The sequence below is a fragment of the Rissa tridactyla genome, chromosome 7 (assembly GCF_028500815.1).
Source record: "Rissa tridactyla isolate bRisTri1 chromosome 7, bRisTri1.patW.cur.20221130, whole genome shotgun sequence".
Lineage (NCBI taxonomy): Eukaryota > Metazoa > Chordata > Aves > Charadriiformes > Laridae > Rissa > Rissa tridactyla.
The window spans coordinates 43,740,127-43,881,306 of record NC_071472.1 but is presented as its reverse complement, the minus strand read 5'-3'; the positions used below and the strand labels follow the sequence as shown (position 1 = coordinate 43,881,306).

The 141,180-nt window shown below is 53.1% G+C and overlaps 1 protein-coding gene and 1 long non-coding RNA gene across 4 annotated transcripts; one reads left to right on the top strand and one right to left on the bottom strand.

Moving 5' to 3' along the window:
* The first annotated feature begins 66,585 nt into the window (after positions 1-66,585).
* ARL4C (ADP ribosylation factor like GTPase 4C) lies at positions 66,586-70,203 on the top strand. The gene is made up of 2 exons (XM_054210190.1): positions 66,586-67,623; positions 69,858-70,203. The coding sequence occupies exon 1, from the start codon at positions 66,713-66,715 to the stop codon at positions 67,289-67,291; it is 579 nt and encodes a 192-aa protein (XP_054066165.1). The 5' UTR covers positions 66,586-66,712; the 3' UTR covers positions 67,292-67,623; positions 69,858-70,203.
* Positions 70,204-76,440: 6,237 nt separating this feature from the next.
* LOC128912419 (uncharacterized) lies at positions 76,441-134,209 on the bottom strand. 3 transcript variants are annotated; one of them, XR_008467625.1, is made up of 8 exons: positions 133,960-134,209; positions 132,377-133,684; positions 124,894-125,015; positions 121,110-121,220; positions 111,041-111,203; positions 110,612-110,758; positions 80,426-91,378; positions 76,441-80,293 (listed from the first exon to the last, which is right to left on the bottom strand). It is a non-coding gene; the product is annotated as an uncharacterized LOC128912419 (long non-coding RNA). The 3 variants fall into 3 exon arrangements; XR_008467624.1 differs by having other exon boundaries at positions 132,377-134,209; XR_008467623.1 differs by lacking the exons at positions 132,377-133,684; positions 133,960-134,209 and adding an exon at positions 125,355-128,308.
* Positions 134,210-141,180: the final 6,971 nt, after the last annotated feature.

Below are 141,180 nucleotides of genomic sequence, written 5' to 3'. Positions count from 1 at the left end.
CATGGCTGGAGATGGGTCCCACGCCCAAAGAGCCAGCAGGGAAAACAATGCCTTGTTCTAAAGCTCTTTGGGAACCGCTTGCGTAGCCCCACACACCTGGGGGCTGCAGGCTTTCCTGCTGCCTTCAGCCTCAAAACCACCCTTTCCCACTTGGCGCCGCGCCAGACATAAAAATGGCCATATGGCTGGAGATGTGTCCCACGCCCAAAGAGCCAGCAGGGAAAACTATGCCTTGTTCTAAAGCTCTTTGGGAACCGCTTGCGAAGCCCCACAGACCTGGGGGCTGCAGGCTTTCCTGCTGCCTTCAGCCTCAAAACCACCCTTTCCTAATTGGCGCCACGCCAGGCACAAAAATTTCTATATGTCTGGAGACTAGTCTCACGCCCAAAGAGCCAGCAGGGAAAACTATGCCTTGTTCTAACGCTCTTTCCGAACCACTTGCGTAGCCCCACAGACCTGGGGGCTGCAGGCTTTCCTGCTGCCTTCAGCCTCAAAACCACCCTTTCCCACTTGGCGCCGCGCCAGGCACAAAAATGGCCATATGGCTGGAGATGGGTCCCACGCCCAAAGAGCCAGCAGGGAAAACCATGCCTTGTTCTAAAGCTCTTTCGGAACCGCTTGCGTAGCCCCACAGACCTGGGGGCTGCAGGCTTTCCTGCTGCCTTCAGCCTCAAAACCACCCTTTCCCACTTGGCGCCGCGCCAGGCACAAAAATGGCCACATGGCTGGAGATGGGTCCCACGCCCAAAGAGCCAGCAGGGAAAACTATGCCTTGTTCTAAAGCTCTTTGGGAACTGCTTGTGTAGCCCCACATACCTTGGGGCTGCAGGCTTTCCTGCTGCCTTCAGCCTCAAAACCACGCTTTCCCACTTGGCGCCGCGCCAGGCACAAAAATGGCCATATGGCTGGAGATGGGTCCCACGCCCAAAGAGCCAGCAGGGAAAACTATGCCTTGTTCTAAAGCTCTTTGGGAACTGCTTGTGTAGCCCCACATACCTTGGGGCTGCAGGCTTTCCTGCTGCCTTCAGCCTCAAAACCACACTTTCCTAATTGGCGCTGCACCAGGCACAAAAATTTCCATATGGCTGGAGACTAGTCTCACGCCCAAAGAGCCAGCAGGGAAAACTATGCCTTGTTCTAAAGCTCTTTGAGAACCGCTTGCGAAGCCCCACAGACCTGGGGGCTGCAGGCTTTCGTGCTGCCTTCAGCCTCAAAACCACCCTTTCCCACTTGGCGCCGCGCCAGGCAAAAAAATGCCCATAAGCTGGAGATGGGTCCCACGCCCAAAGAGCCAGCAGGGAAAACTATGCCTTGTTCTAAAGCTCTTTGGGAACCGCTTGCGTAGCCCCGCACACCTGGGGTCTGCAAGCTTTCCTGCTGCCTTCAGCCTCAAAACCACCCTTTCCCACTTGGCGCCGCGCCAGGCACAAAAATGGCCATATGGCTGGAGATGGGTCCCACGCCCAAAGAGACAGCAGGGAAAACTATGCCTTGTTCTAAAGCTCTTTGGGAACCGCTTGCGTAGCCCCACAGACCTGGGGGCTGCAGGCTTTCCTGCTGCCTTCAGCCTCAAAACCACCCTTTCCCACTTGGCGCTGCGCCAGGCACAGAAATTTCCATATGTCTGGAGACTAGTCTCACGCCCAAAGAGCCAGCAGGGAAAACTATGCCTTGTTCTAAAGCTCTTTGGAACACGCTTGCGTAGCCCCACAGACCTGGGGGCTGCAGGCTTTCCTGCTGCCTTCAGCCTCAAAACCACCCTTTCCTAATTGGCGCTGCGCCAGGCACAAAAATTTCCATATGGCTGGAGACTAGTCTCACGCCCAAAGAGCCAGCAGGGAAAACTATGCCTTGTTCTAACGCTCTTTGGGAAACGCTTGCGTAGCCCCACAGACCTGGGGGCTGCAGGCTTTCCTGCTGCCTTCAGCCTCAAAACCACCCTTTCCCACTTGGCGCCGCGCCAGGCACAAAAATGGCCATATGGCTGGAGATGGGTCCCACGCCCAAAGAGCCAGCAGGGAAAACTATGCCTTGTTCTAAAGCTCTTTGGGAACTGCTTGTGTAGCCCCACATACCTTGGGGCTGCAGGCTTTCCTGCTGCCTTCAGCCTCAAAACCACCCTTTCCTAATTGGCGCTGCGCCAGGCACAAAAATTTCCATATGGCTGGAGACTAGTCTCACGCCCAAAGAGCCAGCAGGGAAAACTATGCCTTGTTCTAAAGCTCTTTGAGAACCGCTTGCGAAGCCCCACAGACCTGGGGGCTGCAGGCTTTCGTGCTGCCTTCAGCCTCAAAACCACCCTTTCCCACTTGGCGCCGCGCCAGGCAAAAAAATGCCCACATGGCTGGAGATGGGTCCCACGCCCAAAGAGCCAGCAGGGAAAACTATGCCTTGTTCTAAAGCTCTTTGGGAACCGCTTGCGTAGCCCCGCACACCTGGGGGCTGCAGGCTTTCCTGCTGCCTTCAGCCTCAAAGCCACCCTTTCCCAATTGGCGCCGCGCCAGGCACAAAAATTTCCATATGGCTGGAGACTAGTCTCACGCCCAAAGAGCCAGCAGGGAAAACTATGCCTTGTTCTAAAGCTCTTTGGGAACCGCTTGCGTAGCCCCACAGACCTGGGGGCTGCAGGCTTTCCTGCTGCCTTCAGCCTCAAAGCAACCCTTTCCTAATTGGCGCTGCGCCAGGCACAAAAATTTCCATATGGCTGGAGACTAGTCTCACGCCCAAAGAGCCAGCAGGGAAAACTATGCCTTGTTCTAACGCTCTTTGGGAAACGCTTGCGTAGCCCCACAGACCTGGGGGCTGCAGGCTTTCCTGCTGCCTTCAGCCTCAAAACCACGCTTTCCCACTTGGCGCCGCGCCAGGCACAAAAATGGCCATATGGCTGGAGATGGGTCCCATGCCCAAAGAGCCAGCAGGGAAAACTATGCCTTGTTCTAAAGCTCTTTGGGAACCGCTTGCGTAGCCCCACACACCTGGGGGCTGCAGGCTTTCCTGCTGCCTTCAGCCTCAAAACCACCCTTTCCCACTTGGCGCCGCGCCAGGCACAAAAATGGCCACATGGCTGGAGATGGGTCCCACGCCCAAAGAGCCAGCAGGGAAAACTATGCCTTGTTCTAAAGCTCTTTGGGAACCGCTTGCGTAGCCCCACACACCTGGGGGCTGCAGGCTTTCCTGCTGCCTTCAGTCTCAAAACCACCCTTTCCCACTTGGCGCCGCGCCAGACATAAAAATGGCCATATGGCTGGAGATGGGTCCCACACCCAAAGAGCCAGCAGGGAAAACTATGCCTTGTTCTAAAGCTCTTTGGGAACCGCTTGCGAAGCCCCACAGACCTGGGGGCTGCAGGCTTTCCTGCTGCCTTCAGCCTCAAAACCACCCTTTCCTAATTGGCGCCGCGCCAGGCACAAAAATTTCCATATGTCTGGAGACTAGTCTCACGCCCAAAGAGCCAGCAGGGAAAACTATGCCTTGTTCTAACGCTCTTTCCGAACCACTTGCGTAGCCCCACAGACCTGGGGGCTGCAGGCTTTCCTGCTGCCTTCAGCCTCAAAACCACCCTTTCCCACTTGGCGCCGCGCCAGGCACAAAAATGGCCATATGGCTGGAGATGGGTCCCACGCCCAAAGAGCCAGCAGGGAAAACCATGCCTTGTTCTAAAGCTCTTTGGGAACCGCTTGCGTAGCCCCACAGACCTGGGGGCTGCAGGCTTTCCTGCTGCCTTCAGCCTCAAAACCACCCTTTCCCACTTGGCGCCGCACCAGGCAAAAAAATGGCCATATGGCTGGAGATGGGTCCCACGCCCAAAGAGCCAGCAGGGAAAACTATGCCTTGTTCTAAAGCTCTTTGGGAACTGCTTGTGTAGCCCCACATACCTGGGGGCTGCAGGCTTTCCTGCTGCCTTCAGCCTCAAAACCACCCTTTCCCACTTGGCGCCGCGCAGGCACAAAAAATGGCCGTATGGCTGGAGATGGGTCCCACGCCCAAAGAGCCAGCAGGGAAAACTATGCCTTGTTCTAAAGCTCTTTGGGAACCGCTTGCGTAGCCCCACACACCTGGGGGCTGCAGGCTTTCCTGCTGCCTTCAGCCTCAAAACCACCCTTTCCCACTTGGCGCCGCGCCAGGCACAAAAATGGCCATATGGCTGGAGATGGGTCCCACGCCCAAAGAGACAGCAGGGAAAACTATGCCTTGTTCTAAAGCTCTTTGGGAACCGCTTGCGTAGCCCCACAGACCTGGGGGCTGCAGGCTTTCCTGCTGCCTTCAGCCTCAAAGCAACCCTTTCCTAATTGGCGCTGCGCCAGGCACAGAAATTTCCATATGTCTGGAGACTAGTCTCACGCCCAAAGAGCCAGCAGGGAAAACTATGCCTTGTTCTAAAGCTCTTTGGAACACGCTTGCGTAGCCCCACAGACCTGGGGGCTGCAGGCTTTCCTGCTGCCTTCAGCCTCAAAACCACCCTTTCCTAATTGGCGCTGCGCCAGGCACAAAAATTTCCATATGGCTGGAGACTAGTCTCACGCCCAAAGAGCCAGCAGGGAAAACTACGCCTTGTTCTAACGCTCTTTGGGAAACGCTTGCGTAGCCCCACAGACCTGGGGGCTGCAGGCTTTCCTGCTGCCTTCAGCCTCAAAACCACCCTTTCCCACTTGGCGCCGCGCCAGGCACAAAAATGGCCATATGGCTGGAGATGGGTCCCACGCCCAAAGAGCCAGCAGGGAAAACTATGCCTTGTTCTAAAGCTCTTTGGGAACTGCTTGTGTAGCCCCACATACCTTGGGGCTGCAGGCTTTCCTGCTGCCTTCAGCCTCAAAACCACCCTTTCCTAATTGGCGCTGCGCCAGGCACAAAAATTTCCATATGGCTGGAGACTAGTCTCACGCCCAAAGAGCCAGCAGGGAAAACTATGCCTTGTTCTAAAGCTCTTTGAGAACCGCTTGCGAAGCCCCACAGACCTGGGGGCTGCAGGCTTTCGTGCTGCCTTCAGCCTCAAAACCACCCTTTCCCACTTGGCGCCGCGCCAGGCAAAAAAATGCCCACATGGCTGGAGATGGGTCCCACGCCCAAAGAGCCAGCAGGGAAAACTATGCCTTGTTCTAACGCTCTTTGGGAAACGCTTGCGTAGCCCCACAGACCTGGGGGCTGCAGGCTTTCCTGCTGCCTTCAGCCTCAAAACCACCCTTTCCCACTTGGCGCCGCGCCAGGCACAAAAATGGCCATATGGCTGGAGATGGGTCCCACGCCCAAAGAGCCAGCAGGGAAAACTATGCCTTGTTCTAACGCTCTTTCCGAACCACTTGCGTAGCCCCACAGACCTGGGGGCTGCAGGCTTTCCTGCTGCCTTCAGCCTCAAAACCACCCTTTCCCACTTGGCGCCGCGCCAGGCACAAAAATGGCCATATGGCTGGAGATGGGTCCCACGCCCAAAGAGCCAGCAGGGAAAACCATGCCTTGTTCTAAAGCTCTTTCGGAACCGCTTGCGTAGCCCCACAGACCTGGGGGCTGCAGGCTTTCCTGCTGCCTTCAGCCTCAAAACCACCCTTTCCCACTTGGCGCCGCACCAGGCAAAAAAATGGCCATATGGCTGGAGATGGGTCCCACGCCCAAAGAGCCAGCAGGGAAAACTATGCCTTGTTCTAAAGCTCTTTGGGAACTGCTTGTGTAGCCCCACATACCTGGGGGCTGCAGGCTTTCCTGCTGCCTTCAGCCTCAAAACCACCCTTTCCCACTTGGCGCCGCGCAGGCACAAAAAATGGCCGTATGGCTGGAGATGGGTCCCACGCCCAAAGAGCCAGCAGGGAAAACTATGCCTTGTTCTAAAGCTCTTTGGGAACCGCTTGCGTAGCCCCGCACACCTGGGGTCTGCAAGCTTTCCTGCTGCCTTCAGCCTCAAAACCACCCTTTCCCACTTGGCGCCGCGCCAGGCACAAAAATGGCCATATGGCTGGAGATGGGTCCCACGCCCAAAGAGACAGCAGGGAAAACTATGCCTTGTTCTAAAGCTCTTTGGGAACCGCTTGCGTAGCCCCACAGACCTGGGGGCTGCAGGCTTTCCTGCTGCCTTCAGCCTCAAAGCAACCCTTTCCTAATTGGCGCTGCGCCAGGCACAAAAATTTCCATATGGCTGGAGACTAGTCTCACGCCCAAAGAGCCAGCAGGGAAAACTATGCCTTGTTCTAAAGCTCTTTGAGAACCGCTTGCGAAGCCCCACAGACCTGGGGGCTGCAGGCTTTCGTGCTGCCTTCAGCCTCAAAACCACCCTTTCCCACTTGGCGCCGCGCCAGGCAAAAAAATGCCCACATGGCTGGAGATGGGTCCCACGCCCAAAGAGCCAGCAGGGAAAACTATGCCTTGTTCTAAAGCTCTTTGGGAACCGCTTGCGTAGCCCCGCACACCTGGGGGCTGCAGGCTTTCCTGCTGCCTTCAGCCTCAAAGCCACCCTTTCCCAATTGGCGCCGCGCCAGGCACAAAAATTTCCATATGGCTGGAGACTAGTCTCACGCCCAAAGAGCCAGCAGGGAAAACTATGCCTTGTTCTAAAGCTCTTTGGGAACCGCTTGCGTAGCCCCACAGACCTGGGGGCTGCAGGCTTTCCTGCTGCCTTCAGCCTCAAAGCAACCCTTTCCTAATTGGCGCTGCGCCAGGCACAAAAATTTCCATATGGCTGGAGACTAGTCTCACGCCCAAAGAGCCAGCAGGGAAAACTATGCCTTGTTCTAACGCTCTTTGGGAAACGCTTGCGTAGCCCCACAGACCTGGGGGCTGCAGGCTTTCCTGCTGCCTTCAGCCTCAAAACCACGCTTTCCCACTTGGCGCCGCGCCAGGCACAAAAATGGCCATATGGCTGGAGATGGGTCCCATGCCCAAAGAGCCAGCAGGGAAAACTATGCCTTGTTCTAAAGCTCTTTGGGAACCGCTTGCGTAGCCCCACACACCTGGGGGCTGCAGGCTTTCCTGCTGCCTTCAGCCTCAAAACCACCCTTTCCCACTTGGCGCCGCGCCAGGCACAAAAATGGCCACATGGCTGGAGATGGGTCCCACGCCCAAAGAGCCAGCAGGGAAAACTATGCCTTGTTCTAAAGCTCTTTGGGAAGCGCTTGCGTAGCCCCACACACCTGGGGGCTGCAGGCTTTCCTGCTGCCTTCAGTCTCAAAACCACCCTTTCCCACTTGGCGCCGCGCCAGACATAAAAATGGCCATATGGCTGGAGATGGGTCCCACACCCAAAGAGCCAGCAGGGAAAACTATGCCTTGTTCTAAAGCTCTTTGGGAACCGCTTGCGAAGCCCCACAGACCTGGGGGCTGCAGGCTTTCCTGCTGCCTTCAGCCTCAAAACCACCCTTTCCCACTTGGCGCCGCGCCAGGCACAAAAATTTCCATATGTCTGGAGACTAGTCTCACGCCCAAAGAGCCAGCAGGGAAAACTATGCCTTGTTCTAACGCTCTTTCCGAACCACTTGCGTAGCCCCACAGACCTGGGGGCTGCAGGCTTTCCTGCTGCCTTCAGCCTCAAAACCACCCTTTCCCACTTGGCGCCGCGCCAGGCACAAAAATGGCCATATGGCTGGAGATGGGTCCCACGCCCAAAGAGCCAGCAGGGAAAACCATGCCTTGTTCTAAAGCTCTTTCGGAACCGCTTGCGTAGCCCCACAGACCTGGGGGCTGCAGGCTTTCCTGCTGCCTTCAGCCTCAAAACCACCCTTTCCCACTTGGCGCCGCGCCAGGCAAAAAAATGGCCATATGGCTGGAGATGGGTCCCACGCCCAAAGAGCCAGCAGGGAAAACTATGCCTTGTTCTAAAGCTCTTTGGGAACTGCTTGTGTAGCCCCACATACCTGGGGGCTGCAGGCTTTCCTGCTGCCTTCAGCCTCAAAACCACCCTTTCCCACTTGGCGCCGCGCAGGCACAAAAAATGGCCGTATGGCTGGAGATGGGTCCCCCACCCAAAGAGCCAGCAGGGAAAACTATGCCTTGTTCTAAAGCTCTTTGGGAACCGCTTGCGTAGCCCCACAGAACTGGGGGCTGCAGGCTTTCCTGCTGCCTTCAGCCTCAAAACCACCCTTTCCCACTTGGCGCCGCGCCAGGCAAAAAAATGGCCGTATGGCTGGAGATGGGTCCCACGCCCAAAGAGCCAGCAGGGAAAACTATGCCTTGTTCTAAAGCTCTTTGGGAACCGCTTGCGTAGCCCCACACACCTGGGGGCTGCAGGCTTTCCTGCTGCCTTCAGCCTCAAAACCACCCTTTCCTAATTGGCGCTGCGCCAGGCACAAAAATTTCCATATGGCTGGAGACTAGTCTCACGCCCAAAGAGCCAGCAGGGAAAACTATGCCTTGTTCTAAAGCTCTTTGGGAACCGCTTGCGTAGCCCCACAGACCTGGGGGCTGCAGGCTTTCGTGCTGCCTTCAGCCTCAAAACCACCCTTTCCCACTTGGCGCCGCGCCAGGCAAAAAAATGCCCACATGGCTGGAGATGGGTCCCACGCCCAAAGAGCCAGCAGGGAAAACTATGCCTTGTTCTAAAGCTCTTTGGGAACCGCTTGCGTAGCCCCGCACACCTGGGGGCTGCAGGCTTTCCTGCTGCCTTCAGCCTCAAAGCCACCCTTTCCCAATTGGCGCCGCGCCAGGCACAAAAATTTCCATATGGCTGGAGACTAGTCTCACGCCCAAAGAGCCAGCAGGGAAAACTATGCCTTGTTCTAAAGCTCTTTGGGAACCGCTTGCGTAGCCCCACAGACCTGGGGGCTGCAGGCTTTCCTGCTGCCTTCAGCCTCAAAGCAACCCTTTCCTAATTGGCGCTGCGCCAGGCACAAAAATTTCCATATGGCTGGAGACTAGTCTCACGCCCAAAGAGCCAGCAGGGAAAACTATGCCTTGTTCTAACGCTCTTTGGGAAACGCTTGCGTAGCCCCACAGACCTGGGGGCTGCAGGCTTTCCTGCTGCCTTCAGCCTCAAAACCACGCTTTCCCACTTGGCGCCGCGCCAGGCACAAAAATGGCCATATGGCTGGAGATGGGTCCCATGCCCAAAGAGCCAGCAGGGAAAACTATGCCTTGTTCTAAAGCTCTTTGGGAACCGCTTGCGTAGCCCCACACACCTGGGGGCTGCAGGCTTTCCTGCTGCCTTCAGCCTCAAAACCACCCTTTCCCACTTGGCGCCGCGCCAGGCACAAAAATGGCCACATGGCTGGAGATGGGTCCCACGCCCAAAGAGCCAGCAGGGAAAACTATGCCTTGTTCTAAAGCTCTTTGGGAAGCGCTTGCGTAGCCCCACACACCTGGGGGCTGCAGGCTTTCCTGCTGCCTTCAGTCTCAAAACCACCCTTTCCCACTTGGCGCCGCGCCAGACATAAAAATGGCCATATGGCTGGAGATGGGTCCCACACCCAAAGAGCCAGCAGGGAAAACTATGCCTTGTTCTAAAGCTCTTTGGGAACCGCTTGCGAAGCCCCACAGACCTGGGGGCTGCAGGCTTTCCTGCTGCCTTCAGCCTCAAAACCACCCTTTCCCACTTGGCGCCGCGCCAGGCACAAAAATTTCCATATGTCTGGAGACTAGTCTCACGCCCAAAGAGCCAGCAGGGAAAACTATGCCTTGTTCTAACGCTCTTTCCGAACCACTTGCGTAGCCCCACAGACCTGGGGGCTGCAGGCTTTCCTGCTGCCTTCAGCCTCAAAACCACCCTTTCCCACTTGGCGCCGCGCCAGGCACAAAAATGGCCATATGGCTGGAGATGGGTCCCACGCCCAAAGAGCCAGCAGGGAAAACCATGCCTTGTTCTAAAGCTCTTTCGGAACCGCTTGCGTAGCCCCACAGACCTGGGGGCTGCAGGCTTTCCTGCTGCCTTCAGCCTCAAAACCACCCTTTCCCACTTGGCGCCGCGCCAGGCAAAAAAATGGCCATATGGCTGGAGATGGGTCCCACGCCCAAAGAGCCAGCAGGGAAAACTATGCCTTGTTCTAAAGCTCTTTGGGAACTGCTTGTGTAGCCCCACATACCTGGGGGCTGCAGGCTTTCCTGCTGCCTTCAGCCTCAAAACCACCCTTTCCCACTTGGCGCCGCGCAGGCACAAAAAATGGCCGTATGGCTGGAGATGGGTCCCCCACCCAAAGAGCCAGCAGGGAAAACTATGCCTTGTTCTAAAGCTCTTTGGGAACCGCTTGCGTAGCCCCACAGAACTGGGGGCTGCAGGCTTTCCTGCTGCCTTCAGCCTCAAAACCACCCTTTCCCACTTGGCGCCGCGCCAGGCAAAAAAATGGCCGTATGGCTGGAGATGGGTCCCACGCCCAAAGAGCCAGCAGGGAAAACTATGCCTTGTTCTAAAGCTCTTTGGGAACCGCTTGCGTAGCCCCACACACCTGGGGGCTGCAGGCTTTCCTGCTGCCTTCAGCCTCAAAACCACCCTTTCCTAATTGGCGCTGCGCCAGGCACAAAAATTTCCATATGGCTGGAGACTAGTCTCACGCCCAAAGAGCCAGCAGGGAAAACTATGCCTTGTTCTAAAGCTCTTTGGGAACCGCTTGCGTAGCCCCACAGACCTGGGGGCTGCAGGCTTTCCTGCTGCCTTCAGCCTCAAAACCACCCTTTCCCACTTGGCGCCGCACCAGACACAAAAATGGCCATATGGCTGGAGATGTGTCCCACGCCCAAAGAGCCAGCAGGGAAAACTATGCCTTGTTCTAAAGCTCTTTGGGAACCGCTTGCGTAGCCCCACACACCTGGGGGCTGCAGGCTTTCCTGCTGCCTTCAGCCTCAAAACCACGCTTTCCCACTTGGCGCCGCGCCAGGCACAAAAATGGCCATATGGCTGGAGATGGGTCCCACGCCCAAAGAGCCAGCAGGGTAAACTATGCCTTGTTCTAAAGCTCTTTGGGACACGCTTGCGTAGCCCCACAGACCTGGGGGCTGCAGGCTTTCCTGCTGCCTTCAGCCTCAAAACCACCCTTTCCCACTTGGCGCCGCGCCAGGCACAAAAATGGCCATATGGCTGGAGATGGGTCCCACGCCCAAAGAGTCACCAGGGAAAACTATGCCTTGTTCTAAAGCTCTTTGGGAACCGCTTGCGTAGCCCCACAGACCTGGGGGCTGCAGGCTTTCCTGCTGCCTTCAGCCTCAAAGCCACCCTTTCCCACTTGCCGCCGCGCCAGACACAAAAATGGCCATATGGCTGGAGATGGGTCCCACGCCCAAAGAGCCAGCAGGGAAAACTATGCCTTGTTCTAAATCTCTTTGGGAACCGCTTGCGTAGCCCCACAGACCTGGGGGCTGCAGGCTTTCCTGCTGCCTTCAGCCTCAAAGCCACCCTTTCCTAATTGGCGCCGCGCCAGGCAAAAAAATTTCCATATGTCTGGAGACTAGTCTCACGCCCAAAGAGCCAGCAGGGAAAACTATGCCTTGTTCGAAAGCTCTTTGGGAATCGCTTGCGTAGCCCCACAGACCTGGGAGCTGCAGGCTTTCCTGCTGCCTTCAGCCTCAAAACCACCCTTTCCCACTTGGCGCCGCGCCAGGCACAAAAATGGCCACATGGCTGGAGATGGGTCCCACGCCCAAAGAGCCAGCAGGGAAAACTATGCCTTGTTCTAAAGCTCTTTGGGAACCGCTTGCGTAGCCCCAGAGACCTGGGGGCTGCAGGCTTTCGTGCTGCCTTCAGCCTCAAAGCCACCCTTTCCCAATTGGCGCCGCGCCAGGCACAAAAATTTCCATATGGCTGGAGACTAGTCTCACGCCCAAAGAGCCAGCAGGGAAAACTATGCCTTGTTCTAAAGCTCTTTGGGAACCGCTTGCGTAGCCCCACAGACCTGGGGGCTGCGGGCTTTCCTGCTGCCTTCAGCCTCAAAACCACCCTTTCCCACTTGGCGCCGCGCCTGGCAAAAAAATGGCCACATGCCTGGAGATGGGTCCCACGCCCAAAGAGCCAGCAGGGAAAACTATGCCTTGTTCTAAAGCTCTTTGGGAACCGCTTGCGTAGCCCCACACACCTGGGGGCTGCAGGCTTTCCTGCTGCCTTCAGCCTCAAAACCACCCTTTCCCACTTGGCGCCGCGCCAGGCACAAAAATGGCCGTATGGCTGGAGATGGGTCCCACGCCCAAAGAGCCAGCAGGGAAAACTATGCCTTGTTCTAAAGCTCTTTGGGAACCGCTTGCGAAGCCCCACAGACCTGGGGGCTGCAGGCTTTCCTGCTGCCTTCAGCCTCAAAACCACCCTTTCCTAATTGGCGCCGCGCCAGGCAAAAAAATGGCCACATGCCTGGAGATGGGTCCCACGCCCAAAGAGCCAGCAGGGAAAACTATGCCTTGTTCTAAAGCTCTTTGGGAACCGCTTGCGTAGCCCCACACACCTGGGGGCTGCAGGCTTTCCTGCTGCCTTCAGCCTCAAAACCACCCTTTCCCACTTGGCGCCGCGCCAGGCACAAAAATGGCCGTATGGCTGGAGATGGGTCCCACGCCCAAAGAGCCAGCAGGGAAAACTATGCCTTGTTCTAAAGCTCTTTGGGAACCGCTTGCGAAGCCCCACAGACCTGGGGGCTGCAGGCTTTCCTGCTGCCTTCAGCCTCAAAACCACCCTTTCCTAATTGGCGCCGCGCCAGGCACAAAAATTTCCATATGTCTGGAGACTAGTCTCACGCCCAAAGAGCCAGCAGGGAAAACTATGCCTTGTTCTAACGCTCTTTCCGAACCACTTGCGTAGCCCCACAGACCTGGGGGCTGCAGGCTTTCCTGCTGCCTTCAGCCTCAAAACCACCCTTTCCCACTTGGCGCCGCGCAGGCACAAAAAATGGCCGTATGGCTGGAGATGGGTCCCCCACCCAAAGAGCTAGCAGGGAAAATTATGCCTTGTTCTAAAGCTCTTTGGGAACCGCTTGCGTAGCCCCACACACCTGGGGGCTGCAGGCTTTCCTGCTGCCTTCAGCCTCAAAACCACCCTTTCCCACTTGGCGCCGCGCCAGGCAAAAAAATGGCCACATGCCTGGAGATGGGTCCCACGCCCAAAGAGCCAGCAGGGAAAACTATGCCTTGTTCTAAAGCTCTTTGGGAACCGCTTGCGTAGCCCCACACACCTGGGGGCTGCAGGCTTTCCTGCTGCCTTCAGTCTCAAAACCACCCTTTCCTAATTGGCGCTGCGCCAGGCACAAAAATTTCCATATGGCTGGAGACTAGTCTCACGCCCAAAGAGCCAGCAGGGAAAACTATGCCTTGTTCTAAAGCTCTTTGGGAACCGCTTGCGTAGCCCCACAGACCTGGGGGCTGCAGGCTTTCCTGCTGCCTTCAGCCTCAAAGCAACCCTTTCCTAATTGGCGCTGCGCCAGGCACAAAAACTTCCATATGGCTGGAGACTAGTCTCACGCCCAAAGAGCCAGCAGGGAAAACTATGCCTTGTTCTAAAGCTCTTTGGGAACCGCTTGCGTAGCCCCACACACCTGGGGGCTGCAGGCTTTCCTGCTGCCTTCAGCCTCAAAACCACCCTTTCCCACTTGGCGCCGCGCCAGGCACAAAAATGGCCATATGGCTGGAGATGGGTCCCACGCCCAAAGAGCCAGCAGGGAAAACCATGCCTTGTTCTAAAGCTCTTTGGGAACCGCTTGCATAGCCCCACACACCTGGGGGCTGCAGGCTTTCCTGCTGCCTTCAGCCTCAAAACCACCCTTTCCCACTTGGCGCCGCGCCAGGACCAAAAATGGCCATATGGCTGGAGATGTGTCCCACGCCCAAAGAGCCAGCAGGGAAAACTATGCCTTGTTCTAAAGCTCTTTGGGAACCGCTTGCGAAGCCCCACACACCTGGGGGCTGCAGGCTTTCCTGCTGCCTTCAGCCTCAAAACCACCCTTTCCCACTTGGCGCCGCGCCAGGCACAAAAATGGCCATATGGCTGGAGATGTGTCCCACGCCCAAAGAGCCAGCAGGGTAAACTATGCCTTGTTCTAAAGCTCTTTGGGACACGCTTGCGTAGCCCCACAGACCTGGGGGCTGCAGGCTTTCCTGCTGCCTTCAGCCTCAAAACCACCCTTTCCCACTTGGCGCCGCGCCAGGCACAAAAATGGCCATATGGCTGGAGATGGGTCCCACGCCCAAAGAGTCACCAGGGAAAACTATGCCTTGTTCTAAAGCTCTTTGGGAACCGCTTGCGTAGCCCCACAGACCTGGGGGCTGCAGGCTTTCCTGCTGCCTTCAGCCTCAAAGCCACCCTTTCCCACTTGCCGCCGCGCCAGACACAAAAATGGCCATATGGCTGGAGATGGGTCCCACGCCCAAAGAGCCAGCAGGGAAAACTATGCCTTGTTCTAAATCTCTTTGGGAACCGCTTGCGTAGCCCCACAGACCTGGGGGCTGCAGGCTTTCCTGCTGCCTTCAGCCTCAAAGCCACCCTTTCCTAATTGGCGCCGCGCCAGGCAAAAAAATTTCCATATGTCTGGAGACTAGTCTCACGCCCAAAGAGCCAGCAGGGAAAACTATGCCTTGTTCGAAAGCTCTTTGGGAATCGCTTGCGTAGCCCCACAGACCTGGGAGCTGCAGGCTTTCCTGCTGCCTTCAGCCTCAAAACCACCCTTTCCCACTTGGCGCCGCGCCAGGCACAAAAATGGCCACATGGCTGGAGATGGGTCCCACGCCCAAAGAGCCAGCAGGGAAAACTATGCCTTGTTCTAAAGCTCTTTGGGAACCGCTTGCGTAGCCCCAGAGACCTGGGGGCTGCAGGCTTTCGTGCTGCCTTCAGCCTCAAAGCCACCCTTTCCCAATTGGCGCCGCGCCAGGCACAAAAATTTCCATATGGCTGGAGACTAGTCTCACGCCCAAAGAGCCAGCAGGGAAAACTATGCCTTGTTCTAAAGCTCTTTGGGAACCGCTTGCGTAGCCCCACAGACCTGGGGGCTGCGGGCTTTCCTGCTGCCTTCAGCCTCAAAACCACCCTTTCCCACTTGGCGCCGCGCCTGGCAAAAAAATGGCCACATGCCTGGAGATGGGTCCCACGCCCAAAGAGCCAGCAGGGAAAACTATGCCTTGTTCTAAAGCTCTTTGGGAACCGCTTGCGTAGCCCCACACACCTGGGGGCTGCAGGCTTTCCTGCTGCCTTCAGCCTCAAAACCACCCTTTCCCACTTGGCGCCGCGCCAGGCACAAAAATGGCCGTATGGCTGGAGATGGGTCCCACGCCCAAAGAGCCAGCAGGGAAAACTATGCCTTGTTCTAAAGCTCTTTGGGAACCGCTTGCGAAGCCCCACAGACCTGGGGGCTGCAGGCTTTCCTGCTGCCTTCAGCCTCAAAACCACCCTTTCCTAATTGGCGCCGCGCCAGGCAAAAAAATGGCCACATGCCTGGAGATGGGTCCCACGCCCAAAGAGCCAGCAGGGAAAACTATGCCTTGTTCTAAAGCTCTTTGGGAACCGCTTGCGTAGCCCCACACACCTGGGGGCTGCAGGCTTTCCTGCTGCCTTCAGCCTCAAAACCACCCTTTCCCACTTGGCGCCGCGCCAGGCACAAAAATGGCCGTATGGCTGGAGATGGGTCCCACGCCCAAAGAGCCAGCAGGGAAAACTATGCCTTGTTCTAAAGCTCTTTGGGAACCGCTTGCGAAGCCCCACAGACCTGGGGGCTGCAGGCTTTCCTGCTGCCTTCAGCCTCAAAACCACCCTTTCCTAATTGGCGCCGCGCCAGGCACAAAAATTTCCATATGTCTGGAGACTAGTCTCACGCCCAAAGAGCCAGCAGGGAAAACTATGCCTTGTTCTAACGCTCTTTCCGAACCACTTGCGTAGCCCCACAGACCTGGGGGCTGCAGGCTTTCCTGCTGCCTTCAGCCTCAAAACCACCCTTTCCCACTTGGCGCCGCGCAGGCACAAAAAATGGCCGTATGGCTGGAGATGGGTCCCCCACCCAAAGAGCTAGCAGGGAAAATTATGCCTTGTTCTAAAGCTCTTTGGGAACCGCTTGCGTAGCCCCACACACCTGGGGGCTGCAGGCTTTCCTGCTGCCTTCAGCCTCAAAACCACCCTTTCCCACTTGGCGCCGCGCCAGGCAAAAAAATGGCCACATGCCTGGAGATGGGTCCCACGCCCAAAGAGCCAGCAGGGAAAACTATGCCTTGTTCTAAAGCTCTTTGGGAACCGCTTGCGTAGCCCCACACACCTGGGGGCTGCAGGCTTTCCTGCTGCCTTCAGTCTCAAAACCACCCTTTCCTAATTGGCGCTGCGCCAGGCACAAAAATTTCCATATGGCTGGAGACTAGTCTCACGCCCAAAGAGCCAGCAGGGAAAACTATGCCTTGTTCTAAAGCTCTTTGGGAACCGCTTGCGTAGCCCCACAGACCTGGGGGCTGCAGGCTTTCCTGCTGCCTTCAGCCTCAAAGCAACCCTTTCCTAATTGGCGCTGCGCCAGGCACAAAAACTTCCATATGGCTGGAGACTAGTCTCACGCCCAAAGAGCCAGCAGGGAAAACTATGCCTTGTTCTAAAGCTCTTTGGGAACCGCTTGCGTAGCCCCACACACCTGGGGGCTGCAGGCTTTCCTGCTGCCTTCAGCCTCAAAACCACCCTTTCCCACTTGGCGCCGCGCCAGGCACAAAAATGGCCATATGGCTGGAGATGGGTCCCACGCCCAAAGAGCCAGCAGGGAAAACCATGCCTTGTTCTAAAGCTCTTTGGGAACCGCTTGCATAGCCCCACACACCTGGGGGCTGCAGGCTTTCCTGCTGCCTTCAGCCTCAAAACCACCCTTTCCCACTTGGCGCCGCGCCAGGACCAAAAATGGCCATATGGCTGGAGATGTGTCCCACGCCCAAAGAGCCAGCAGGGAAAACTATGCCTTGTTCTAAAGCTCTTTGGGAACCGCTTGCGAAGCCCCACACACCTGGGGGCTGCAGGCTTTCCTGCTGCCTTCAGCCTCAAAACCACCCTTTCCCACTTGGCGCCGCGCCAGGCAAAAAAATGGCCACATGCCTGGAGATGGGTCCCACGCCCAAAGAGCCAGCAGGGAAAACTATGCCTTGTTCTAAAGCTCTTTGGGAACCGCTTGCGTAGCCCCACAGACCTGGGGGCTGCAGGCTTTCCTGCTGCCTTCAGCCTCAAAACCACCCTTTCCCACTTGGCGCCGCGCCAGGCACAAAAATGGCCGTATGGCTGGAGATGGGTCCCACGCCCAAAGAGCCAGCAGGGAAAACTATGCCTTGTTCTAAAGCTCTTTGGGAACCGCTTGCGTAGCCCCACAGACCTGGGGGCTGCAGGCTTTCCTGCTGCCTTCAGCCTCAAAGCAACCCTTTCCTAATTGGCGCTGCGCCAGGCACAGAAATTTCCATATGTCTGGAGACTAGTCTCACGCCCAAAGAGCCAGCAGGGAAAACTATGCCTTGTTCTAAAGCTCTTTGGGACACGCTTGCGTAGCCCCACAGACCTGGGGGCTGCAGGCTTTCCTGCTGCCTTCAGCCTCAAAACCACCCTTTCCCACTTGGCGCCGCGCCAGGCACAAAAATGGCCACATGCCTGGAGATGGGTCCCACGCCCAAAGAGCCAGCAGGGAAAACTATGCCTTGTTCTAAAGCTCTTTGGGAACCGCTTGCGTAGCCCCACAGACCTGGGGGCTGCAGGCTTTCGTGCTGCCTTCAGCCTCAAAGCCACCCTTTCCCAATTGGCGCCGCGCCAGGCACAAAAATTTCCATATGGCTGGAGACTAGTCTCACGCCCAAAGAGCCAGCAGGGAAAACTATGCCTTGTTCTAAAGCTCTTTGGGAACCGCTTGCGTAGCCCCACAGACCTGGGGGCTGCAGGCTTTCCTGCTGCCTTCAGCCTCAAAACCACCCTTTCCCACTTGGCGCCGCGCCAGGCACAAAAATGGCCACATGCCTGGAGATGGGTCCCACGCCCAAAGAGCCAGCAGGGAAAACTATGCCTTGTTCTAAAGCTCTTTGGGAACCGCTTGCGTAGCCCCACACACCTGGGGGCTGCAGGCTTTCCTGCTGCCTTCAGCCTCAAAACCACCCTTTCCCACTTGGCGCCGCGCCAGGCACAAAAATGGCCGTATGGCTGGAGATGGGTCCCACGCCCAAAGAGCCAGCAGGGAAAACTATGCCTTGTTCTAAAGCTCTTTGGGAACCGCTTGCGAAGCCCCACAGACCTGGGGGCTGCAGGCTTTCCTGCTGCCTTCAGCCTCAAAACCACCCTTTCCTAATTGGCGCCGCGCCAGGCACAAAAATTTCCATATGGCTGGAGATGGGTCCCACGCCCAAAGAGCCAGCAGGGAAAACTATGCCTTGTTCTAACGCTCTTTCCGAACCACTTGCGTAGCCCCACACACCTGGGGGCTGCAGGCTTTCCTGCTGCCTTCAGCCTCAAAACCACCCTTTCCCACTTGGCGCCGCGCCAGGCACAAAAATGGCCATATGGCTGGAGATGGGTCCCACGCCCAAAGAGCCAGCAGGGAAAACTATGCCTTGTTCTAAAGCTCTTTCGGAACCGCTTGCGTAGCCCCACACACCTGGGGGCTGCAGGCTTTCCTGCTGCCTTCAGCCTCAAAACCACCCTTTCCCACTTGGCGCCGCGCCAGGCAAAAAAATGGCCATATGGCTGGAGATGGGTCCCACGCCCAAAGAGCCAGCAGGGAAAACTATGCCTTCTTCTATAGCTCTTTGGGAACTGCTTGTGTAACCCCACATACCTTGGGGCTGCAGGCTTTCCTGCTGCCTTCAGCCTCAAAACCACCCTTTCCCACTTGGCGCCGCGCCAGGCAAAAAAATGGCCACATGCCTGGAGATGGGTCCCACGCCCAAAGAGCCAGCAGGGAAAACTATGCCTTGTTCTAAAGCTCTTTGGGAACCGCTTGCGTAGCCCCACAGACCTGGGGGCTGCAGGCTTTCCTGCTGCCTTCAGCCTCAAAACCACCCTTTCCCACTTGGCGCCGCGCCAGGCACAAAAATGGCCACATGCCTGGAGATGGGTCCCACGCCCAAAGAGCCAGCAGGGAAAACTATGCCTTGTTCTAAAGCTCTTTGGGAACCGCTTGCGTAGCCCCACAGACCTGGGGGCTGCAGGCTTTCGTGCTGCCTTCAGCCTCAAAGCCACCCTTTCCCAATTGGCGCCGCGCCAGGCACAAAAATTTCCATATGGCTGGAGACTAGTCTCACGCCCAAAGAGCCAGCAGGGAAAACTATGCCTTGTTCTAAAGCTCTTTGGGAACCGCTTGCGTAGCCCCACAGACCTGGGGGCTGCAGGCTTTCCTGCTGCCTTCAGCCTCAAAACCACCCTTTCCCACTTGGCGCCGCGCCAGGCAAAAAAATGGCCACATGCCTGGAGATGGGTCCCACGCCCAAAGAGCCAGCAGGGAAAACTATGCCTTGTTCTAAAGCTCTTTGGGAACCGCTTGCGTAGCCCCACACACCTGGGGGCTGCAGGCTTTCCTGCTGCCTTCAGCCTCAAAACCACCCTTTCCCACTTGGCGCCGCGCCAGGCACAAAAATGGCCGTATGGCTGGAGATGGGTCCCACGCCCAAAGAGCCAGCAGGGAAAACTATGCCTTGTTCTAAAGCTCTTTGGGAACCGCTTGCGAAGCCCCACAGACCTGGGGGCTGCAGGCTTTCCTGCTGCCTTCAGCCTCAAAACCACCCTTTCCTAATTGGCGCCGCGCCAGGCACAAAAATTTCCATATGGCTGGAGATGGGTCCCACGCCCAAAGAGCCAGCAGGGAAAACTATGCCTTGTTCTAAAGCTCTTTGGGAACCGCTTGCGTAGCCCCACACACCTGGGGGCTGCAGGCTTTCCTGCTGCCTTCAGCCTCAAAACCACCCTTTCCCACTTGGCGCCGCGCCAGGCACAAAAATGGCCATATGGCTGGAGATGGGTCCCACGCCCAAAGAGCCAGCAGGGAAAACTATGCCTTGTTCTAAAGCTCTTTCGGAACCGCTTGCGTAGCCCCACACACCTGGGGGCTGCAGGCTTTCCTGCTGCCTTCAGCCTCAAAACCACCCTTTCCCACTTGGCGCCGCGCCAGGCAAAAAAATGGCCATATGGCTGGAGATGGGTCCCACGCCCAAAGAGCCAGCAGGGAAAACTATGCCTTCTTCTATAGCTCTTTGGGAACTGCTTGTGTAACCCCACATACCTTGGGGCTGCAGGCTTTCCTGCTGCCTTCAGCCTCAAAACCACCCTTTCCCACTTGGCGCCGCGCAGGCACAAAAAATGGCCGTATGGCTGGAGATGGGTCCCCCACCCAAAGAGCTAGCAGGGAAAACTATGCCTTGTTCTAAAGCTCTTTGGGAACCGCTTGCGTAGCCCCACACACCTGGGGGCTGCAGGCTTTCCTGCTGCCTTCAGCCTCAAAGCAACCCTTTCCCACTTGGCGCCGCGCCAGGCAAAAAAATGGCCACATGCCTGGAGATGGGTCCCACGCCCAAAGAGCCAGCAGGGAAAACTATGCCTTGTTCTAAAGCTCTTTGGGAACCGCTTGCGTAGCCCCACACACCTGGGGGCTGCAGGCTTTCCTGCTGCCTTCAGCCTCAAAACCACCCTTTCCTAATTGGCGCTGCGCCACGCACAAAAATTTCCATATGGCTGGAGATGGGTCCCACGCCCAAAGAGCCAGCAGGGAAAACTATGCCTTGTTCTAAAGCTCTTTGGGAACCGCTTGCGTAGCCCCACAGACCTGGGGGCTGCAGGCTTTCCTGCTGCCTTCAGCCTCAAAGCAACCCTTTCCTAATTGGCGCTGCGCCAGGCACAAAAACTTCCATATGGCTGGAGACTAGTCTCACGCCCAAAGAGCCAGCAGGGAAAACCATGCCTTGTTCTAAAGCTCTTTGGGAACCGCTTGCGTAGCCCCACAGACCTGGGGGCTGCAGGCTTTCCTGCTGCCTTCAGCCTCAAAACCACGCTTTCCCACTTGGCGCCGCGCCAGGCACAAAAATGGCCATATGGCTGGAGATGGGTCCCACGCCCAAAGAGCCAGCAGGGAAAACTATGCCTTGTTCTAAAGCTCTTTGGGAACCGCTTGCGTAGCCCCACACACCTGGGGGCTGCAGGCTTTCCTGCTGCCTTCAGCCTCAAAACCACCCTTTCCCACTTGGCGCCGCGCCAGGCACAAAAATGTCCACATGGCTGGAGATGGGTCCCACGCCCAAAGAGCCAGCAGGGAAAACTATGCCTTGTTCTAAAGCTCTTTGGGAACCGCTTGCGTAGCCCCACAGACCTGGGGGCTGCAGGCTTTCCTGCTGCCTTCAGCCTCAAAACCACCCTTTCCCACTTGGCGCCGCGCCAGGCACAAAAATTTCCATATGGCTGGAGATGGGTCCCACGCCGAAAGAGCCAGCAGGGAAAACTATGCCTTGTTCTAAAGCTCTTTGGGAACCGCTTGCGAAGCCCCACAGACCTGGGGGCTGCAGGCTTTCCTGCTGCCTTCAGCCTCAAAACCACCCTTTCCCACTTGGCGCCGCGCCAGGCAAAAAAATGGCCACATGGCTGGAGATGGGTCCCACGCCCAAAGAGCCAGCAGGGAAAACTATGCCTTGTTCTAAAGCTCTTTGGGAACCGCTTGCGTAGCCCCACAGACCTGGGGGCTGCAGGCTTTCCTGCTGCCTTCAGCCTCAAAACCACCCTTTCCCAATTGGCGCCGCGCCAGGCACAAAAATGGCCGTATGGCTGGAGATGGGTCCCACGCCCAAAGAGCCAGCAGGGAAAACTATGCCTTGTTCTAAAGCTCTTTGGGAACCGCTTGCGAAGCCCCACAGACCTGGGGGCTGCAGGCTTTCCTGCTGCCTTCAGCCTCAAAGCAACCCTTTCCTAATTGGCGCTGCGCCAGGCACAGAAATTTCCATATGTCTGGAGACTAGTCTCACGCCCAAAGAGCCAGCAGGGAAAACTATGCCTTGTTCTAAAGCTCTTTGGGACACGCTTGCGTAGCCCCACAGACCTGGGGGCTGCAGGCTTTCCTGCTGCCTTCAGCCTCAAAACCACCCTTTCCCACTTGGCGCCGCGCCAGGCACAAAAATGGCCACATGGCTGGAGATGGGTCCCACGCCCAAAGAGCCAGCAGGGAAAACTATGCCTTGTTCTAAAGCTCTTTGAGAACCGCTTGCGAAGCCCCACAGACCTGGGGGCTGCAGGCTTTCCTGCTGCCTTCAGCCTCAAAACCACCCTTTCCCACTTGGCGCCGCGCCAGGCACAAAAATTTCCATATGGCTGGAGACTAGTCTCACGCCCAAAGAGCCAGCAGGGAAAACTATGCCTTGTTCTAAAGCTCTTTGGGAACCGCTTGCGTAGCCCCAGAGACCTGGGGGCTGCAGGCTTTCCTGCTGCCTTCAGCCTCAAAGCAACCCTTTCCTAATTGGCGCTGCGCCAGGCACAAAAACTTCCATATGGCTGGAGACTAGTCTCACGCCCAAAGAGCCAGCAGGGAAAACCATGCCTTGTTCTAAAGCTCTTTGGGAACCGCTTGCGTAGCCCCACAGACCTGGGGGCTGCAGGCTTTCCTGCTGCCTTCAGCCTCAAAACCACCCTTTCCCACTTGGCGCCGCGCAGGCACAAAAAATGGCCGTATGGCTGGAGATGGGTCCCCCACCCAAAGAGCTAGCAGGGAAAATTATGCCTTGTTCTAAAGCTCTTTGGGAACCGCTTGCGTAGCCCCACACACCTGGGGGCTGCAGGCTTTCCTGCTGCCTTCAGCCTCAAAGCAACCCTTTCCCACTTGGCGCCGCGCCAGGCAAAAAAATGGCCACATGCCTGGAGATGGGTCCCACGCCCAAAGAGCCAGCAGGGAAAACTATGCCTTGTTCTAAAGCTCTTTGGGAACCGCTTGCGTAGCCCCACACACCTGGGGGCTGCAGGCTTTCCTGCTGCCTTCAGCCTCAAAACCACCCTTTCCTAATTGGCGCTGCGCCAGGCACAAAAATTTCCATATGGCTGGAGACTAGTCTCACGCCCAAAGAGCCAGCAGGGAAAACTATGCCTTGTTCTAAAGCTCTTTGGGAACCGCTTGCGTAGCCCCACAGACCTGGGGGCTGCAGGCTTTCCTGCTGCCTTCAGCCTCAAAGCAACCCTTTCCTAATTGGCGCTGCGCCAGGCACAAAAACTTCCATATGGCTGGAGACTAGTCTCACGCCCAAAGAGCCAGCAGGGAAAACCATGCCTTGTTCTAAAGCTCTTTGGGAACCGCTTGCGTAGCCCCACAGACCTGGGGGCTGCAGGCTTTCCTGCTGCCTTCAGCCTCAAAACCACGCTTTCCCACTTGGCGCCGCGCCAGGCACAAAAATGGCCATATGGCTGGAGATGGGTCCCACGCCCAAAGAGCCAGCAGGGAAAACTATGCCTTGTTCTAAAGCTCTTTGGGAACCGCTTGCATAGCCCCACACACCTGGGGGCTGCAGGCTTTCCTGCTGCCTTCAGCCTCAAAACCACCCTTTCCCACTTGGCGCCGCGCCAGGCACAAAAATGTCCACATGGCTGGAGATGGGTCCCACGCCCAAAGAGCCAGCAGGGAAAACTATGCCTTGTTCTAAAGCTCTTTGGGAACCGCTTGCGTAGCCCCACAGACCTGGGGGCTGCAGGCTTTCCTGCTGCCTTCAGCCTCAAAACCACCCTTTCCCACTTGGCGCCGCGCCAGGCACAAAAATTTCCATATGGCTGGAGATGGGTCCCACGCCGAAAGAGCCAGCAGGGAAAACTATGCCTTGTTCTAAAGCTCTTTGGGAACCGCTTGCGAAGCCCCACAGACCTGGGGGCTGCAGGCTTTCCTGCTGCCTTCAGCCTCAAAACCACCCTTTCCCACTTGGCGCCGCGCCAGGCAAAAAAATGGCCACATGGCTGGAGATGGGTCCCACGCCCAAAGAGCCAGCAGGGAAAACTATGCCTTGTTCTAAAGCTCTTTGGGAACCGCTTGCGTAGCCCCACACACCTGGGGGCTGCAGGCTTTCCTGCTGCCTTCAGCCTCAAAACCACCCTTTCCCAATTGGCGCCGCGCCAGGCACAAAAATGGCCGTATGGCTGGAGATGGGTCCCACGCCCAAAGAGCCAGCAGGGAAAACTATGCCTTGTTCTAAAGCTCTTTGGGAACCGCTTGCGTAGCCCCACAGACCTGGGGGCTGCAGGCTTTCCTGCTGCCTTCAGCCTCAAAACCACCCTTTCCCACTTGGCGCCGCGCCAGGCACAAAAATTTCCATATGGCTGGAGATGGGTCCCACGCCGAAAGAGCCAGCAGGGAAAACTATGCCTTGTTCTAAAGCTCTTTGGGAACCGCTTGCGAAGCCCCACAGACCTGGGGGCTGCAGGCTTTCCTGCTGCCTTCAGCCTCAAAACCACCCTTTCCCACTTGGCGCCGCGCCAGGCAAAAAAATGGCCACATGGCTGGAGATGGGTCCCACGCCCAAAGAGCCAGCAGGGAAAACTATGCCTTGTTCTAAAGCTCTTTGGGAACCGCTTGCGTAGCCCCACAGACCTGGGGGCTGCAGGCTTTCCTGCTGCCTTCAGCCTCAAAACCACCCTTTCCCAATTGGCGCCGCGCCAGGCACAAAAATGGCCGTATGGCTGGAGATGGGTCCCACGCCCAAAGAGCCAGCAGGGAAAACTATGCCTTGTTCTAAAGCTCTTTGGGAACCGCTTGCGAAGCCCCACAGACCTGGGGGCTGCAGGCTTTCCTGCTGCCTTCAGCCTCAAAGCAACCCTTTCCTAATTGGCGCTGCGCCAGGCACAGAAATTTCCATATGTCTGGAGACTAGTCTCACGCCCAAAGAGCCAGCAGGGAAAACTATGCCTTGTTCTAAAGCTCTTTGGGACACGCTTGCGTAGCCCCACAGACCTGGGGGCTGCAGGCTTTCCTGCTGCCTTCAGCCTCAAAACCACCCTTTCCCACTTGGCGCCGCGCCAGGCACAAAAATGGCCACATGGCTGGAGATGGGTCCCACGCCCAAAGAGCCAGCAGGGAAAACTATGCCTTGTTCTAAAGCTCTTTGAGAACCGCTTGCGAAGCCCCACAGACCTGGGGGCTGCAGGCTTTCCTGCTGCCTTCAGCCTCAAAACCACCCTTTCCCACTTGGCGCCGCGCCAGGCACAAAAATTTCCATATGGCTGGAGACTAGTCTCACGCCCAAAGAGCCAGCAGGGAAAACTATGCCTTGTTCTAAAGCTCTTTGGGAACCGCTTGCGTAGCCCCAGAGACCTGGGGGCTGCAGGCTTTCCTGCTGCCTTCAGCCTCAAAGCAACCCTTTCCTAATTGGCGCTGCGCCAGGCACAAAAACTTCCATATGGCTGGAGACTAGTCTCACGCCCAAAGAGCCAGCAGGGAAAACCATGCCTTGTTCTAAAGCTCTTTGGGAACCGCTTGCGTAGCCCCACAGACCTGGGGGCTGCAGGCTTTCCTGCTGCCTTCAGCCTCAAAACCACCCTTTCCCACTTGGCGCCGCGCAGGCACAAAAAATGGCCGTATGGCTGGAGATGGGTCCCCCACCCAAAGAGCTAGCAGGGAAAATTATGCCTTGTTCTAAAGCTCTTTGGGAACCGCTTGCGTAGCCCCACACACCTGGGGGCTGCAGGCTTTCCTGCTGCCTTCAGCCTCAAAGCAACCCTTTCCCACTTGGCGCCGCGCCAGGCAAAAAAATGGCCACATGCCTGGAGATGGGTCCCACGCCCAAAGAGCCAGCAGGGAAAACTATGCCTTGTTCTAAAGCTCTTTGGGAACCGCTTGCGTAGCCCCACACACCTGGGGGCTGCAGGCTTTCCTGCTGCCTTCAGCCTCAAAACCACCCTTTCCTAATTGGCGCTGCGCCAGGCACAAAAATTTCCATATGGCTGGAGACTAGTCTCACGCCCAAAGAGCCAGCAGGGAAAACTATGCCTTGTTCTAAAGCTCTTTGGGAACCGCTTGCGTAGCCCCACAGACCTGGGGGCTGCAGGCTTTCCTGCTGCCTTCAGCCTCAAAGCAACCCTTTCCTAATTGGCGCTGCGCCAGGCACAAAAACTTCCATATGGCTGGAGACTAGTCTCACGCCCAAAGAGCCAGCAGGGAAAACCATGCCTTGTTCTAAAGCTCTTTGGGAACCGCTTGCGTAGCCCCACAGACCTGGGGGCTGCAGGCTTTCCTGCTGCCTTCAGCCTCAAAACCACCCTTTCCCACTTGGCGCCGCGCCAGGCACAAAAATGGCCATATGGCTGGAGATGGGTCCCACGCCCAAAGAGCCAGCAGGGAAAACTATGCCTTGTTCTAAAGCTCTTTGGGAACCGCTTGCATAGCCCCACACACCTGGGGGCTGCAGGCTTTCCTGCTGCCTTCAGCCTCAAAACCACCCTTTCCCACTTGGCGCCGCGCCAGGCACAAAAATGTCCACATGGCTGGAGATGGGTCCCACGCCCAAAGAGCCAGCAGGGAAAACTATGCCTTGTTCTAAAGCTCTTTGGGAACCGCTTGCGTAGCCCCACAGACCTGGGGGCTGCAGGCTTTCCTGCTGCCTTCAGCCTCAAAACCACCCTTTCCCACTTGGCGCCGCGCCAGGCACAAAAATTTCCATATGGCTGGAGATGGGTCCCACGCCGAAAGAGCCAGCAGGGAAAACTATGCCTTGTTCTAAAGCTCTTTGGGAACCGCTTGCGAAGCCCCACAGACCTGGGGGCTGCAGGCTTTCCTGCTGCCTTCAGCCTCAAAACCACCCTTTCCCACTTGGCGCCGCGCCAGGCAAAAAAATGGCCACATGGCTGGAGATGGGTCCCACGCCCAAAGAGCCAGCAGGGAAAACTATGCCTTGTTCTAAAGCTCTTTGGGAACCGCTTGCGTAGCCCCACACACCTGGGGGCTGCAGGCTTTCCTGCTGCCTTCAGCCTCAAAACCACCCTTTCCCAATTGGCGCCGCGCCAGGCACAAAAATGGCCGTATGGCTGGAGATGGGTCCCACGCCCAAAGAGCCAGCAGGGAAAACTATGCCTTGTTCTAAAGCTCTTTGGGAACCGCTTGCGAAGCCCCACAGACCTGGGGGCTGCAGGCTTTCCTGCTGCCTTCAGCCTCAAAGCAACCCTTTCCTAATTGGCGCTGCGCCAGGCACAGAAATTTCCATATGTCTGGAGACTAGTCTCACGCCCAAAGAGCCAGCAGGGAAAACTATGCCTTGTTCTAAAGCTCTTTGGGACACGCTTGCGTAGCCCCACAGACCTGGGGGCTGCAGGCTTTCCTGCTGCCTTCAGCCTCAAAACCACCCTTTCCCACTTGGCGCCGCGCCAGGCACAAAAATGGCCACATGGCTGGAGATGGGTCCCACGCCCAAAGAGCCAGCAGGGAAAACTATGCCTTGTTCTAAAGCTCTTTGAGAACCGCTTGCGAAGCCCCACAGACCTGGGGGCTGCAGGCTTTCCTGCTGCCTTCAGCCTCAAAACCACCCTTTCCCACTTGGCGCCGCGCCAGGCACAAAAATTTCCATATGGCTGGAGACTAGTCTCACGCCCAAAGAGCCAGCAGGGAAAACTATGCCTTGTTCTAAAGCTCTTTGGGAACCGCTTGCGTAGCCCCAGAGACCTGGGGGCTGCAGGCTTTCCTGCTGCCTTCAGCCTCAAAGCAACCCTTTCCTAATTGGCGCTGCGCCAGGCACAAAAACTTCCATATGGCTGGAGACTAGTCTCACGCCCAAAGAGCCAGCAGGGAAAACCATGCCTTGTTCTAAAGCTCTTTGGGAACCGCTTGCGTAGCCCCACAGACCTGGGGGCTGCAGGCTTTCCTGCTGCCTTCAGCCTCAAAACCACCCTTTCCCACTTGGCGCCGCGCAGGCACAAAAAATGGCCGTATGGCTGGAGATGGGTCCCCCACCCAAAGAGCTAGCAGGGAAAATTATGCCTTGTTCTAAAGCTCTTTGGGAACCGCTTGCGTAGCCCCACACACCTGGGGGCTGCAGGCTTTCCTGCTGCCTTCAGCCTCAAAGCAACCCTTTCCCACTTGGCGCCGCGCCAGGCAAAAAAATGGCCACATGCCTGGAGATGGGTCCCACGCCCAAAGAGCCAGCAGGGAAAACTATGCCTTGTTCTAAAGCTCTTTGGGAACCGCTTGCGTAGCCCCACACACCTGGGGGCTGCAGGCTTTCCTGCTGCCTTCAGCCTCAAAACCACCCTTTCCTAATTGGCGCTGCGCCAGGCACAAAAATTTCCATATGGCTGGAGACTAGTCTCACGCCCAAAGAGCCAGCAGGGAAAAGTATGCCTTGTTCTAAAGCTCTTTGGGAACCGCTTGCGTAGCCCCACAGACCTGGGGGCTGCAGGCTTTCCTGCTGCCTTCAGCCTCAAAGCAACCCTTTCCTAATTGGCGCTGCGCCAGGCACAAAAACTTCCATATGGCTGGAGACTAGTCTCACGCCCAAAGAGCCAGCAGGGAAAACCATGCCTTGTTCTAAAGCTCTTTGGGAACCGCTTGCGTAGCCCCACAGACCTGGGGGCTGCAGGCTTTCCTGCTGCCTTCAGCCTCAAAACCACGCTTTCCCACTTGGCGCCGCGCCAGGCACAAAAATGGCCATATGGCTGGAGATGGGTCCCACGCCCAAAGAGCCAGCAGGGAAAACTATGCCTTGTTCTAAAGCTCTTTGGGAACCGCTTGCATAGCCCCACACACCTGGGGGCTGCAGGCTTTCCTGCTGCCTTCAGCCTCAAAACCACCCTTTCCCACTTGGCGCCGCGCCAGGCACAAAAATGGCCACATGGCTGGAGATGGGTCCCACGCCCAAAGAGCCAGCAGGGAAAACTATGCCTTGTTCTAAAGCTCTTTGGGAACCGCTTGCGTAGCCCCACAGACCTGGGGGCTGCAGGCTTTCCTGCTGCCTTCAGCCTCAAAACCACCCTTTCCCACTTGGCGCCGCGCCAGGCACAAAAATTTCCATATGGCTGGAGATGGGTCCCACGCCGAAAGAGCCAGCAGGGAAAACTATGCCTTGTTCTAAAGCTCTTTGGGAACCGCTTGCGAAGCCCCACAGACCTGGGGGCTGCAGGCTTTCCTGCTGCCTTCAGCCTCAAAACCACCCTTTCCCACTTGGCGCCGCGCCAGGCAAAAAAATGGCCACATGGCTGGAGATGGGTCCCACGCCCAAAGAGCCAGCAGGGAAAACTATGCCTTGTTCTAAAGCTCTTTGGGAACCGCTTGCGTAGCCCCACACACCTGGGGGCTGCAGGCTTTCCTGCTGCCTTCAGCCTCAAAACCACCCTTTCCCAATTGGCGCCGCGCCAGGCACAAAAATGGCCGTATGGCTGGAGATGGGTCCCACGCCCAAAGAGCCAGCAGGGAAAACTATGCCTTGTTCTAAAGCTCTTTGGGAACCGCTTGCGAAGCCCCACAGACCTGGGGGCTGCAGGCTTTCCTGCTGCCTTCAGCCTCAAAGCAACCCTTTCCTAATTGGCGCTGCGCCAGGCACAGAAATTTCCATATGTCTGGAGACTAGTCTCACGCCCAAAGAGCCAGCAGGGAAAACTATGCCTTGTTCTAAAGCTCTTTGGGACACGCTTGCGTAGCCCCACAGACCTGGGGGCTGCAGGCTTTCCTGCTGCCTTCAGCCTCAAAACCACCCTTTCCCACTTGGCGCCGCGCCAGGCACAAAAATGGCCACATGGCTGGAGATGGGTCCCACGCCCAAAGAGCCAGCAGGGAAAACTATGCCTTGTTCTAAAGCTCTTTGAGAACCGCTTGCGAAGCCCCACAGACCTGGGGGCTGCAGGCTTTCCTGCTGCCTTCAGCCTCAAAACCACCCTTTCCCACTTGGCGCCGCGCCAGGCACAAAAATTTCCATATGGCTGGAGACTAGTCTCACGCCCAAAGAGCCAGCAGGGAAAACTATGCCTTGTTCTAAAGCTCTTTGGGAACCGCTTGCGTAGCCCCACACACCTGGGGGCTGCAGGCTTTCCTGCTGCCTTCAGCCTCAAAACCACCCTTTCCTAATTGGCGCTGCGCCAGGCACAAAAATTTCCATATGGCTGGAGATGGGTCCCACGCCCAAAGAGCCAGCAGGGAAAACTATGCCTTGTTCTAAAGCTCTTTGGGAACCGCTTGCGTAGCCCCACACACCTGGGGGCTGCAGGCTTTCCTGCTGCCTTCAGCCTCAAAACCACGCTTTCCCACTTGGCGCCGCGCCAGGCACAAAAATGGCCATATGGCTGGAGATGGGTCCCACGCCCAAAGAGCCAGCAGGGAAAACTATGCCTTGTTCTAAAGCTCTTTGGGAACCGCTTGCGTAGCCCCACACACCTGGGGGCTGCAGGCTTTCCTGCTGCCTTCAGCCTCAAAACCACCCTTTCCCACTTGGCGCCGCGCCAGGCACAAAAATGGCCACATGGCTGGAGATGGGTCCCACGCCCAAAGAGCCAGCAGGGAAAACTATGCCTTGTTCTAAAGCTCTTTGGGAACCGCTTGCGTAGCCCCACAGACCTGGGGGCTGCAGGCTTTCCTGCTGCCTTCAGCCTCAAAAACACCCTTTCCCACTTGGCGCCGCACCAGACATAAAAATGGCCATATGGCTGGAGATGTGTCCCACGCCCAAAGAGCCAGCAGGGAAAACTATGCCTTGTTCTAAAGCTCTTTGGGAACCGCTTGCGAAGCCCCACAGACCTGGGGGCTGCAGGCTTTCCTGCTGCCTTCAGCCTCAAAACCACCCTTTCCTAATTGGGCCGCGCCAGGCACAAAAATTTCCATATGTCTGGAGACTAGTCTCACGCCCAAAGAGCCAGCAGGGAAAACTATGCCTTGTTCTAACGCTCTTTCCGAACCAATTGCGTAGCCCCACAGACCTGGGGGCTGCAGGCTTTCCTGCTGCCTTCAGCCTCAAAACCACCCTTTCCCACTTGGCGCCGCGCCAGGCACAAAAATGGCCATATGGCTGGAGATGGGTCCCACGCCCAAAGAGCCAGCAGGGAAAACCATGCCTTGTTCTAAAGCTCTTTGGGAACCGCTTGCGTAGCCCCACAGACCTGGGGGCTGCAGGCTTTCCTGCTGCCTTCAGCCTCAAAACCACCCTTTCCCACTTGGCGCCGCGCCAGACACAAAAATGGCCACATGGCTGGAGATGGGTCCCACGCCCAAAGAGCCAGCAGGGAAAACTATGCCTTGTTCTAAAGCTCTTTGGGAACCGCTTGCGTAGCCCCACACACCTGGGGGCTGCAGGCTTTCCTGCTGCCTTCAGCCTCAAAACCACCCTTTCCCACTTGGCGCCGCGCCAGGCAAAAAAATGGCCACATGCCTGGAGATGGGTCCCACGCCCAAAGAGCCAGCAGGGAAAACTATGCCTTGTTCTAAAGCTCTTTGGGAACCGCTTGCGTAGCCCCACACACCTGGGGGCTGCAGGCTTTCCTGCTGCCTTCAGCCTCAAAACCACCCTTTCCCACTTGGCGCCGCGCCAGGCACAAAAATGGCCGTATGGCTGGAGATGGGTCCCACGCCCAAAGAGCCAGCAGGGAAAACTATGCCTTGTTCTAAAGCTCTTTGGGAACCGCTTGCGTAGCCCCACAGACCTGGGGGCTGCAGGCTTTCCTGCTGCCTTCAGCCTCAAAACCACCCTTTCCCACTTGGCGCCGCGCCAGACACAAAAATGGCCATATGACTGGAGATGTGTCCCACGCCCAAAGAGCCAGCAGGGAAAACTATGCCTTGTTCTAAAGCTCTTTGGGAACCGCTTGCGAAGCCCCACAGACCTGGGGGCTGCAGGCTTTCCTGCTGCCTTCAGCCTCAAAACCACCCTTTCCCACTTGGCGCCGCGCCAGGCAAAAAAATGGCCACATGCCTGGAGATGGGTCCCACGCCCAAAGAGCCAGCAGGGAAAACTATGCCTTGTTCTAAAGCTCTTTGGGAACCGCTTGCGTAGCCCCACACACCTGGGGGCTGCAGGCTTTCCTGCTGCCTTCAGCCTCAAAACCACCCTTTCCGAATTGGCGCTGCGCCAGGCACAAAAATTTCCATATGGCTGGAGACTAGTCTCACGCCCAAAGAGCCAGCAGGGAAAACTATGCCTTGTTCTAAAGCTCTTTGGGAACCGCTTGCGTAGCCCCACAGACCTGGGGGCTGCAGGCTTTCCTGCTGCCTTCAGCCTCAAAGCAACCCTTTCCTAATTGGCGCTGCGCCAGGCACAAAAATTTCCATATGGCTGGAGACTAGTCTCACGCCCAAAGAGCCAGCAGGGAAAACTATGCCTTGTTCTAAAGCTCTTTGGGAACCGCTTGCGTAGCCCCACAGACATGGGGGCTGCAGGCTTTCCTGCTGCCTTCAGCCTCAAAACCACGCTTTCCCACTTGGCGCCGCGCCAGGCACAAAAATGGCCATATGGCTGGAGATGGGTCCCACGCCCAAAGAGCCAGCAGGGAAAACTATGCCTTGTTCTAAAGCTCTTTGGGAACCGCTTGCATAGCCCCACAGACCTGGGGGCTGCAGGCTTTCCTGCTGCCTTCAGCCTCAAAACCACCCTTTCCCACTTGGCGCCGCGCCAGGCACAAAAATGGCCATATGGCTGGAGATGGGTCCCACGCCCAAAGAGCCAGCAGGGAAAACTATGCCTTGTTCTAAAGCTCTTTGGGAACCGCTTGCGAAGCCCCACAGACGTGGGGGCTGCAGGCTTTCCTGCTGCCTTCAGCCTCAAAACCACCCTTTCCCACTTGGCGCCGCGCCAGGCAAAAAAATGGCCGTATGGCTGGAGATGGTCCCACGCCCAAAGAGCCAGCAGGGAAAACTATGCCTTGTTCTAAAGCTCTTTCGGAACCGCTTGCGTAGCCCCACAGACCTGGGGGCTGCAGCCTTTCCTGCTGCCTTCAGCCTCAAAACCACCCTTTCCCACTTGGCGCCGCGCCAGGCACAAAAATGGCCACATGGCTGGAGATGGGTCCCACGCCCAAAGAGCCAGCAGGGAAAACTATGCCTTGTTCTAAAGCTCTTTGGGAACCGCTTGCGTAGCCACACAGACCTGGGGGCTGCAGGCTTTCGTGCTGCCTTCAGCCTCAAAGCCACCCTTTCCCAATTGGCGCCGCGCCAGGCACAAAAATTTCCACATGCCTGGAGATGGGTCTCACGCCCAAAGAGCCAGCAGGGAAAACTATGCCTTGTTCTAAAGCTCTTTGGGAACCGCTTGCGTAGCCCCACACACCTGGGGGCTGCAGGCTTTCCTGCTGCCTTCAGCCTCAAAACCACCCTTTCCCACTTGGCGCCGCGCCAGGCAAAAAAATGGCCACATGCCTGGAGATGGGTCCCACGCCCAAAGAGCCAGCAGGGAAAACTATGCCTTGTTCTAAAGCTCTTTGGGAACCGCTTGCGTAGCCCCACACACCTGGGGGCTGCAGGCTTTCCTGCTGCCTTCAGCCTCAAAACCACCCTTTCCCACTTGGCGCCGCGCCAGGCACAAAAATGGCCGTATGGCTGGAGATGGGTCCCACGCCCAAAGAGCCAGCAGGGAAAACTATGCCTTGTTCTAAAGCTCTTTGGGAACCGCTTGCGAAGCCCCACAGACCTGGGGGCTGCAGGCTTTCCTGCTGCCTTCAGCCTCAAAACCACCCTTTCCTAATTGGCGCCGCGCCAGGCACAAAAATTTCCATATGTCTGGAGACTAGTCTCACGCCCAAAGAGCCAGCAGGGAAAACTATGCCTTGTTCTAAAGCTCTTTGGGAACCGCTTGCGTAGCCCCACAGACCTGGGGGCTGCAGGCTTTCCTGCTGCCTTCAGCCTCAAAACCACCCTTTCCCACTTGGCGCCGCGCAGGCACAAAAAATGGCCGTATGGCTGGAGATGGGTCCCCCACCCAAAGAGCTAGCAGGGAAAATTATGCCTTGTTCTAAAGCTCTTTGGGAACCGCTTGCGTAGCCCCACACACCTGGGGGCTGCAGGCTTTCCTGCTGCCTTCAGCCTCAAAACCACCCTTTCCCACTTGGCGCCGCGCCAGGCACAAAAATGGCCGTATGGCTGGAGATGGGTCCCACGCCCAAAGAGCCAGCAGGGAAAACTATGCCTTGTTCTAAAGCTCTTTGGGAACCGCTTGCGTAGCCCCACACACCTGGGGGCTGCAGGCTTTCCTGCTGCCTTCAGCCTCAAAACCACCCTTTCCTAATTGGCGCTGCGCCAGGCACAAAAATTTCCATATGGCTGGAGACTAGTCTCACGCCCAAAGAGCCAGCAGGGAAAACTATGCCTTGTTCTAAAGCTCTTTGGGAACCGCTTGCGTAGCCCCACACACCTGGGGGCTGCAGGCTTTCCTGCTGCCTTCAGCCTCAAAGCAACCCTTTCCTAATTGGCGCTGCGCCAGGCACAAAAACTTCCATATGGCTGGAGACTAGTCTCACGCCCAAAGAGCCAGCAGGGAAAACTATGCCTTGTTCTAAAGCTCTTTGGGAACCGCTTGCGTAGCCCCACAGACCTGGGGGCTGCAGGCTTTCCTGCTGCCTTCAGCCTCAAAACCACGCTTTCCCACTTGGCGCCGCGCCAGGCACAAAAATGGCCATATGGCTGGAGATGGGTCCCACGTCCAAAGAGCCAGCAGGGAAAACTATGCCTTGTTCTAAAGCTCTTTGGGAACCGCTTGCATAGCCCCACACACCTGGGGGCTGCAGGCTTTCCTGCTGCCTTCAGCCTCAAAACCACCCTTTCCCACTTGGCGCCGCGCCAGGCACAAAAATGTCCACATGGCTGGAGATGGGTCCCACGCCCAAAGAGCCAGCAGGGAAAACTATGCCTTGTTCTAAAGCTCTTTGGGAACCGCTTGCGTAGCCCCACAGACCTGGGGGCTGCAGGCTTTCCTGCTGCCTTCAGCCTCAAAACCACCCTTTCCCACTTGGCGCCGCGCCAGGACCAAAAATGGCCATATGGCTGGAGATGTGTCCCACGCCCAAAGAGCCAGCAGGGAAAACTATGCCTTGTTCTAAAGCTCTTTGGGAACCGCTTGCGAAGCCCCACAGACCTGGGGGCTGCAGGCTTTCCTGCTGCCTTCAGCCTCAAAACCACCCTTTCCCACTTGGCGCCACGCCAGGCAAAAAAATGGCCACATGCCTGGAGATGGGTCCCACGCCCAAAGAGCCAGCAGGGAAAACTATGCCTTGTTCTAAAGCTCTTTGGGAACCGCTTGCGAAGCCCCACAGACCTGGGGGCTGCAGGCTTTCCTGCTGCCTTCAGCCTCAAAACCACCCTTTCCCACTTGGCGCCGCGCCAGGCACAAAAATGGCCACATGGCTGGAGATGGGTCCCACGCCCAAAGAGCCAGCAGGGAAAACTATGCCTTGTTCTAAAGCTCTTTGGGAACCGCTTGCGTAGCCCCACACACCTGGGGGCTGCAGGCTTTCCTGCTGCCTTCAGCCTCAAAACCACCCTTTCCTAATTGGCGCTGCGCCAGGCACAAAAATTTCCATATGGCTGGAGACTAGTCTCACGCCCAAAGAGCCAGCAGGGAAAACTATGCCTTGTTCTAACGCTCTTTCCGAACCACTTGCGTAGCCCCACAGACCTGGGGGCTGCAGGCTTTCCTGCTGCCTTCAGCCTCAAAACCACCCTTTCCCACTTAACGCCGCGCAGGCACAAAAAATGGCCGTATGGCTGGAGATGGGTCCCCCACCCAAAGAGCTAGCAGGGAAAATTATGCCTTGTTCTAAAGCTCTTTGGGAACCGCTTGCGTAGCCCCACACACCTGGGGGCTGCAGGCTTTCCTGCTGCCTTCAGCCTCAAAACCACCCTTTCCCACTTGGCGCCGCGCCAGGCACAAAAATGGCCGTATGGCTGGAGATGGGTCCCACGCCCAAAGAGCCAGCAGGGAAAACTATGCCTTGTTCTAAAGCTCTTTGGGAACCGCTTGCGTAGCCCCACACACCTGGGGGCTGCAGGCTTTCCTGCTGCCTTCAGCCTCAAAACCACCCTTTCCTAATTGGCGCTGCGCCAGGCACAAAAATTTCCATATGGCTGGAGACTAGTCTCACGCCCAAAGAGCCAGCAGGGAAAACTATGCCTTGTTCTAAAGCTCTTTGGGAACCGCTTGCGTAGCCCCACAGACCTGGGGGCTGCAGGCTTTCCTGCTGCCTTCAGCCTCAAAGCAACCCTTTCCTAATTGGCGCTGCGCCAGGCACAAAAACTTCCATATGGCTGGAGACTAGTCTCACGCCCAAAGAGCCAGCAGGGAAAACTATGCCTTGTTCTAAAGCTCTTTGGGAACCGCTTGCGTAGCCCCACAGACCTGGGGGCTGCAGGCTTTCCTGCTGCCTTCAGCCTCAAAACCACCCTTTCCCACTTGGCGCCGCGCCAGGCACAAAAATGGCCATATGGCTGGAGATGGGTCCCACGCCCAAAGAGCCAGCAGGGAAAACTATGCCTTGTTCTAAAGCTCTTTGGGAACCGCTTGCGTAGCCCCACAGACCTGGGGGCTGCAGGCTTTCCTGCTGCCTTCAGCCTCAAAACCACCCTTTCCCACTTGGCGCCGCGCCAGGACCAAAAATGGCCATATGGCTGGAGATGTGTCCCACGCCCAAAGAGCCAGCAGGGAAAACTATGCCTTGTTCTAAAGCTCTTTGGGAACCGCTTGCGAAGCCCCACAGACCTGGGGGCTGCAGGCTTTCCTGCTGCCTTCAGCCTCAAAACCACCCTTTCCCACTTGGCGCCACGCCAGGCAAAAAAATGGCCACATGCCTGGAGATGGGTCCCACGCCCAAAGAGCCAGCAGGGAAAACTATGCCTTGTTCTAAAGCTCTTTGGGAACCGCTTGCGTAGCCCCACAGACCTGGGGGCTGCAGGCTTTCCTGCTGCCTTCAGCCTCAAAACCACCCTTTCCCACTTGGCGCCGCGCCAGGCACAAAAATGGCCGTATGGCTGGAGATGGGTCCCACGCCCAAAGAGCCAGCAGGGAAAACTATGCCTTGTTCTAAAGCTCTTTGGGAACCGCTTGCGTAGCCCCACACACCTGGGGGCTGCAGGCTTTCCTGCTGCCTTCAGCCTCAAAGCAACCCTTTCCTAATTGGCGCTGCGCCAGGCACAAAAATTTCCATATGTCTGGAGACTAGTCTCACGCCCAAAGAGCCAGCAGGGAAAACTATGCCTTGTTCTAAAGCTCTTTCGGACACGCTTGCGTAGCCCCACAGACCTGGGGGCTGCAGGCTTTCCTGCTGCCTTCAGCCTCAAAACCACGCTTTCCCACTTGGCGCCGCGCCAGGCACAAAAATGGCCACATGGCTGGAGATGGGTCCCACGCCCAAAGAGCCAGCAGGGAAAACTATGCCTTGTTCTAAAGCTCTTTGGGAACCGCTTGCGTAGCCCCACAGACCTGGGGGCTGCAGGCTTTCGTGCTGCCTTCAGCCTCAAAGCCACCCTTTCCCAATTGGCGCCGCGCCAGGCACAAAAATTTCCATATGGCTGGAGACTAGTCTCACGCCCAAAGAGCCAGCAGGGAAAACTATGCCTTGTTCTAAAGCTCTTTGGGAACCGCTTGCGTAGCCCCACAGACCTGGGGGCTGCAGGCTATCCTGCTGCCTTCAGCCTCAAAACCACCCTTTCCCACTTGGCGCCGCGCCAGGCAAAAAAATGGCCACATGCCTGGAGATGGGTCCCACGCCCAAAGAGCCAGCAGGGAAAACTATGCCTTGTTCTAAAGCTCTTTGGGAACCGCTTGCGTAGCCCCACAGACCTGGGGGCTGCAGGCTTTCCTGCTGCCTTCAGCCTCAAAACCACCCTTTCCCACTTGGCGCCGCGCCAGGCACAAAAATGGCCGTATGGCTGGAGATGGGTCCCACGCCCAAAGAGCCAGCAGGGAAAACTATGCCTTGTTCTAACGCTCTTTCCGAACCACTTGCGTAGCCCCACAGACCTGGGGGCTGCAGGCTTTCCTGCTGCCTTCAGCCTCAAAACCACCCTTTCCCACTTGGCGCCGCGCCAGACATAAAAATGGCCATATGGCTGGAGATGTGTCCCACGCCCAAAGAGCCAGCAGGGAAAACTATGCCTTGTTCTAAAGCTCTTTGGGAACCGCTTGCGAAGCCCCACAGACCTGGGGGCTGCAGGCTTTCCTGCTGCCTTCAGCCTCAAAACCACCCTTTCCCACTTGGCGCCACGCCAGGCAAAAAAATGGCCACATGCCTGGAGATGGGTCCCACGCCCAAAGAGCCAGCAGGGAAAACTATGCCTTGTTCTAAAGCTCTTTGGGAACCGCTTGCGTAGCCCCACAGACCTGGGGGCTGCAGGCTTTCCTGCTGCCTTCAGCCTCAAAACCACCCTTTCCCACTTGGCGCCGCGCCAGGCACAAAAATGGCCGTATGGCTGGAGATGGGTCCCACGCCCAAAGAGCCAGCAGGGAAAACTATGCCTTGTTCTAAAGCTCTTTGGGAACCGCTTGCGTAGCCCCACACACCTGGGGGCTGCAGGCTTTCCTGCTGCCTTCAGCCTCAAAGCAACCCTTTCCTAATTGGCGCTGCGCCAGGCACAAAAATTTCCATATGTCTGGAGACTAGTCTCACGCCCAAAGAGCCAGCAGGGAAAACTATGCCTTGTTCTAAAGCTCTTTCGGACACGCTTGCGTAGCCCCACAGACCTGGGGGCTGCAGGCTTTCCTGCTGCCTTCAGCCTCAAAACCACGCTTTCCCACTTGGCGCCGCGCCAGGCACAAAAATGGCCACATGGCTGGAGATGGGTCCCACGCCCAAAGAGCCAGCAGGGAAAACTATGCCTTGTTCTAAAGCTCTTTGGGAACCGCTTGCGTAGCCCCACAGACCTGGGGGCTGCAGGCTTTCGTGCTGCCTTCAGCCTCAAAGCCACCCTTTCCCAATTGGCGCCGCGCCAGGCACAAAAATTTCCATATGGCTGGAGACTAGTCTCACGCCCAAAGAGCCAGCAGGGAAAACTATGCCTTGTTCTAAAGCTCTTTGGGAACCGCTTGCGTAGCCCCACAGACCTGGGGGCTGCAGGCTATCCTGCTGCCTTCAGCCTCAAAACCACCCTTTCCCACTTGGCGCCGCGCCAGGCAAAAAAATGGCCACATGCCTGGAGATGGGTCCCACGCCCAAAGAGCCAGCAGGGAAAACTATGCCTTGTTCTAAAGCTCTTTGGGAACCGCTTGCGTAGCCCCACAGACCTGGGGGCTGCAGGCTTTCCTGCTGCCTTCAGCCTCAAAACCACCCTTTCCCACTTGGCGCCGCGCCAGGCACAAAAATGGCCGTATGGCTGGAGATGGGTCCCACGCCCAAAGAGCCAGCAGGGAAAACTATGCCTTGTTCTAACGCTCTTTCCGAACCACTTGCGTAGCCCCACAGACCTGGGGGCTGCAGGCTTTCCTGCTGCCTTCAGCCTCAAAACCACCCTTTCCCACTTGGCGCCGCGCCAGACATAAAAATGGCCATATGGCTGGAGATGGGTCCCACGCCCAAAGAGCCAGCAGGGAAAACTATGCCTTGTTCTAAAGCTCTTTCGGAACCGCTTGCGTAGCCCCACACACCTGGGGGCTGCAGGCTTTCCTGCTGCCTTCAGCCTCAAAACCACCCTTTCCCACTTGGCGCCGCGCCAGGCAAAAAAATGGCCATATGGCTGGAGATGGGTCCCACGCCCAAAGAGCCAGCAGGGAAAACTATGCCTTCTTCTATAGCTCTTTGGGAACTGCTTGTGTAACCCCACATACCTTGGGGCTGCAGGCTTTCCTGCTGCCTTCAGCCTCAAAACCACCCTTTCCCACTTGGCGCCGCGCAGGCACAAAAAATGGCCGTATGGCTGGAGATGGGTCCCCCACCCAAAGAGCTAGCAGGGAAAATTATGCCTTGTTCTAAAGCTCTTTGGGAACCGCTTGCGTAGCCCCACACACCTGGGGGCTGCAGGCTTTCCTGCTGCCTTCAGCCTCAAAACCACCCTTTCCCACTTGGCGCCGCGCCAGGCACAAAAATGGCCGTATGGCTGGAGATGGGTCCCACGCCCAAAGAGCCAGCAGGGAAAACTATGCCTTGTTCTAAAGCTCTTTGGGAACCGCTTGCGTAGCCCCACACACCTGGGGGCTGCAGGCTTTCCTGCTGCCTTCAGCCTCAAAACCACCCTTTCCTAATTGGCGCTGCGCCAGGCACAAAAATTTCCATATGGCTGGAGACTAGTCTCACGCCCAAAGAGCCAGCAGGGAAAACTATGCCTTGTTCTAAAGCTCTTTGGGAACCGCTTGCGTAGCCCCACAGACCTGGGGGCTGCAGGCTTTCCTGCTGCCTTCAGCCTCAAAGCAACCCTTTCCTAATTGGCGCTGCGCCAGGCACAAAAACTTCCATATGGCTGGAGACTAGTCTCACGCCCAAAGAGCCAGCAGGGAAAACCATGCCTTGTTCTAAAGCTCTTTGGGAACCGCTTGCGTAGCCCCACAGACCTGGGGGCTGCAGGCTTTCCTGCTGCCTTCAGCCTCAAAACCACGCTTTCCCACTTGGCGCCGCGCCAGGCACAAAAATGGCCATATGGCTGGAGATGGGTCCCACGCCCAAAGAGCCAGCAGGGAAAACTATGCCTTGTTCTAAAGCTCTTTGGGAACCGCTTGCATAGCCCCACACACCTGGGGGCTGCAGGCTTTCCTGCTGCCTTCAGCCTCAAAACCACCCTTTCCCACTTGGCGCCGCGCCAGGCACAAAAATGTCCACATGGCTGGAGATGGGTCCCACGCCCAAAGAGCCAGCAGGGAAAACTATGCCTTGTTCTAAAGCTCTTTGGGAACCGCTTGCGTAGCCCCACAGACCTGGGGGCTGCAGGCTTTCCTGCTGCCTTCAGCCTCAAAACCACCCTTTCCCACTTGGCGCCGCGCCAGGCACAAAAATTTCCATATGGCTGGAGATGTGTCCCACGCCGAAAGAGCCAGCAGGGAAAACTATGCCTTGTTCTAAAGCTCTTTGGGAACCGCTTGCGAAGCCCCACAGACCTGGGGGCTGCAGGCTTTCCTGCTGCCTTCAGCCTCAAAACCACCCTTTCCCACTTGGCGCCGCGCCAGGCAAAAAAGTGGCCACATGGCTGGAGATGGGTCCCACGCCCAAAGAGCCAGCAGGGAAAACTATGCCTTGTTCTAAAGCTCTTTGGGAACCGCTTGCGTAGCCCCACACACCTGGGGGCTGCAGGCTTTCCTGCTGCCTTCAGCCTCAAAACCACCCTTTCCCACTTGGCGCCGCGCCAGGCACAAAAATGGCCGTATGGCTGGAGATGGGTCCCACGCCCAAAGAGCCAGCAGGGAAAACTATGCCTTGTTCTAAAGCTCTTTGGGAACCGCTTGCGAAGCCCCACAGACCTGGGGGCTGCAGGCTTTCCTGCTGCCTTCAGCCTCAAAGCAACCCTTTCCTAATTGGCGCTGCGCCAGGCACAGAAATTTCCATATGTCTGGAGACTAGTCTCACGCCCAAAGAGCCAGCAGGGAAAACTATGCCTTGTTCTAAAGCTCTTTGGGACACGCTTGCGTAGCCCCACACACCTGGGGGCTGCAGGCTTTCCTGCTGCCTTCAGCCTCAAAACCACCCTTTCCCACTTGGCGCCGCGCCAGGCACAAAAATGGCCACATGGCTGGAGATGGGTCCCACGCCCAAAGAGCCAGCAGGGAAAACTATGCCTTGTTCTAAAGCTCTTTGAGAACCGCTTGCGAAGCCCCACAGACCTGGGGGCTGCAGGCTTTCCTGCTGCCTTCAGCCTCAAAACCACCCTTTCCCAATTGGCGCCGCGCCAGGCACAAAAATTTCCATATGGCTGGAGACTAGTCTCACGCCCAAAGAGCCAGCAGGGAAAACTATGCCTTGTTCTAAAGCTCTTTGGGAACCGCTTGCGTAGCCCCACACACCTGGGGGCTGCAGGCTTTCCTGCTGCCTTCAGCCTCAAAACCACCCTTTCCTAATTGGCGCTGCGCCAGGCACAAAAATTTCCATATGGCTGGAGACTAGTCTCACGCCTGAAGAGCCAGCAGGGAAAACTATGCCTTGTTCTAAAGCTCTTTCCGAACCACTTGCGTAGCCCCACAGACCTGGGGGCTGCAGGCTTTCCTGCTGCCTTCAGCCTCAAAACCACCCTTTCCCACTTGGCGCCGCGCCAGGCACAAAAATGGCCATATGGCTGGAGATGGGTCCCACGCCCAAAGAGCCAGCAGGGAAAACCATGCCTTGTTCTAAAGCTCTTTGGGAACCGCTTGCGTAGCCCCACAGACCTGGGGGCTGCAGGCTTTCCTGCTGCCTTCAGCCTCAAAACCACCCTTTCCCACTAGGCGCCGCGCCAGACACAAAAATGGCCACATGGCTGGAGATGGGTCCCACGCCCAAAGAGCCAGCAGGGAAAACTATGCCTTGTTCTAAAGCTCTTTGGGAACCGCTTGCGTAGCCCCACAGACCTGGGGGCTGCAGGCTTTCCTGCTGCCTTCAGCCTCAAAACCACCCTTTCCCACTTGGCGCCGCGCCAGGCACAAAAATGGCCATATGGCTGGAGATGGGTCCCACGCCCAAAGAGCCAGCAGGGAAAACTATGCCTTGTTCTAAAGCTCTTTGGGAACCGCTTGCGTAGCCCCACACACCTGGGGGCTGCAGGCTTTCCTGCTGCCTTCAGCCTCAAAACCACCCTTTCCCACTTGGCGCCGCGCCAGGCACAAAAATGGCCACATGGCTGGAGATGGGTCCCACGCCCAAAGAGCCAGCAGGGAAAACTATGCCTTGTTCTAAAGCTCTTTCGGAACCGCTTGCGTAGCCCCCCACACCTGGGGGCTGCAGGCTTTCCTGCTGCCTTCAGCCTCAAAGCCACACTTTCCCAATTGGCGCCGCGCCAGGCACAAAAATGGCCACATGGCTGGAGATGGGTCCCACGCCCAAAGAGCCAGCAGGGAAAACTATGCCTTGTTCTAAAGCTCTTTGAGAACCGCTTGCGAAGCCCCACAGACCTGGGGGCTGCAGGCTTTCGTGCTGCCTTCAGCCTCAAAGCCACCCTTTCCCAATTGGCGCCGCGCCAGGCACAAAAATTTCCATATGGCTGGAGACTAGTCTCACGCCCAAAGAGCCAGCAGGGAAAACTATGCCTTGTTCTAAAGCTCTTTGGGAACCGCTTGCGTAGCCCCACAGACCTGGGGGCTGCAGGCTTTCCTGCTGCCTTCAGCCTCAAAACCACCCTTTCCCACTTGGCACCGCGCCAGGCAAAAAAATGGCCACATGCCTGGAGATGGGTCCCACGCCCAAAGAGCCAGCAGGGAAAACTATGCCTTGTTCTAAAGCTCTTTGGGAACCGCTTGCGTAGCCCCACACACCTGGGGGCTGCAGGCTTTCCTGCTGCCTTCAGCCTCAAAACCACCCTTTCCCACTTGGCGCCGCGCCAGGCACAAAAATGGCCGTATGGCTGGAGATGGGTCCCACGCCCAAAGAGCCAGCAGGGAAAACTATGCCTTGTTCTAAAGCTCTTTGGGAACCGCTTGCGAAGCCCCACAGACCTGGGGGCTGCAGGCTTTCCTGCTGCCTTCAGCCTCAAAACCACCCTTTCCCACTTGGCGCCGCGCCAGGCAAAAAAATGGCCACATGCCTGGAGATGGGTCCCACGCCCAAAGAGCCAGCAGGGAAAACTATGCCTTGTTCTAAAGCTCTTTGGGAACCGCTTGCGTAGCCCCACACACCTGGGGGCTGCAGGCTTTCCTGCTGCCTTCAGCCTCAAAACCACCCTTTCCGAATTGGCACTGCGCCAGGCACAAAAATTTCCATATGGCTGGAGACTAGTCTCACGCCCAAAGAGCCAGCAGGGAAAACTATGCCTTGTTCTAAAGCTCTTTGGGAACCGCTTGCGTAGCCCCACAGACCTGGGGGCTGCAGGCTTTCCTGCTGCCTTCAGCCTCAAAGCAACCCTTTCCTAATTGGCGCTGCGCCAGGCAGAAAAATTTCCATATGTCTGGAGACTAGTCTCACGCCCAAAGAGCCAGCAGGGAAAACTATGCCTTGTTCTAAAGCTCTTTGGGAACCGCTTGCGTAGCCCCACAGACATGGGGGCTGCAGGCTTTCCTGCTGCCTTCAGCCTCAAAACCACGCTTTCCCACTTGGCGCCGCGCCAGGCACAAAAATGGCCATATGGCTGGAGATGGGTCCCACGCCCAAAGAGCCAGCAGGGAAAACTATGCCTTGTTCTAAAGCTCTTTGGGAACCGCTTGCATAGCCCCACAGACCTGGGGGCTGCAGGCTTTCCTGCTGCCTTCAGCCTCAAAACCACCCTTTCCCACTTGGCGCCGCGCCAGGCACAAAAATGGCCGTATGGCTGGAGATGGGTCCCACGCCCAAAGAGCCAGCAGGGAAAACTATGCCTTGTTCTAAAGCTCTTTGGGAACCGCTTGCGTAGCCCCACAGACATGGGGGCTGCAGGCTTTCCTGCTGCCTTCAGCTTCAAAACCACCCTTTCCCACTTGGCGCCGCGACAGACACAAAAATGGCCATATGGCTGGAGATGGGTCCCACGCCCAAAGAGCCAGCAGGGAAAACTATGCCTTGTTCTAAAGCTCTTTGGGAACCGCTTGCGAAGCCCCACAGACCTGGGGGCTGCAGGCTTTCCTGCTGCCTTCAGCCTCAAAACCACCCTTTCCTAATTGGCGCCGCGCCAGGCACAAAAATTTCCATATGTCTGGAGACTAGTCTCACGCCCAAAGAGCCAGCAGGGAAAACTATGCCTTGTTCTAACGCTCTTTCCGAACCACTTGCGTAGCCCCACAGACCTGGGGGCTGCAGGCTTTCCTGCTGCCTTCAGCCTCAAAACCACCCTTTCCCACTTGGCGCCGCGCCAGGCACAAAAATGGCCATCTGTCTGGAGATGGTCCCACGCCCAAAGAGCCAGCAGGGAAAACTATGCCTTGTTCTAAAGCTCTTTCGGAACCGCTTGCGTAGCCCCACAGACCTGGGGGCTGCAGGCTTTCCTGCTGCCTTCAGCCTCAAAACCACCCTTTCCCACTTGGCGCCGCACCAGGCAAAAAAATGGCCATATGGCTGGAGATGGGTCCCACGCCCAAAGAGTCAGCAGGGAAAACTATGCCTTGTTCTAAAGCTCTTTGGGAACTGCTTGTGTAGCCCCACATACCTGGGGGCTGCAGGCTTTCCTGCTGCCTTCAGCCTCAAAACCACCCTTTCCAATTGGCGCTGCGCCAGGCACAAAAATTTCCATATGGCTGGAGACTAGTCTCACGCCCAAAGAGCCAGCAGGGAAAACTATGCCTTGTTCTAAAGCTCTTTGAGAACCGCTTGCGAAGCCCCACAGACCTGGGGGCTGCAGGCTTTCGTGCTGCCTTCAGCCTCAAAGCCACCCTTTCCCAATTGGCGCCGCGCCAGGCACAAAAATTTCCATATGGCTGGAGACTAGTCTCACGCCCAAAGAGCCAGCAGGGAAAACTATGCCTTGTTCTAAAGCTCTTTGGGACACGCTTGCGTAGCCCCACAGACCTGGGGGCTGCAGGCTTTCCTGCTGCCTTCAGCCTCAAAACCACCCTTTCCCACTTGGCGCCGCGCCAGGCAAAAAAATGGCCATATGGCTGGAGATGGGTCCCACGCCCAAAGAGCCAGCAGGGAAAACTATGCCTTGTTCTAAAGCTCTTTGGGAACTGGTTGTGTAGCCCCACATACCTTGGGGCTGCAGGCTTTCCTGCTGCCTTCAGCCTCAAAACCACCCTTTCCCACTTGGCGCCACGCCAGGCAAAAAAATGGCCGTATGGCTGGAGATGGGTCCCCCACCCAAAGAGCTAGCAGGGAAAATTATGCCTTGTTCTAAAGCTCTTTGGGAACCGCTTGCGTAGCCCCACAGAACTGGGGGCTGCAGGCTTTCCTGCTGCCTTCAGCCTCAAAACCACCCTTTCCCACTTGGCGCCGCGCCAGGCAAAAAAATGGCCACATGCCTGGAGATGGGTCCCACGCCCAAAGAGCCAGCAGGGAAAACTATGCCTTGTTCTAAAGCTCTTTGGGAACCGCTTGCGTAGCCCCACACACCTGGGGGCTGCAGGCTTTCCTGCTGCCTTCAGCCTCAAAACCACCCTTTCCTAATTGGCGCTGCGCCAGGCACAAAAATTTCCATATGGCTGGAGACTAGTCTCACGCCCAAAGAGCCAGCAGGGAAAACTATGCCTTGTTCTAAAGCTCTTTGAGAACCGCTTGCGAAGCCCCACAGACCTGGGGGCTGCAGGCTTTCGTGCTGCCTTCAGCCTCAAAGCCACCCTTTCCCAATTGGCGCCGCGCCAGGCACAAAAATTTCCATATGGCTGGAGACTAGTCTCACGCCCAAAGAGCCAGCAGGGAAAACTATGCCTTGTTCTAAAGCTCTTTGGGACACGCTTGCGTAGCCCCACAGACCTGGGGGCTGCAGGCTTTCCTGCTGCCTTCAGCCTCAAAACCACCCTTTCCCACTTGGCGCCGCGCCAGGCAAAAAAATGGCCATATGGCTGGAGATGGGTCCCACGCCCAAAGAGCCAGCAGGGAAAACTATGCCTTGTTCTAAAGCTCTTTGGGAACTGGTTGTGTAGCCCCACATACCTTGGGGCTGCAGGCTTTCCTGCTGCCTTCAGCCTCAAAACCACCCTTTCCCACTTGGCGCCACGCCAGGCAAAAAAATGGCCGTATGGCTGGAGATGGGTCCCCCACCCAAAGAGCTAGCAGGGAAAATTATGCCTTGTTCTAAAGCTCTTTGGGAACCGCTTGCGTAGCCCCACAGAACTGGGGGCTGCAGGCTTTCCTGCTGCCTTCAGCCTCAAAACCACCCTTTCCCACTTGGCGCCGCGCCAGGCAAAAAAATGGCCACATGCCTGGAGATGGGTCCCACGCCCAAAGAGCCAGCAGGGAAAACTATGCCTTGTTCTAAAGCTCTTTGGGAACCGCTTGCGTAGCCCCACACACCTGGGGGCTGCAGGCTTTCCTGCTGCCTTCAGCCTCAAAACCACCCTTTCCTAATTGGCGCTGCGCCAGGCACAAAAATTTCCATATGGCTGGAGACTAGTCTCACGCCCAAAGAGCCAGCAGGGAAAACTATGCCTTGTTCTAAAGCTCTTTGGGAACCGCTTGCGTAGCCCCACAGACATGGGGGCTGCAGGCTTTCCTGCTGCCTTCAGCCTCAAAACCACGCTTTCCCACTTGGCGCCGCGCCAGGCACAAAAATGGCCATATGGCTGGAGATGGGTCCCACGCCCAAAGAGCCAGCAGGGAAAACTATGCCTTGTTCTAAAGCTCTTTGGGAACCGCTTGCGAAGCCCCACAGACCTGGGGGCTGCAGGCTTTCCTGCTGCCTTCAGCCTCAAAACCACCCTTTCCTAATTGGCGCTGCGCCAGGCACAAAAATTTCCATATGGCTGGAGACTAGTCTCACGCCCAAAGAGCCAGCAGGGAAAACTATGCCTTGTTCTAAAGCTCTTTGAGAACCGCTTGCGAAGCCCCACAGACCTGGGGGCTGCAGGCTTTCGTGCTGCCTTCAGCCTCAAAGCCACCCTTTACCAATTGGCGCCGCGCCAGGCACAAAAATTTCCATATGGCTGGAGACTAGTCTCACGCCCAAAGAGCCAGCAGGGAAAACTATGCCTTGTTCTAAAGCTCTTTGGGAACCGCTTGCGTAGCCCCACAGACCTGGGGGCTGCAGGCTTTCGTGCTGCCTTCAGCCTCAAAGCCACCCTTTACCAATTGGCGCCGCGCCAGGCACAAAAATTTCCATATGGCTGGAGACTAGTCTCACGCCCAAAGAGCCAGCAGGGAAAACTATGCCTTGTTCTAAAGCTCTTTGGGAACCGCTTGCGTAGCCCCACAGACCTGGGGGCTGCAGGCTTTCCTGCTGCCTTCAGCCTCAAAACCACCCTTTCCCACTTGGCGCCGCGCCAGGCAAAAAAATGGCCATATGGCTGGAGATGGGTCCCACGCCCAAAGAGCCAGCAGGGAAAACTATGCCTTGTTCTAAAGCTCTTTGGGAACTGGTTGTGTAGCCCCACATACCTTGGGGCTGCAGGCTTTCCTGCTGCCTTCAGCCTCAAAACCACCCTTTCCCACTTGGCGCCACGCCAGGCAAAAAAATGGCCGTATGGCTGGAGATGGGTCCCCCACCCAAAGAGCTAGCAGGGAAAATTATGCCTTGTTCTAAAGCTCTTTGGGAACCGCTTGCGTAGCCCCACAGAACTGGGGGCTGCAGGCTTTCCTGCTGCCTTCAGCCTCAAAACCACCCTTTCCCACTTGGCGCCGCGCCAGGCAAAAAAATGGCCACATGCCTGGAGATGGGTCCCACGCCCAAAGAGCCAGCAGGGAAAACTATGCCTTGTTCTAAAGCTCTTTGGGAACCGCTTGCGTAGCCCCACACACCTGGGGGCTGCAGGCTTTCCTGCTGCCTTCAGCCTCAAAACCACCCTTTCCTAATTGGCGCTGCGCCAGGCACAAAAATTTCCATATGGCTGGAGACTAGTCTCACGCCCAAAGAGCCAGCAGGGAAAACTATGCCTTGTTCTAAAGCTCTTTGGGAACCGCTTGCGTAGCCCCACAGACATGGGGGCTGCAGGCTTTCCTGCTGCCTTCAGCCTCAAAACCACGCTTTCCCACTTGGCGCCGCGCCAGGCACAAAAATGGCCATATGGCTGGAGATGGGTCCCACGCCCAAAGAGCCAGCAGGGAAAACTATGCCTTGTTCTAAAGCTCTTTGGGAACCGCTTGCGAAGCCCCACAGACCTGGGGGCTGCAGGCTTTCCTGCTGCCTTCAGCCTCAAAACCACCCTTTCCTAATTGGCGCTGCGCCAGGCACAAAAATTTCCATATGGCTGGAGACTAGTCTCACGCCCAAAGAGCCAGCAGGGAAAACTATGCCTTGTTCTAAAGCTCTTTGAGAACCGCTTGCGAAGCCCCACAGACCTGGGGGCTGCAGGCTTTCGTGCTGCCTTCAGCCTCAAAGCCACCCTTTACCAATTGGCGCCGCGCCAGGCACAAAAATTTCCATATGGCTGGAGACTAGTCTCACGCCCAAAGAGCCAGCAGGGAAAACTATGCCTTGTTCTAAAGCTCTTTGGGAACCGCTTGCGTAGCCCCACAGACCTGGGGGCTGCAGGCTTTCCTGCTGCCTTCAGCCTCAAAACCACCCTTTCCCACTTGGCGACGCGCCAGGCAAAAAAATGGCCACATGGCTGGAGATGGGTCCCACGCCCAAAGAGCCAGCAGGGAAAACTATGCCTTGTTCTAAAGCTCTTTGGGAACCGCTTGCGTAGCCCCACACACATGGGGGCTGCAGGCTTTCCTGCTGCCTTCAGCCTCAAAACCACCCTTTCCCACTTGGCGCCGCGCCAGGCACAAAAATGGCCGTATGGCTGGAGATGGGTCCCACGCCCAAAGAGCCAGCAGGGAAAACTATGCCTTGTTCTAAAGCTCTTTGGGAACCGCTTGCGTAGCCCCACAGACCTGGGGGCTGCAGGCTTTCCTGCTGCCTTCAGCCTCAAAACCACCCTTTCCCACTTGGCGCCGCGCCAGACACAAAAATGGCCATATGGCTGGAGATGTGTCCCACGCCCAAAGAGCCAGCAGGGAAAACTATGCCTTGTTCTAAAGCTCTTTGGGAACCGCTTGCGAAGCCCCACAGACCTGGGGGCTGCAGGCTTTCCTGCTGCCTTCAGCCTCAAAACCACCCTTTCCCACTTGGCGCCGCGCCAAGACCAAAAATTTCCATATGTCTGGAGACTAGTCTCACGCCCAAAGAGCCAGCAGGGAAAACTATGCCTTGTTCTAACGCTCTTTCCGAACCACTTGCGTAGCCCCACAGACCTGGGGGCTGCAGGCTTTCCTGCTGCCTTCAGCCTCAAAACCACCCTTTCCCACTTGGCGCCGCGCCAGGCACAAAAATGGCCATATGGCTGGAGATGGGTCCCACGCCCAAAGAGCCAGCAGGGAAAACCATGCCTTGTTCGAAAGCTCTTTCGGAACCGCTTGCGTAGCCCCACAGACCTGGGGGCTGCAGGCTTTCCTGCTGCCTTCAGCCTCAAAACCACCCTTTCCCACTTGGCGCCGCGCCAGGCACAAAAATGGCCATATGGCTGGAGATGGGTCCCCCACCCAAAGAGCCAGCAGGGAAAACTATGCCTTGTTCTAAAGCTCTTTGGGAACTGCTTGTGTAGCCCCACATACCTTGGGGCTGCAGGCTTTCCTGCTGCCTTCAGCCTCAAAACCACCCTTTCCCACTTGGCGCCGCGCCAGGCACAAAAAATGGCCGTATGGCTGGAGATGGGTCCCCCACCGAAAGAGCTAGCAGGGAAAATTATGCCTTGTTCTAAAGCTCTTTGGGAACCGCTTGCGTAGCCCCACAGAACTTGGGGCTGCAGGCTTTCCTGCTGCCTTCAGCCTCAAAACCACCCTTTCCCACTTGGCGCCGCACCAGGCAAAAAAATGGTCACATGCCTGGAGATGGGTCCCACGCCCAAAGAGCCAGCAGGGAAAACTATGCCTTGTTCTAAAGCTCTTTGGGAACCGCTTGCGTAGCCCCACAGACCTGGGGGCTGCAGGCTTTCCTGCTGCCTTCAGCCTCAAAACCACCCTTTCCCAATTGGCGCTGCGCCAGGCACAAAAATTTCCATATGGCTGGAGATGGGTCCCACGCCCAAAGAGCCAGCAGGGAAAACTATGCCTTGTTCTAAAGCTCTTTGGGAACCGCTTGCGTAGCCCCACAGAACTGGGGGCTGCAGGCTTTCCTGCTGCCTTCAGCCTCAAAACCACCCTTTCCCACTTGGCGCCGCGCCAGGCACAAAAATGGCCGTATGGCTGGAGATGGGTCCCACGCCCAAAGAGCCAGCAGGGAAAACTATGCCTTGTTCTAAAGCTCTTTGGGAACCGCTTGCGTAGCCCCACACACCTGGGGGCTGCAGGCTTTCCTGCTGCCTTCAGCCTCAAAACCACCCTTTCCCAATTGGCGCTGCGCCAGGCATAAAAATTTCCATATGGCTGGAGACTAGTCTCACGCCCAAAGAGCCAGCAGGGAAAACTATGCCTTGTTCTAAAGCTCTTTGGGAACCGCTTGCGTAGCCCCACAGACCTGGGGGCTGCAGGCTTTCCTGCTGCCTTCAGCCTCAAAGCAACCCTTTCCTAATTGGCGCTGCGCCAGGCACAAAAATTTCCATATGGCTGGAGACTAGTCTCACGCCCAAAGAGCCAGCAGGGAAAACTATGCCTTGTTCTAAAGCTCTTTGGGAACCGCTTGCGTAGCCCCACACACCTGGGGGCTGCAGGCTTTCCTGCTGCCTTCAGCCTCAAAACCACGCTTTCCCACTTGGCGCCGCGCCAGGCACAAAAATGGCCACATGGCTGGAGATGGGTCCCACGCCCAAAGAGCCAGCAGGGAAAACTATGCCTTGTTCTAAAGCTCTTTGGGACACGCTTGCGTAGCCCCACAGACCTGGGGGCTGCAGGCTTTCCTGCTGCCTTCAGCCTCAAAACCACCCTTTCCCACTTGGCGCCGCGCCAGGCAGAAAAATGGCCATATGGCTGGAGATGGGTCCCACGCCCAAAGAGCCAGCAGGGAAAACTATGCCTTGTTCTAAAGCTCTTTGGGAACCGCTTCCGTAGCCCCACAGACCTGGGGGCTGCAGGCTTTCCTGCTGCCTTCAGCCTCAAAACCACCCTTTCCCACTTGCCGCCGCGCCAGACACAAAAATGGCCATATGGCTGGGGATGTGTCCCACGCCCAAAGAGCCAGCAGGGAAAACTATGCCTTGTTCTAAAGCTCTTTGGGAACCGCTTGCGAAGCCCCACAGACCTGGGGGCTGCAGGCTTTCGTGCTGCCTTCAGCCTCAAAGCCACCCTTTCCTAATTGGCGCCGCGCCAGGCACAAAAATTTCCATATGTCTGGAGACTAGTCTCACGCCCAAAGAGCCAGCAGGGAAAACTATGCCTTGTTCTAAAGCTCTTTGGGAATCGCTTGCGTAGCCCCACACACCTGGGGGCTGCAGGCTTTCCTGCTGCCTTCAGCCTCAAAACCACCCTTTCCCACTTGGCGCCGCGCCAGGCACAAAAATGGCCATATGGCTGGAGATGGGTCCCACGCCCAAAGAGCCAGCAGGGAAAACTATGCCTTGTTCTAAAGCTCTTTGGGAACCGCTTGCGTAGCCCCACACACCTGGGGGCTGCAGGCTTTCCTGCTGCCTTCAGCCTCAAAGCCACCCTTTCCCAATTGGCGCCGCGCCAGGCACAAAAATTTCCATATGGCTGGAGACTAGTCTCACGCCCAAAGAGCCAGCAGGGAAAACTATGCCTTGTTCTAAAGCTCTTTGGGAACCGCTTGCATAGCCCCACAGACCTGGGGGCTGCAGGCTTTCCTGCTGCCTTCAGCCTCAAAGCCACCCTTTCCCACTTGGCGCCGCGCCAGGCACAAAAATGGCCATATGGCTGGAGATGGGTCCCACGCCCAAAGAGCCAGCAGGGAAAACTATGCCTTGTTCTAAAGCTCTTTGGGAACCGCTTGCGAAGCCCCACAGACCTGGGGGCTGCAGGCTTTCCTGCTGCCTTCAGCCTCAAAACCACCCTTTCCCACTTGGCGCCGCGCCAGGCACAAAAATGGCCATATGGCTGGAGATGGGTCCCACGCCCAAAGAGCCAGCAGGGAAAACTATGCCTTGTTCTAAAGCTCTTTGGGAACCGCTTGCGTAGCCCCACAGACCTGGGGGCTGCAGGCTTTCCTGCTGCCTTCAGCCTCAAAACCACCCTTTCCCACTTGGCGCCGCGCCAGGCACAAAAATGGCCATATGGCTGGAGATGGGTCCCACGCCCAAAGAGCCAGCAGGGAAAACTATGCCTTGTTCTAAAGCTCTTTGGGAACCGCTTGCGTAGCCCCACAGACCTGGGGGCTGCAGGCTTTCCTGCTGCCTTCAGCCTCAAAACCACCCTTTCCCACTTGGCGACGCGCCAGGCACAAAAATGGCCATATGGCTGGAGATGGGTCCCACGCCCAAAGAGCCAGCAGGGAAAACTATGCCTTGTTCTAAAGCTCTTTGGGAACCGCTTGCGTAGCCACACAGACCTGGGGGCTGCAGGCTTTCCTGCTGTCTTCAGCCTCAAAACCACCCTTTCCCACTTGGCGCCGCGCCAGGCACAAAAATGGCCATATGGCTGGAGATGGGTCCCACGCCCAAAGAGCCAGCAGGGAAAACTATGCCTTGTTCTAAAGCTCTTTGGGAACCGCTTGCGTAGCCCCACAGACCTGGGGGCTGCAGGCTTTCCTGCTGCCTTCAGCCTCAAAACCACCCTTTCCCACTTGGCGCCGCGCCAGGCACAAAAATGGCCATATGGCTGGAGATGGGTCCCACGCCCAAAGAGCCAGCAGGGAAAACTATGCCTTGTTCTAAAGCTCTTTGGGAACCGCTTCCGTAGCCCCACAGACCTGGGGGCTGCAGGCTTTCCTGCTGCCTTCAGCCTCAAAACCACCCTTTCCCACTTGGCGCCGTGCCAGGCACAAAAATGGCCATATGGCTGGAGATGGGTCCCACGCCCAAAGAGCCAGCAGGGAATACTATGCCTTGTTCTAAAGCTCTTTGGGAACCGCTTGCGTAGCCCCACAGAACTGGGGGCTGCAGGCTTTCCTGCTGCCTTCAGCCTCAAAACCACCCTTTCCCACTTGGCGCCGCGCCAGGCACAAAAATGGCCGTATGGCTGGAGATGGGTCCCCCACCCAAAGAGCTAGCAGGGAAAATTATGCCTTGTTCTAAAGCTCTTTGGGACACGCTTGTGTAGCCCCACAGACCTGGGGGCTGCAGGCTTTCCTGCTGCCTTCAGCCTCAAAACCACCCTTTCCCACGTGGCGCCGCGCCAGGCACAAAAATGGCCACATGGCTGGAGATGGGTCCCACGCCCAAAGAGCCAGCAGGGAAAACTATGCCTTGTTCTAAAGCTCTTTGGGAACTGCTTGCGTAGCCCCACAGACCTGGGGGCTGCAGGCTTTCCTGCTGCCTTCAGCCTCAAAACCACCCTTTCCCACTTGGCGCCGCGCCAGGCACAAAAATGGCCATATGGCTGGAGATGTGTCCCACACCCAAAGAGCCTGCAGGGAATACTATGCCTTGTTCTAAAGCTCTTTGGGAACCGCTTGCGTAGCCCCACAGACCTGGGGGCTGCAGGCTTTCCTGCTGCCTTCAGCCTCAAAACCACCCTTTTCCACTTGGCGCCGCGCCAGGCACAAAAATGGCCATATGGCTGGAGATGGGTCCCACGCCCAAAGAGCCAGGAGGGAAAACTGTGACTTCTTCTAAAGCTCTTTGGGAACCGCTTGCGTGGCCCGACACACCTTGGGGCTGCAGGCTTTCCTGCTGCCTTCAGCCTCAAAACCAGATCTCCGGGTGGTAGTCTTAAATAGTCGCTTAAACCTAAACAAGATCTGGAAAGTATTCAGGAGACATAACACTAGGAACATGCTGGTTTGAGTATCCCAAGGATATTCAAAATTCTCAAAAGTTGTCATACCTGACCCAAAGGCGAAAAGGGAGGCAAAAGAGCTGGGGAAAGTGTCCCCCCCATTTCCAGCACAGACTGGGTGTAATTATTAATATATTCTGAGAGACAGTGCCCAATGGACAGGACAACAAAACCACATAAACACCCCAAAATAGCTGTCTGAACAGTGATGTTATCATATCATAAACAGATATCGCACAGGACAGCAGAATGATAATCCTCATCCCTCTTCCAGACACGATAAACAGCATTGCAGGGAGTACCTAAGCCATATAGGAATTTATGTAACACAGACATGAGAACAAACCAAGCACCATGATGACCAGCGACTATTTACCTAATAAAATAAATGCATACAAAAAATTTGGTTTTCCACGTTCTAGTTGGATTCTGTCGTTAACTCAAGACTTCATGCCTCCCGTTGGGCGCCAAAAAGGACTGTCGTGGTTTAGCCTCAGACGGCAACAAAGAACCACGTGCCGCTTGCTCAGGCCTTCGATTGATCCCACGCCCAAAGAGCCAGGAGGTAAAATTGTGGCCTGATCTAAAGCTCTTTGGAAGCCGCTTGGATGGCCCCACAGACCTTGGGGCTCCAGGCTTTCCTAGTACTTTCAGCCTCAAAACAACACTTTCTCAATTCCGCCAAGCCGAACGTCGAAAATTTCCATATGTCTGGAGATAGCTCCCATGCCCAAAGAGCCAGGAGGAATAACTGTGGCTGGTTCTAAGATTCTTTGGGAACTGCCTGCCTGGCCCCACAGATCTTGCGGCTGCCAGCATTTCCCGGCACCTTCAGCCTCAAAAGCACCCTTTCTTAGTTCCGCCAGGGCCAGCCTCAAAAATTTCCATATGTCTGGAGATTGCTCCAACGCCTAAAGACCCAGGAGGGAAAACTGTGGCTTGTTCTAAAGCACTTTGGGAACCACCTGCATGGCCCCACAGATCTTTGGACTTCAGGCTTTCCTGGCACCTTCAGCCTCAAAAGCACCCTTTCTCAGTTCTGCCAGGGCTGGCCTCCAAAATTTCCATATGTCTGGAGATTACTCCCATGCCCAAACAGCCAGGAGGGAAAACTATGGCTTGTTCTAAAGCTCTATGGGAACCACTTCCATGTCCCCACGGACCTTGGGACTCCAGGCTTTCTTGGCACATTCTGCCTCAAAACCACCCTTTCCCAGTTCCCCCAGGGCCAGCCTCCAAAATTTCCTTATGTCTGGAGCTTGCTTCCATGCCCAAAGAGCCAGGAGGGGAAACTGTGGCTTCTTCTAAAGCTCTTTGGGAACCATTTGCATGGCCCCACAGATCTTCGGACTCCAGGCTTTCCTAGCGCCTTCTGCCTCAAAACCACCCTTTCTCACACACTGCATGGCCATCTTGAAAAATTTCCATATGTCCAGAAATTGCTCCCACACCGAAAGAGCCATGAGGGAAAACTGTGGCTTGCTCTAAAGCTCTCTGGGAACTGCTTGCGTGGCTCCACAGACCTTGGGGCTCCAGGTTTGCTTGGAACCTTCAGCCTCAAAACCACCCTTTCCCAGTTCCGCCAGGGCCACCCTCCAAAATTTCCATATGTCTGGAGATTGATCCCACGCCCATACAACCAGGAGGGAAAACTGTGGCTTGTTCTAAAGCTCTCTGGGAACTGCTTGCATGGCCCCACAGACCTTGGGCCTCTGGGCTTTCCTGGCACCTTCATCCTCAAAACCACCCTTTCTCAGTTCCCCTGGGCCAGCCTCAAAAATTTCCATATGTCTAGAGATTGCTTCTACGCCCAAAGAGCCAGGAGGGAAAACTGTGGCTTTTTCTAAAGCTCTCAGGGAACCGCTTGCATGGCCCCACAGACCTTGTGGCTGTAGGATTTCCTGGCACCTTCAGCCTCAAAACCACACTTTCTCAGTTCCACCAGGGCCGGCTTCCAAACTTTCCGTATGTCCAGAGATTGCTCCCACACCCAAAGAGCCAGGACGGAAAACTGTGGCTTGTTCTAAAGCTCTTTGGGAACCGCTTGCATGGCCCCACAGACCTTGGGTTATGTGCTTTCCTGGCACCTTCAGCCTCAAAACCACCCTTTCTCAGTTCCCCAGGGCTGGCCTCAAAAATTTCCATATATGCGGAGATTTCTGCCCCACGCAAGGAGCCAGGATGGAAACCTTTCGCTTGTTTTAAAGCTCTCTTGGAACCGCTTTTATTGGATCACAGACCTTGGGCCTTTGGGAACTGCAGCAGTCACATAATCCAAAGCTTCTCTGGGCAACCTGGGACAGTTCCTCACCACCGTCACAGTTAGGAATTTCTTCCTGATATGTTATCTATATCTCCCCTCTTTCAGTTTGAAACTGTTACCTCTTGTCCTGTGGCTCCCATCCCTGATCCAGAGTCCCTCCCCATCTCTCCTGTAGGCCCCCTTCAGGTACTAGAAGGGGCTCTACTTTCTCCCCGGAGCCTTCTGTTCTCCAGGCTGAACACCCCCAACTGTCTCAGCCTGTCCTCATAGCAGAGGTGCTCCAGCCCTCTCATCATCTTCTTGGCCCTCCACTGGACCTGTTCCAACAGGTCCATGTCCTTCCTGTGCTGCGGACTCCAGAGCTACGGCTGCATAGGGCATGGAGGTGTTTGGGTTTTTTGCCCTCAGGCTTTACAAATCAGGCTCTGTAAATGCAAATAACCCTTCTGCCGTCCATCTTTGTGCTGCTGAGAGATCCAGCAGGTGCTTGAAGTGAAAAAGACCACTTTCCGAGGAGGATTTGGTTGGGTGGTTCATCTGTTCACCGTTCGTGGGTGATCACTTGTGGAGAGGCAGCCAGCTCCAAGTAACAGCTTTCTGCAGCGCTGACGGCGGGGACAGGTACGTGCCTAGATGCGGGCACAGACCCCATGGCCTCAATTGAGGCTCACCCACTCACCATCTACCGGTGGGTGACCACTGCTCCCACACCTGTGGGGACCTTACGGGTACAGTGGGTTCAGCCCCTTCCTCCTCTTGACTGCAGAAGAATAAGCAGGAGCAACGCAAGGAGCTGGGAAGCTTGGGAGGTTGCTGGCTTCTCCAGGGCACTGCAGAGACTGATGCCAAGCACACATGGCATAGCCCACCTGGCTGGCTCTTCGTTCCCTGGGGACAACCAGGGTAGGATGGGGACTGATGGGGACGGGACAGCTTCACAGCAGCAAAAAATGTGCAAATACCAAGGGGAAAAGGCAACCCAGGTTGGGCGAAAGGTGGATGTACTGCTGGCCACGGGAAAGGCTGTCAGCTGGGAGAAGGAGGAACAGACAAAGGAAAATGAGATTTTTGGGGTGCTCTGGGTGCTGCCAGCATGGTCACTTGCTCCCAGGGTATAGGACAGCTCACCTCTCTTCCCCTCAACAGCACGTGTGGGTCTTTCTCTGCTCTTCACTGCTCAAATCCTCTCTGATTTATACCGTATCTGTGGCTTTCCCGCACCAGGGAGCCCCACAGGCCAATTCCTCTTAGGGTGAAAAAGCTGCTGCTTCTCTCAGCAGCAAAGAAAACTCCCCATGGGTCACCTCACATTACTTTGCTTTTCTATCCTGCACAGCTGCATTTATGTTTTACCTTCCGAACACCTGAATAAAAGCATCCTGGAGACAAATTGCACATTAAACATGTAGAGCATGGAAATGTATGCTTCCTGAGGCAACAGTGTAGGCTCAGATTAGACTTGAAATCTGATAGGAAGGGAAGGGGCAGCGGTTTGCCACAGCCCCTAGAGCTGTCAGGTGTGAGGGGCCTCCAAAATCCAAAAGAAAGGCTTGTCTCTGGGCCATCACCAGGTGGCCCTAGAAAACAGCTTTTGCCAGTCTTGCTGAACCTTCCCGGGCTGGTTAATGATTTATTCTGATGATTGCTTTTATTTTATGGGCTGTGGTTGTCTGAAAAGTGGGACGGATGCCAATGCCATCTGTAGTCAGCCCTCGTCACCAGCATCTCCGGGATGTCCTTTGTGGCCCTGACCCCCTTGGACTGGTTTTGGCTCCACTCCCAAGCAGTGCAGGGGGATGCCTCTGTGCCATGGGATATTTCTTTGGTATCAAATAGGCCTCCTTCACAGCGCCATGCGGGCGGAGGAGGCTCAGCTGCTGTGCCTATAGCAGGGACAGCAAGGTGCCAGCCCTGCCACTGTCACACAGGTGCCCACCGCTGCCGTCTTCTGGGCAAACGGAGAGCATCCTGATGGAGAACTCAGGCAAAGAAGGCATTTGTTGCAAGGAAGGCATTTACTGAGTGGAAGGAAGGCAAGCTCTTTGCTTGCTAGTAAGGACAGGGTGCTGCCACCCAAGCATGCACCCCAGAGGCCGTCACCCTCCTTAGGAAATAATTGAGCACTATGGGAAAAACAATAGGAAAAACATGCAGTTAAAGGAGTTTGCCCCGGGGGTAGGTTATCCAAACAAGACCGTGTATTTAAATGATCCCCAGGAAGGGAAAAGCAGATAACAAATGCCACATGCTGGCAGCGGCTGCTTTGCAGACAGACTGCGCACTGACCCTGGTGCAGCTGGAGCCTGAACCCAGGGCAAGGATGGTTTGGTGGCCCAGCACTGCTCCAGGATGGAGGTGATCCAGATTAATCTCTGCCATAAAGACCCCCTGCCTGGGCTTCGTCTTTCTGTGTCGAAGGTGTAGATGCTTCCTCGTTCACCTGGCATCAGGTCCCTTGCCTGGCACCAGGGCGATGATGTGCTGGCTATCCAGGATGCTTTAAGAAATTCCTGCCCCAGCTCTTAATCCACTTCTCCAGCCAGCTAGAGGAATTTAGGTTAGTAAATATAAAAGGCCAAAAGAGGGCAGCTTTTATCTCAGATTCCTTCCCCAGCCCAGCAAATGCAGGTACTGGCTGGAGCAGAAATGTGCAGCCAGGACCAGGACACCACAGCGCCAGCCCTTGGCAAGCATAGCTCTGAGCCACAGGGTTTCTCCCAGCCTCTGGCTACCGAATCTCACAAGCATCAGCGTGGACCTCCCACAGTTTGATCGCAAAGCCCCAAACCAGACTCCTGCCCAGGTCACGTTCCCCTATGGTGACCCTCCCAAGGTTGACCTGTTCTTCATGCTCATCTCCCACCATGCTGTCCCTGCTTCCCTGGGGAGAGCATCCCCCCTGCGAGAAATTGCCTGGCAGCTGATAAGCATCACTCAGGCTGTAATTCCATCCCGGTGATGTGAACACATGACTCCAGCCCCATTTCTACACTTCGTTACATGGCCTGGACACCACTTAATTAAATTACAGCTTGTTGCATCAAGCTGCCTCTTGGATTAGCAGGCGGGTGTTTGGTGCGCTATGAAATCGCATCAGCAGGGTATCAGTGTCCCTTCACCACTGTGCCAGGAGGATGCTAAGCACAGTGGTAATTCCCCAGGCTCCAGAGACTTGGGCACATCTTGCCATGGCAGAAGCAATAATCAAAGATGCAATTACACTTCTGTCACCTCTGGAAGGAAGCCAGCAAGGACCGGGCATGGTTGCCCAGGATGCAGCCTTCAAACTGAGGTGTCCTCTCCCTCAGGGATGCTCCCTGTCCCCTGACAGCCCTGGACTAGCCTCACCCTTCCAAACTTGAGGCTTTGATTTATTTAAGCTCTTGCTACAGGGGGAATTTGGGGCTGGCTGGAGGGGAAGTCTGGCATGCATTAGTCAGGTGTGGATTAGTAGCTGAGATCTGATCTCCTACAGGATCCCAGTGCATTTTTTTTTCTCTAAATCAGGCTCCAGCTGACTAAAATAGCTGTAGACAACTGTACACCAGCTAAACACAGGTAAATCAGCTCAGAGCAGGATTTTCCCCTCTGGCCACAAAGCAGTTCCTCTAAGGGAAGGAAAAAAAAAAAAAAGGCGGCAGCCAAGCAGCAAATAAAGTGCTCTGACATTTTCGGGGGCTAAGCAGAAATCACCCAAGGAGGTAACTTGAGATGCTGGTGTGCTGCTGGCGAGCACTGGGTGATTCATGATCCCTAAATCTCCACCAGCCCTGTGTTTTCACTCTCTCTGCCGTGCTTGCAGCTCTGTAGGCTCCAAGATTTACTGCTCTGGGAGTGAGTGCTGGGAAATTGAGGGTTTTTCTAAGCCTCCTGCTTATCACTGGCAGCAAGGCTAATCCACTTTGCTTTTTTTTTTTCCTTCTTGAGCTGGAGTGTCACAGAAAAATTATAGGCAAAATCTGCAGCTCTGACTCCCTCCCCCGGCAAAAATAATGTGCAGCCTTGGGCAGGAATTATGCAGAGTAGGGAGTGGCTGAGACCGAGCATTATTCGGGACAGGAATGTGGGAGGGATGTGTGACCATGTGTCTGCAGATAAACCTGAACCATGCTATACATCATCCCTGTGTGTGCTTAACTTTCCTGGATTCAGCCGCCTTCCTCCTGTGTGGAAGTGTTTCAGCTTTCCTTTGAATGTCCAAGCTGCCACATTATCAGGCAGTTAAAAAAGAAGCCTTGAAGGCCCAATTTCCTCCCCACCCACACTGATGGGTCACGGGGGGGGGGGAAGGGGGGGGCGCGTTCAGTGTGCCCTCCAGCACAGGACACCCTGCCAGTGACCGGTCCAGGTGGGTGCAGGTACTTTTTCCCCCTCAATTTTCACTTGGCTGCATCGTGCTTTGTATCCCAAACAATTGCAGTGTCCTGGGGGAATGAAACCAGGGGAGTTTCAGTCTGCTCTCCTCTGGCCCTAGGACGCTTGTCAGCACAAAAGAAGTCGTTCAGAGCAATTTTTTACCCAGCTGGAAGCCAGGGAGGGGTGAGGGGTTATTCCCCTCCAGGCACTGCTTGTCCAAAAGGCATTGGGGGTTTGGTATCACGGCTCGTCCAGGTGGGAGGAAAGGGTTGCTCCTCCTTTGCCTTCAGCCCATGAGACATCTCATCCATCCCTAGATGTGTCCTTGGCAAAGAAGAGATGAGGGGATGGAGTGGGTGTTCCCAAATAACATCTCTTTTCCTCTGTGTGTTCCCAAATAACATTTCTTTTCCATGGGTGACTGCCCCAACTCCAGCTTGGGCTTCCCCAGGGCTTTCTTCTCCTCCTGCAAGAAGGGGCAGCTCTGGTTCCCCCAGCAGCCACAGCCCCAGGGGCCAGGAGGTGCTCAGGGATGAAGGACCAGCGAAGTACCCCTGCCAAAAACATCCCTGTCACCCTTCTTAGGGCAGCGGGCAATTTGGGTGCATGGAGTCCCACATGCAACAGATAAACCCTAAGGCTGCTGAAACCTCAACCCCTAAAATGCTCAAAGGAGGACTTCACTTTCCTCACACAGGATTTTATTCCAAGCATCCACATAGTGGGTTAGGAAGCAGCCAAACTAAACCATCAATGTTACGGGAGAAATGGAAGCGCTGTTTGGCTTGACCCGGTGTGAGACTTCCCCACATCCCCTCCCGGTGTCCTCAGCAGCAGCAGCGGCACACAGCACTTGCCGTGAGAAAAATCACATTTGTCATTCCAACATATCATGGGAACAAAGGCAGAGAGCTCACTGCTTTTGTCTCTGCCTGCTCAAGTCCTTCCTGATTAATTTTATGGATTGGGGGCAGAGTCACAGGCAGAGTTAGGGCTGCGATGCAAGCATAGCAGAAAAAAAAAGTGAATTTTTTGGTGAAAATCCTGGTCTAACCGATCAGAAAACCCTTGTGTTCACCTTGCTTTAACCTGCAAGGCCGTACTTGCTCTGTGTGAGTTTGCAGAGGACATTTCCAGGCAGTTTCACACTGAGGAGATTTCCTCTTTATCCAGCAAAAATCAGTAAACTGTGGCATTCTGCCCCAGGATGCTGAGAATGCTAAAAGCTTGTAAAGCTTCATAGCATAGTGGGTATGTATGAATTCATGGAGGTAAAAATCCACCAAAAATTGTAATAGACACCCTGTCATGGTCTTGTGCTCCTCCAACTGCCTCGTCTCCTGGCTTCTTGCAGGGACACGATGCTGGGCTAGATGGATTTTGTGCTGCCTTGGTAACGCTGTTTTCACATCAACTCCTTCAGAGGAAGATTTTGTTCTTCCCCAGTTTGTGGCTTTTCAGCATTTCCTGGGGACGAGGCTGTAAAGTTGTCTGTAAGCTGGTCCTTGAAGGACTTTGCTTGGCCTGAGGAGGCATCTGAGGTCATGAAATGGAGCTGAGCTGCTGCTGTGCTGCTGATGAAGGGATTATTTCTTGCTCCTGCGTTAGGAGCTCTGTGGATTCAGTCATTCCTCCACGATGATGCTTTTATCCACCTCTACATCCCTTCCTCCATCCTTCCCTCTGTGCATCCACCAAGGAGCTCCTGGAGACATCTCAGGAGCGTGTTCCTCTGCTCCACAAGGCCTCCTTGGCCCCAAGAGCCTGCTCAAATGGGCTGGAGCCAGCAGGGATGGAGGACCCCGCCCCGTAGGACACAGACCCTCCCTGCACAGGGTTGAGCTCAGGTGGGTGAGACAAAGCCCCAGGTGAGGCTGTCTCCAGAAACCACTCCAGAAACTGGTAACAGAGGTGTGAATTGAACTTTTAAAGGGATAATCTCCTGTGAAATATTCAGTATCTGTCTCTCATTATTTCCCAGTGCCCCTTTGCTCTCCCCCATTAAACCTTTCAGTGGGGATACCTGGCCGTATCCTGTTGCTTCTGCAGCCCCGCAGGATAAAGCACAGCCTTTCCCGGGAGGAAGGGGGGCTATTAAATCTGCGATGCCCTTTTCCCTCAGAGGTAATATCCCAAAGGTTCCTATGGGACTCATAGGCTATTCAGCCCTTAATGATCCTGCATTACCTGGCTTCATTATCCAGTGAGTGGGCCAGAAAGGAAGAGAGGGGATGAAGGCAGGAAGGAGAGTGGCACAAGAAAAGGATGCTGACCGTGAGAGGTGCAGGTACACTGTCCCCAGAAAGCCTCCCCAAGGGCTTTCCCCCCACCGTCAGGGCTCCCAAAAAGGGATGAGACTTTCCTACACCATATTAACCAGTGCTGCCTCTCCCAGCTCATGTGGGCCCCGGTAAGCTGCCACTTAGGCAGAGCTCATCCATGAAACCCTGGCAGAAGAGGGGAGCAGCCTCCCGAAGCCGGCTGGAGACACCCATCCTGTGCCTTATCCCACCATCACCTATTCGAGAGGTGGCTGCCACAGTTCTGGCTCTCACGGCAGCCTTCTGGCTGTTCATCCCGCATCCTGGGCATTAGTCACGGGGATGCTATTAATTAGCCTCAGCTATCCCAAGAACGGGGGCAGCCCTAATTACAGCCCTCACCTGTTAATTTTGTTTGGGCTGATGTCTCTGCTTTTAACGCACAAACAAAAGGGAGCAGACTAAGATAAGTGGTGCTTTTATGAAGGAAGGGGCAGGGGAAGGAGAGAGGAGCCTGCACACCCCAGTGGTTGGGATGCTCTCCGCAAACCAATTTCCCTCCCTGCAAGTCACCAGATTTGCCAGAAACTGCTGGTAAAAGCTGCTGCTCCAAGGTTTCGCTTTGCCTGGGTGATAAAGGGCTAATTGGATTGCAGATTAAAAGTCACTATTATGGATAATCCATAAGTGGGCTGCAGAAGCGCGGGAATCATCCCTCTGTTGTCTCTGGGCAGGGAGTGGGCTCTGGCCCTTTGCGTTTCACCAAAAAAAAAATTAAAAAAAAAAAGAAAGATACTTTGAAGCGCAAGATGATCTGGGGGAAGGGAGGTGGGATGGGGGGTGCTGGGAAGAAATAATTGCCATGTCTGAAAACAGTTACTATGGCAGCAACCGTCTTCTTGCTGCTGGAGCGAAATGTTGGGGACCAGCTATCAGTGCCTTTGTCAGATACTCGCAGACACACATTTAGATGCTAATGCTGGCTTTAACCTTGGCTGCTTAACCTTCATATGATGGAAAAGGAGGGGAGAAAAAGCAGAAGGGGGGGGGAGGCTCATGGAACAGGTGGGTTTCCTTTCCCTAAATTTGCCACCAAATGGACTTGGCAGACTCCTCTCAGCTGCGATTAACGCTGTTATTTCTGCGCTTAATATTCAGCGGAGATCTTATCAGCCTATTTATGGATAGCTGGCATTAGCTGCAGCATAATTCACCACTGCAACGCTCCTGTTTATCTCCATCCCCTGGGACCATCTGATATAAGGCTGTTTTTTAGAACATCCCCAAGGTTTGATCATCCTTTCTATCTGATCTCGCCTTTATTTAGAACTCGCAATCAACACTGGGGTGGAAAAAGGAGGGGTGCGGAGGAGGGAAGTCTCTCCTTTGGACTTTGGCTGTTGGGGGAAAAGACATTTCGGGGCCCTGTTTAAGGCAGCCTTTCGACTTGAGGCTCAAAGCTGTCGTCAGCAGTGGGGATGAAATAGGAGGGAGAGAGAAGGTTAGCTGTGATGGAGGGGAGAGGAGGAATTCCCTGGGGAATACTGCCTGGCCACAATACGAAGGGCTGAAATGGCATCGCCTGCACTGGACCCGGCACTCCTGGATCTGAGCATGAGCTCACAGCCGAAAGGTGAATGCCTAAACCACAAACCTATTGCACACAGATTAGCTGCTAACTCTGGGGACAGCCCGGGTTGTGCTTGCCTTGGGATTATCCTTCACAGCAGCATTTAAGAAAGCTTTTGCTGGAGCAATTCAGGCAGAAGAGATGAGAACGGGTGCCGGATCTGCTGGTGACACCACTCCCTGATATGACCCTATTCTTCTATTTCTGGCATTTTTTTTCTTTAATGCTCCAGCTCCTGGAGTCAGGTGATCGCTCACAGCTTTCTCCACTTGCCCCTGGAAGCTCCTTACCTTTACGTGGGGCACAGAGAAAAGTCTGAACTCACACCAGCTCAAAGGCCAGCTGATCAGGACAACCCCTGGTGCACAAAACATTTTCATTTTCCAGCCCATATGATGCCTGTGCCTTGCTTTTTGAATGGCTGTGCAGAGCACAGAGACGATGCCACCTCACACATACCGAGGAACGTTTCTCACAGCCACACACTGGCGGAGGGGGAGGGACGGAGCTCCCTGCACTTTTCACGCTGTCACCACATGGTGATTTCCAATCAAAACTGTGCCCAGTGTCACCTCCAGAGACCGTCACAGCAAGCTACCTGTATTTTTAACGATAGCATGTGTTAGCAGGTAGTCTTATCTCCATGCAAAGCTGCAACACACATCCCCAGGATGAAATATGAATACGAGAAATGATCCCACTCCAGCCTGACAATCCTCACTGCATGCTGCGCGGTGAAAGCATCTTAAATTAAAAGCAGCATCTGTCTTCTGCAGTACACTTCTCTCTCCAGGGCTTTCTAGTTAATCTGTCAGATACAGTTGATATTTATTTTACAAATGCTGTAAAATAGGGGATGGGTAACATTGTCGGAACAACCCTGCTGCTGCTCTTTGTCTCAGGAGCAATATCAGAAATCAATGCAATGTCAAAGAGCGGGACAGGTCTTCCCCACAGCATGCAGCGGAGGTGGCCTCCCTGTCCCCACACTGGCCTGGAAGGGGCTTCAAGGAGTAGCTGGGCCAGCAGCTAAGTGGCTTTGGGGCACTGAGCCGTGCTGGGCTCTGGGAGCGCTGGCTGGCCATAAGGATCACAGGGGCTTTAACATGGTTTGAAAGTACTAACACCGTTTATGAAGTATGAGATACAAAAAGCATTAATAGCAGTGATGAACACTAGTGTCTGTCCCCCCCCAGGTTTAGTGCAGGTGAGGTTTCCCCCTCCCGACATCTCTCTGCTTTGGGAGACTGTGACAACCCCATGGGGATGCCGATGCTCCACGTCCCAGCACCACGCTGCGGGGTGATGGTGACTCCCCAGCTCACAGGATCCCATCGCATCGCTCTCCCACGTTCTGGGCTCAGCTTGTTACCGCTGCTCTCCAGCTCACAGGATCCCATCGCATCGCTCTCCCACTTTCTGGGCTCAGTCGTCCCCGCAGAGCTGAGCCTGAAACCACTTTTGCAACCCCCCCAGTTCCCTCAGCCGGGGATTATACATGGTGCAGCAGAAGGTCCCTCCTTGTGTCTCTGCGCAGCGAAATGATGTGTTGGCTTGGTACTATTTTTAGGTGGGTTTTATGATTTCTGCGGTCGGTGACGACGAAAAGCCCAGGGATAACCAAGCTTTAACCACAGGCGGGCGCAGAGAGGGGGGCAATCTGCTCCCAGGGTCGTCGCCTCCCCCAGCACCGGGGCTGTGCCCGGGCACCAGGGCGGGGGGGCTGCAGGTCGCAACCCCGTGGCCGCGGGCGGCGGCGGGGCCGGGCAGGTGCCGGGGCGGGGCGGAGCGGGCGGAAGGCGGCGGCGCGGCCCCTCCTCCCGGGCGGGGCGGCGGCGGCCGGGAGTCCCCGAGCGCTGCCGGAGCCTCGCGGGCCGCTCAGCTCCCCTCCGAGCCCGGCCCAGCTCCCCCCGAGCCCGGCCCCCGCCGGCTAGCGGTGCGGGGATGGGCGCGGGGCTGTGAGGGCGGCGTGAGCCGTGGCCATGGGGAACATCTCCTCCAACATCTCCGCCTTCCAGTCCCTGCACATCGTCATGCTGGGCCTGGACTCGGCGGGCAAGACGACGGTGCTTTACCGGCTGAAGTTCAACGAGTTCGTCAACACCGTGCCCACCATCGGTTTCAACACAGAGAAGATCCGGCTGAGCAACGGGACGGCTAAGGGCATCAGCTGCCACTTCTGGGACGTGGGCGGTCAGGAGAAGCTGCGCCCGCTCTGGAAGTCCTACAGCCGCTGCACCGATGGCATCATCTACGTGGTGGACTCAGTGGACGTGGACCGGCTGGAGGAGGCCAAAACGGAGCTGCACAAGGTGACCAAGTTCGCCGAGAACCAGGGCACCCCGCTGCTGGTCATCGCCAACAAGCAGGACCTGCCCAAGTCCCTGCCGGTGGCCGAGATCGAGAAGCAGCTGGCCCTCCACGAGCTGACCCCTTCCACCACCTACCACATCCAGCCCGCCTGCGCCATCATCGGCGAGGGGCTCACGGAGGGCATGGACAAGCTCTACGAGATGATCCTGAAGCGGAGGAAGTCCCTCAAGCAGAAGAAGAAGCGGTAGAAGCCCCGCAAGAGGCGGGGAGGGATGGGGAAGCAGACAAAGGAACCGAGGGGGGAGAGAGAACCAAAGCGATCCTTTTTGGTTTTAATTGTTATCATTATTTTTTTTCCTCTTTTTTTATTTTTTTTTCTTTCCCCTCCCCTCTTTCCAAATGAAAAGACAATAGCGGTGATAACAAAGCCGCTCCTGCCAGCCAAGCCCACATCCCGTCTGCAGGCGAGAGCCGGGATCTCCCTTCTTCCACCACCCCCTTTCCGTGTTCCCAAGGGCCGGATACGGACCACTCCCCCCCGGACCCCTGGCCCGCGACCACCGAGCTTTTGTGTGCCGGGGTGGGTGGGCAAACAGGGCAGGACCCTGTTGAAGTGCATTCGGGAGAAGCCCAGCGTGCTTCTGGATCTTTAACGTGTGTGGTTTTGGGTGGGTGGGTGGTCTATCGAGGATGCGGCGAGGAGGGATGAATGCTGGGGGGGGTGGGATGGGGGGGTGGATGCGAAGGCAGCGCCTGGGCTCAGCAAGGTCAGCAGTGGTGGGAGGGGAGGCTTCCAGCTGCGCCCCCATGCCTGCCCGCATCTCTTCCCCCATCTTTCTCGGTGGGAAGGGGTGTCGGAAGCCGGAGCGGGGGGAGGAGGTTGGACCAGCACAAAATGTCTGGGGGTGGTGTGGGTGATGGGTAAGGGGACAAACACACCACACACGCACACCCCCGGCTGGTGTTTTAGGGCGCAGATGGGTGCAGAGCAAGGACAGTCAGACTCCAGGCTGGGGGGGGGGTGTGGGTCGTAAGGCTGCGGCAGCGGGGGGTGCTTAGTAGCTGCTGAGTGGTGCTGAGCTTTAAGCTGTTTGCTTAAAAGAAAAGGGGGAGGGGGGAAATAGAAGGAAAAAAAAAAAAAGGCAATGTTTTGGGGTGAACGCTGGTGGAAGCATTGGGGAGCGGGGGGTGTCCAGGAGTCTCCCCTTGTCAAAGGCTTAGTTGTGTCATCTTCTGAAGCAAAGCGTCCAGCAGGTCTTTATTGTGCTCCGAGGGGGTAATTTGTTCCAGCTGGGGAGGGCGGAGGGGTTGGTGTTCAAACTAGGGGTTACTTAATAAAAACAAACAAAAAGCAAGGTTTGTGGTACCGGTCACCCTGCCGCTCCGCAGTCGGTGCGAGAGGTCAGGGCAGCGCTTAGCGAAGGTGGGGTTTGGGGGGTGGGGGGGGGCGTCATGGCAGGGACAGACCTGAGATGGCCAGAGCTTGCGAAAATCTCTGCTGAAAACGGACTCGGCAGCGCCGGGAAAATGGCAGGGTGTAAAGAGACACGGGGGGGGGGGGGGCGGGGGGAGATAACACTGGGTGGGTGTTAGTTTTTTATAGAGATTTAAACCCAATTCAAAGCAGAGAGCCCCTCGCTGCCAGCAGTAGCCGGGTGGGGGTTGCCTCTTCGTGCTGCGCGCCCAGGGCAGGGTCAGGCCACGCCGAGTCCTTCTACGGGGAGACATTTTGGTAAATGGATGGGGCTGAGGTCCTGGGGACCAAAAGCCATTTGCTGTCTGTGTTTTTTGTCCCGGGACCCATCTCTCCAGAGGAGAAAACCAGGGTCCCGGCTTTCCACGCTGCCTGCGGAGCAGAAGCAGGCAGCCCTCGGGGGTGTGAGGGGGGGAGCAAAGAGCTTGAATTTTGAGCCACGCAGTTTGGCGGGTGTTTCTGGTGATTTTACACCAGCCTTCCCATTTGAAAACCCCTTCCCAGAGCAGCCAAGCAGAAACCACCAAGCAGACAAAAGAAAAATGCCCTTCGGGTTTCAGGGAGTTGATTCTCCCCTTGCAGCAATGAGCGTGGCACCTTCCAAATAGCTTTTTTTTTTCTTTTTTTTTCTTTTTTTTTTCTTTTTTTTTGTGTTAGGAAACAAATGTTGCAGCCAAGTAGTATTTCTCTTCTTGCGGGATTTGTGTTCCCGACGAAAGTCGCGACTTGTGCACTGAGTGAGTGGGCTGGTCCCATCAGTTCAGGTGGCTCCTTTCCTGCTTCCTTGGGTTTTCTTTGCAAAAAAGAAAAAATAAAATATTTATTTTTGATGCCACAGAAGCCATGTGCATTAACACTTTTTTTTGGAGAGCGACCCATTTTAGAGGCGAAATACAAAGCTATGGTTTTTTTCCCCCTCAAAAAGCGATCAGGTTTTAAAAATGACATGCGCGGGCTGTTAGTTGTGGATTTTGCCTCCTTGCTGTCAAGACATAGGTCTTGGCTTTAGCAAACACTGGCGTGGAAAGCGTGGTGGCGTGCATTTACGGAGCTTGGTCATTCCTGGGAGTTTGTTACACCCGGCTCAGCCGAGCATCCCCTAGGAGAAAGGGCTGGTTTTCAGAGGCACGCTTGAGCGTGCGCCGAACCAGCGGTTGCCCACTTTGAAGGTTCAGCTCAGCCAGGTGGGACGCTGCGGCAGTGCCGCCCCCGCCAACTCCACTTGCTGCAATAATTAAAAGAGACTTTTCCGATTAGTAGCTAAATGGCTTCCGTGGTATTTCTGTAACATTTCCCAAGGGTATGCTGATTATTACTTTTTTTTTTTTTCCTGGATGAAGATGTGCATCGCCTGCGGTGGGCTAGAAGAAGAGGTGCCTCGGCAGAACAGCGGTTAAGGGAAACTGTCTGGGTTGTTGCTCTGAAAACGAGCTGGACTTTACTGCAAGGTTGTGCGTCTTCTCTAAATATGTTTGAATGGCCTTTTTTTCTTTTAGCAGACGTCACGACGTCTCATTTCCCCAGGTACCTTTATAGTGTTCCCATCAGTGTTGGAAATCCTGCTGCCCGTGTCTTACCCTTGCCATTGTCCATTAGTCTCTGTTCCTCCCGTCGTTTCTTCTTTTTTTTTTTTTAAAAGATGCAGACATAATGCTGTGAACTGAAATAAATTATTTATACAATGAAAGGGCCTGATATAAAAAAAAAAAGTGTTCTTCTGCTTATTTCTCAGTATCAATGCTGCGTTTTACAGTTTGTTCTCGTTGTGTGTTATGAAGGAGGTTGCTCCAGCCTCCCCAAGGAGAGGAGACGTGGGGATGGAGCAGTGACCTGCGTGGGATCACTCTGTACCTGGTGGCACACCGGCATGGGTCTGTCACACGGCAACTTTCTGCAGCGCATCCCTCTAGGATGTGGGGAAAACGTTGATAATTTTGCAGTTAATGAAATATGAGATCTTTTGCAGGTCAGTTAATTTCTCTGCGTCTTGGCTGCTGTTTGTGAAAAGGGAGAACGTTGCAGTGGGGGTATTTTCTTCCTTCGGTTCTTTTTGTTTTAAGTCTATATGAAGGAGGCCATCACCCCATGTGAGAAGTGAGCAAGAAAGTCCTGGTTTTGCTCAGTGTGGCTTTTTTTTTTTTTTTCTTTCTTTTTCTTTCTTTCCCCAACGCGTGGCCTCAGGCAAGCTGTTTGGGTGGCAGAGAGCCAGGTCTGCAGGGGTTACAGCACCAGGCGGGCAGTTGAGAGCAGGATGCTGCAGAGCTGGAGGCTGCCTCTGCTCCTGGGTGGCTGCTGCCACAGGAAGCACAGGGTGACATTTCGGAGAGGAGAGCTTGCGCTGGGTGGTAAATGACTTCTTTTTTTTTTTTTTTTTTTTCCTTTCTTTTTAAAACGATGACACGGCAGCCGGAGAGGAAATGATGAGCCCAGTTGGTGAAAGCAGGGCTTGTGAGCGCTTAATCCTGCTCGAGGTTTGCACTGGGATCGTCTCTGCTTCCCTGGTGGCTCTTCTGGTTGCCAGGGTGCCCAGTTCCCCGGGTGAGAGGACATGCTGTCTGCTTTGGAAGATCAGGGCCGTGGGGCTCTGAAGGGTTGCGGGACCTGGAAATGAACCCAAAGGCTTACCCAGTGGTGCAGTTACTGAGCTCCCATCACGGGTGCTGGTGCGCACCCAGAAATCACTTGGAGCAGAGTTGACCAGTGGTTGGTCTGTGGTGTTCAAGGATCAAGTTGCTGAGTGCTCAGCTGCCACGCGACTGCACAGGCAGCCTCTGAAGGGTGCAGTTCCCCACTGGCTCCTTCCTTGCACAGAGCATCAACCGCGGGTTTCCATCTCTGCAATGCCAGTGGCATGGTGGGCAGCAAGGTCTGGTCTGGCACTCCTGAAGATGCTTCTGACCATTGCTTCCCTTTGCGCCTCCGGCCCCGTTTTCCAGGCAGTGTGTGGGACATCATATGTTCCTTCTGGCCTGTGTTTCATGGATCTGGAAGCCCAAAAGCGGATACTGCAATGCCTGCACCCTCCTTAGCATGAAGGGACTCATCCTCACTCATGCCACCTGGCAGGAGCCAATTTATGGGGGGGTTTCTGCTGGCATGGAGTCATGCACACTGGTGGTGTGTCCCTGTACAGGCTCATCTGTGCCCAAGGGAGCCCGGACTTGCATCCCTTGGGCACACAGGGTGACCTGCTGTGTCCCACGTGGAGCTGGGGTGGGCTTTCCTCCTTCTGGTTTCATGGGGAGAATCATCCCCGTCCCTGCAGTGGAGGAAGAGAAACAGACAGAAGGGTTTGGGCTGTAGCTTTTGAAAAGCTGTGACTTTGTGTGTGTGTGACGGTGCCACTGGATCTGTCCCCCCCAGCCCTGTGATGGGGTGGGGGGGGCCGAGCTGGGATGTCTCAGTTTATCTTACTGTGAAAGCCACTGGCTTGCAGGAAGGGGAGTTGTGTCTTCTTGCAAGCAAATCTCCTTGTGCCTCAAGCTGCAAGGACGGACATCCTCCTTCGAGCCACACAGCCTCTCCTCCTGGCTGGAGAGTGCTTTTGTCAGCAGGGGTTTTTTTGTGTGTTCAGGCCAGTTGTCATGAAAACATTGCACAAGGACCTTGCTGACCTCGCAGTGCCCTGAAGCAGTGTGCTGGCTGGGATTTATGCTGCCGTAACATCTCCCCGAGCAGGCGGTGCAGTGAAACAGTGAGCGATGCTGGAGCCATGGTCCCCAGCCTGATTTCTGGGGACCCTTATGGCGCCCAGGCCACCACGCAGTGCCCAAGGATGCTGCCCCTGCATGGCACCTGTCAGGAGAAAAACCAGTGAGGCAGCAGTTGGACTGTCAGCTGCATCAGATCTCCACAAGCATGGGCTAGGAGCAGGTGAGAAGGACCTGCAACCTTTCTGATGGCAGAAAAGGCAAGAAGAGAATGAACCAGGGCTGGGGTCCAGCTGGGAGAAGTAGGAGATGGCGTTGGGACAGAAATAAGCAGAGATGAACTACCAACATGTCTTCCACCGCTTCTCTGCAGGTCCCTGACGTACCCTCTCTGAAGGCCACCAAGGGAGGACTGCTGAGCGATCTCCACTTGCTCTTACGGACAAGGGTGCTTCAAACACCCCTCCGACGGCTTGGCATGTCCAAAATTTTCATTCACATAGTTTCATGACATCTCTTTTAACCCCAGAGCCCTGCAGCCCTTCCTCTGCAAGTTCTCCCTCTGCTTTGTCTCTTGGTGTCTCAGCTCCACAGGCCCTTCTGCCTCTCTTTCCCCGGTTTGCCTCGTTAAGCTAAATCCCTCTGCTTTATTTCAAATGGGATTTGCCTCCCAAGCAAGTATCTTTAAAGGGATCATCTTCGTTAATGTAATTCATAGGGTTCAACCCTTGAAGCATAGTGTAATGCAAAGAGAGCTGTTTCTTTGCACAGCACAAGGTGCCTCCAGTCAAAGTTTGGGCGGGGTGAGAATGACCATCTCTTTAAAATGGACTAGAAACTATTACAAGAAGAGGAAAAAAAAAATCCCACACTGATTCAAACTTGGACCACATTTGCTTTGTCTTCGTACAGTCAGCTCCATCCTCGTGTTTCTTCAGTGTGAATTACCCCAAATGACATGTACTTTTTGTCTGAGCAGCAAAAGGCCACTGCAGTGGGTCAAGTCTGCAGGACATTAGGCACTTTACACATGTATCATGCAAAAAAAAAACCCGTAGTGCTTGCCTAGTAGAGTAAAATTGAGACATTTCATCACAAGCATATTCTTATTTAGGATAGTTCATGGTGACTAGGGAATATGGAGAGGCTCAGCCTGGGAGTATTTGCTCTAATAAACCATTCTGTTTATTTCAGCTTAGCTTGTGTTTGCTTCCCTCGGATATTCAAGTGAGATTTAAGGGAGGAGAGCTTATGAAGAAGAGCAACTCTCCAGCAACCACATTAAAATACTGGTGCAAGGTGAGATATGAAGCCTATAAATCCCCTAGGTGCTCACGCTGGAGCTACGTTCAGATGACAGGTGACCAGAAATAATCTCATGTGCCTAATGACCCCCTCATCCTCCCTCCGTGACAGCCTTGGCTAATGATGTCTTCTGGCTTGCAAAAATGCGGCAGCAGGAGGAGGGTAGTTTGTGAGAGGGGCTGCTGAGCCCATGGCCGCTGGGGGAGAGGGACGACAGCCCGCTCGCAGACACTGGGGAATGGGAGGCAAAGATCATCCCGCCCACACACTGTATTATTATTATTATTTATTATTTTTATTACTTTAGCCCAGTGGTACCTGAATTTTGCAGCTGGAGTGGGCTACTGTCAGCTTACAAAATTCCTCTTGATCCCAGGTGCTGGGGCTGGAGCATTCCCAAAAGTTCGTGTCCAGGGAGACAGGCGTACCTGATGATCCTGATCCCACCTGGTGTTGCTTTCGAGTTTGTATTTCACTGCCACAAAGCTGGGTCTCAACGCAGTTTTTCAGGATCTGCCACCGGTTCCTGCCTAACCCTGGTCACATCACTTTAGATGCCCCCGGGCTTCTTTTCCACAGGTGTAGAAGAAGGTTGCCAGCATTTTTCTTACTCCCAAAGCTAAAAAAAAAGAAAATGGTGGTGCTGTTGTGACACTCAGATCCCTATACTAAAGAGGCTAAATGTGCAGGAAAGAGGGGAGATTTAGATTAGATCTCAGGAAGAAATTCTTTACTGTGAGGGTGGTGAGCCCCTGGCCCAGGCTGCCCAGAGAAGCTGTGGCTGCCCCATCCCTGGAGGGGTTCAGGGCCAGGTTGGACGGGGCTTTGAGCAACCTGGTCTGGTGGGAGGTGTCCCTGCCCAGGGCAGGGAGGTGGAAGTAGGTGATCTGTAAGGTCCCTTCCAACCCGAACCATTTTGTGATTATGTGGTGGGGAAAGGGGTTGAATGGTCCTTGGGTTGGAGGAGATTGCTGCAGGTCCAGGTACAGGCAGAGGAGCTACATCAGCGCTGAGTGCCTGGGTTCAGCATCCAGCTGAACTTCATTTTATGAGCCATGTCTCTCTGAAACCCGTCAGCCACATCCTCCAAGTTATGGCTGCAAGAGGGAAGTTAATAACCTGTTTTAAATCCCCAACCCATACTTGTGGGCTCCCCTGCAGCTACAGGGAGGGTAATGAAGTCCTGCAGGCAGAGGGGGTGGCACGGAGGCTCCCATCACTGCCACAGCACCGTGCCAGCGGTGGCCAGGCCATATGTCCAGGGCTGGAGGCAGCCCAGGACACTACAGATCCACCCATGCAGAGGTGAAAGACCAGCGTGGCAAGGGGAAATGGGAACACGGGTCAATTGTTGTGCTGGTTAATGTTTAAATAGCCCTCAGAAAGCCCCTTCCCTTGCTGCTTGCGCTCTCTAACAAGGGGGCCCTTTCAACTCTTTGGCAACTTCCCTGTCCTTTGGCTTCTGCTGCTCCTTTAAAACGTCCACAGGCAGGAGGGAGAATGGCAATGTTGCAGCTTTCCAATGGTTTCTTGCCCAGCGCATCCTCCCAGGATGGACCACGCTCTTTCCCAGCCAGCCTGAGAGACCTCCTGGTTACTTCAGAAGGTGGGATGTATGAGAGCTGGTTGGTGCCAAGATGACAATGATTTGTGGGGGGAAAAAGGAAGAAAATAACAACCCACCACCCACATACCACTCTTGGAGGGTGCACGCGGTTGTTCCCTATCCAACCTAGCTAGTGACAGCCACATCTCCAGAAGAAATATCCCATGCATGGCCAAGGGTGGCCATGGCATCTGGTGGTCCCAGAGAGGTGGGGGGACCCTGCTGATGTCTCTCCAGAACCCTCAGCCCAGCTCTGGGACCTGCTGCATTTCTTCTAGGACTTCCAGCAGCTCTGGAGCATCACAAACTGGGAAAGGAGCAAGGATGGTTTAAGCTCATCCCCTGCCAGTTTTGCCTGCAGCTTCTGGCACCGAACACAGCCATTTTCCCACCCATCCCAGCCTCTTCCAAGGTGCTGCCCAATGGTGTGATGAGTTGTCCATCATCAGCTGCAAAACCTCATGCAGGACAAATAACCCATCTGGGCCCCCTTCTGCCTCCCGCTCCCTCCCGCCCGCATAAAACTCGATTAGAGTTTTGGGGGGGGAGGGGGGTGTTTGAACTGTTTATTAAACCCCAGCATAAGCGTTTCTTTTCAGCCTGGCTGCTCTGTGACCCTGGTAACTGCCAGAGTGTAATGGGTGAAAACCAAAGCGTGATTGCAGGCGAGGAAGTCCTGGTGTGACAGTGTGTTTGAAGAGAGCAGCAGAGCATGAGGAGGCCATAAACCCCTCGGGAGGTCACTGAAGAGGCTGGGTTTGGGAAAAGCGATCCCTGCTGGAGTTTTATCACGGTGGCCAGAGGATTTATAACCTCTGAGGATGCTCTGAGCTGAGCAGAGCTTGCACTGGGTCATTTTAAGCTAAAAATTGGCTTAGCCATGGAGGAAGGAGAGCCTGGGAGAAGAGGGCTTGGGGTCCATGGGCGATGTTCTCATCCCCTACCTCCTCCCCACACCAGCCTTGCTGCAGGGCTGGAGCCCAGGTGCCTCTGGAGACAGCAAATGCACAGGCAGATGCAGGCTGCTGCTCCCCACTCCTGTTCATGGGTTCCTAACACCAAGGCTCGATGTTTATCTTGCTGTTGCCCATGGGAGACTTGGGGGCCCAATGCGCCTTTATTTTTAGCTAGATTACAGAGAGTGACGCAGAAAAATGGGAGGGAGAAGGGGGGGCTGTGTCTGCTGAGACCGGGGAAGTATTCAAGTTCCTTATCTGTAATTACTTGCAAAGAAGTCCTGGGTATATTTTTATATATATCTATATATCTCCTCTATATATCTCTATCTCCAATGCATGTTCTGTTTTTTATATATATAATTGCATAGAGGGGGAGTACCAAGAGACCTCTTATACTGTGGATATTTCATTAGCTCTTGTGTCACCAGAAAACCTTGCCTTCCCCAGAGTTTCAGCCCCAGCAGGCAACTGTGTGTCACTGTCCCAGCAGGGACAGCCGTCTGGCATGACAGCCTGAGCATGTGTTAGGAGAGAGAAACTTCAAACATGAGCTGGAGTTGGAGGAGCCTCGTCTTTGCCAATGGCCGCAGGACCTGCGGCACAGCTTCTGAAAGCTGCTTTCCCCAGTTTTGGTCAAGCACATGCCTGATGGTGCCGAGCACTGGGATGAGGTGGGAGCAAGCTGGTGGGATGGAGGTCTGACATGGGGCTCACCAACTCCAACCCCTTCAAGAAGCCTTCTTGCCTGCTGGCTAAGCCACGGCTCTGCCTGCCCCTCTCAAAGAGGGTGTTTCTTCTGGTGATTGGGACCTTTTTTAATTTCCAGCCCACAGCCTTCCCCAGCCACTTTTTCCCCATTTGCCCCTGTGCCAGAGTTATCCCTTAGCTCAAATGGCTCTCCTCCCCACTGGGCACGGATGTGTTTATAGAGGCAATTGCAGAGAGTGTGGGATGGGCAAGAATGTCTCAATGTCTCCACTAACCTGGGTCCTATTTCTGCTGTGAAACCAGGGAGGGTGGAAGGGGAAATTTCAAAGGGATAAGAAAGCCAGAGTATCCTCCACGCTCAGGCTGAGGGCATATCAGAGAGCTGGAGGTGGCAGGGCTGCTTTTGATGGGCTGGACAAGGGGACATGTCCTTTAGGGCAGATAGAGATAGACCCAAATTTCCACTAAGACCTGAACTGGGAGTGCTGCAGTGGAGCTGCACAGAGGCAGCAGAGGGATGGCTACCCGATCCTGTCATTGCCTGCTCCTGGGCAGACTCAGCCCTGCAAGGTCATGTCTCGGTGATCAATAAACCAGGGGGAGAGAGGTCCCGTGCAAAATGTTGGCCTCTGTAATGGAGCTGCTTGGAAACCATCCAGTGCTCCTCTTCCCTTGCCATCCAAAAACGAGAATTCATCAAAAATGAGCCATTTCATGGAAACACTGGTGTCAAAATGCCACTATGAGGGTGAAAAAGAAGCAAGCCGCAGTGACCTTGAGCATTTGGATAATGCTGAAACAACTTTTCTGGAATGGGGCATGTTTGCTTTGAGATGGCTCTTTATTGGAAATTTTTTAAGGCATGTTTTGTTATTAAATGTATATAATAAAATCTACCTTGAAATCTGAGCAGCGCACAAAGGAGTAACCTCCTCCCAGCGAAGAGATGGTCCCCAAGAGCATCCCACCCCAACACACGTGGGTCCTCTGGTCTCACTGGGAGGTCCTTCCATCTTTTCCGTGCTGTGGCTTTTTTCTAGCTGGGCATCCAGGAATCTCTGGTATCAGTAGTCCAAAAATCTTGGGAAACTCCCAAGAGCAGAAGTTGCAGCAGAAGAAATCCTTCCCCTTTTTGCCCTCCTCCCAGCTTCCTGCCCCGTTAGAGCTTCTTTTATTATGAAATATGCAGAAAATTGTTGGGTTTCTAATGATCTGAACTCCTTCAGTCAAGACAAGACTTGGCTTGCAAAGAATGTGAATTATTTATGTGTAGATAATAAGGAGAGGGAGAGCACCAGGAAAAAGGAGTTTGATTTTCATTCCCCTCAGTGCTGCTCCCGAGGCTTTGCCCTACTCAGAATAGCTATTCCTGATTATCCCAGGTGGACTAATTTATGTGGGGACCTTCCCCTGTCTCCATCAGCAGAACCCTCCTTTTTGCTTTAATGCAATCCACCGTGGATGCAATTGCTAAACAGGGGTAAGGGGGGAAGACACTTCTCCCAAAATTCACCCCAAACCTGTATTCTTTTGCATCCTCGCATATCCTAGACTAACTTTTCTTTAGGCAGATCCCCTGGAACAGCGCAGAAATCCAGCTTCCAGCACCAGCCTTGCAAATGCAATGTCTCACCCTGAAGAAACCTCGTAGTGCTGTCATAAGCCAGAAATCCTGACATGTATATAGTTTTTTTGTTGGTTTTTTTTTTGAGAAGCCCTAGCAAGGGAAAGTATACAGCTTGTGAAAAAGTGTAATGGCAGAAGAACAGCTTCAATAAACAGATTTAATATATGAAACGTCAAGAGATTTGGGGCTGCAGGAAAATGCCTGGGAGCCTTAACACCGTGTGGTGCAACTTTGAGAGGGAGATTTGGTTCTCGGTTCTGTATAACGTCCTGCAATGCTTAAATGGAGCAAAGGCACAAAAATAATTGAAGATCTACAGCTCGGCTACTATTTGCAGCAGGGGGAAATGTTGAAAAGGAAGGGGAAGGTGTTTGGAAGTAGGAAACAGAGACTCCGGTGCATCTCGCCTCTTGATGTGAGCTCCCAGGACATCGCTAAGGGCAGTTCATGAAAAGTCTATTCCTGCTGGCAAAACATAGCTGAAGGCAAGGGGGACCAGGGCTGAAAAGGTAAATCCACTTAAAAAGTTGCCCTTTTTGGTGAGCGGAATATTGGTAGCTTCAAGACTCATTCATAAAATAATGGAAGGAAATTTCTAAAAAGCTCAGACTTCTTTTCTTTTTTTCTTTCTCCATCTCAAAAGGGCCTGAGCTGTTTCTTTTCAAAGCAAAGAGAGATTAAGCCTAAACTGGAATTTCTCACTCCATCCCCACGTTGCTTTTTTTCTTGTTCTGTCTTGACTTTGCTTTGGGTCGCTCAGAAAAACCAACCAGCCCACACGGAGGTCTTTTCTCCTCCCCATCCTCCACAACTGTCATTAGCAGAGCTGGGGACAGGATAGGAGTGAGGTTGGTTTACTGTCCCTGCTTGAAATCCCCCCCTTTAGCCAGACCCCACATTAATGGCAAAAATGTCAAAGGGTTATGTCTTAACTGAGTGAAACAGGACAGAGAGGGAGGTGGTGCCTAGCTAAGTTGATCAAGTTGCTTGGTGCAGGTATGAGCTAAAACTAGCGAAAAGTCGCATTCTGATTTTGACACAACTTTGTCAAAATAGGGTCAGTCTCACACATTGCACAGGTGGATGGATGCCTCTTCTCTCCTTCCCTGGGTGCTGCTGGGGCCGGCACAGATGGGCGCAGAGTCCTGCCATGGCTGCGTGGCACTGCCCTGTTCTGGGTGGCTGGTGACAGTGGGGAGGCTTCCCCAGGGACATCCCAGACATATGGCAGGGACGATGGAGAGGGCAAGCAGAGCCCACAGTGTTGCATGGCTTACAGCCCACCCCGTTTCCTTCCCCTCAACTTGGGCAAGCTGGCACAGGGCAGCCAACAGGGCTGTGCAGGATGGGCATGGACAACATGCCCGCAGATAATGTGCCTTTAATTACTATTAACTACTTAAATCATGCTCTCCATGGCTCTGCTTAAGACGACTGCATTAATTGCTCACAAACAAGCTCTAGACACGTACAAGCTGTAACGGAGACAGCAAGTCACTGAAATCCTGTCCCCTACAGGTTTGGTCCCTTGTTATCCTCCTTTTGACCTGCCACAGAAGGCACATTTTCCAGTGATTTGCTCCAGAGTTTGTGTGTTAAGTTTTCCAGACAACTTTTGGGTTGACCTGATGGCCGAGGGTCTTGCTTTGGGATGCCGTCCCCTCCTTGGGGACTATCAAGGCATGAAAGATCATTTACAGCAGCTCAAGAGGGACATCTCAAGCTCTGGCTCTCAAGGACAGGAGGGACAGGAGAGTCCCTTCGCTACTCCAGTGCTTCTCTTTCAGCTCAGCTGAGACGTGGCTTCCAACAGTCATCAGGAGAAGGGGGAAATAAAAGCAGGCAATGAAACCCCAGGACCCTCGCAGAGTCCTGGCTGGGCTGCAGCAAAGTTCCTGAGCTGGGCTGGATCCAGCAAGTTCTGCAAGACAAGAACAGTGTGGGACAGAGCGAAAAATTCAGTTTTAAGCCTAGAGAGCTCAGGCTAGGCCTGACTTCTTTGAGGGAAAGCAGCAAGTCTTACGGGGGAAGAATTAAAAAAAAATCAACTTACAAAACAAAACACTGGCAGAATCTGAAATCGACATGGGCTCCAGGCAACAAAATCAATCACAATCATATTTTCCGGGCCATGCTGGTCGTCAGACACAATCTTAGTGCAGGGTGGGAGGAGGAGGAAAAAATGCGATCTTAAATTCGTATGGGTGAAACCAAGAAAATCCCTGGTTACAGCATCAAGAGCCACGTCAGATAAAACATAGGAAAGCCACATGGCAACCATTCCCAAGATGAGAAAGGAAGATCTAGAGAGAGCATCAGGGCTCGGTCAAGCTTCTTGCTCCAGTCACATGGGACTTTATTCCAATAGAGCTTTTTGGGCTTTGACAAAATGCCCGTGCCACCGTGCTGCAGGTGTGTTTAAACGCCCGCAGCTGATCTTCCAGCCAGAGGACTGGAAAACACACCACTTCACATTACCAAGAAGCCTTTAGCCCCTCTGTCATGCACCATCATTCCTCTTCCCACCACCAACAGGACAGCCAAGAGGGGGTGAGAGGCATTTCACTCTCCATCACAAGGGTTATTGCATCAGCATCCAAAACAGAGACGTGTTTGAATCAGTCTGATTATTCTTGTGTCCTTGGAAAATTAGCTCAATTAAAAGAAAACAAAGGCAGAAATGGCTCACCGTCTGGGAAGCCTGACAGCTTTAGAGCCAGCCCTTCTCAGGAGCTCCTCTCTCATGTCCCCAGTGCTGGCAGGGCGCAGGTAGGGAGGAGTGGATCTGGCAGGGGTGCGAGTGTGCACGTCTGCGTGTATCAACCTGGAACAGGTTGCCCAGAGAGGTGGTGGAGGTGGTGGAGGCCCCATCCCTGGAGACATTCAAGGCCAGGCTTGATGAGGCTCTGAGCAACCCAATCTAGTTAAAGGTGTCCCTGCTTACTGCAGGGGGGTTGGACTAGATGGCCTTTAGAGGTCCCTTCCAACCCAACACATTCTATGATTCTATGATCACACCTGTTCCACAGCTCTCCATTGACGGTGTTCTCATAATATTGACTCCATCATCCCCGATTATAAACAAAGCCAGAAAAAACTCCTTCCTATGAAAGAAAAATGATTTTGGGGGGAGGGAATGTGTTTCCCTGAGCATACATCATCTCCAAAAGCATGTTAGGCAGTAATTAATCACTTCAGGGTATTTGCAGATCTGTAATTACGTGGAGTGAAAGGTTTGGCAATACAGTTTGCTATCAATCATCGCTGCGTATCAGTCACGTAGTCTGGGTCACCTCCTAACATGGCTGCCAGTGATTTCAAATGCTAATGTTTCAGGCAAAATCTAAACCCTCAGATTTAATTTCCAGCATTTCAAATGTTTCGTGTCACATTCCTGTCCTACAAACCTCTGGCAAGATCCTCTCCTGACCAGCTGCACAGGAGATAGATAGATTGATTCATGGAGCGAAGATTTCCAGAACTGCAGTGGGTAAAATGCAATATCTTTATGGGCGGGTGTTTTCTCTCTGGGCCATGCAGACATTTTCCTGCACACATTATCTTTGTCCACAAAGAGTTTACATGGCTTTGCAGAACGCATCTCGGCTCCACACGTGCAAAAGCACTGACTTTTGCAGGACTCTGCCGCTTCCCTCCCCTTCCAAGCAATACCAGCTCATCTACACAATTGCCACTCCTGGCAATTTTATCGGGAGCTTTGTGGTACTCAGAGGTTTAGCAAAAGCTCTGTGTCCTGGGGGGGGGTAACTTTTCATAAGGAAAGAGGAACTTGCAGCCTCATGGGTGAGATGGCAGATGAAAAGAAGCCAGTACTTAGCATGAAACAAAAACAACCCTAAAAAGTAACTTATGAGTAACTTATGAGGATTTTGCAACAGCCTGACTCATTATTTTATTTATTTATTTATTTAAATCTGAGGATTTAAAGGAGCCCCTTCTACCCACACTTTTTTTTGTTGTAGTCACAGCCTTGTTCTCCAGAAAAATGAACTGCCTGGCTTTCCTGTGAGCCGCAGCACGGGCCCCCCCGTCTGCACTCACGTGCTGGACGGAGATGCAGAGGCTCAGACCTTTGCCAGTGTCCGGCTGCACAGCGAGTATCGGATGTGGCAAGTCCCTTCTGGCCCCTGGCACAACGTGTCTTTGTGGATTTGGCTGTCCTGCTAGATGGCACAGGAGATTTTTTAACCCTCTCTGGGAGACTTTAACTTGTTTAAGTCTGCCTGCTGGAAGTGGTTTTGTCCCTTTTAACAGCCATTTATGCAGAAGTTGCATGCAAAGCCTTCCTGACATCCTACATGAGTAAGGCTAGGGAAGTCATCTAGAGAAAACAGAGGATGACTGCAGTGACCAAGCCCCAGAAGGCTGGGGTTTTCCACCCACAAGTCAAACAACAAGCCGCTGGCACAGCTGTAGGTAAAACCCAGCTCTCCCAAAAGTTTGCTCTTGTCCTTACCCTCAGGCACCCTGCTTTCGAATGCAAAGAGATGCACCCCAAGACTGTGTCTGTAATAAGTAACTACAATCCCTGTCTTGAGGATGGGATAGAGAGCCATGAAAGTCCAAAGGTGCCAAGTTAATACTGCAGAGTCAAACATCATGTCACATGCTCTCCTCTTTTCAAAGGAAAAAAAGGAGTCCAAGCCCTTAAAGAGCACAGAGTGTGGGAGGCTGGCTGGAAACCCATGTTAGAAGAGTGTCTGGTAAGATCCATCGCAGCCAACCTACAAACATGGACTGCTCATTCATGGCATCAGAGACATCAGACACAGGTTTGGCCCAAAAGCTTAATCTTGGGTAAAAGTGTGAGTTGTTTTTAAAAGATGTGTAGACACAGTGCTTAGAGATATGGTTTAGTGATGTTTTTTGTCAGAGTTAGGCTGATGGTTGGACTCGATGATCTGAAAGGTCCCTTCCAACCTAGGCGATTCTATGATTCTATGACAAAGCCAAGATGCAATAAAGCTAAAGCCTTGGGTCCCTGTGCCCCCAGCAGCTCACCAGATTATCTCACTGGTTGTAAGCATTGCAGCAGGGTGTTGGGGAGCGATGGGGGCTCTGCCTCCACCTGCAGGCCTTAATTAAACCTCCAGCGACCTTTTCACTCTCTCGTCTGGGAGACTTATCTCCGAGTGAAGTGCAGTTCCTGGAGGCGACACAAAAAGATGAGCTTCCCTCCTTGCCCACCCTCAGCCCATCAGTCACCGCCTCTGGCCTCTGTGCTGGGATTGTTGGAGGGAAGGGGAAGCAGGGTCAGGGCAGGGTTGATTCATCCCTGGCCCACCTTCAGCCTGAACCCTTGTTGATCCCTCCATGGGGATGTGCCTCAGCTCACGGAGCCGGACAGAAGACGCCAGGGGAGGGATAATCCTTGCTGCCACAGGGGATGCAGGAATCAGCGGTGCAGGGGCTGCATGGCGGCTCGGTGCAGGGGTGGCCAGTGCATCCCTAGGGGAGGAGAGGAGGCAGCTAGATGGATGTGGCCTCAACCCCAAGGGAACTGGGTCTGGTCCACCTCCAAAATAGTTCCTTTTTGTAACACTGGGGGCGAGCTGTGGCTGAAGGGAGCATGTCAGAAGTGTGGCTTGTTTAACCTTCCCTGTTGTGTATGGTGGGAGAAGGATCCTGACCAGGCAAGAGTTGCCAACACGGCTTGATAAGCACGATGGCTCTCAGCAGTTTAGGATGTTCTCCAGCCCCCTTTTGTCTGAGTAGCCCTGTATCTGCCAGGCATAGCACTTGGCATGGTGTGATCCCCATTTTCAGCATCGCTGTTCCTGCTTAGATCTTGCACAGGGGCTGAAAAGGGAAAGAGAAGACCCGATGAGACCGATAAAACAAAGATTATTGTCTCAGTGTCGGGAGGATGGACTCTCCCTACACATGCCAGGCCCAGGGAGGTCCAGCACTGCATCTCCCCAGCTTCACAGAGGGAGACAGACAAGTTTCTGAGGCAGGCTGGACCCCGCTGTTGCTTTCTCTACCCTGTGGAGCACTAGTCCAAAGACAGAGCATCCTCCCTGAAGACCCACATCATCCCCCGGTCACCTGGCCTTCGTCCAGGGCAAGCACTTGGGACACAGAAAGCACAGGGCTGGGTGCCAACATGGATGGATACGGCTGAGCGATCCCCTTGATCTCATCTGGCGTGGCCCAGGGAAGGAGAAAGCCCTTCCCGGTGGCCTGCGGCCCGCCCTGAGGAATGCGAGCTATGCAGGGACCAGAGTTCACTGCAACCAGGCGCAACGAAGGGCAGCTGCTGTAAAAGGGAAAGATAAACCCAATAAATCAGGCTGTGGGAAGAGGAGGAGGGCACAAGTGCACAGAGCTGCCGGAGGATGGTACGAGGCAGCCCCTCCATCCCCGCAGGCAGAGGGAGGGGGGATGTGGAGGCCAACCTGAACCACAGACGAGCCTGGAGATGAGGGATGCAGAGCACAGGGGCAGCATCCGCAGAGGGAGAAATGATGGGAAAACCTGTGAGCCCGGCCACAGTAAAGTGAGCAAAAAGCATCCACCGGGGGCTAAATCGTCTACTTTACCTCTGGCAGTGTAAAAAAAAAAAACGAAAAAAAAAAAGGAAAATGCTGGGAAAAAAACAGAAGCAGCGGATTAGGTACAGGTGGAAAAAGCCCTCAGAATACTGTTTTGCTCTCAGTTTTATTGCATTTTATTTCATATTATTTCCATAATGGGAGATGGCGGTCTGTATTCACTGGTGAAGCAGAAGACACACCACTGTCCTTGGAGAAAGTTACAAATGGCTATGAAGTATTTTAAAACCTGTCATTTCTTTTTCCTGCTTAGACAGGCAACCTCCCTTAGGCTCGAACCTCCATTGTGCAAGCATTCATTCCTGCAGCTCCAGTGCTGCATGTGAGACTCCAAAACAGCAGCTTAGGGGAGATGGATGGACATCTTGACGACTTAGTTGGTGACCTGCTCCCCTTTCTTGAGCCCTCCAGGTGAAAACAGGTATCCAGACACATGGTTTTTTTGGGACACAGGCGTAGTCAGGTAGCTAATACTTGCTTTCCCAGAGTGCAGTTATTCTGTGCCCTCAGTGAAAAGAAATCAGTGCTGGTCCACATCCATTCTGTGTAAGCAAGAGAGCTGTAATAAACCCACAGCAGATGCTCTGGATCTCATCCCACCTGGTATGGTCAGAGCCGATGCACCCCGGAGGAGATGACACCAATATAATCCCAGCTTCCACAGCAAAATACTGAGAACCCAGCTCCAGTGCAAACTGAGAAACAAAATGTTAGCCTGCTCGTCTACAGAGAAGTAGATGGGAAATGTGACCCTTGGTGCCCCCAAAAATAAAGAGTGAACTGTGTACTCTCGTGGCTTTTAGCTCGATTTCTTAAGATGCAAGGCTTCTGCAATGAGGACCCCACGTGCCACCAGCCAGTCCAACATCCCAGTCCCAAGAAACTTCTGAACCCTTTGGCCAGTCTCCCTCACATATGGCAAGGAGCTGAAGTCTCACTGACATGAAGCGCCTACGAGCCTTGCGAAAATAGGTGACTCGCTCAAGAAGAAAGAAGAAAGCTATAAATATCCTGAGTGAGGGAAGGATTCATCACTCACTCAGTTCTTCTCATACATCAGAGAAAGCTGTTATAAAAACCCCTGCCACAAAGAAAGGCCCAAGGATGAATCACTCCTTATGAGATACCAAAGAATCCAACCACAGCGGCGAAACCCAAATGGACCCAGACATCCTTGGTGCCTCTACTCCAAGATCACGTATTCATGCTCATTGCCTGGCCTGTGACCATACAGTGGGCCCCCTGTCCCTTTGGGAAAGGTCTCCTGGGGGCAGAAGGCCATCTGTCTGAAAAGAGGTAACATCTCCCTTTGAAGATGCTGCCTACAAAGGGCTTCTACCTCTAAAAGACTGAAGAGCAGCAACTACCCGAGCCTGTCTGACATTTCCCAGCCTGAATGCACTCCCTAAAAGATCGGGGGAAATGTTTTTTGGGATGCATAAAATAGAAAAGAGAGGAATCAGCATCACAAGTCCATCTCTCTTCCTCCATGGGCTCCCACTGTGTCGCATCTTTTTTTTCCCCTCAGCCAGATTCGAGCGAGTTAGGGACTGGGATCTGCTGGTAAGGATAACAACTGGTCCCAGCTGGACTGTTGGCTGCAAGGGCAACTGCACCTCTCTGTTCAAAGCCCATCCCCACAGACCAGGCTGCCTCCCAGCTTTCATAAGCTGTTAAACACAACGCTCTGAATGCTGTGCTCTGGTTTTGTGGTCATTTGGCAGGCTAAAGGAAACTCTTACGCCACTTCTCAGTGAATGTAGTGAAACCAAGTGAGATGTGTTGGGGCAGAAGCAGCATGCGACGGAGAGGAGAAAAGGAGCAGCTAAAAGTTAAAGTTTGAAGGCTATGGGGCTGAAACCGGTTGTTCACTAGCCAGGATCATGGAGAGGGCTGGATACTGAATACCGAGATAACGTAGATGCCTAGAATAACCTAAATAGCCTAGATAAGCCCTAGTCTGGGTTATGGCATATCCATCCATCACCGAACTGGAGCCATGGAGCCTGCTATGACCTGACTCAAGCCTTCACGTACCGTCGCAGCAACTCTGCATTACAGATCCCAGGGTTGCTCAATGCATGGCCAAGGTCTTTGAATCTGCCACAGGGCAACGTACAGGAGGGTGATAGGGTCTGAGACTCTTGATCTGACTTGTGCTGAAGGGCTCTGCTGAAGCAACAAAGTCCAGCCTGAAGGAGTGGCAACAAGCTTATGGTGGGTAGGGCTGAAATAGATTCATACCAGCACTGCGCACAGGCAGGGATGCCGAGAGGAAGGGTTGGCAGTGGCCAAGTTGATAATGGGTCACTAGCACTGTGCAAGGCCACGGGGAAGTGTCTATGCCTAAGAGAGTGACACCCACTGAACCTGTGGGATGCTGCTCTCTGCAAGGTATAAGGTCAGGCATAGGCTGTGGAGGAGGGGAGGTGTGTCTTGATGAATTTGTTCCACCTGATGAGCAGATGACAGGAGGCTTAGAGGCTTATTTTTCTATCTCTCTCCAGCCATGCCTCAAGCAACGATGCCCAGTCTTTTGCTAGAGGTAGAAGCGATAGTGAGAGCTTTTCCAAGTCTCGCCTGTTTTTTCAGCTCCTCCTTATTTTCTTATCTGTTCCCTCACTTCCCCAAAGTCCTGAGAGTGCCGTAGCCAAGTCATCTTTAAAGTATGAGCCCTCATTCACCAACAGGTCAAACTATTCCCCAGCACAATCTTGGTAGCTATCTGTTCAAGCCAGAGCCAAAGCCCCACATCTCCCTTACCCAGGAATTCCTGAGGGCAGGGAGCCCTGGGAAAGGAGGGCAGCTCTCCTAACACAACAGGGGAGATGGATGGAAAGGGCAAAATGGGTCAGAAGCGTATTTGCTTATTGTGGGCTCTTTGCAACAAGGGGATTGCATCACATAGCAGGCACCCACAGGAGGCTACAGGAGCCAGCCAGCTCTGTCTCAGCCATCGCTCCTCCCAAAAGCAACACTTTGCAGCACTGGAAGCTTAAATTGGGCTTCCCTCCTAAATCATCTTGATGACGTTCAGGTGTGAGCAGTTCCCAGGTTGGCATCTTAGAGGCACTTTTGAATTTCATCCCGCACCATTCTTCAGATGGAGCGCTCAAGTCCTCAGAGCCTCTGTGTCTGAGCCCCCTGGGAGATCCCAGCAGCCCAGCATTCCTCCACCAGGAACTACCCGCTGCAGTGGGGCATCGTGCCCTGGTGCCCTGCACCACATGCACATTGGGTTGATGCTTTGAGCGCCACTTGCCTCGTTAACAGCAGGCCACAGCACCTAGTTTCCTCTCCTAGACAAGTCATTCTTCCCAAATTTCCTTCTTTTGTGTAGGGATTCCCTCTGTTTCCTGCTACAGGCTTAATTTTCTCTGCACTATAAGCACTTGGAAGTATTTGTACTGTCAGAGAGACTGGCTCATCTGTTTGGCTATTTTTATTCCTCCTGCCATAGCATCTCGAGAATTGTTTTTCCAGAATAATCTCTGGAGGTCAGGAAGGGAAAGAAATCATCTCACATGCAGCCAAATGGATTGAAGGCATTTTCCTACACAACAGGACCCTGTAATCATGCTGGAGTCTTTAATATTGATGCTTCAGTTTGAAGGAAATTCAAAGCAGAGGCATGGTCTTTAAGTAGTGCCTTCAGCATAACATGAGATGTTCACATCAGGTCTGGGTGCCGAAGGTGCCAGTCCATTGGGGGAACTGTGGGGGAGCTCAGTCCACTGTGCTACTGAGGACTAAAGAATTTTGGTTTCTTTCCAGGGCTGTTAAGCCTCAACTGAGCATCCTCCAAAAATTGCTTTTGCTGTCAGCACGACCAGGTCTGGCACCTAGAAACGTGGAAAGATCAAGACTCTGCAAATATGAATTTCCCTGGAATAAGATAATAAAAATATTTCCAGGCTCAGCTCACTCTTCATGACGGCATTAGTACCTGGGGAGTCAGGTTCCCTTTGCTGCTTCTTGAAGGCAACATGGCCATGCTGTGGCAAACCCGGTCTTGCCCACCAGCATGGTATGGTGTGGAGCATCCTTTGTAGACAGCTGCTCTGCATGCAGGCACACGCAGACGCCAGCCTGGAAAGCATGGGCCATGCTGTTTAAGAAACACTGCTCCAAGTCAGCAACTGACTGCTTCTGACACTGCTGTGCAAAGGAGACCAGACTTTGCCAGCTTCTTTACCCTGGCTCCCACCACCAGGGTCGGTGCAAGCTGGCACTCATCTGGTCCCAGCATGCCCCACTGCCGTAGCTCTGTCAGCCATCCTCCATGGGTGCCACAAGGACCAGCCTACACCTGGTGGGTAATTACACAGGGTGCAAGTCTAAACTAGAGAATCCTTCTGAATTACCTCTGTGGATACTTGTAACGCGAAGCTGTATTGAGCCAAAATGCAAAACCACATTCTCTTCATTACATTAAACCAAAACCCCCCACATTTATTCCCTTTAATCTCGAAGAGCACATCTGGATCAGCTGCTCTGCAGACAAGACATAGGAGAAACAGGCAGAAAACATTTGAAGTTTCTTTAGACCAGAAAAGCATTTTCAGAGTATCGTTGATGCTATGAATCATTTGAAGATTTTTTGTGGGACACATCTGAAGGTCTGAGCGTGCCTTAAACACCCCAAGCTTTCAAAGCGTTTTATTTTTCCTTATAGGTGGGGCTGCTGTGGCTTTTGGAAGATGGAGTATTCTAAAACTTCTCTAAACACCATGAAGTTTAAAACTGAGTCTTTTGTCCTTCAAGTGTGTGAATACTCCAGGGCTGTTGGTTCAGATGAATACTTCTAGCATTCACTGGTCCCTGACCCTCAGCCTCCACGTGGCCTGTTAGCCCCAGTTTGTCCGTGCTGCTGGTGCTGCCAGAGGTGATGTGATGTTGTGCTCCACCTGCAGCTTCTTCCTGGATCATGTCCTCAGTTCCCAGTGAGGAACTGCTCCCTTGTCAATGGTCTTGTCAACTTTGAGGGCATCAGTGTCTCTTGCTGACACTCTCTCCTCACACACACGGCACATGACAGTCAGGTCTGAACTTGTACCAGCCTCAGTTTTGCTCCTGGCAATGAAGCAAGCAGCTGTCATCTGCCCCTGCTTCACGCACAACACAGCATCCTTCACAACACTGTGGTGCAAAACTCCCTAGGGTGGCTATACTGCAGGAAGAGCTGGGAGCCAACTTGGCCCCAGGCATGGCCAGAGGCGGTGGGGAGGTATACGTGCTCCCCTTCAGCCCTGGTAAAGCCACGCTTTTACATTCACAATTCCCAGGCCCTCAAAACCTGCTGGCTTGGCTATTCCTCCTGGCTCTGTGCTGGGTTACCTTTGTGGGGCTGCTTGGACTGGAGCTGCTCCTGGCTTGGGAGCTGAAGGACAAGTGTAGGTGGAAATCACCTCCAGGGACAACCCTGCTTAAATGCCAAAGTAAATATAAGCGAAGGCATGAGATGCAGTGGAGGCTTTTGGCCACAGCCATCAGCACCTTGCTTGTTCTTTATTATCTTTTAATGGCATGTCACCAACACTTGTCTAAACCCCCTTAGTGCCCACCATCCAGAGACCTGACCAGCTTCCCTTGGGCCCTTTCCCTCATGTTGTTACAGTGAGGGGCTCACGATGGATATCTTTCTCCCATCAGATCCATACCCTCCCTTTGGGCTCATCACAAAACCTTCTGAAGCCACACCATGGTTCAGCTCTGGGCTCTCACATGCGTACCACCACGTTTCTTGCCAGCGTGCTGCATGGCAAACCCAACAAACCGTCTGGCCGCAGTTATCTGTTAATCCTCCTCTGGCCTCTTCCCTATCGAGGCATCATCTAAACTATTACACAGCCCCACTGTTGACTTTGCTAGCCTTTGATCATTTATTCACAGGCTGGACAGATTCTCTCCGTTATGAATTACAGGGCTTTAATTGGATTGAGAGCCAAGCCTGCACCTTCCCCTGTAATTTAGCTTTAATTAATGCCCATTTATTATTAACTGTTATCAGCTGGGCTTAGGCTTAACGTCAGCTGGTTATTATCCAGAGACCAGCACGGATTGTTTTCATCTCCTTTATTACCCATTTCAATAATTTCCCCACCACCACCCCCCCGTTGACAGATGCACACAAAATGTGCACGTCAGCAAAAGAGATCGCTGTTAAGGAACAATGGGTCTTTCAAAGCCGACAAAGTCAAAGGAAAGTCTCCCCATGTCTCTAGGTCAGTACCCAAGCCAGTGTGTACAAAGCAAAATGCCCCTGTATTTCTACAGGAGATATACAGCTTACCTTTTTTTCCCTTTTTTTTTTTTCTTTTTTTTCTTGAGACACAAAATCTGTAATTGAGAGTGGAAATCATCGAGGAGCTATTTTGAAAGAATGGGGACATTTTCGTGTTCTTTTATATTTTCCATTTTCTCATTTCTGGCTTTAAGAAAAAAAAAAAAGAACAGAAAAAGAAACCTTTCCTTCCTCTTCCCTTTATCACATTTCCCCCCCAAAATAGCAGCAGTGAAAGTACCACAAAACAAACCCAAGAAAACAGCAATCTGAGTAGTCAGGAGAGGGCTTCAGAGCTTGGTTAAAAAAATAGAGAGCTGAAGAAGAAAGAAGAATGCTTTGCCTCTAGCCTGCATCCATTTTCCATCCTGCAAAACCACCCCACGAGGTCTACTGAGAGTCCTCCAGCAAAGCCAGAGGCTTTAAAGCCAGCACAACCATGCACCAAACTATTTCTCCTGCCCCTCTTTGACCTCCCCTGCAAGCAGAGCATGTTGAAAGCTTTCCTTTCAGGTCTGTGGGAATGATGGTGGCTCTGAAAGGACCCTGAGATGATGCCAGGGTGTCCGTGGCTGCCATGCAGGAACCAGGTATTGCTTTCACCTCCCCTCAGACCCCGCTCATAGCTGCTCCCATTAGATGCTTGGAGGCTTATCAAGAATCCCCTGGTGTTTTGTGCTTGACGAGGTCTTTATGCACTGAGGAGAAACACACCCTCCTTGAACTCCATTGCTACAGCCAGGCTGTGAACAGGACATTGCCCACCAGCCTTGCTCCCAACTCCCAGAGGTGGATTATCCACAGCAGAATTGCAGGCGTTTGGGTTATTTGCTTCTACACCCTCAGGAGGCCAAAGGACCTGGACTGAAGCATCTGGAAAGCAGTTCAACAGGATCAGCTCCCCCGCACTGGGGTCTGACCCACTGCAGCCATTGCTTTTGTTAAAAAAAGTCAATTCCAGGCTTTACAAAGTGGCAACGATTAATCTAGGAGCAAGAGCCCACTCTGATGCCCAACGCTTAGCAGGCAGTGAACTTTCAGCTTCTGCACACTGTCTCTTCCCAAGGCATTGCTCTGGCCAACTTGGCCAAGAACATCAAGCGTGCAGAGGACTGATAAAAGCAGAGCATCAGAGCTGCTGGTGGGCCAGGATTCCAGTGTATGGCACCGAAACACAAGCAAACGACTTTACTAAACACAGCAACAATGAAAATTTCTGAGGGAAAGCAACAGTGGCAAAGGCAAGAAGAAGAAGTGAGGGATGGGAAGGCCCCCTTTTCTCTCATTTGGGGTTGAAGACCACTTTGAGAAAGGTCAGGAACTGACTCTGAAAGGTCAGAGGAACAGAAACATCCCCAAGGAGAGATGCAACATGTGACTTCCAGGTCAAAGAGGAGTGATAACTGCTTTGGTTTGACTTTTTCCCTGTCCTTAGGGAATATTTCAAGTCAAACATCAAGAAATATTCTTGATAATTGTGAAATTGGCAGTTCTTGCCCCATTTTGTACTTTCTTCTCCTTGCTTTGCTCTGAGTCAGCTTGCAGACCTGTCTTGCATGAAGTTCTGAGATTGCAAAGTTGGCTTCTCTTTTTGATGAATAAAGAAACCAGCAATTCAAAGTTTTGAGTGTCAGAAGGACTCCAAATCCCACCTCACTCCCAACCACATACCCCTTGCCTCAGGGGTGCAGAAGAACACTGAATCTCCTTGCAAGCCAAATGCAACACAACGCTTGTCTCCATCTAGAAGTCAGACCATAACAGATTGACAGCGATACCAATCTGGTTCTATTTCAGCCACTTGCCATTTAAATCCACTGTAACAGCAAATCCCCACAATTTCTGACACTGAAGTGATCTTCTGAACATCCTGCAAGCTCTGCTCTTGAGGGCAGAGGAGCTTACTCATACACTGCAGGCACCAGGATGGGAGGAACAGCTGGTTGGGGCTGGAGGAAAGCTAGATACCGCCTCAAAATGCCTCATCCTCTCTGCAAGCCTGTTTTTTACCTGTCTGCAGACCCCTTAGAAGTTTTACACAGGAGACGCAAACCTCTTCTGAAGGGACTTGGCTATATGATTGCAGCATAACTTGCGCAGCTCAGTATTTCTTTGTTGCCTTTCCCCAATCCTTGGGATGTAAGCCCATGAATTCGCCCCAAGTCCAGAGATGTGCAATAGCGGGTTTGCTCAGAGAGCGAGTTTTTGACTCTGGACCAAGATTTCAACACATGCAGACAAGCGCTGTAGAAGTGCAGCTGCTGGCTGTGGCCGTCGGATGCAAGGTGTCCTGCACCGTGAGTCCCAGAAACCTTAGCCTCTATTAAATGTGCGGATTCCTAGTTAAATTGCATTCAACCTCCATGTGGCTACGCTGAAGAAGGATGAACACAGCTGTGATTCAAGGTGAGGTAAGCTGGATCAAATTGGTGCCGGTAACTTTGAGTGAGACCAGGCAGGCACAGGTAGAAGTCACAAACTTAGAGCGTACACTGAAAGCACGTCACCATGACAGGGGACGTCCCAGGTGCACACTGCTACCTCACGGCAAATGGAAAGGAGGGAGAAGTTTTTGGTGGCAGTGGCAAATCATTGTATCCCCACCGCAGCGTGAGAGCTGCCCTGGGTCTATTACCCTGAGCAGAGTGCATCATTCATCCCGGAGCTCTTTCCCACAAAGACTTCATTTGGTTTAATTACTCTAATCTGGAAGTCAATTCAGATCGGCTTTCCTGAAGATGCCGTCCTAGAGCAGCCCTCGAGGAACTTAAAAACAACTGAAAGTGTTTTCAGTTGCATATCAGCTCCCTCAGGCTTGACAAAAATAGGGTAAACGTGTCAACAAAACACTTTAAAAGATGCTTTCCTAACTTGCTCTTTACCCGCACTTTCAGCACAGTCAACTTCCAAGCCCTCAAGGTTGGGAAAATATCCTACCCAAGGAAGAAACAACTAGTACAGGAGAAGCCTGGCCCATTTGTCCAGAGCATGATGGTTGGAGGAGGGTGTCCCTGCATGTGCACATCCCCAGCCAGGGCGTCCCCACAGCTCCTTGCCACGGAGCAATGCAGCCGGTGAACAAGCAAGGTGGAGCGATGTCTGTGGCCACCGCTGTCCCTGGGAAGGGAGATGAGAAAGAGATTTATCCGTGTGCTGAAACGGAGCTAGTAAATTGCTACAAGGTGTACATCCGCATGATGGCTGTGCTCCAGCAAGGTCCCCAGCAGGAGATGACCAGGTGACCTCGCTATTTAACGTGCTGCGACCGGTGCGCTGTGATGGTGGGGTTTAATAGCAGAAGAAGCATCTCTCTCCAGCCATCTGAGCCAGCCACTCCCCCCCCGCATCCGCAGTCTGCGCAGAGAGCACATCCCAGGCAAAGATGTCACCAGCAGGAGCGACATGGGCGCATCACCCAGCGTTGGTCCAGTCAATGGGCCACTGCAGCATCGGTCAAAGAAAGCAGAATGTGTTTACCCTCTGCATACGGAACAAGCAGCAATTGCATGGTGCCATGCTGATTTTCCAAGCTGGTGCCTCACTCCAGCCTGCACACAGGGTCACACAACAGAAATATTGAGTGCTGCCAGTCCCAAGGGTTTTTTGTTAGCAAGGACCAGCAATGCAGCCCAGTGGACGGTCCAGCATGTTTTCATCCATGGCAGCCACGTTTGCAACTTGGGCCACCAAGCCAAGAGCTGGCTGGGGCCATGCCAGTTTATTCTGGGAGATCTGGAAGGCTTGACTTTGGTTTTGCTTTGTCACACGCAGCCTGCACACCTGGCTGAGGCAGCAGCAAGGTTTCGAAAGGAACAGCACACTGGCAAGGAAGGCTTTCTGAAATATTTTTTAGCAGTCACTAATAAAAAAAAAGGCTGATGTTTCAGTGAAATGTCGCTACATCTGAAAAGAAAAATCAAGAGAAAAATATAGTGCCTTCTCTCCTCTGCTGCCTCCCCCAAATTCCTCCAGGGTAGGAGCAGTGATCTCTGTCTCTCCCAGGTCTAAATTCATCAGATTCCAGCTACTTTGAAGCCAGACTCTGAAAATAAGCTCTGTGTGGCCTCAGACATGACCCAGAAACAAACAGCAGAGCAGGGTTTGGATCACAGCTTTTAAATCCTGGCTTTTCTCCTGCCACCAGCCCCTGTCACCAGCTGATAACCACAACCAAAGGGCTTGATATGGCACTGTTTTCCAGTGCCCTGGAAAACTGATACCCTGTACTGAAGGAAACAGATGATCAGTGTGGATCTGGGCATCGCTCGGGATTGTTTAAAACACTCCTGGCTGCCGTGTCCACGTCCTCTCCTGGCATGAATGGACATGTCCTGACAGTTCTCCTGCAAAGCAGGAGCTTTGCAGCAGTTTTCTGCAGCCCCTTTTTCACAGAATCACAGAATGGTCGGGGCTGGAAGGGACCTCTGGAGATCATCTAGTCCAACCCCCTGCCACAGCAGGGTCACCCAGAGCAAGTGGCACAGGAACGCGTCCAGGCGGGTTTGGAATGTCTCCAGAGACGGAGACTCCACCACCTCTCTGGGCAGCCTGTGCCAGGGCTCTGCCACCCCCAGGGTAAAGAAGTTCCTCCTCATGTTTAGGTGGAACTTCCTATGCTCAAGTTTGTGCCCGTTACCTCTTGTCCTGTCCCCGGGCACCACTGAAAAGAGCCTGGCCCCATCCTCCTGACACCCACCCTTTCAGTATTTGTAAGTGTTGATAAGGTCCCCCCTCAGCCGTCTTTTTTCCAGACTGAAGAGACCCAAATCCTTCAGCCTTTCTTCATAGGAGAGGTGTTCCTGTTTAGGCGAGGGGAGAGAAGAGATGGAGGTTTGCATTTGCTGCTCCCACATGCCACAAGCACACACAGCTCTTGGCCAAGCTGGTGCTGTTGGTGCAACGGCAGGGTTGGAGCCCGGGGATTCAGCATTGCTGGGAAGCCAATTGTCGGGAGCTGGAAACGTGCCTCAGGGCGCTGCATTGCCGTCTTCAAAATCTTCTCCCACACTCCTTGGGAAACAGCATGCCCGAGGCGCGATTTCTCACCTCGCCAGCCCATGCCCAGGGGAGGGAAGAGGCACATACGGCAGCCGCCGTGTGAGGAGGGGTGGCTGGAGGCTGCCACAGTGCCTGGCTGACAGGAAGCTCCCAGCCGGGCAAGTGGCACTGTCCCAGCCCTTGCCAGGACCTGGTGCTCCTGGCAGCAAGACACCTCAGCGCGTGGCACAGTGCCTGTCTCGGAGAAGATAAGACCGTCCAGCACGGCTCCTCCTTAAAAAAGCCAGGTGCATCTCTGGCCAAGATTAACAACAAAGGCTGGAAACTGTGCTATGGCAAACCAGGGCACGCCTGTAATGCTGATGCCTGCCGGCCAGCCACAGGAACTGGTACCAACGCTGTGCAGCCCACAGCGTGGCATCTCCCAGTGACACAGTGCAGCCAGGGGCTGGTGGTGGCCCAGGCACCAGATAAAGCCAGCACCAAGTCCTTCAGGCTGGGGAAGGGAATGGAAGGGCATCGTCCTGTGAGGCTGTAATTCATGCTAGCCTTTTGTCCTCACTCCCTTTGCTAGTTAATCACTTCTGGCAACCAGCAGTAAGAGCATAAAGCATCAGCACGGGACCGTGTGGCTGGGAGAGCCCCAGTGCAGGCACAGACGGCTTCCAACTGGCTGCCCTCTGCAAACAGTATTTTTTTCTCTTTCTCATCACTCCCAGCCCTCCCCAGAGCCTTCCTCAGTGCACTTTCGAAGGGGGTCAGAAACCCATCTGCGTTCGGGATATGGGGAGAGGAGTCTGTTCCCATATCAGAGGCAGGGTGATAGAGCAAGTAAAGCAGCAAATGAAAACAAAAACAAAAACAAAAACCCCAGCTATTCCGACATGAAGGCAAGCCAGCATGAAGATCTGTCCTCAAACCTTTCAGCTTGCTCCTCTTCTCCAAGGCAGGTGTTGTTTTATATTCTGCTCCCTCCACCTCCCTGCTCCTGCCCTAGTGCAGGGAGAGCTCCTGAAATAGCTACTTCCAGCCACTTTATTTTGGATGCAAATCATTGGTATTCTGCAAGAAGAGCTCTCACTTGGAGAGCTATCCTGCCAGACCTGTTCCAGCTGATTTCCTCACAGAGCTGAAGCCCTTCCTATAAAAACCTTCGGCTGCAAACCGAGTGATCAGCCAGGGTTCACCTCCTTTCTTCTTTATCATTCCAAACCCATCCCCTCCTCATTTTGTTTCCTTTTATTTCCCTTCCTTCACATCTGCATTACTGCAGAGCGCTGTTAATAAGATTTATGGCTAAATATTATCCAGCATACAGGTAGTTTGATATGCACTTGCTGGTCCGGTTTGAAAAGCAAACAGCTTCTCTCACCACTCTGCTTTTGGCTCAGATACCTTAATTGCCCGTGACACAGGGTAAATATTTGGTCCTGGCTCCAAAGCTTGAAGGGTCCCCCTCCTGCTCTCTGTGTGCGGATCAGGATCTTGGCAGCATTAGGGGATGCCCCTTCCCACGCCAGGGTTGGCGGGTTCACTCATTAATTGGGTCATTGCTGAGGACCAACAGAGCAGGGGAGGGGGGAGAAAGGGGGGCAACATGGCTCTGCAGGACACGGGAATCACAGAACCAGAGTAATTTAATTTGAAAGGACCTCCGGAGGCCACTGGTCCAAACTGCTCCCCGGGGCAGGTCCAGCCAGATCCAGCTGCTCGTGGCTGTATCCAGCTGCAGTTTGACTATCTCCGAGGATGAACTCAGTTTGTGGGAAGACGCTTCTTTTCAGGCAGGATTTTTTCTGTTTTACTTAACTCTACATAAGCAGGAGAGATCGAGAGCTTGTCCAGGAGAGAAGGCAGCATATTAAAAGTAAGACATGCTACGCCTCCAGCCAAGAAGGCAGAAGACAGGAAAAAACAACTTCTCCAAGACTAATTATGCAGCTCAGTGATTGAATGGGGGAGACAGCTGAGGTTAAATTCATGCCATGGATCCTGTGACAGCAGCACTACCAAGAAGACCTTTTATGGACTTTCACACTGAACAATGAGCAAGGGAAACTTGAGTTTTACCTACTCCAGTGACCCAGCCAAAATGGCTGTGTCCTGTCAGCAGCAGGGGAAAATGCCACATTGGAAAGGGCATGAGAAATTTGGTGCCTGCCTTGCAAAGAAAGAGCCAACTGCTCATGATGGAAGATGCCTGCAGTCCTTCCCTCCATCTGGGTTGTGTGCACAGTGCAGCAGCAATAGGAAAACGTTCCTCCGATTAGTCCTCACCAGGACCACGCTTTGCAGCACAGGAGGTGCCTTCATGATCTGGTCACCTACACTTCTCCTCCTGGGGAAAGAAGTTAGCTTTAGTTACTGGTATGTTTGTGCCTAATAACTAGTGAGCTCAGAGGCATCACTGTGTAGGAAAGTCACAGAATCACAGAATGGTGGGGGTTGGAAGGGACCTCTGGAGATCATCTAGTCCAACCCCCTGCCAGAGCAGGGTCACCCAGAGCAGGTGGCACAGGAACGCGTCCAGGTGGGTTTGGAATGTCTCCAGAGACGGAGACTCCACCACCTCTCTGGGCAGCCTGTGCCAGGGCTCTGCCACCCTCAAAGGAAAGAAGTTTCTCCTCATGTTTAGGTGGAACTTCCTATGTTCAAGTCCATGCTTTTCTTCACATGGGCCATGCCAAAGGCATCTTGCTTCACCGAGCTGCAGGTTACCCATCTCCCCAAAACATCGCGATAACTCATGGTGGAAGGCGAGGAGTCTTCCCTTCAGTGCCAGGTGTCCCTGGCAACTTCTCTGTGAAGCAACAGAAGAAAAGCCAGTGCCAAGGTGTAAGCTGAGCAACCGCCCAAATCTCTAATCACCAAGCGCAGCCTAGCAAGAGGTCTGCCCTAGGACAGGAAATTCCTACCTTCTATCAACAGTAACTACGCGCAACCAAAGCAAATTCAAGGGAACTCTGTTTTGCATCTCAAGGCTTCCTCTTTTGATGGCTGCTGTGATGTATTTTTTTTTAAGGTTGTCTGTGCTTCCTAGAGGGTAAAGTCATGTTTCCAGCTCCACTGGCTGGTTAGATCGCTGTGCACTCTTCTCCTCCCTTCCTATCGGTTGCAGACGTGATATTTACAGATCATCTTGCACAGCAAGGCCTTGGTCCTCTTCAGACCCTTGGGTGAGAACATACTCTGAATTTCTGCTCTGCACCAACTGACCCTTCATACGGTGCTCAGGCCCCGGGCAGACTTGCACAGAGCTAAGAGCAGCAAGCGGAGGATTACCCATCTCAAAAGCTTTCTGAAAGCTTTTGTTTTCAGTGGGGCCCCCCCACAGATGAGGGCCAGAGGAAGATGGAGGCCACATACGAATGACAGCGCTGCAGACAGCCCATCTGCAATGCAGTGAAATCAAAGAGTGACTCTGTGGCAGCCTCAAGTCTCTTGACGAGCCCGTGCAGAGCGCTGCGCGGGCATTTTTCCCTTTAATGAAGGGCACTCTCTTGGAACAAGCGTTTGGCACCAGATGAGTGAGGAATGAGATGGCTCTAATCCCGTAATTTAATTAGAGCTGCGTAGAGCTGCCTGACAAAAAGACCATTTCCTGAGCAGGCTGAGGCACTGGGCGTCTGGCTGCTCTCTCTGGGCTGGCAGCCTGGACCTTCTTGCTCCTGCTCTGCCACAGAAAGGCAATGCAGTTCTTTTCCACTCCTGCTCTGCCTTATTTTTCCTTCTCATGGGTTTTAGTCACAGGAGTCATGGGCTAGGACTCCCCCCAGGCTGTACACCCTCATATTTGTCAACAAAGCTCTACCCGGTGCTGTCTGGTGGGGAGGGGAAGGGCAGGAGCTCTGGTTTTATCCCACAGAGGCAGAAGGTGGCAGTGAAAACCTAAGCTCCAGGTCTCCTTCCATTTTTCAACCGAGTAAAAATGTTGACCAAGACAGAGATCCGCCGAAGGAGTGTGTTGCAGGTGGTTGGGTCCCATCCTGCATTGATAAAGGGGTCCTGGCACCCTGCTTTCACCATCCCATGAGCAGAGGGCAACCCCAGATTCTCAGGATCTCATCAGTGGCATGGGGAGCATCGAAGAGCCCCCCAGATTATGAAATGGAGTAGCCCCCACATGCATGCCCATATACACTGCAGGACAAGCTGGGATGGTGTGGGGTGGGCATCACTTTGGAGCACAATCAGTCCCTCTCCCAACTGGCCATGGTCCTCAGTGTCCCCTTTGTTGCCCATGCATGTCCAGGGTGGAGCAAAAGGAGCTGGGGACGAGGGAACCGGCCTGTAAGGGCAGGGATGCATAACCCCATCCCTCCAAAGAGGAAAGCAGCCCAGACTGATGCCTCATCTCTGTCCCAGGGAAAACATGCAGGCTAAGCCTGGCCTGAAATCTGAGTGGGATCGGATCGGCGTGTATGTTTTGGTCTGAGCCTTTCTGGCTTGACCCTGACCCAAGCACGCCCAGGCCGTGGCTCCCAGCAGCCTCTCAGGGCTCAGCCAGCTACAAAGCTCCCCTGGTGCAAACAAATTCCTGCACAGCAGCAAAAGTCCAGGCTAGCCAACAGCAACATACCTAATTAACCATAATTGGCTCCCTGCCACATATCTCCAGGCCCAAGCTTGCACCCGCCCCAGTAATTGCTGCCCCATTATTTTTCCCGGATGCTCCAAGGTGAAAGGGAGCTTTGTACAGGAGCCCCAGGCAAGCACGGGATGCATCAAGCTGGCAAACAGTTGCTCCTGCATAATGTCCTGACACTGGGAGAAAGGCAGGGCTGGAGCATCCCATTCTGCTCCTCAAAGCCTCAGCAAGAACTCCCAACCCCAAGGGAGAAGGGGGAGAAAGCAGTTCTGGCATCTCACTAAGAATCCTGGCCAGTGTCCCTGGTCATACACTGCTGGGTGCTTCTTATACAGGACACACCCCATAGAAATGCCCCCAGGAGATGTCACTATCCCAGTGGTACCACCAAACTGGGGGAAGGGACTGCTGGCTGCAACAAATGCAGGTGCAATGGACCATCCTGCTACCCTGGAGAGGAAAGAGCCTCCCAGAACATCAGTGATACATCACTTCCCAGAGCCGTGGCTCTGTGGTCCCGCTGCTGGAGGTCCCATGCCTGTCCCAGCTGGTCATCACCCAAGCTCTGAGGAAGGTCCTCTGCAGGCAGCTTCCTACAGCAGCTTCATTTGAAGGAAATCCCCAGTGCTGGGGAATTCCCTGCCTCTTCTCGTAAGCTGAAGGCTGCTGGAAAGCTGCACCCAGACCAAAGACTTCATATTTTGTTGCTGGTCCCCCAACCTTCTTCTGAGCCTCTTGCATGATGAGAGCAGCTGGAGCCCTGCCTGGAGGGAGCTTTTCTTTGTGCCCCCTTGGGGAATCCCACCCACAGCACTGCCTGTCTGTGGTTAAACAGGGATTTCCCTGCTACAGAGCCCACCCTTCTGCTCACAAACAGACCTGCAGGGAGGGATCGGCGCAGCTCCAGCATCCAATGTCTGCAGAGGAGGAAGACAACAGGCAGGAACAGAAGCTGAAGAGGGTTGGAAAAACTCAGCTTTAAGAGCTGCTCCTGGTTTGCAAACAGAAACAAGAATAAAGGTTCATAAATCTGGGGCCAGCACTGCTCTCCTGCCTGCAAGGCACCACACTCTTTTGGCTCAGGTGTGGTGATGCCCTTTGGCTATAGGTGAACCAACCTGCCCCCGGCAACCCAGCCCTGCCCCAGCCTGGCCCCACCACCCCAGGCAGGAGAAAATCAGCACCAGGCACAGCCAGCACCTGCTACTCTGGGACAAATCCTGGAAAAGTTACTGTCATGCCATCTCCCTAACTTGCTGGGTCCTCCTGAAGGACCACTATCATTTACAGTGCACTTTGCCACTGCTTTCCCCAAAGGACTTCCAAAATACTTAGGCAAAGGTTGAAGCATGGTGCTTCGTAACCCAGGGAGAAGAAAATTACCCTGATTTAGCCGAGGCTCTCAACCATGATGAACGCAGTGCCCTGACCTCAGAAGCTAAGCAAGCTTGGTCTGCCCAGTACATCTGTAGGAAAACACCTCAATGTGTTTACACTCCCACTGACAGTACCCAAGGCACTCCTGGGTAAGAAGAGATTCTAACGATGACCGGTTGCTCGAGCCAAACCCAGGCCTCCCGGAGCTGGTCTGCAAAGCACCAGGCAGGGTTCTTCCCACCAGTTTCCCTTTTTTACAGAGAACTTGCGTGTGCAGTTACACACAACAGAAGCAGATCAGCAAGAATTTCCCAGCTCCAAAATCCCACATTCGCCCCGCAAGCAAGTTTTGTTCCTGTGAAGGTCTTCTCTCTGCTTCCTCCACCATCACACGTGCTGCAGCGTTTCTGGCTTTCCTAGACGACCCATCTGCAAACCCCTCCACCCCTGCTGTGTACCACAGGTGTCGGCCCACAGCTGGCTGCCTTCAGCTGTAGCCTCAGCTACTCCCAGCTCCAATGTGTCGCAGACTGCATTGCTCCCTCCTTTGAACTCAAAAGAAGGCTCTCTGCATACCCCAGGCAGCCTTGAGATTGTCCACCTTCTCACTGAGACATGCAGCACGGGGCTGTAATTATTCTCCGCATCCTTCTTCCTGCCATGAAGCAAGCAGAAGTGAGGGGCGTGGGATTTCCAGCTATTGCCTGTCCAAATGCCCCGCATTCAGGTCCTTCCTTCACGCCCACTCAGCGTGCCTGCCGGGCTGAAAAGCACTGGGCTACCAGTCTCATGGTGCTGGACTTGTTGCTCTCCTAGAGATATCTTCACCCCAGCACGTTCCTCCATATACCCTCTTCTGCTATGAGAGACACAATATGCTATGAGGTGAGGAGAGGGTTCAGAAGAGGTTACGGCACCAGCTGGGGGAACGAGAAACAGATTTATTCCCCTGCTCTGCTTCAGGCTTTGCATGAATCATGAGTGACTCACTCACTTTGAGACCAAGAGGAGCTGGGTCTCTAAATGGCATAAAAGGCAGAGGTGATTTGGGCACTTAGTGGACCTTAATGTTCACTTCTGAGTATTGTCCCCTGATGGTAACAAGGATGTGGCCTGTCTTCCTACATGCCAGGGTGGCCAGTGAGGTTCAGCCTGAAGGCCAGCAACTGCCCCAGTAGCCTGCAGCAGGCATGAGACCTGAGCTCTCAGTCCTCTGTGCCTGGGGAAGGCAACTGCTGCAAGCATGCCATGCCTTTTGAGCCTGCGGCACCTAATTATAAGGGAAGCTGAGGAGAAAGAGGGAAAAAAACCCCACCAGTAAAACAAAAGACATTTCTAAGCTATGACTGGTTTACCACAACTGCATTTCCATCGAATCTCCAAAAATTTTGGAACAATCCCACTCCTATGTCATCTTATGTAGTTTCTGAAGCTAAACAACTGGTTTTCAGAGGGATACAGCACTATCATCCTCCAGCACGAAACCAAAACACTGGATTTCTTCTTCCTTTTTCTGCAGGAGAGACAGTCTAGCGGTTTCTGGCAGCGATGAGGAGGTATTTATACCAACTCGTGCACAATATCTGCAAAGCCCTTCTAGTCCAAGGGAGAAGCCAGACCCGCAGGCTGGCAGGGATAATGTCCAGGAAGTAAAATCACAAGCCTGTGAGATGCAGCAGGGGAATGGAAAAGATAAAATGAGAGCTCAAAGGAGGGCAAGGAGGGAGAGAGGAAAAGTTACAGCTACAGGTGGACTAGCAAAACATGAATGTCGCGGGAGAAAAATGGAGGCAGCAAAGGGAGCGTGTCAGAACCAAGTAAATCAGGCAGTGACATGGTAATTAGCCTGGCTTTCCCGGTAGAAAGGTGTTTACATCAGGAGGATTTTCTCCTGGCATAAATCAGGGACAGAACAAAGCATTCATCCAGGTCCGGTGCTCCTAACCAGCGCTCCCAGCACACAGGGACAAGCTGGGCCACCGGGGAGGGTGGGTGGGTGATGGGGGCCTAGCTTTCCTGCAGGAAGCTTTATAGCACCGAAGTGAGGGGACAAGGGCAGTGAGCCAGCCCACCTCATCGGGTGCCAAGCAGAAAAACAACAGCCCTGTTTTTACAAGAAACATCCAAAGGTTTCCAAGCTTGTCTGAAAGATTTTAGTGGGAGGAGTGTGTGCAGGGGGAATATTATTACATTTTAGTCTTCAGTAGCACGGCCAACCAGATAGCCATCTTCCTCCCCCACCATGCCTGACCTCAGGAGAGGCAGTGGCCATGTCTGCTCACTCAGAATGACTAAAGCAGACAGCCCAGGGTTTGATCCAGTTTTTCACAGCCCAGTATTGCACCCACGCCATGCTCCTTCTCCAAGGAAAGGGCCTGGGGGTTGCTTTTTGCCAGCGCATCTCACCCCAAATCAAGGGCAGTCACCACAGTGGCACCCATGTGAAAATTCACCCTGTTTTATACCATTACAACATTCCTGTACAGACAAGTTTATGTTTTTATCTTGAACGTAGCCCTCCCACCCTGGGAAGTTACACCATATAGCTTTACAAAGATACTGGGAAGATGAAATATTACATCGTCGTCTCATCTAATGTGGTGGAGAGGGACAGAGATAGCCTTAAATTAAAGCGCCCAGCAGCAGCTCTCTCATCAGCGGGCACAAAGAAATAGGCACCTCGATTTCCAGCATTCCCCTTGTGCTAAAATGCCCTCCATGAGCAGCTGAAAATGCTCTTTAATTGATGATGCTGACACGAGGAAAGATGCCAGGTACTGTATCAGACCTGCAAGTAGAATTTGGAGAATTCAGCTCCTTCCCCACTGAATCTGCACTTCATAAAAATTACAGTCCTGGGCAAGTTACTTTAAGTTAGAAGTGAACAAGTTTTGGCATAAAGAGAAGATAGTAAATAAAACCCTGTATATTTGCCCATTGACAAAGAAAAACATCTAGCAAAAGCTTTAGCATGATTGATGGAGCCACTGACCATAGATGGGAAGCATTAAGGAAAACAGCTACCAATATACACCCAGCTTGAGTACCAGCGTGGTCTGTGTCTACCACAGACCCGAACACTTCTAGCTGCGTGGCAGACCTTCAAAGCAAGCCGGGGGTGGCTGCATTTCACACTGTGCATGGACATGACACTTGGGAAGTGAATCTTGTAAAAGATCTGGCTTGGTGGTATCTAGGCTGAGCTGCTCTTCAGCTACCAGGACCTGGGATAAAACTGTAACGTCACTCCCCATGGGCTACTGGCGGGTCAGAAGATGGCAAAGGCTTTTGAGCACCAGATTTCTCAGCTCTCACCTCCATGAGCCATGTCTTACATCTACCAAGCCATCCAAAACTTGGGAGTGCTGCCCATGGCTATTGGGTAACCTCCACTTAACACTTAGGGCAGGACTGGTCCCTCTGGGGAACTGGTGTGTGGTAGAGAGGTCAAAACTGCACTAAAGTATTCCCTTTGCACATACAGGGAGCAAAAGATTCTGGCTATATTTGGTCTAGGCAACATGCACTGAATGCAGGCAGGTCAGGACCAGCCTGTTAATAGCCAGCAAGCTCCTACTTGGTAGCCTGCTTCAAAAAAGGAAGTCAGGAGGAGCTTACGTCAGACTAAGCTAGAAGTGTCTACTTGCATGACTGAAGAAAGAGGCTCCGGGCTTGTGACAGGAGGCCAAGTGACTCAGTTGTGGTGGGTGGGGGCAACAAGAGAGAAGGGGATGTGGTTAGGGAACAGGGCATGAGTCACCAAGGAAGCACAAATGTTGATAACAGCTGGACAAACTCAAGGCAGAGACATAAGGTCTGCTCAGGAGAAAATCCAAGCTGTACTGGAAGCCAAAACCTGGAGACAGCAATCCCAAGGGCTAGTGCAACAGAGAGCTATAAGCATCTGGCACAGGCTTTTCCTGCTTTGCAGCCCAGCAAGGGTTGCAGGATGAACAAGACAGACAAGATGTGACCGTGGTGTTGGCCATGTTCTTGTCTCACGTACTGCGATTTCAGCATTCATCTGAGGTTGGAGGCAGCCTTATTCAGAGATGAGTGGAGTCCTCTCCATTGTAGTCCTGCAATCTCATGTCACCATGAGGGATAGACACTTCTCTCCCATCCCACAAGGCACAAGCCCCCCATGCTCCTCTTTGGAGGCTCAGTTTCCTTCAGGCAAGCTCTTGGGCGAGAGGCATGAGCATGGCTGAGACATGGGACAGTACAAGTCAACTTGTAATCTGCCACTGCCTCCTCTCCTCCATCACCCTCAAAAACTCAACTAAGGTTGAAGTGGCTTTAGACAGTCTGAGATCCCACTGAAGAAAATGATGAGGAAAGACTCATTAGAGTTCATTGGTCAGTGCTGAAAGCCCCAGGAGAGAAGTGGCGTGGACACCAGAGGAAATACACAGATGATTCACCCCCCACCCACTCCCACTAAGCTCACCAAACATTCCACCCCAAAGCTCAGCGTGGATGTGTTATCAGTATCTGGAAAGGCACAAATGAACCCCGTTCACCTGCTGTGTGAATGACACACAGGGCGCAAGCACTGGGCCCTTCCGGAGCACCGCATAGCTCCTGGGGTGCATCAGAGCACAGACCTGCAGTGACACCTCCAGCTTTGCTCACCTGCTCCAGCGCCTACCACAACCATTTGACTTGGGATGGTGTCCCTGGAGAGCACTGCCTGACAGAGGAGTTTTGCACTTCAGGAAGCCTAGAAATGAGCTATAGGTCTCAGAAATGCCCATGACATTGATCCTGCAGCTGCTAAGGAATCTCAGCTAGGGATATGGTCCAGCACGTGCACTGAGGAGACCAATAAACCAAGACTGCAAACGTAACTACCAAGTCCCAGGGACATGGAGGGTATCGCTTACCTCTCCGTGCTTTGTTGTGCCCACAAGCCTGGGAGGCCACAGAGGAGCTCACGCTGGGGGTCGGACTCTTGCTGGGTCCTTTGCAATGCATTAGTCACCACCCCGCAGAGTACGTACAGATGGCAGCCAGTGCTTGTCCTGGGATCGTCCTCCCCGCTCCTAATCCCTGCTCTCCCACAGAGACTGTCTGGCTCCCAGCTCCCCCCAGCACCCTCTGCCATTGTCTAAAATCTCCCTTTCTTGCCTCCCCAGCAAATATTTAGAGGCACAGGCTCATCCCCTCGGCCAGTCCACAACCTGAGAGGATCGCTGCTGACTAAGAAGAAATGTGTCACCATCACAAGCCTGCTTCTTTGCCTCCATCGCCCTCTGGCACTTCCCCTTTTGGCAGGGAAACAGGAGAGAAGCAGCGCCAAAGTCGCACAGGAGAAGGGCAGAGCCAGCCTGGGTCATGGTGGGCGATGAGGCGCCCACCCATAAACAGCAGCTTTTTTCCTGCATGACCTTGTGGTCTCCTCCAGACCCCGGTGCTGCCCATAGCTCTGCCACATGCCAGACCCATCAGCTTATTGAAGGCTCAGGGCACCGCAGCACCCTGTGTGTTAGGGGGTGTGGTGTTAGGGGATATGGTGTAGGGGAGAACTTTGTAGAGTAGGGTTGATGGTTGGACTTGATGATCCCAAGGGTCTTCTCCAACCTGAATGATTCTACGATTCTATGATTCTATGTGCTTGTTGTTGCTCACAGCACCAGGGAGAGGAGTCTTCATGTGAAAGGATTAGGCAGGCAGTGGGCTGGAAAGTGGATGGAGGCCAACTTTTGGCACAGAAACTGGGGGAGACTTGCGCAATTCCTGAGGACAGGGAAGACACGATACACCCGCCCAGCTCAGGCAGGGATGCACAGGGATGCTGGTCAGCTTCTCTGCAGGGGGATGGCACTTTAAGAAACATTTTATTTCTGAATAATCAAGTCACCTAGAGTGGAGCTGCTGCAGGAAAGCACCACTCATGCCAGCACATGCAGTTGGAGGAGAGCGAGGGCTCACACATTCATCCCAAAACTGCCTACAAAAGCCATTGACAGCAGTTTGTAGGGTGCAAGAGCCTGAACTCGAGGACACAGTTGTGCAGAGAAGCAGCAGTGATGTTACCTCCCCATGATAACATGGCAAGGAGAAAGGTAGCCATAGCTGGAAGGTGGGCTGAAGAGCAAGCACACTCAAAGAAGCCCTTAGGAAATTCAGCTTTCACGTAATGCCCGCGCCTTGGGGTGCAGTTTGACCACATCTGCACAGCTCTGTCATCCCAAACATAGAATCCAGTCACTTCCATTGCCAGGAGTCTTCTTTCTACTCCTATGTCTCTGGGACCTGAAACATGAGACCTCACAAAACTCATGACCTCTTGACTGTACAAGCACTCTATACATCCTGGGCAGATTACATCACCAGCGTAGGCAGAGCAATCAACACATGGCTTGGAGCAGTGTGCCATTTAGCCACGTATCTCTAAGGACAGCCATCACCCACTCACTTCCAGAAGAAGCTGCTACTAAACCTTTTCCTACAATCTGCAGCAGAGAGGGAGCCAGGTGCTGACATACTAAGTTTCTCCTCTCCCTAAGCCTCCCAAATCTGTAGGAGGGCAAAGCTCTGCCTGTCGCTGTTGCCTGTGCGGGCATCACCTCTCATTCAGCCTCCTCCAAGTCCCTCATCCAAGACACCTTACTCGTCCACTTATGGCTGCGACGGTCCCACCATCCATTGGCCACCCGAACCAACTGCCTGCTTGGTGCGTTCCTGAAACCCCGCTTCAGTTTAGGCAAAGGAGGCTTGATTACTCTGAAGAACAAGCACATTAAATGGTACACATCGTGGGTGAATTACTTTATATCATGCCTGTATTTCCCAGCATGTGCTGTAAATGAATATTTGATTATGCTAGCAACCCCAGTGGATAAAAGAGATGTATGTAACCACCTTTGAACCAAATACAATATCTGGTGCCTGCATGTTGCAAAAAATAGATCCTCCCTGCAACCACTCAGAAGCGACAGGAACCACGATTCCGCTTTGTGGGCCCTCAGCAAGGGTTGATTTAGCTTTACCAAGAAAAACCTTTCTTTATAGGTTCATTAGCTAGCGCCTACCTATAGGGGTTTCACAAACGCATCAAGGATGCCTCTCCTTGCCAGTGTTAACCTTGGTTGCTGCAGGTGAGGTACGGGGGCTAAACACAAAGGGCTCTGAAGATGTGCCAAAGAGCAATGCCGGTTAGGATGGCTTGTTCCAGGGTGGATCAGCCTCCCTGGAAAGCCAAGATGTGCTCTGTATGTTCTTCTAGGTCCAAAGAGCTCATTGCTTTGCTACAGAAAGTCACCTGCCCTCAGGGCTTGACATCCAGAGCGAGCCCTGTGCTAGAGCATGTCCTGGACTGGGTTCAGGAGACCCCATGGGACAGAAGGACTTGCAGAGCTGCAAGGGCACCATTCCCAAGCTGGCTGAGAGTGCACCTCTCACCCTGTGAAATATCTGCGCCCTCCCAAAGGCAAAGGGTGCTACTGCTGAGCAGCCCCAAGCCCAAACCTCCTACAGAGAGCAATTTAACCAGTGTAGTGATGGTAGGGTATTAGACCACAAAGGCACTTACTTCTGGCACTGCGAGCATTCACATTAGGTTGTGTGAGTTAATTACTCCAGTATTACACTACTCCACAAAAGCCATGTAGGATCATTGCCTTGCCTAGATAGCCTTAATGATGCTCCTGTGTGGCAAGCTGGGAAGGCAGCTAACAGAGATTTTACAGGTTTAGAGAGGCTGGAAATGGAGCCAACTGAGATTGTTAGAGGTGATACACATGCAGTCAGACAAGCGCATGCACGCAGGCGCAGACATTGTGCTGGTAAAGTGAAACCATGAAGATGCAATCTTCTCATTCTTGCCAGTCTTCAGTCTGCCTTAGGCCCGCCTTTACACCAAGACAGAAGTTTTTCTGGATGGGAATAGCCGTACACAGGTACAGCACTTTCATGGCGACATTAATGTCCTCACTAGGAGGATGGGAAAGAGACTACTGAGTTCCCAGCCCATGCCTGCTCCATACCCAGCCCGTGTTCACCTGTCCTGTGGCGCAGTCTCCTAATGCAATGACCTTTGCAAGTTGGGGGGCAGATGAGAGGCAGAACTGTACCTACATTCAGTTTTCTATTTCCACAATCCTATTGTTTAGCGTCCCCTTGCAAGCCAGGATTTCCACTGCCTGCTCCTCCACATCACTTCTACTGGTGGTTTGCTTTTCCTGAGCTATAAGCAACATGCTGGACAAGGTCTAATCAGAGCCTTGCAGGGAGGCAGCAATACTTCCCTCTCTGCTAAATACATCTCTTAGGATTGCACTAGCAACATCTGCCTATAGTGCCTATAGTCATCCAGCAATTAGTTACTACCCCACTTCCTCTTCCTCTGGTAATTCACATAGATGAGGGTCTAGCAAATGGGAGAAGTTTTCTTAATAGACGCAAACACACTACCTGAGTTGCAATATCTCACACTGCTTCTTCTAACAGTCCCCGAGGTCGCTCCATCCTTCCTGTGTGACATTCAGATCCGCTTCCACATTGGCAATGCTCTCAACTGTCTCATCTGCAGAAGTGATCCCTGCACTCCTCCATGTGTTCCTAGCTCATTAAGAAAGACATTAATGAAGACAGGTTCCAAAATCAACCCCTGAGCAGTGCTGTTCATTTCTGAACACATCCTGTTGACTCTTTTTCATCCTTTCTCCCACCCACTTGAAATTTCTGTAGTAATGCTCAGGCTTGCTCACTTCATTAGAAAGAAAAAGTCACTTATCAACAAAAGGTGATAACTTACTTTGGCTTTGTCTATTTAAGCTTGCAATATCACTTAGAGGTTCAGCTGAGCTCTTCACGTGAGCTCAAAACATTGTCATATCTCACCTTGACTAAAATCAGCCCTTCCATCTAAGGAGTCCTTCCAGTAGGTCAGAGTTGCTAGATACAAGGGGCTGGGTCTCAAACAGGACAACTGTCCATGGCGTGGACTGTGGAGGTAGGTGGAAGCAACTCTGTGTACATGGATGTGTCGGAGTCAGCGATGCTCCTACATTTGAGAAAGAAAATTCTATGTTAATGAGCTCCTTGCTTTTAAAAGATGAACATGCAGCTGGGGTCTATAAATGGAAAGGAAATTAATGGGTCCCATTGCTTTGGCACAAGTGCCCAGTGATGCATTCTTGTGTGAAGAACATCTCTGGCAGAGCCAATGTCACCTAGTCCAAATTAGAACAGGTCCAAAGCTCAGCTAAAAATCTGAAGCAAAAACTAAACAAATCTGGCTCAGGCTAGCGATATCAGGGATAAGAAATAACATGGATTACTGTTTCCAGGAAAACTAGCCTTGTCTTGCAAGGACAGGAGAGTCATGTGTTTCAGGGAGCGAAGCAGGATCTTGACTGTTTGCAAGCCAACAGCACCACTGATTTCTGCAGAACCAGAATTTTCCACCCCAAACTCCCCAAGACTGAAATAGTGACATATCATTGAGGCATATTTGACCACAACTACATAGAGTAAAGCCCACAGGCAGCTACACAGTGCAGAACAAGGCTAAGCAAGGTGCTCAGTTGGAGAGTTCACACTATCCACCCATCAACAGCACACAGGTGCTAGACTTGCTGGATGCAAGTCCTCCTCCTCCCGACCGTGTGAGCATATGGGGCCACCGCAGACATTCCTTTGAAAGGGGGGAGGGAGAGAAGCATGACTGGACATTGCAGAATTGGAGGTTTCACACCAGAGCCAGCAAATGCAAGACCTCTGCATTCTTGCTAAGAGGTAATTTCCCAGGAATGTGTCACGGGAAATGGATGCTGTCACACCCCTGTCACCCCAACAGCGTGTATGTATCTCAAAAAGGTCACTGCTGGGTCCTTCCTCAGGCATCACTTACTGCTCTTTACTGACCACTCACAGCTCTCAGCAGGTCCTCCTGCTAGATGGAGAGATGCATGCTGACTTAGCATATTAGAGACAAAAGAAAGAAAGATGATGACCCTTTAAAAATGCATGCACCACTTTGCGTGAGCTTTATGGGACATATATGATTGCTGTGCTCTACGTAAGGCAATGCAGATGAAGGACCAAGAGCACTTTCTGCCTCACGCATCCCACAGACTAGCAGCACATGCACACCCTATTGCTGTGATCCAGTTACACCCAGCAACCTGTGAAGGTGCAGTCACCTGGTTGGCTTTCAAGCTTTGCCTAACTGTGCCTTGGTGTCAAACAACACTGGAAATAATTTCTGGAGACAGGGAAGGAGTTGCCCTAGGCAAACTTTGGTGCATTAAATGTCTGGTGAAGCCACATGACAGTCAGAAGCCAAATCAATTAGAAGTCAAGGGTTGATGTCCTTCTTAGCTTTACAGGAAGTTCTGACGACCTGCACTAGGACAAGACCGTGTCTTCTCAGGAAGAAATACAGAAGAGTCAGGATGGAGGACAGAACCCCAAAAGTCTGTATTTGAGGTGCCTCAGAGACAAAATAACTTCCTCTGCCATGCACAAGGGTTTTGAAAATGAACAGAGATCATTCAAGCACTAAAGTAATGCCCAGACCAGGAGGTTTTCCTCTAACCCCTCTGTGCATTTTGTACAGGTAGTAATAAGATACAGGAGGGGAATTCCAGTAGTGCATTGCCAGCCTTGCCAGCTTTTTCCTGGGGCTTGATCCAAGGAGGCCATTCAAGTTCAGGACACAGAGACTGCAGAGGTTACGTATTACAAAGCAGCTGTCTCATCTGGCATGGACTTGTGTAAGTGTTGAAACACGCACTCCTGCCTTGATCCCTTCTAGCACACAACTCCAGCATGGAAGGAAATCTACAGCCTTGGCATCTTTGGCTGTCAAAGGCCTGGCCCCATTCATATGTGTGCTCTTGCAGCAAATCTGGCAGCTCCAAACCATGCCTGCTGGGGAACACAGTGAGTGACTGTGCTCTAGAAGCACTTTCTTCCATTGTGGTACCAGCAACTTAAAAGGATAACCCAACTTTCCCTATGTATTTGCACGAAAACAGTATCCACAAACTGCTTGGGATTAATCCAGCTGGTCTCTACCATCCACCAGCTGTGGTTTTGGAAGTGGTGAGGGTTGCAGTGGTTTTGCTGCCAGCACTTTCCTGTGTTCCTACTTGACTCTACAGCTTCAGTATGTTGGATAGGTTCTCCTGCCATGATGGGAATGCTAAACAAGAGATTTGCCATGCCTCATCCCAAGCACAACATGGTGAATATTGAGTGAGTCCCTCTCCTGAGTTAATAGGGTCAATCTGCAAGTGGAGAACTGGGGACCGTGGGACCCAGTCCCTGCAAGTCTAAGGCAAAGGGACAGGTGACAGCGGGGAGGATGCAGCCACTGCGCTCCATGTTTTCACATGGCAGTCCTGTACTCACTCTGAGCCTGTTGGGAAACTCCAAAGTCGTGTTTGTTCATCTGGAGAGCTCCTTTGGCTGCAGCTTGGGCTTACATGAAGCCACAGCTTGGGTTTACAGGAGGGTGAGGGATGGTCGATACCAGAGGTATCTGCAAGTTAAGCCTGAGCGGTTCCTCTCGGGAGGCACCGGGGCTGGCAGTGGGTCTCCCACGCAGCCCCACAGCAGCAGCGAGGAACCTGCAGCAAGAGGCTGCAACCTGCGCTCCCACTACCAGCACCCACCGCAAACCCACCACATCCCACAAAGAGCCTCTGACCTCCAGAGGATGCGTAGTTTTTTCCCCCATTTCCAGAAAAGCCATTGCTATGGCAACACAAATGGTTTGCATTTTTAAATGCTTCCTCAAGGACCTCCATGAAAGAGGCTGATGATCGGGAGAACAGAGGGATTCGACGCAGCAGGACGGCCCCAGAGCATGACAAGCAGCTTTGGAGCAAGCCCAGGTGTCCATCCATTTAATGCATGGACATGCTGGAGTACAAGCACCTCCTCTTCACACTTCTGCAGAGATGGCTGCTTGCACGTGCATCGCGGCAGAGAAGATCCAGAGAGGAAAGCTCTGCTACTGGCAGCTTGTCACAGTCAGGGGAAAAAAACAACCACACAGTCTCACAAAACAAAAAGACTTTTTCTGCAGAAGGTACTAAAATTGAATCCTCTGTTATCATTTAAATGGACAAGGACATTCAGGCAGCTTTTGCCAAGTGTCCTTCCCAAGAGAGACTTAGACAAAGTCCTCCGAGGGATAATTAACTGGCTAACAGACAGGAAACGAGGATAAAAATAAGTGGAATATTTCCACCATGGAGGAAGATTATCTATGAGATCTATCCTTGTGATTGCACAGCTCACGACAGAGTTACTCACAAGAAAGCCACTCAAGCATGTGTTTGGATGCCCGGCCACCACCGGAGAAGGAAGAGCTCCTAAGTCCAGCATGTCATCTGCTGGGAAGGGATTCATCTGAGCTGCTGCTTGCATGGCGACCTGCTCCCTGTCCCCACCTCTGCCTCAGTTTCCATGTCCTGGACGTGCAGGACGGACCTGCAGGACGAGAGCAGCACTCACACAACAGCGGGCGGAAACCTCCCAGTGAAAGGGGAACAAAGTCACCTGGGGAAACCTGGAACAGTCTGGGAGAGGGAGAGGAGCAGACTCTTCTACCCCCTACCCAGCAAGTCAGAAAATGAAACTTTCGCTGCCGGCTTCCAGCATTCGGGTTTTCAAGGAGGTTTTGCTGGCTCTGTGTCTTAAGTAGGAGAGGATCCAGTTCACAGAAGGTGCCTGGCTAAAGGCTATAAAGAAAGGCAACGTGGATTTCAAACGGCTCCTACAAGCAAAGAGCAGCTGGGGCAGAGCAGCGATTTTTTTAAGGTTGTGAATATTAATAATACACCTGCAAAGCACGGGCACTGGGGTGCCCTTATTACAACACCAAGTGAAATTGCCTGCCTAGCCTTTGGCTTGGCATCATCTGTTCCCAGCCAAAGCAGCCGTGTAGCAATTACTTTAAAGGCTCTTCATGACGGATGGCAGAGCAGGACCCAGGGCAGGAGGGAGCGCTCTCAGGGTGGGTCCCTCCGCCTCGCCAGCTGTTTTGGGGAGAAAGGGCTGTGTTTGGGATGACTGCAACCCAACCTTCCCTCTTAAAAGGCAAAACTGACTCAGTCCTCTTTGCAACGCAGAGATGGCAGCAAAGCTCTCCCTCAGCAGAGGGCAAAAAGCACAAGGAAAAACACATTACCGGAGGACCCAGCTCTGTGAACTGCATGGTCCAGTGGGATGGGGAGCTCAGAGAGGTACTGAACCCCCCAACCTTGTGTAGGCGAGAGCCTGGGCTCCATGTCCTACACGTAGCTCAGAAAAATACTGCACCCAAGCACCTCTTCCCTTGCAAGGAAGGACTCCCTTAGGTGTTGCTTGGATGGTCCTTTTGGGACCATCATCCCAGAACCTGACACTGCTTTTATGTGCAGAGTTCACAGGGCTCTGATGGGGGACATGACCAAGCCGAGAGCTTCCCTGCTGCCCCCATAACCGAGATTTGACTCTGGGCAGAAGCCCACACCTTTGCTGCATGCCACCAGCACAGCTGAGCCGCTACGACCTTGCATGCCAGGTTGGTTTGCCATCCCTTCCTCCTCCCTTCTGTTTGCTTAGTGGGTGATGTAGTAGCTCTCTGCATTAAAACCATCTGGAGCCAGTGTGTGAGGACAAAGAAACAGCCCCTAGCACACATCAAATTACTGTGCTAAAACCAAAGGTAGCTCTTCTGCCTTCACTAAAGCAGTCCGGTCACCGTAGCCACCTGGCTCCTCTCTGGCTTGGCTCAACAGCTCCATGCTCCCCCCAGCCTGACCAAGCCAATACGTGCAGGTTATACACGCTTTCAGGAAACTCAAAGATATCTTCCATCATTTGCTCTTTATTCCCACTATATAGCACCAGATGGACAATTTACCAACAGCACCATTTACACGCGCTGGGTTCTGCCAAGAGTCCTACCAGAGGTGGTCAGTCCATAGCGGAGGAGGACATAAACACACAGACACAATGATACCTCCCGCTCCAGCTACCAAACCACTCATTGCAGTTCTCCCACTGCTTTAACCAAACACCGTTAATGACCATTTAAAAGAGGAAGAAACCTGCCCAACCCCACAAATTTAGATCCAGTTAGGCCTCCCCTGAAGTTCAAGTGCTCCCCTATAATTATTATAGCCACTAATGACTCGGTCAGCAGCACAGAAAGCCACTGAGTCCTTTGGCAGGACCACAACAGTCCACGTCCGCACAGTACAGTTTCAGAGAGAGTCTCTGCACCAGCTCAGCTTGATTCACAGAATCACAGAATGATCAGGGCTGGAAGGGACCTCTGGAGATCACCCAGTCCAACCCCCTGCCAGGGCAGGGTCACCCAGAGCAGGTGGCACAGGAACACGTCCAGGCGGGTTTGGAATGTCTCCAGGGACGGAGACTCGAGAGACTTCAAACCCAGGAAAACATGCCATGAAGAGACTGGGGCTGCTGAGAAGAGGAGAAGCCACTTCAAGTGGTCAGCGGTGTTTGAGAAACATCCCTAGCAAGCCCAAGGAATTACTGAGCTACCACAGCAGCTGCAGAGGCCAGGCACCGGGCTCAGGAGAAGAGCACGTATTTCCAGTGGAAATCACCTACAATAAAAAAAGCACATCCAGAGAGGGCTGAGCAATGCCCTGTCTGCAGCACAAGCCAGGAGTTGCTCCTGGGGTGGGGTAAGCGTGCTGGCAGACCAGGAAACAGGGTCGGGAGCATCGCTGAGTGGCAGAGGGAGGTGGGCAGGGGGTTGGCCGTGGGCTGTGGGACAGGCAGGGGTGGTCATGCCCAGCAGCATCGGCAGCCAGCACCACACCGGAGTTTGCAGGGAGCAGCACACGGGTGAGCTACAGCATTTGTATTCAGCCCCTGCGTCTGGGTGTTCGAGTAAGTAATTCTCAGCTGAGTGCTAGGTGAGGGAAATGTACATGTTCATTATGCTGTGGGAATTTAAAAGCAATTAGCAGCACAAATATTGGTTTGAAGCCTGCTAGGTTGTTGTTTTGGTTTTGGTTTGTGTGTTTTTTTTCCCATCCATCATAGCGTCCACTAAGGCATTTCTTAAAAGTCTCTCTTCTGGGATTGCGCACAGCCTGTGCCCACATATTAATCATTGCTCTTGTCACTTTTGGTCTGGGCCTCTGTTATCTGCCTGGATGCAGCCTTTGCCTTTCTGCTGGCAGCCAGCGGTGAGACACTGTGTGTCCCCCCTGTCTCCTGCCACAGCTCCTTCACCAAGCACGCTCTTGCTCACCAGCCTGTGCTGCAAGAGGGGATGCTCCACCTCAGAGGTGTTCAGAAATGATGAAATCAGGGCCATGAAAATGATCAGAGGGTTAGAGCACGTCTCTCATGGAGAAAGACTGAGGGAGTTGGGGTCATTCAGCCTAGAGAAGAGAAGGCTCCAGGGAGACCTTATAGCAGCCTTCCAGTACCTGAAGGGGGGCTACAAGAAATCTGTAGTGCTTGGAGACAAGCACTACAAGGGCATGTAGTGATAGGACAAAGCGTAACGGCTTCAAACTGAAAAAGGGTAGATCTAGATTAGATATTAAGAAGAAATTCTTTACTGTGAGGGTGGTGAGACACTGGCCCAGGTTGCCCAGAGAAGCTGTGGCTGCCCCACCCCTGGAGGGGTTCAACGCCAGGTTGGACAGGGCTTGGAGCAACCTGGGCTGGTGGGAGGTGTCCCTGCCCAGGGCAGGGGGGTGGAACTAGATGATCTTTAAGGTCCCTTCCAATCTAAACCATTCTATGACTCCATGATTATACCAGAGGGAAAAGACAGCCACGGAGCTACATGTTTTGGAAACTGCATGCGAGCGTGATGCAAAGTGGTGCTGCGGGAGAGCTTGGTGCAGAGCTCGTTGCATGGGAATGCCAGTCCTGCCTTGAGAGCTGCAGCAGTGCAAAGGCACCTGGCAGGGGACAGTGCCAAGAGCAGAGATGCTGGGAGGTGATGATGCCAGTGATAAAACCCTGGCCATACTAGGATAGGGGCGCCGGACTGCTGAAGCTACAGCACAAAAAGCATTGCCTGGGCACTGTGGCCTGCTTGAAGGGACCACAAGCAGCAAGGTGCATTTGCTGAGTGAGTCTTGGGGATGGCAAGCTGGAGACATGGGCATTTGTGTGGCTCCTGTGCACAGCCCAGAGCATGAGCCATGGAGCACGGCAGCCACAAGGAACCAAGCAGGGATGTGCTGCCATGAAACACTGTCAGTGTGCCAGAAGGAAAGCAAAGCCCAGAGGGTGAAAAAGTTATTACCATGGCTTTTATAGGGTAGGTAATTAGTACATTCCTCCATGAGAAGAGGGATCTGTGAGATCCCCAACCCCACTGAATTATGCTAGCAAAGGGGCAGAGGCTGCAGTGGGAGCTCTCTAGGAGCTGCTCGTGGCCTTCACCACCCCATCAGCAGGAGGGCTGTCCCCCTGCAAACAGGCTGTCAAAGCCCGGCTGCGCCTGCTGGCTGCTTCCTGCGCTCACATAAAACAAGGCGATTTTTACAGGCACCAGGAATGGCGGGTTTTGGAGTGAGGAAGGGGAAGGGGACCGGAGGCAAGCTTTTAGCTATCGCAGCTCGTGTGCAGTGATTGAGATGGTGATGTTTCTTTCAACAGCTCTAGCAGCTGTGGTTTGGAGTTGCGATCCTGCCAGCCACCTGCATTCAAGCATCATGAATGTCCCCAAAAGACGGTTGGCTTATTGGAGGAGTTTTTAATTGTTCACAGTTGTTTGTTTCCTTCTGTCTTCTGGTCTTGCATGGTTTTAAAGCTTCTTTCTTGACCAGCAGGGTCAAACCTTTTCAAAAAAGACCCTTTTGAAAAGACTAAAGCAGATATTCTCATGCAATTATAAGATTTCTGAGCTGAGGTTTTAAGAAAAAACAAGTAGACAATGAGCTATGGGCTGTTAGCAATGCTGGGGTTTGGTTCTGGAAGGGGCCTGGTATGGGGGAGAAGAAATCTTCCACTGCCAGTGAAATCTCAGTTGCTACAAAGAAGCAAATTCCATCATTCAGCCCCCAAAATTCCCAGCCTGCAAACATGCGCATTACTTGCTGCCCTGCCGCAAAGCTCCGCACCTTCCCTCCTCCCACCCACCAGCTGTCTCTCTGGTACATCTCCCATCCTTTCTTCCGAGCCCACTGCAGCGAAGGATGCTCTGCCTCCAAAAGAGCTTTCCCCAGACGCTCTCCTCCTGTCTGCTAAGAAATGGTCTCTGAGGATCAATCACTTAAGAAAGCCGCTGTTCCCCCAGCCTCTTGCTCTCCAGGCTCTTATTTTCGCTCAGTCCCTGAGTGAGCTGCCTTTTGCTCTCCATCTGCAGAGAGAGATGTACTCAAGAAAACTTTTGTCAGCAAGTCAGATTTCTGTCTGTGTTGGTAACCCCATGCCAACACAGTTAGTGGTGCTGCAAGGGTTAAGACAGGCTAGCTAATGGAAACACTGAGGACAAAAGCCATGGATTTATTAAAGGAAGCAGAAAATCCTCCTATTTTCTTTCCTGCCCTTGCTGGAAAACATTTGCCTACTCTCCTCCCAACTTGTAGCAAAAACCTTGCAGGAAATAGACCTGTTCAAATAATTTTTTTTCTGGTTGCAATAGTTTCTACCAGCTCAAAACACTCTTTGGCCAGCAGCAGCCACTTCTTCTCTCCCTCCTCCACATCTGGCATGGTGGGGGTTTCCCCCCCATCCTTAATAAAGTTTTTTTCTCCCTTTTCTCTGATCCACCTCAGCTTCTCCACCATTAGAAATGCCTTGCACTTTTGCCACCAGCCTCCTCCCAGATGTAGTTGGGGCAGAGCGAAAGACTGGATAATATTCATGGGGAATTCCTGTATTCCCTGTGGCTCATTTTCCTAGGGCTCTCTGAAATTACTTTGCCAACTCCTGTGACCCCCCACAGGCCATGAAGTTTTTCCAGTACTTGCAGGAGGAGAATTGCAAAGTTCATTTTAAAGGAAAAGCGGTGGGGATGGCTCACTCCCTGTGTGCTTCTTCCTCTGCAGAAGCAGCCATATGGCAGTGCTTAACTGCACTTACTGTGCTGGAATGACTTGGCCTTCCGGCTTTCTTCTCCAAGACTGCCCAACTGTGCAATTGCCATCAAGCTGCCACCTGCCTGCCTGGCAAGGGCTGTCCCGCACCCTGGGCTCCAACCTTCTGCAGGCAGCTCCGTTCATGGGTGGCTGCAGCCCCTGAGAGCACTGCCTTCATCTCACCTCAGGTTTTATGGGTGTGCATTAACCCCACCAATATTTAGGCTCATCTGGTGTCCCTGAGGACCCAGAGCCAAACAAATTTGGTCACAGCACCACACTAAAGCTCTTAAAACCCCCTTCGCCTGCACTTGCTGCTGTGCAGCTTGCAAGTTTTTGCAGTGCCTGTTTTCCGATTGCTTTAAGATGGGAAGACACAGGTGCTGGGGAAGGTAATTTGGGCAGCAAAACATCCCACATGCATGTGCTGCTCAGGGTGAACCAGGGCTCAGGACCTCATTGCTAACAGGCCAGGCTGAGGGCTTAGGTAGCTTTTGGGTAGTCACATGGTGTCCCAGGTGGCCAGAGACGATCACTGGAGAGCTTAGGAACATTTTGCAGGGCTGTAGCTCCTTTTCAACCTGCTACACGTTGGATTTAGGGTGGCCTAGCTTTGTGTGACCTTCCACAGGGCCATTAGGTAGGTGGCGTGTTGCTGCTGGTACCCTCCAAGCCCCTGACCATCCCTTAAGCTGTTCTGTAAAGCAACACTTTGGGCCAGCTGCTTCTTATCCTTCTCAGCCCCATCATGCTTAATGGTACTCTTGGTGTGTACCATTTGGGACAGGAGGCTTGGGAATGATTTTTCCCCTATGTCTGTGGCACCTACTGTCTCCAAACTGAGTGAAGTCACGGGTAGAAAAAGCCAAAAGAAACAGCCAACAAACCTGATCATGAGTTTAAGGGAACATCAACGTCTGTTGCTTCCACACCATGTTGCGTCAGGCCTGATGCCCACACCTTAACTCAGACTGTGCTGGCTCTGCCATAAAGGTTTCCTATGGGAAGAAAAAATGACTTGAGAAAAAAGTCCCTTCTTGGAGCCAGAAATGCTCCTTTGAACACAGTCAGTGTGAGATGTGAGGTTTTGATGCTCAGGACTCCTCCTGTGTGCCAGGACCCTGGCAGAAGCCCCCATCGAGGGCTCGCTATCCACTCCCAGCATGACGGTGACGTTCCCACATAGCCCTGCCAGCCCGATTAGCGACACAGTGCGCTGGTGTGGGCTGAGCGCCACACTCTTGTCTGTGCCGGGAGGACATCAAAGTGACCACAGGGTTCCTGGCAGCCCTGGTTAGCAGCTGGTCAGCAAGAAGCTGCTCTTCTCATTTAGGTCACTTCTTGAAGCCAGGCGTGTTGAAAGGAGAGCTGGTGGAGGACCAGCTTTGGCACCAGTCCCCCTTCCTGCCTCTCCACACAATGAGCAGCTAGAACCAACGGGGTGGTGTTCGTAGACCTCAGTTGGAATCCACAGGAAAGAAGAGCCTGATTTGCTTTGAAAATAAATGCAAAACCAGAAAACATTGTAAGGGAAGCCCGGCTGGTGTTCAATCACAACAGCAGGTATCTGCCTTATGATCTTGTCCACAACAATGTTAACGATAAAATCCAGGTCTCTGCTTTCGTATCAAAGAGAAGAAAGCTAGGAGGCTATTCAACTTTATAACACAAGCAGAGAACAAGGTGTGGGACCCTTCTGCTGTGCTAGGTGGGCTAGTGGGGGAAAATGGTATCCACTAGAAATCCAGATTTTATGTGAGTTAAACAGTGCTAGGATTTCATATTAAAAAATATGTTTGGTATCAAACTCAATATAGTTGGAAGGTGAGGCTCACTTCAGTCCTGGGAAAGAAGATCCGTGGTGGGTTAATTTGCACCTTAAACAGATCACTTCAAAAGTTAATTAGGGTTCACTCTCCTAGGGTACCCAGCCACTGACTACCACGTGGTGGACTGCACAAGCCTGATGAGACCAGGGTTGCTTGGCTCTGATGAGCAGCCACGTCAGTCCAGGCTCTGCCTCAGTGTCTGACGCATTCCCTCTGCTTTTGGGGCCTCAGAGCAAGAGGACCTGGTGCCCATGTTGGTAACACAGACACATGTTGTGTGAGCGTAGCAGGAGAGATGGATGCGACTTGTGCTACCTTGAATCAATCCAGCCCCATGCAGACAGACCAGAAGTATGCACTAGGCAGCTCCAGCACAGCAAACTCCTTTTTTCTTGGGCTTCACTTGTAGTTTGATTATCAGGGCTAATAATTCCTGCCACAGACTTGCAGAGGGCCCACAAGTGGGCACCACCCAAAGGGAAAGGAGGAGCCACTGCCACGGGGACGTTACTGCCCAGCCTTCCAAAGAGATGGCATTTCAGCAACGTTGTGCAGAATTTCTGCCAAATGCCGACAGCACACAGCGTGCCACAGGATCAGGGTCTGGTTCATAGACAATGCAAAAAGAGCACCCATTAATTCGACTTGCTTTGCAAAAGGTTTTATTTTTAGTGCTTGTGAGTGGTGCCAGATTGGCAGCATTATAAATAGAAGACTTCTATTTATCCTACAGTCTAGGTACCGCAGTGCTAAGTCAGTTTTACGACCTCAATAAATCCAGATTAGGTGCTCTCAAGGATGCGTCACCACAGAAATAACATTTCCTCTTCGCATTTGTACGCGCGGCTAGGGGGATGGATTATGCCAAGGGGGGGTGCTGCCCTCATAAGCCAGCCTGATGCTTTCTGATCTCTCTTGATGCCATACAGGCTAACATTCATTCAAACAAGACTGCGGGTCCCAGCTTCAGATCTCTGAGTCCCACCTAAAAGGTGATCACATAGCTTGTGTTTTGGGGTGAAAAGCCTACAGCAAGGCTGGCAGATGAGGGTCTGCCTCCATGCCCAAGACAGGGAGCATCACACTCTGTCCCTGAATGATGGCCAGCTGCTCCTCTGTGCGGGGTTCCGCCAGCTCCTGAAATTGGGGTGTCCTTGCCCACACTGGCCACACTCATGGTGACAAAAGAGCAAGCTGTAAGAACAGTTTGCTGTTGTGCAAAGGTGGAAGAAAGGGAGATGGCAGGAAAAAGAGTCCTACCTGCTAGAATAACTTACAGCACATTGCTAAGATCTTGCTTTGCTACTAAGCTGACTGTCAATAACTATTAAAATGCCGAAACAATTCTTCCTCCCTTAAAAACAATAATAAAGAGAAAGTAACCCCCCTCCAATTCCCTTCCATTTCTTTTTTCCTTTCACTGATGGATGCTGCTTCATTAAATCCACAGCATTATGTCAATTCCCATCAACGACAAGCATTTTCTAGCAGTCGTACACCTCCCTCTCTGAACAGGCTGCGCTGCTCCAGCAGACAGGGGATGCTGAACAGCTCAGCAGCAGGTAAATGCAGTTCCTGCAAGACTAGCATTTCAGGATTTCTGCTCCAAAAAAGTGCCACCTCACTCCTTATGCATTCATTTGAGCCTGCACCTTCCTGCGAAAAACACGCATGCTGTATGCCTGAAGACTGACTGCTTTTCCTCCAGGCTCTCCTCTGCTGCCTACCGCCAGCAACCAGGGAATCACAGAATGGTCGGGGTTGGAAGGGACCTCTGGAGATCATCTAGTCCAACCCCCTGCCAGAGCAGGGTCACCCAGAGCAGGAGGCACAGGAACGCGTCCAGGCGGGTTTGGAATGTCTCCAGAGACGGAGACTCCACCACCTCTCTGGGCAGCCCGTGCCAGGGCTCTGCCAACCACAAAGGAAAGAAGTTCCTCCTCGTGTTTGGGTGGAACTTCCTATGTTCAAGTTTGTGCCCAAAGGGCAAAGCGGGAAAGGATCAGTAGCCTTCGGTTACCATGAAATTGTTCCCCATCTGGGAACTGTCCTGTCAGGCTGCTTCGCTCTCTGCAGTCTCCGCTGGAAGCCCAGAGAGCAAATACACTGGGGAAGCTGAGTGTATCAAAGAGTGTATGAATTAGAGCAGCTGTATGTTCCTGATGGTTTTGTTCTCTGTGAGATTTTTCTAAGCTGGAAGCCTGGATGAGTACGAGCTGCTTGGCTCCAATGCAACATTTGGTCTGGTCAGCTGCTCGGCAGGAGGAGGTAGGGTGCTGGTTTTGGGAGGCACTGTGCTGTCTGCCTGCCCCGGCCCTGCAGCAAACGCCTGCTCCATCCGCTGAGGAGAGCTTGCTTCTCCTCCTCATTTGACCTACAAGGGGGTCTGGAGATCAGGCCAGTGGAAAAGGGATGCTTCAACCTTACTGGAGCCCACCAAAAGTATGAAAAGATGACAGTGGAGAGGAACAACCCTTACTGATTTGCTCAGGCAGCTTTAATGTCTGGGTCTGGAACCTCCACTGGAGAGGACCAGAGATTTGGCTGGTCTTGTACCGGCCTTTATGTGCATGGGAATGGAAGCAAAATGCAAAATGAGACAGGATGCAAGGAGAAGGAAATAAATAAAAGAAGAAAAAGTACTTGTGCATGGCAAGACGAGAAAAAACAAACTGAGCCTTGTTGGGAGTGTGTGTTATTTGCTAGACATTGCTGTCTGCTTTTACAGTCACAAGCCTAAAACCACCATGGAGTCATCACAGAGTTACAAACCCAGCCTGCGCTGCTAAATGAGAGTTTCAGCAAACTTCCCGGTATTCACGAGTGGCACCATGTAACTCACATGCCAGGCTGGGATGAGAATTCGTCACGATTGCTGTAAGGCACATAGGCACTGGAGCTCCCTGGCGGATGATGATCCCATTTCACAGCACCTCTTGAGGTTTCAGAATGAGTTCCCTCTGCCTGAAATGAAAGCAGCATCTTTCAGATGTTTTTTTAAAAAAACCCAGAATTTTGTTGAAATGTCTATTTTGGGATTAAAATCTGAAGCCTTTTTAGGACAGAGGGGATATTGTACTGCACAAGGCAGTAGTTGGGAGGATGAGATGCCCTGGCTCTCATCTCCGTGCCCCTGGAGGCATAGGTGCAGTTTGCTACCCCAGTGATTGTGAACATGCCAAGCTCAGCAAGAATACCCCCCCGGCTACAGGGAAGCCAAAGAGACAGCACGAGGTATGACATGTAGCTCCTCCATGCTTCTCACTTGGAAAGGGAAGAAGTGGAATAAAGAGTTGAACTCACCCAAATAAAGCTATTAAGGATTTGGCAGGAGTATCAGGCATCCTGTGGCTTGCTAGCACCCCCATCTTTGTCTGTCGTCACTGGCTGCCCTTCCAAATCAAAGCCAACTCCCAGGGACACGTTGTCTCCTACAGAGGCAACAGGCTGGGTTGTATCTTGAACGTCCCAGCTGTGGCCTCCTCTGCCTACAGACAGCTCTCCTCCTGTTTGCTCCTGACATGAAGAGCCTCTCGCCAGAGGATGTGGAGGTGACACTTTTGTTCATTTTTCCATGAACTCTGTCTAAGTGGAAGTGACTTGTGCCTGCAGCGGTCTCCTGGACAGTGGGAAGCCCCAACTCCTGACAGTGGGCAGCAGATCCCACCATATTTTGCCCATGCAAGGACAAGCAGGGCCCTCAGCAGCAGTGCCTGTCCCTCTGGTTCCTGCTACACCCTGCACAGAGCAGAGCTCCCAGACTCACACCAGGATGCTCCAGAGGAGGAATAAACAGGCTGGAAACCTGACAGCTAGCTGGTCGCATTGGTTTCACTTGAATCTCTTCATAAGCTGCCAGCTCAGCTAGACAGAAGGCTGTTTTCCTATTTATTTAATAATTAAAGCAAAAAGCGTCTTCTGGGAAGCCTATTTTTCTCATTTACCAAATGAGGTTACAATATTCAGCTGTTTGCCTGAAGATTTACGCCATGCTGCTCACCACAGTATCAGAGTCTAGATTGAGTTGGGAGCGGACGCAAGGTCATGCTGAAGGAAACAAGACATACATTCACCATCTACGCATGGTGTTAAAACAAGCTGCACATTGGGAGGCAGCCGTTTCTCTTCTGCTGTGCCCAGCAGTGCATGACATGAAGCCTCCATGACGCTGCGTTCAGCCCAGAACTCCATTCCTGGGTTAATACCTTCAAGAAGGAGTTGGGCTCTCTGCTCCACCAGTCCTTCATTGCCAGGGCTGAGGACCAGCCACCCAGAGGAACGAAGTGCACAATACCTGGCATCACAACCCATGGCTCCTGCTGCAAAATGTCTTAATGATTTCCTTTTCATTGCAGGGGGATGCTGAAGGGGAAAGTGCTCATGTGCCTCTTTCAAATCAGAAGCATGGAGAGAGACTGGGAACACTGTGGTTTTGAAGATTCAGCCTCCCATATGATGCAGGCAGGGGGGAGTGGATCTGGCAGGGGGTGTGCAGGGGTGCGAGTGCGCACACCTGCGTGTATCAACCTGGAAGAGGTCACCCAGAGAGGTGGTGGAGGTGGTGGAGGCCCCATCCCCGGAGACATTCAAGGCCGGGCTTGATGAGGCTTTGAGCAACCTGATCTAGTTAAAGATGTCCCTCCTCATTGCAGGGGATGTTGGCCTAGATGACATTTAAAGGTCTCTTCCAACCCAAACTATCCTATGATTCTATAATTCTATGATTTCTGGGCACGTAGTGCTGGTAGTACCAGGTGGGCTCCAGTTAAACATGGCCCTTGCTGCACCCTGCATGAAGATGTGCCCCGCGCTTAGCCCCACAGCATGCTCCAGAGACAATCATGGTTTCAGATTTAACAGTTTCATTACAAAATGCTGCACAGTTGAGGCTGAAACACTTCATGCGTGGTGGCTGAGGCGTGATGGACTTCTGCCAAGGCAAGGAAGGACATCCTGCAGGGGTCTCCAGGAACACGGTGCAGGCAACAGCCGAAGAGCCTTCTGCTTCTCAGAAACTTTGCTTATATCAGAGACAGCCCCAAACACCAGTTTCATAACAGCATTGCTTCCCACCATCTGGAAAATACTATTTTTCAGCTCTTCTCCGCTGTAACTCATTTCAAGGCTAGTTCTCCCATCACAGCGACCATGAACTAGCTGCAAAATGACTCCCTCCTGCTCTGAGTTGTCATACTCCAAGCAAAACTCATCAAGCAAATTCTACTATGGGCCAGCACAAAAGTAAGACCTGCTCTAGCACCAGCTCCTCAGACAGGGTAAATCAGCAGAGTTCAATTCATATGAAACCCTTTAATCCATTTATTGCTCAGTGGAAAGTCACCCTCTCTCCAGACCTGTGTTTCCAGCACAACCAGCACACTCTGGCATGGGCAGAAGAACTTACAGCTTGGAAGAGCACTTTGCTCCACCTCATCCCAGAAGGCCTTGATTGCACTCCCAGGACATCCTCCCTAATGCTGAGGCAAATCCTCCAAGCCATGAGACACGACAGTGAGTTTAGAGCAGAAGGAACATGGGATCTGTCTTTGCTTTCTGGTTTCTAATACTTGAAGACAGGCTCAAGTCACACACCACAGTCATCTCTCAAGCTGACCACAGGTTACTTTCTTCCGTGGAAGCAAAGTGCCCGACAGCCTCTTGCCTCCATATCCTGCCACTGAATTGCACAAAATGCACTGGGAGCCTCTCTGTGCCCTGTTGAAGAGCAGCTCCGCAAGCAGAGCACGGCCCTGACCCCGGGAAGGGCTTTACTCTGCGAATGAGCACACTCAATCAACGCCAGTACAGACACCCGAGCTAGGAGCCTCCACTGGGAATGGCATCCCGTCTAAGGGGACTGTGACCTACAGCCAGCACAGAGCACTTTCAAATCCCCCCCTTTTCCCCCCAAAAAAATGCCAGTGCATGACTTTTTCTCTGTACGCATCTAGAGTCTCGGACAGGAGAGATGGTCCCAGCACAGCGCAGCAGGCAAGGATCTGCCCCGGGTGTTGGGGGGTACAGCGCGGCGGTGGGTGGGTGCCCCTGCCCTCCAAACGGCAAAGCTGGGGCTTCAGCAGGGCAAGGCTCATAAGAAAGTGACGGCTTGGGCCCCCCCAGATCCATCCTTCGGCAGGTGTCTGCCAAGAGCGGCAGTTTAGTGTAACTAAATTGAAGCAACCCCGAGAGCGTGCAGTTTATGTATTTCTAGATCATTAAGCCTTCTCCTAGCGACAGTGTTTAAAAGGCGTGATGACGTTTCCTTCCCCCCCAGCCCTGGTGTTTGGCTCTTGAAAATTAAAAGATAAGCTTTGTAAATCTCACAGAGAAGAGGGAACTGTCACTTTAGCTTTAGAAGAAAAGCCAGCAAAGAAACAAAATTCTTCTTTTGGCAGAGGAGAAAAAATCCATTATTAAAGGCTTAGAGACAAAGGCTCTCAACACAATTAAAGGCAAACCTAAGCCTTTGAAAGCAGAGGGCATGACATTGGAATACACACAAGAAGTAGAGATGAAAGCCTCCATTGTAGCACTGTTGAATAAGTAAAAAAAAAAAAAAAAAAAGTTTCAATGGATGCATTTGCCTAAACCAAACTAGATGAGAAGCTTTCTAGAGAAGGGCTGGAGTCTTCCCATGTGTTTGCACAATGCCAAGAGCTGCAGGGCTCAGTCTTAATTAAGATCCTGGGGCATTACTAGAATAACTTGAAGGGAGAGGGTCACAACATTGATTAATCGGAAAGAAAACAGGGCTCCAATATTTTCTGTGGGAAACTTTGCACCTGGGAAACCTAATCTTTCTTTCTAGCCTGTTGATCCGAAGCAAAAAATGTTTTGATTTGGCGTTGTCGAGGCATTTGTTTTGCAGGAAAACTTGCTGAGGGTGCGTTGCTGCACTCAGGGCACACAGGTGGCTTTCAGCCCAGCAGCACTCCAAAGATGAGGCCACCTCCAGAAGGCACTGAGCAGAGTAATCCTGGCTGTCGCAGCCTCTAAACTAAGAGCACACCAGATCCAAGGAAAACCCATGTCTGGGATATCAGAAACGCACAGCTGTTGGAGGACTGTCCAAGGCCAGGCTTGATGAGGCTCTGAGCAATCTGATCTAGTTAAAGATGTCCCTGCTTACTGCAGGGGGGTTGGACTAGATGGCCTTTAAAGGTCCCTTCCAACCCAACACGTTCTATGACTCTATGACTTTGCTCCTAGCAGGTAGTAAAAAGTCCCCCTTGCTCTCAAACTCTGTACCTCCAATCAGCAGGACCGTGAGCCAAACACTCACCATAAGATGCTCCCAACCAGTGTGCAAATGTCAAAGACCCCTCGCTGCCATTCGCAAAAGTCTGTGCTGGTAAGGGACCACCACCTTTCAGTAAAATCACGGTTTTGCCGTCAGCTCTCTGCTTCGACTGCCCATGGCCAGGTCTGGCTTGACCCTAGATGGCTGCACCATGCTGGGGAGGTGGTGACTTCTGCTATCTTAAGATCTGTCTCTTCTCTGAGAGGCTCAGATGTCTTCATAGGAGAGCAGCTCCCTTTTTTCTGTGGATCAGCATGGGCTATAACAGCTCACATGTCTCTGGAGGGCGATGCTCCTACACAAGTGGCAGCCGTTTTCCCCTGCTTGCTGCGTCAACACGGGTTCTGCAGGATGGGAAAAACTCAGCATCAATTATACCAAAACTCAGCATCATTATTGTGAGGTTAGAGATGGAGTACTGTATGGTAAGGATGGTGCCCAAGGTCACGTAGAGAGCTGCCCATAGGAGCTGAGCATGCAAAACATTTCACAAGTTTTCTTGCTTGCACAGGGGCTGTGCTGGCTTCTTTTCCCCTCATGGGAAGGAAGGTCTGTCATTACAGCTAGCTGGCGGCTTAATCCTGTTTTAATTCTCCTCTCCAGGGATGCTCCTGGGATAGGCAATCCTGGTTTGGGATGACTTGGATTTCTTCTACACAGAACAAAAAGGCAAGAGAAGGCAGGAGCTGTACTGGGCATACTGACCTCCTGCCTGTAGCCAGAGGACATCTTTTATGATGGTGGTGAGACCCTGGGGAGCTGCAAGGGGCTGTTCCAGAGAGGGTGCCACCTTTCCACGCGCAAGCTGGGGCGGTCAGTCCTTTCACTCAGTCTGCCATCTCCTCTAAAACCCCCCAAGGGTTTACCCATTAATGTCAACTCACAGTGCAATCTCTGATGAAACCAGTTATGCGTTTGCAAGGAAAAAGGCAACTCATTCCACTTAGGGCATCGAGCGGCTTCCCACTGATATTGACTGCATTTGTCAGATACAAACCAGGTGACTAAGAGCTGAAAGATTACCTTGCTACTTGTCCCTCCAGCCTAGATTCCTTGATCATCTTTGTCTGTGGCAAACTGGAGGCCTCTTTTTTTAAAGGATGCTTGTCCATCGTGAACAGCCAAACAGTTAAGCCAGGCATCCTCTGCTATCCAGCCACGGATACAAAAGCAGATAAGAGACAGGCTAATTCACTGTACTCCACTCTGAAAATAAAAGCAGGGTCCATGGACCGTTTTAGCTTCCTTTTTTTTTTTATGTTTTCCATTGGTTGGTTTTGTCACCAAGGAGACCGAATTCCTACACTCGCTGTTTTAGACATTCGCCGGAACATAAATCCACGCTTCTGTGCCAATGGCCATCACAGCATAATTGCATAAGCTACGTGTTGTGCTTGTGAGCTCTAGCTTTGCTCACTGTACGTGTGATCTGCCGGGTGGTTCCATCCACCCGAAGGGGAAAACTACATCCTTCGGGTCTGCTCTAAGCCTAAGTCCCTCCTAGCGTCATGGCCAGGAGTTGCCTTGAATCTGAAGTTTCCTGCTGCATGTTCTTCATGCCCACATAGAAGGTCCTGCATAAAACACACCAGCACGTTACAGAAAGGAAAATAAATTCTGGTGTGCTGCTGCAACAGCAGCTGAGGGACAAATTCAGAAAGTACTGATGTAACCAGGCCACTTGGGCTCCTGTCCTTGATGAGTAGCAATGGCTCTCTGCATGCACTAATTCTGCTCTCCCCCTGACGTTTTTTCCCTCCCCCTGACATTTTTCCCCTCCCCCCCTCTCAACACCACTCCTAAGAGTGAGATCAGTTTTCAAAGCACTAAACAGCAGCACATTTGATGGTGTTAATGGGAATTCTGTGCCCAAGACGCCTTTCAGAGAGCACACTTGCTGAGTTTATTCTGAGTCCCCCGGGACACAGACTGTCTCATGTTGTTTGTGCAACGCCTGTCATGCTGGCCTCTATCTCTACGCAATCCACAGAAGCAAATACCTGACCGGAAAATGTGAGGCAGAGTTCCTGCCCATCTCAGTGGGACAACGATATGGACCAGGCAAGGCAACATCCACCGCTGGCTGTTGAACTCAGATAGGGCAATGCAGTAGAGAACTAGGTCAATGGCCATGGGTCAAAGATGCCATCAGGGCTTTCACAGCTGTGAAATCTCAATGCAAGGCAAACCCATGCCAGGTCACTTATATAAATGGTTACCTAATGATGTGTCTTCCCATATTTGCATCACAGGGAACTGATATGCAGAAGAGTTGGCTCTGGTAACACGTTGTGGAAGACTTGTCACAAGAAATTTGCTACCCTGAATGCTGAAGGCTTCAGAGGTGAAGGTGCTGCCTCTCTGAGCCCCCACGAACTGGCCCAAAGAAAGCCAGGCAGCAAGCTGTTGTGCTGCTCAGCAGACAGACCCCCATCACACACTTCTCGGTGTCTCTAGATTTGACCTGCTAACCTTCCAAAGTACAGTCTAAACACATCAGGTCTTCCAGGCTGATTTTTTACATCAGCCTCCATACTGTCCTTTTCTGGAATCAGCAACAAAACTGTTTCTCAAAGCAACAGCTGTTTTACATGATCTTATTTTCAAGCCAGCTCCTTAAAAGATTTTCCTCCTCCCCCCTCCCCCTCCCCAGTTCTAGATGTGTTACGGCTCCATCTGGTTCTTGGAGGAATGCCAATACCTCCTAGGGAAAAAAAAAGCTCTCTTCAGTTTGGGATTGTTGGGATAACATAAGCAGGCAGCGGCAGCATCTGCATTCATTTCCAGTTCCGATTCTGGACCGTCCCAGGAGACTTTGAGCAGTTCTGAGGCTGAGCTCTTTCTACGGCCCAAGGGAGCAGGTCTCCGTGGCCGCGCAGCTTGGATGAGACAACTGCGTGCTGCATCTGAGCATCTCCGTTTTCTCCATGGGCAAGTCTGAGGTACAGGGGGGTGATATCTACAGCAAAGATACAAGCTAAGGAGGTGACAGCGTATGGAAAAAACATTCTGCTGGGTTTTTTACCTGTTTGCAGATTTGAGGCATTCCTTTCCTTCTGCTCTTCTCTGCCCAAAAAATGGAATATAGAGACTTCTAAAGACGCTGATGAAGGTCAGGGGAAGTCCTGCAATGTTTCCCTATAATCCACCTGGTGTTTCTGTTCCTAAATCATGCAGCGTGTGAGCACAGATCCCACTTCCAGCTCGAGGTGTGCTGTTCGCTCTGAGCTCTGGACGTGAACACTTCTTGCCTGCTGAATGGAGGAGACGGGCTGCACCAGCTCTGGTTTCCTGCTCTGTCCTGGTCCTCAGCCCTGTCAAATGCAGTGGCACCACTTTTTTTGAGGAGTAGAGACAGAGGACACTAGCTAAACATTTTCTGGTCCTGAGGGCTTGCTCAGGTAACCACTCCGAGCCTTGCTAGAGGGAATCAACAAGAGTTAGAAGCCTAAATTTCAGAGCTGTAAGATCAGACGAGCATCCTGGAAAACATCAGGAAGCCTGGTCCAGGATGAAGTAAAGGCTCTTGGGCACTTCACATTGCTGCTGGTACATTTGAGGAAAAGTTCTTTTGTTTTAAGGACAATAGCTTGCTTGCCTTCAGGGGCCCTAGTGTGAGCTCCTTTCTTGCCTGTGTTACAGCCCAGGAATGAAAAAACAAAGAACAAATTGAGGAAAGCAACAAGAAGCAACCCCAGGAAAGGGTGGGTTTGTGCTCCCCTGAGCATGGGCTTTGTTAGGGTAACAAGGGAGATGGTGAGGTCTTTTCCCTGTTGATATCAGCCACCTCTTCCCCAACCCGCATGGGTCCAGCAAACCTATGGTAGAGACCTATAGCCCCCTGTACTGCCTTGGCACCCCACGGTGGGGATGGATTTTCTTGTTCACCGTCTATAGGTTGACGAGACCCGTATGGGACAGGGCTACAAAATATGCAGAGCTCGGGACCGTCCCAGGGAGCTGCAGCCCTGAAAGCAAACATGAGCTCCCGCTGCTCCTGTGAGCGGGCTGTCTCCGTCAAGCTCCTGTCCTCAGCTGCCTGATCAGAGGAGACAGCAGAGACTCACACCGACAGGTGTCCTCCTGAGAGCGCGGCCGTGCCTGCAAGGGAAGTGTCTCCGCGGTGGACAACGCAGTGGCTGAGTGCTTCCGAGCTCCGGGAAGGCAGGGGCTGCCCAGGCAGGCGAGGTGGCAGCTGGCTCATGTCCTTGCCACGCCATCTTCCCCTGGGGTCACCTCCTGCAGTAGGAAAGGGATTTCCTCCTCGAGATTAGCTCAGCCCAGAAAGTTCTCGGTTTCATTCAAAAGCACAGAAGCCAGGTACTTCCTAAGACTGGGAAAGAATCAGCTTGTGCTTAGAAACACACACTGACACAAGTTACTCTTTTCTCTAGAAGCAATATCCCCCCCAAACCTGCCCCACTCCACACGCACACACATTTTTAAGGTCTGGTTTTAAGGGATTCTGTACAAAGTGCACAAATCATGGTCACCAGCAGGGCCTGAGATCCCCTGTGCCCCCCCAACCTGGCAGTTGGGCTCAGTTCAGGAATTCACAGGGCTCCAGGTCTTTAATACACATGGAAATTAGCCTTTCAATAAGCTCACCTGGCCCGGCTCTTCCAGGCTCTGGGCACACACGGAGCCAGGCTGCAGAAGGCAGTTCAAAAACCTGTCACCTGTTAGGAAATATGAATAGCCCAGGAAAAAAGCCTTTTCTCAGAGATATCCAGTGCAGTTTTGCAGAGTGAGGGCGAGAAACCCTGATAGAGAGTCAGCAGTGAAGACTCAGGAGGGACCCAGCGGGCTCCTCACCCTGGATCAGCTCTGCACTGCAAAATGTCCCCATGTCCCCATCTTTCGCTCACCTCCCGTGCGTGCGCACAAGCAGGATGATGTGAGAGATGCCTCTCCGCTACCCTCTGCGAGCCCAGCTTCCTTGGGAACAGGATTTACTTGGATTTTCAGGAGCCAGACAACAAAACTGCTGAACTTTTTCCTGAAAAACAAATTCATTGAGGAGGTTTTTGGCTTGCTGCCTGAACTAAGCTGGAGAGTAAATGCAGCCTGGCTGCAAGGGAAGATTTTTTGCGTGGGGAGATGAGAGAGGGATTTCAGATCTGCAGTGAGTCTTGTTACAAGGGACAGATGAAAGCAAACTCACTAGTTCAAGAAATAAAACTCCTGATGCAATAGAACAGTGGAGATAAACTACCTGTTTTTAAAGGATATCATCAAGAAACAAGAATGGAGCATAGACGGCCGGAGTGTAAACAGTTGGGTGAAACATGACAGCGAGATGAATGGTTATATTTACAAAATCTAGTTGCATGGTGGGAAGATCCATGGCTCCAGGTGCTAAATTCACGCTCCAATCTCGACAGCCAGACCCACAGCCTGCTGAAGGGAACGAAGAGGCTGGTATTCGCTTCCACAAGCCTTGGATCAGAGACGAAGTTAACAGCCCTCTGCACCACTGATAATTGTTCGTGGAGAGTCAATGACAATTAATTAGATGCTAGGAAGCTTCTTTCTCCAAGAGAGAGGAAAAGCATCTGCCTGGTTTGGGACTCCACCATCCTTCATTGCCATCAGTCCAGTTTAGCTGAGTTCAGGGCATGAGTTACGCTTGGTGGGCCATGCTGCCATAACCTGGAGCTCTGCTTCACTCCACACGTGTGCTCCCTTCCGCCCAGCACAGACTGACCAAGGACCTAGGTGTATCAGTGTGCTGGCTGTAGAGCAGATCACACTGCATGTGTGCAGGCAGCACCAGCTCGAGATGCTGGCAGTGACTTGGCTGCTTCACCTTTTACACTCAGAAACTACCTAAAAGAAATCTTTGCTCCTGTCAAACTCTTCTTTCCTCCCTCTGCCCCTTCTCAGCTGGTATCTGGCACGCCTTATCCTTCTCTGATTAAGGTCCCTCGTTTATCCTGCACCAGCCACTTTGATCTGTCCTTTGTGGTCTCCCCAGAAGGTATTTATTTATCCAGGTGCTCCCTCCTTGTCCTACCTGGTGGGAGGGAATTGCTCCTTCTCCTCCTCCACCGGCTCCATGAGTCAAACCTTGACTCTTGCCCATGGAGATGCTTCATGTTCAGGCGCACGGGGAGGCCCTGAAGGAAGGGGCAGAGCCGAGAGCATCTCCCGCACACACGCAGCAGCACGGGGTCTTCACAGACAGATAGCATGCCAGCACCACCATCCCCACGTGGACCAGCAATGAGCCTTGTTTGGGTTCCTGTTGGCTCTGCAGCTTCTCGGGACTGCAAATAGTGTTAAAAAAAAAGAAACGTGTGCAGTGTATAGGCATATTCCTACACCCATGCCTTGCTAGGAGGGTTGCGTATGCCTTGCATTCACGGCAGCTCCCTAAAGACGGGCTTAGGTCTCAGTCCAGTCTTTGACAATATCAACCCTTAGATTGCTGGATCACGTGTATCATACAAGTCATTAAACCAAGTTCCTGTTGCTGACACCTCACCCCCAAGCACACACATGCAATGCACTCATCCAAACAGAAATTTAGCCTTCACATGATCCAGACCCAGCAAGCACACAAACCACCTGCAGGAACGCAGCCCCAAATCTTGCACATCAGGATCTGGAGGCAGCAACAACAACCAGGGCCACCCTTGCTGCCCGCCGTCTGCCGCTCAGCTGTACCAGGCAGAGCGCTCCTCTCCTTTGAACCACCTCTGAACATTACTTCTGCTCCACATGGAGCATGACTCATTGATGGATTAGCCCAGATCTGTCACACAGCAAGGCAATATGGCAGAAAAACAAAAGGCCGATACAATTGTGCAGAGACAGACCCCGGCCCGTGGCGCGGCGAAGAAATCCTTCCTCTCTATAGGACCCTGGTAATTGCATCTGGATTGCATTGAGCTTGTGGCAGGCCATTCCCAGAAAGGCTGACAAACCAGAGCAAGCTCAAAGCTGATTAACAACACACAACTGGGGTCTGGAGGGATTGATTTATGTGGAGGGATTCACAGAGTTCAATAAGGCTTGCTCAGCCAAGTTATGATTAAAGGAGACAACGGTCTGGAAATACCTGCGGGCTAAAAATCTGATGACCCATCATTGTAGGGCTGCCCAGAGGTTAACCTGAAAGCCTGGAGATAATGAAATATGCCACGTATCAAGGGGAGCCTGCGCCAGGCTCAGCCCTGCTGAAGGCTGAACGCACACGCAGCAGCAGTACTTGTGGGACCCCAAGGGGGAAAGCAATACGGCCAAGATGGAGAGGACCCTTTGTACAGTCCCAGAGGGGCTGCATAGCTGTGTGAAGCCATCAGGGAGGGAGGATTTCCTTTCTTGTAGGAGAGCAAGGAGCTGGAGAGGAACAACACATCCTGGGGTGCATCAAGAAGAGTGTGGCCAGCAGGTCGCAGGAGGTCATCCTCCCCATCTGCTCTGCCCTGGGGAGGCCGCACCTGGAGTACTGTGTCCAGTTCTGGGCACCCGGTTCAAGAGGGACAGGGAACTGCTGGAGAGGGGACAGCAAAGGGCTACCAAGATGATGAGGGGAACTCAAACACCTCTCTTATGAGGAAAGGCTGAGGGATTTGGGTCTCTTCAGTCTGGAAAAACGACGACTGAGGGGGGACCTTATCAACACTTATAAATACTGAAAGGGTGGGTGTCAGGAGGATGGGGCCAGGCTCTTTTCAGTGGTGCCCGGGGACAGGACAAGAGGTAACGGGCACAAACTTGAGCATAGGAAGTTCTACCTAAACATGAGGAGGAACTTCTTCCCTTTGAGGGTGGCAGAGCCCTGGCACAGGCTGCCCAGAGAGGTGGTGGAGTCTCCATCTCCGGAGACATTCCAAACCCGCCTGGACGCGTTCCTGTGCCACTTGCTCTGGGTGACCCTGCTCTGGCAGGGGGTTGGACTAGACGATCTCCAGAGGTCCCTTCCAGCCCTGACCATTCTGTGATTCTGTGGAGACATCGGCTGTTGTGCAGCTCCAGGACAAACCATGAGCTTGGGGTTCTCCTGGCTTTTCATCCTCACGGGGTGTCCCATGGAGGAGCAGACCGGTTGCAGATCGGTGCTGCCTGGTCCAAGCCATTAGCATCAGTGAGGCTTGAGAGAGCCCAACAGCTAATGCTGCGCAGGGCTCCCTCTCCCCAGCAACTGATTCAATTTGCAGAGTGATTCAGCAAGGTATTGATTTAACTATCCGCAGACAAATGACCTCTTCTCTGGGCCACACTTTTTAGTGGAGGGCAGCTTTGGTCTTCTGCATTAAAATATTAATAGATTTACTGCATAGTCGCTTCACCTCAGCAGACGGAGGGAGGTGAGGGCAGGGATAGGGAGAGGCTAGAGGGGGCTTGGAGGGGAGCACAGCCTCGGAGGTTTGTGTTTTCTACAAGCAGGCAATGAAACAAAGGTTTTTCAATATAACAATATTTCAATACAACACCACTGGTCTTCAATTCACATTTGCTTAGCACTGCCCCAAGAGCAACCCGCTTGGCTAGACTTCTCCAGCCTGCAGCTCAGTGAAGCATGAGGGACCAAGATGGAACGGTAGCAGACACCATGCAGGGGGGCACAGCCACCAGCATTCTATGGGTTAGATGGGGAACACACGTCACCCAGACACCTTGCTTGCTCTTGTTCAGCAGCACAAGAACCCCTGGCAGCGGGGTATCTGCATGGCTGCGGAACGTGTTTTTCAAAACCAGTGTTACTCATTTTTTCCTGGACACGTGCAAGCGGGACGCAAACCGTAAGACAGGACATAAGTTGTTATCAGTCATCGCAGCCTTGGAGGAATCCGCACTGATTTACACCAGCTGACAGCAGGCATCTCTGAACTGGAAATATTTCATCACCACGTGGCTGCTGTGACACTTAAAAATGCAGTCTTGCACCACAAGGGATCATCCGTATCCCAAATCCAAACACCCTGTATTATTCTCTGCATCAGAAACCAATTGCTTTTCATTATCAGCTTTCAGACCCTGTGATACAGCTCTGCCTTGCCTCCTGCCAGTCTATAACCAGGGCAGTCCAAGAAGGGGAACGGCTGTGTTCTGCAAGGAATGACCATCATTAGTACACCATGCAGATGTGATATCCCAGACCAACCTCCCACTTCACTCCCTGCCGCCATTTCTCGATAATCCCACATATGCCATTCTACAGAATGACTCCTCCAAGAACTCCATTTGCAACATTAAAAAAATGTTTGGCTTTTTCAGACTGTTCCTTCTTGAGCTTCTGCAGGCCTCCTCTCCCCATGGGATCAAGCAGCCTTCATCTCCTCTGCACAATGGAAGGGATCCTAAACTGCTTTGCTTTTCCCCCAAAACACAAATCTACCACCAAACTCAGATGCAGATGACGACTTCCAATGTAATAAGCTTAATTTTTCAATCCACTTATAGGGACCAGCTACTGCCATATGCTCTGCAGGCATGGCCATCAAGCAAATAAGCTTCTATGGAAAAAATCAAGCAGGAGCTCCATGACTATAGAGACTTAAGTCATCTTGAGAGAGGATGGGCGTGCCCCCAGCCCTTTTCTTACACTGAACTAAATGTGGTTCCTTGCATCCAGGATAAAACTATGCCATCCGGCCTCATTGCAAAGAATGCTACTTGAAAGGTCCCAACCTAGTGGCCACTGAGATATTGGCAGCATCTCAAAACTACGCAAGTCATTCCAGCTCTTCATTCAAAGCCAGTCTGTGCATCAACACAACTCACTCTGCAGCTCAAGAACAAGGCAGCGGGCAGGGAGGAATCCCATCTCTAGCTCACTCTCTTAAGCAAATCTCAAAGTTTGTAGGAGAGCTTTAATAAAAAAACAAATAAACGAAAAAAACACCACCACAAAACCAAAACCCCCATATCGGTACCAGAAATAACACCTGTCACTCCTTGGAGTGGCACAGACAGGTTTGAGTGTCACTATTTTCCCCTGTTGCTCCAGCCTCGTTCAAGGCTAGTGATGAAGCACAACCTATCCCACCCCACCAAGTGCAGGTAAAACACACTTTCACCGAACAATTGTCCTGGATACACAACGCCAGGAAGGCTGCATTTGCTCACGGATTTCCAGGAAACAAGTCAATTGGTATTGAAATAGGGAGTGGGAGTTCAAGAGGATTCTTTTAAAGTCAACCAACAGAGCCGGTTGAGATGCAGAAGCTACTGAATTTGCCCTTAGGCTTTAGTGAATGAGTCATTTTCTTTTTCTCTCTTAGTATAAATGTCATTCTTCAGTAGCTTCACCTTTTAATGTAGTTTCCCTTTCCCTGCATAGCTGGAAGATAAAGTGGCAAGTACTGTTAAAAGACAGGGGTTTAATACAGGGAAAGGGTTTTCAGTTCCCCCGTCAGGTACTTATTGTGGCATTTTTCTCCTGTGCCAGGGGCTGGCAGCGGAGGGACACTGAGGGGGGTCTTCTCTGCTACTTTGGCTGCCTCCAGAGAGCCAGGGAGGACGCTTTGAATCTGGTCTGCAGAGCAGATGGCTCCAACTCCCCATGGAAGTGCAGTCGGTACATATGCACAAGCTTACTCCTTGCCTGTGAGTTCATGTTTTCAAGAAACGAATAACAGAAATACACTTTTTACCCAGAGATCTCAAAGCGAGCCTACACCCTAGAAAAGAAATCAGCCAGGAAAGCGAGCTCAGCCACAGCAGCAGCTTAACAAGATCAAAGTCAGTTAGGAGACCAGTGATGGATCCAGGTCCCAAGAATCAGAAGCCACCTGCATTCCTCTCCCCAGGACTGGTAACCCTTAAAACTTCACTGCTGAGGCTGGAGCAATTTCATCTAAGGCCTCTTAGGAGGTGGGCTCACAGGGAGAATGGCAGGAAGAAAATGCCCCTGCAATTTGTCAGATGCAATGGTTTAACACCTCAGCAATTGTCATCAACTTCATCTTGCTGATGTTGGCCTCATAACCCAAGGTCCAGCCAAAAGATGTCCCATCTAGATGTCAAACATGCTTGCTTCCAACCCAGTAACCTAGGACACTCTTTCTAACCATAGGGCTCTTTCCAAACAAGCTCAAGGGCTTGAGTGGAGCCTTGCTGCTTTCCCGGGTGTGGGGACACTACACTTGGAGGTCACCAGCCAGCACAGACACCAGAACTGTAGTAAGCACCAGGGAACCATATCCCACACTGGCCTCTAGTGAGACTGTGAGCAAGATACCCTCACTACAGAGCTGTGAATTCCTAGGGTTCGGGGTGTTTTCCCCTCCTTTCTGGCCTGCTGTACTCTTAAAAAAAATAAATACATTTTAAAAAAAATATGAACATTAGATTCTTCCAGGGGAAATCACAGTTGGCGCTGAGAGCAAATCTCTCCGCTACACAGCGATGGCTGCAGAGCTCGCTTACGCGTCAGCGGAGTCCCTGCAACCAGGCAACCAGTCTCCCGCTTGTGAAAGGGAAGCACAGCACAAGCTATTTGCAGGATGCCACCTCTGCTCACAACCCGGGCTGCAGGAGCTAGGGCACAGCTGGGGACAAAAGGTGAGGGCCTGTAACTAAAGAGGACTCTAGAAAGGCAGAGAGAACTGGTCCGCAAGATTCCCTGCCAGCAAGTGTCTCTGAAGAGCTCTCTTGGATCTCCCACGCGGCTGCATGTGTACATCCCCAGCGAGGAGGTGGGAGAGAGGGTTTTGAAATAGTGAAAAAATAAAATTCCTGTCTCTGTTTGAAGCCTGCACTCCTTGACCTATCGCCTTTGCATTCAAGCTGCCATCTGAAGCTTTGTCCTGCTGGCTCCCACCATGGCTCCGCGGGAAGGTGACATGGCAGGACAGAAATGGACTCTGCCCACCCGCC

Bases quoted from the DNA above. Each gene is read 5' to 3' on its own strand.
- ARL4C (XM_054210190.1), top strand. From the start codon at position 66,713: ATGGGGAACATCTCCTCCAACATCTCCGCCTTCCAGTCCCTGCACATC.